The sequence below is a fragment of the Sebastes fasciatus genome, chromosome 1 (assembly GCF_043250625.1).
Source record: "Sebastes fasciatus isolate fSebFas1 chromosome 1, fSebFas1.pri, whole genome shotgun sequence".
NCBI lineage: Eukaryota > Metazoa > Chordata > Actinopteri > Perciformes > Sebastidae > Sebastes > Sebastes fasciatus.
The window spans coordinates 35,850,425-35,971,881 of record NC_133795.1 but is presented as its reverse complement, the minus strand read 5'-3'; the positions used below and the strand labels follow the sequence as shown (position 1 = coordinate 35,971,881).

The 121,457-nt window shown below is 41.3% G+C and overlaps 8 protein-coding genes and 1 long non-coding RNA gene across 10 annotated transcripts; 6 read left to right on the top strand and 3 right to left on the bottom strand.

The window, feature by feature from the left end:
• Positions 1–2,052: 2,052 nt before the first annotated feature.
• LOC141774171 (protein FAM107B) lies at positions 2,053–32,309 on the top strand. 2 transcript variants are annotated; one of them, XM_074646566.1, is made up of 5 exons: positions 2,053–2,311; positions 11,267–11,342; positions 18,918–19,122; positions 26,046–26,208; positions 27,691–32,309. In XM_074646566.1, exons 1-5 carry the CDS (start codon positions 2,288–2,290, stop codon positions 27,805–27,807), a joined length of 585 nt encoding a protein of 194 aa, XP_074502667.1. In that variant the 5' UTR covers positions 2,053–2,287; the 3' UTR covers positions 27,808–32,309. The 2 variants fall into 2 exon arrangements, with proteins under 2 accessions (XP_074502667.1, XP_074502677.1); XM_074646576.1 differs by lacking the exons at positions 2,053–2,311; positions 11,267–11,342 and adding an exon at positions 13,764–13,954.
• Positions 32,310–37,917: 5,608 nt separating this feature from the next.
• pik3c2b (phosphatidylinositol-4-phosphate 3-kinase, catalytic subunit type 2 beta) lies at positions 37,918–77,793 on the top strand. Its single transcript, XM_074646777.1, has 33 exons — positions 37,918–38,257; positions 46,767–47,705; positions 48,689–48,789; positions 49,126–49,286; positions 50,228–50,348; positions 53,536–53,647; positions 53,978–54,057; positions 54,300–54,363; positions 55,154–55,300; positions 55,644–55,677; positions 55,955–56,150; positions 58,133–58,255; positions 58,547–58,714; positions 60,155–60,269; positions 61,601–61,743; positions 61,931–62,119; positions 62,211–62,304; positions 62,921–63,015; positions 63,152–63,332; positions 64,220–64,327; positions 64,716–64,808; positions 64,998–65,127; positions 66,006–66,142; positions 66,360–66,529; positions 67,180–67,336; positions 67,669–67,778; positions 68,242–68,443; positions 69,575–69,699; positions 69,826–69,943; positions 72,417–72,492; positions 75,509–75,615; positions 75,819–75,947; positions 77,482–77,793. The coding sequence occupies exons 2-33, from the start codon at positions 46,860–46,862 to the stop codon at positions 77,671–77,673; spliced, it is 4,824 nt and encodes a 1,607-aa protein (XP_074502878.1). The 5' UTR covers positions 37,918–38,257; positions 46,767–46,859; the 3' UTR covers positions 77,674–77,793.
• Positions 77,794–83,322: 5,529 nt separating this feature from the next.
• ppp1r15b (protein phosphatase 1, regulatory subunit 15B) lies at positions 83,323–94,191 on the top strand. The gene is made up of 2 exons (XM_074646556.1): positions 83,323–86,128; positions 89,245–94,191. Exons 1-2 carry the CDS (start codon positions 84,161–84,163, stop codon positions 89,461–89,463), a joined length of 2,187 nt encoding a protein of 728 aa, XP_074502657.1. The 5' UTR covers positions 83,323–84,160; the 3' UTR covers positions 89,464–94,191.
• On the top strand, positions 89,587–94,191 carry LOC141777112 (uncharacterized). Its single transcript, XM_074651085.1, has 4 exons — positions 89,587–89,621; positions 89,735–89,796; positions 90,105–90,886; positions 90,924–94,191. The coding sequence occupies exons 1-4, from the start codon at positions 89,587–89,589 to the stop codon at positions 90,936–90,938; spliced, it is 894 nt and encodes a 297-aa protein (XP_074507186.1). The 3' UTR covers positions 90,939–94,191.
• Positions 94,192–96,836: 2,645 nt separating this feature from the next.
• LOC141774159 (uncharacterized) lies at positions 96,837–97,261 on the bottom strand. Its single transcript, XR_012595237.1, has 3 exons — positions 97,179–97,261; positions 97,067–97,142; positions 96,837–96,918 (listed from the first exon to the last, which is right to left on the bottom strand). It is a non-coding gene; the product is annotated as an uncharacterized LOC141774159 (long non-coding RNA).
• Positions 97,262–107,735: 10,474 nt separating this feature from the next.
• LOC141777574 (uncharacterized) lies at positions 107,736–109,047 on the top strand. Its single transcript, XM_074651969.1, has 2 exons — positions 107,736–108,106; positions 108,192–109,047. The coding sequence occupies exons 1-2, from the start codon at positions 108,051–108,053 to the stop codon at positions 108,424–108,426; spliced, it is 291 nt and encodes a 96-aa protein (XP_074508070.1). The 5' UTR covers positions 107,736–108,050; the 3' UTR covers positions 108,427–109,047.
• Positions 109,048–109,848: 801 nt separating this feature from the next.
• On the bottom strand, positions 109,849–111,849 carry LOC141777570 (transcription factor HES-5-like). Its single transcript, XM_074651955.1, has 2 exons — positions 111,560–111,849; positions 109,849–111,465 (listed from the first exon to the last, which is right to left on the bottom strand). Exons 1-2 carry the CDS (start codon positions 111,626–111,628, stop codon positions 111,037–111,039), a joined length of 498 nt encoding a protein of 165 aa, XP_074508056.1. The 5' UTR covers positions 111,629–111,849; the 3' UTR covers positions 109,849–111,036.
• A 3,377-nt stretch (positions 111,850–115,226) lies between these two features.
• Positions 115,227–116,955, top strand: LOC141777567 (transcription factor HES-5-like). Its single transcript, XM_074651940.1, has 2 exons — positions 115,227–116,245; positions 116,342–116,955. Exons 1-2 carry the CDS (start codon positions 116,183–116,185, stop codon positions 116,726–116,728), a joined length of 450 nt encoding a protein of 149 aa, XP_074508041.1. The 5' UTR covers positions 115,227–116,182; the 3' UTR covers positions 116,729–116,955.
• A 2,830-nt stretch (positions 116,956–119,785) lies between these two features.
• Positions 119,786–121,236, bottom strand: LOC141777557 (transcription factor HES-5-like). Its single transcript, XM_074651929.1, has 2 exons — positions 120,823–121,236; positions 119,786–120,726 (listed from the first exon to the last, which is right to left on the bottom strand). Exons 1-2 carry the CDS (start codon positions 120,883–120,885, stop codon positions 120,340–120,342), a joined length of 450 nt encoding a protein of 149 aa, XP_074508030.1. The 5' UTR covers positions 120,886–121,236; the 3' UTR covers positions 119,786–120,339.
• Positions 121,237–121,457: the final 221 nt, after the last annotated feature.

Sequence of the window (121,457 nt, the reverse complement as noted above, 5' to 3'; positions counted from 1 at the left end):
TGATTATATTAATTAAAAAGCTCCAAATGGACCATTAAGCTAAACTAGAAGCATCTTTCCCACTTCTGTGTTTTAGCATCTGTGTTGAATGTATGACTCGGTGGTCCTACCTCGTATACACAGTATCTGGGTTGAATTGGTTTCTTGTGTTTTTTGAATTATGATGAATATAATTCTAATTTTCTCACCATAAAGGAAGTTTGACTTTAAAAACAGAACTGCAGATAATTTAGGTTGGCTGCTTTAATACATGTTTAATACAAGGTGTGTAAATTGTAATCAATTCAGACGTTAAAAGCAATACAAAAATACCCTAGATTAACACACACACTAGAGGTAAATGTGAAAAATACATCAAATAAATAAATGGAGAAAAAAAAGAATAAATAATATAAATTAATAAAATAATAATTTTTATCAAATCATTTAATCTGTTTTTCGTCAAATTCTCTTAACAGTGTTATGTCTAGTGTCGAACTGCAGCTAACAATAATTTTTTATTATCAGTTAATCAGTTTACCTTTCAATTTCTGCCGGTACTGTTCCTTTTCTTTGTCTTTTCCCTTCTCCATCAGATTTGACGGATTTAAACAACTTTTCAGCCAAACAAATCAAAATGTATCGGGTAACTATAGCAGGCACAGCTGGGACAGAGGGTGTCGTATGCTACAGAGATTATAAAGGCCCTGAGGCAAAACTGTGATTTGTAATATTGGGTTCTATAAAGAAAATTGACCTGACAGGTAAACAGAGTGCGTTCCTCACAAGACACAGCATGATGCATGATATACATTGTTATCAAGTTATACTTCATATATCCAGAGGATGTATGTATGTGATAATATGTCACCTTTTCAGTAACATATGCATAAATATATATAGTTAACATATATGCTCGCAACATATGATAATACCATATAAATGTTCATCATATAGATATTTTAATACATGTACATATACAAATTTTACTATAGATTTTTCACATGTGTTTTAAACTTATATCTTAATATATCCAGAGGATGTATGTATGTGATAACAATATATCGCCTTATGGGTAGCATATGCATACATTTATACATATATATATATATTTAACATAATGGTTTCAACATATATCAAATAAAAGTTCATCATATAGATATTTTTAATACATGTACATATACAAATTTTATCATGGATATTTCATTATGTTATAAATGTATATCGCGACTGATCCCGGATAAGCGGTTGAAGATGGATGGATGGATAAATGTATATCTTAATATATCCAGAGGATGTATGTATGTGATAACGATTATATCGCCTTATAGGCGTAAAAATACGCCTTATATGCATAAAAATATATTGTTAATATATATGGTTGCAACGTATAATACGATATACAAATTCCTCGTAATGATATTTTTAATATATGTCCATATACAGATTTTACTGTGGATATTTCATTATGTTATTAACATATAGTTCATATATCCAGACGTTGTATGTATGTGATAATATATCGGTTTATAGGTAACGTGTAAATATACATATTTAACATACACTACATGGTTGCAACCATATAAAAGTTCATCATATAGATATTTTGAATATACTGTATGTACTTATGCAAATTGTACTATGGATATATCATATAAGTTATAAACTTATATCTTCATATTTCCAGAGGATGTATATATGTGGGACCAACTTTAAGCCAAATGTCTGCATTTGACCTTATTTAGTGCAAATAACACAAGAGCACCAAAACACTATTTGCTTGGCAGCACAGTTAGGGGGGGATTTCAAAGTTTGCAGGTGCTTTGAGAATTACACAATGTTTCTTTTGTCTTATCTGCTCGGGTTTAGCATTTCTTTTATCCTGAAGATAAGTGAACTTCACTGCTCTCTTGTCTCTGTCTCTCTGTCACCTTTAATTACATTAATCCAATCAGAGCATCTTAACTCCTCACAGCTGAGAGCAGAGAGTCAAGCAGTAACAGGTGGCTCAGACACCTCCTCCTCCTCCTCCTCTTCCTCCTCACAGTCAAACACTCGCACTGTTTCAGCTTCTCTCTCCTCTCTCGGCCCAGTTCTGGTTTTGTTTTGCTGTTATGAAGCTGCCTCACGGTTCAGTGGGCTAAAAGACCCCAACGACCGGGCTGTTAGGCTGCCAGGTGGTGGGAGGAACAGGAGGAGGAAGAGGGGGCTGGGGCTGCTGGGAAAAAAAGAAGTGCTGGAGAGGAAAGAGGGCAGAAAGAAAGGAAGGCTGTGTGGACTGTGAACCTGCTGCAGGAGACTGGGAAGAATGGGAGCTGCGTATGGAAAGAAGGTCAGTCACTGGTTTCATGTGTCCTTGTCTAAAATTAGTTCAGTAGTGTTACAATAGATTGTTTACCATCTGCAGTCTGTCATCAGAGGTGGAATGTAACCAAGTACATTTGCTCAAGTACTGTACTTAAGTGCAAGTTTGAGGTACTTGTACTTTTGAGTATTTCCATTTCTTTTGCTACTTAATACTTCTACTGCACTACATCTCAGATGGAAATATTGTACTTTTTACTCCACTACATTTATCTTACGTTACTTTGCAGATTCAGATTAGTAATACAAAATACAATGAACTAATGAATGTAATATTATTATAGATTAAATTACCCAGCAGTATATAAAGTAATTAAATGAGCTCCAACTGTACCAGCTAGTAATGAACCCATTAGTGCATCAATAATTATAATACATTAAAATAGCGGTAATATACACTCACTGGCCACTTTATTAGGTACAAGGTGTACCTAATAAAGTGGCCGGTGCTAGTACCGGGTGGTCTTCTGCTGCTGTAGCCCATCTACTTCAAGGTTGGACGTGTTGTGCGTTCAGAGATGGTATTCTGCATGCCTTGGTTGTAACGAGTGGTTATTTGAGTTACTGTTGCCTTTCTATCATCTCGAACCACTCTGCCCATTCCCCTCTGACCTCTGACATCAACAAGGCATTTTCGTCCACACAACCACCGCTCACTGGATATGTTCTCTTGTTTGGACCATTCTCTGTAAACCCTAGAGATGGTTGTGCGTGAAAATCCCAGTAGATCAGCAGTTTTTGAAATACTCAGACCAACCTGTCTGGCACCATCAACCATGCCACGTTCAAAGTCACTTAAATCCCCTTTCTTCCCCATTCTGATGCTCGGTTTGAGCTTCAGCAAGTCGTCTTCACCACGTCTAGATGCCTAAATGCATTGAGTTACTGCCATGGGATTGGCTGATTAGCTATTTGTGTTAACAAGCAATTGAACAGGTGTGCCTAATAAAGTGGCCGGTGAGTGTATATTACTGTGAAATTGACCATTCTGCATAATGATTATTTTAACTTTTTATACTTTAAGTATATTGTGATACTGATATTTTTGTACTTTTACTTAAGTAAGATTTTGAATGCAATATGTGGTACTAATAATTTTACTTAAGATAAAGGTCTAAGTACTTCTTCCACCTCTGGTTTCCAGTTTGTTCTGTCTTCAAAAACAGAAACACACCTGACCTGATAAATCTGTACTATACGTTTAGGTAGAGCTGAAATGACCAGCTGATCATTCATTATGTTGATAATCGGTCAGTCATTAAAGTTATTGTTCAACCTAAAGTGACAAGTGAGCACCCGACTGAGCGTCGCTGTGTTGGAGTTCTCAATGGAGAACGAGAGGGTCGCCTCTATGCAACTATAAGTCACTGAGAGGAAGTCTCTGACTGTTTGTGCTGATGCACCAAACAGCAGCTCAGAGTACCCGGCCTTCTTGGAGTCTCTGGGTGACGTCCTGGATAGGGCACTGACTGGGGACGCTATAGTTCTTCTGGGGGTCTTCAACGGGCAATGATGGAGAAACCTGGAGGGGGGTGATTGGGAGGAACGGCCTGCCTGATCTGAACCCAATTGGTGCTTTGTGATTGGATTTCTGTGCAAGTCATGGATTGGCCATAACAAACACCATGTTCAAGCATAGGGTGGTTCATAAGTGTACTTGGCACCAGAACAGGCCAGAGATGATCGACTTTGTGGTCGTGTCATCAGATCTGTGGCCGTATGTCTTGGACACTCGGGTAAAGAAAGGAGCAGAGCTGTCATTTGATCACCACCTGCTGGTGAGTCGGATCAGATGGGGTGGGAGGCTGCTGGACAGACCTTGTTAAACCCAAATGGGTAGTTAGGGTGAACTGGGAACTGGAATGACCTGTCCTGAGGTCTTCAACTCCTACCTCCAGAAGAATTTTTCGTGCAGGCTGGGGACATGGAATAAGAGTGGGAGTGCTAGGAGTTGTTGTGGGAAGGTTGTTGGTGGTTGACTAGAAGGGCTGCAGCTAAGGCGGTCCCAAAAGGAGTTGGGGGAGACTATGGAGAGGGACTTTCGGTCAGCCTAAAGGAAGTTCAGGCAAACCATTAGATGACTCAGAAAGGGAAAGCAAGGTTTGGCTCAGGCTGTGTTCAGGAGAGGAGGAGAACTGCAGACCCGAACTGGGGATATCATTGAACGGTGGAATGAGCACTGGAATGAGGAACTCCTCAACCTGACCAGCACGTCCTCTGTGGAGGAGGCAGACTTTGAAGACTCGGGGGAAGACTTATCCATATCCCTGGCAGAGGTCACTGAGGTAGTCAAAAGGCGTATGGAGGTCGGGGACAGTGCCTGTGGAATGGCACACCTGGGTGGTGGTTCCCATTTTTAAAAAGGGGTACCGGAGGGTGTGCTTCAATTATTGGTGTATCACACTGCTGAACCTCCCCGAGAAAGTGTGTTCTAGGGTGCTGGAAAGGAGACTCTGACTGATTGTCGAACCTCAGATCCAGGAGGAGTAATGCGGACTCCGTCCTGACCAGCTCTTTACCCTTGCAGGGCTGTTTGAGGGGTCATGGGAGTTTGCCCATCCAGTCTACATGTATTTTGTGGACTTGGAGAAGGCTTACAACCACGTCCCCCGGGGAGTCCAGTGGGGGGTACTGCGGGAATATGGGGTACCGGGGTCGCTGTAACGAGTCACCCGGTCCTTGTATAACCAAAGTGAGAGCTGCGTCTGTATACTCGGCACAAAGTCAACACGTTTCCGGTGGGTGTTGGCCTCCGCCAGGGTTGTCCCTTGTCACCGATCCTGTTTGTGATTTCATGGACAGGATCTCAAGGCGCAGCCGGGGGGAAGAGAGCGTCCGGTTCGGGGACCTCAGAATTGCATCTCTGCTCTTTGCAGATGATGTGGTTCTGTTGGCTTCATCAGACCATGACCTGCAGCACACACTGGAGCGGTTTGCAGCCGAGTGTGAAGCGGTCGGGATGAGAGTCAGTACGTCCAAGTCTGAGGGCAAGGTGCTCTGCTGGGTTGGGAGTGAGTCACTGACCCAAGAGATTGAGTTCAAGTGTCTCGGAGTCTTGTTCACGAGTGAGGGTGAAATAGAGCGGGAGATGGACAGGCGGTTCAGTGTGGATTAATCTGCTGATAATTTCCTCCATTCATTGATTGATTGTTTGGTTTGTAAAATAGTGAAACAAGTGAGAAATGACGTCACTGTCACCCAGCGCCAAAAGTGACACCTTCTCAATGTTTTTGTCCAACAAACAGTCCCAACCTCAACATTACTAATACATTACAATTATTAACATTATTCAAAGGGAAAGAGGCAAATCTTCACTTTTGTGAATCTGGAACCGTGAAATATTTTTACATGAACAATGACTTCAACCATCAAAAACAGTTTTTTTTTCCAATCGACTGATTGATTAATGGACTAATTGTTTCAGCTGTAGGCTTACTTGTATAAACGGGGAAATTCATTTATAACAAATCATCAGATTTTATGAACTCTTCATATGTTTTAATTTGTAAAGTAACTAAAGCTGTCAGATAGTGCAGTAAAAGTATAAAGTAGCAGGAAAAGAACATACTGAAGTACAAGTACCTTGAATGTTTACTGAAGTAAGGTACTTGAGTACTTGAACCCGCTCCTCTTTGGGATTCCTCGAACACACAGTTTCTGGTGAACCAGAGAAAGACGACAAATATTTGAGCTATGGGGCGCGACACACCTGTTGAGGAGGGTGTGTTGGGGTGCGTTTGTTGCCATGATGACCAGCAACAGCTGACATCAGGGTGGCGGTGTGTGTGGACGGAGGTATCAGACCGGGTCATGTGGCTGTAATGTCCCGCTCAGATCGACTCATGAGTCTATTTTTAGTAGCGTTCCCGTCAGCAGCAGCAGGCGGACAGACGAGACCCTGCAGACTCACCGATGTTGGTGTTTGTCACAGAGAAGCTCAAAGTTTGTCAGCTAATGTGTTTGTTAGCTAATGTTTGTCATCAAGACTTTTATTTTTCCTCACAGTTTGATGTGTAGTCACCATGGCAACTGAACTCACTGTGACATCATCAGGCCACAGACAACATTTCTCTTATTACACATCCCTTATTTATGTCTCTCTAATGATGTAAAGTACTGTTAAACAATATCATGTGATCCAAATGTTGAGCCATCATAAAATCTGAAATATTAACTAAATAAATCTGAAAAATTAATTGGTGGAATACAATGTTTTAATTAATCGATTAAAATATTTAATCGCGACAAATTGCATGATTGTCCATAGTTAATCATGATTAATCGAATATTAATCACACATTTTTTATCTGTTCAAAATGTACCATAAAGGAAGATTTGTCAAGTATTTAATCCTCTTTTCAACATGGGAGTGGACAAATATGCTGCTTTATGCAAATGTATGTACATATGTATTATTGGAAATCAATTAACAACACAAAACAATGACAGATATTGTCCAGAAACCCTCACAGGTACTGCATTTAGCATAAAACAATATGCACAAATCATAACATGGCAAATTGCAGCCCAACAGGCAACAACAGCTGTCAGTGTGTCAGTGTGCTGACTTGACTATGACTTGCCCCAAACTGCATGTGATTATCATAAAGTGGGCATGTCTGTAAAGGGGAGACTCGTGGGTACCCATAGAACCCATTTTCATTCACATATCTTGAGGTCAGAGGTCAAGGGACCCCTTTGAAAATGGCCATGCCAGTTTTTCCACGCCAAAATTTAGCGTAAGTTTGGAGTATTATTTAACCTCCTTCACGACAAGCTAGCATGACATGGTTGTTGACATTTGGTACCGATGGCTTCCTTAGGTTTTATATTCACATATACCAGTATCTTCACTCTAGCTTTAAAACTGAGCCGCTACAACCTAAAGATTGCAAGTTGTGTTAATGTGTTAACTTTGACAGCCCTAGTATATCTATATCTATATCTATCTATATCTATATCTTTTTATATATCTTTATCTATTTATACATATATTTATCTGTCTAAAAAGACAGCAAGAGGGGATTCAACACATAGGAAATTAAAATATGTATGAGTATTTTATTATTATAATATTAATACACTAACACCAGTCTCTCTTATTGTGCCTCGCAACAAACAGAGCGTCGGCCCGGCCTCGACCAATCAGAGCTCAGATCTTCTCAGCAAGTTCCACTTAGTTCATGAACTCATGTGAGCGAGTGAATGAGCTCTGACAGAATAAATAGCTGCAGACTATTTTCAGCTGCGGTTACGTAACACTGCTCATTAACAAGAAGAAGAAGGAGAAGAAGAAGTGACAGAATCAGGATCAGCCTGATGATCATTCACAGCTTCCTGTCTGATGTCCAGAAACACAGAAAACAGGTTATAATAATACAGTTTGTGTGTTTAGTGTTGATGTCGTCAGTGGGTTAAAGCCAGATTGCATCAGATTAAGATCCGAGAAAATCCCTGCGGCTAAAAATACTGAAAGACGAAGACGAAGAAAGAGCTTTATAAAGACCTGGCTGTGATTAAAAAAGTATTTTTGTGGTTAGGGTTCCTAACTGAGTGAACTGACCCGGAAGTATCTAAGTGGCAGCCATGATAAGAGCTGGTTGAATTCTCTAAATGCTGAGGAAAGGTACTTTCTTATCTCCTTCAGCATAGGGAACACCTGACCTTCCTTTACCAAAGGAAAGAAGATAATGTAATCCCACAATTCCTTGTGGCAGCAACATTTAAAGCAACACACCATTCGGCCGTCAATAGCAGCCGCCGTCGCTGTTTAATTCTACATTAAGGATAAATGGAAAACATCTTTCTTTAGAGGTGTGATTCTGTTTTGGACAGGAATCCTTCCTTGAATTGTACAACATTGATTTTGTCTCTGTAGTCATTTTCTATGTGTTATAAATAAGAAAAAAACATAGGACGTAACTTTTTTGACTATTCGACCGCAGCCCGAGAGTCGGTTGAAAACTCTGAAAGTCCTCTGAAGTGAACAGTACTAATACCGCGGTGTAGAGGTAGACTGTTACTAGTAAAAGCCCTGCATTCAAAAATATTACTTCCATAAAAATAAAAATGTATTATCATCAAATACACTTAAGTATAAATACCAAAGTAAAAGTACTTATTATGCTAATTCATATATATATTGAATTATAATTATTGACGCATTAAGTTGTTCATCACTTTAATGTTGCATCTGGTAAAGGTGGAGCTCATTTGAATGACTTTATCTTTAATAATGCATCTTCATCCTTTATTAGTTACTTTTTAATTATTGATATGAATCTGTTAAGAAACCAGAAAAGAAGAAACACAAATGCTGACACACCTGCGGAGATTGGCTCTGTTTGCTAAACTGTGATTAGACGATCATACATGTGACCTCTGACCTTGGGAATAAAAGCAGAAATATTCTGTGGGATTATTAATGTGTCATTATTTAATATATTTTCAGATATAACCTGCGCTTTAAAGGGACAGCATGTAGGATTTGGTCGCATCTAGTGGTGTGGTTGCAGATTGCAACCAGCTGAGTAGCCCTCCGCTCACTCCTCCCTTTCCAAGACTGCGGTAACGTGAGACGCTGAGTGCAAAACTGTGATAACGCTATTCACCTCGCTCAAAGGTCATTCTCACCATAATAACACTACTTTAGGAGCAACTGAAGTCAGATGGCGGCTGACGGTACCGCGGTTTTGTACTCTGCAGTTCACGTTACCGCAGTTTCACAAGCGTGTCGGAGAACTACGGTGACCTTCAGGTAACAAAACGCAAATGTCTCTCTCTAGAGCCAGAGTTTGGTTTGTCCGTTCTGGGCTACTGTAGAAACATGGAGGAGCAACATGATGGACTCCGTGAAGAGGACCTGCTCCCTATGTAGATATGAACGGCTCATTCTAAGGTAACAAGATGTGATGATGACATGATTTTTTACACAGATAATCTGTCTCATGCACTACTGTCAGGATATAGTGACCGTTTTACAATATATAGGAACAGTTTGAGATTTTCTGTTTCTTGCTTAGAGTTTTTTGAGTGTAGAGTTTTTCCCTCCACAATAGGAGGTGTAATGTTGCTGTATATCCAGCAGAGGGCAGACTGTCCTCAGCTCAGTTCTGCTCCTGACACCACAGACGGGTTTGAGACCTGAAGGTCGCAGGTTCAAATCCCCCGTCAGGTTGACTGACTGTGTCCTCTGAACCCGGACACAGCTGATCTCACTTCAGCTGTGGAGTTACATTTGATTTAGACCAGTGGTTTCAAACCTTTCCTGAGACTCATGTAGTAGTAGTATAATAGTACCATCGTGTGACATTCAGTTCGTTAATGCTGTTTGCACCACAAGTTTAGAATGCAAACTTTCCTGATGGGGGGCGTCATGGTGTCACCTGCATCATCATCATCATCATCATCATCATCATCATCAGGAAGAAGAAGAAGAAGAAGAAGAAGAGGAAGAAAGAAGAAGAAGAAGATGAAAAGTTCACCAAAGGTCAAACTGGTCATTTAACTTCCTGGTGGACAGACTGGGACCAGTTTAGGAGAATGGATCATTCATTAAATCTTCATCCTGCAGTAAACAACATTCATGTCACCTCCAGAGACACCCCCCTCCCTCTCCCCTCCCTCCGCCTCCCCCTCCTCCTTCAGGCCTGGGGGGGAGTTGGGGGTGGGGGGGGGGGGACTCTATTAGACAGTGAGGGCCTTGTCACCATGTTGAAGCCTGATGAAGTCTCCTAGCAACCAACACAAAGTCCATTCAGTCAGAGGGGACGCCGTCCAACTGACCTGGAGTCTGAAAGGAGACGGGCAGCTGAGAAACAAGGGGGTGGGGGGGAGGACGAGGAAGAGGAGGAAGAGGGAGAGGAGGAGGCTGAGCTTGACTCAACTCAAGAAAGCAAGTGCAACATCAACCCGTTCTCACTCCCAAGTTGTCAAATACTGCCGTTTGGTCAGCGCCCCTCAGCATCGGAACCCTTTAGCGACAGTACGTGACAAACCAGGCTTTCAACTAACTCCAATGTAAACCCACCGACGGTTGGAGCAAGTGACGAAGTATTAATAGCGTGAGAGTCCATCCAGGGCGGGAGGGTTGGTCGATGCGTCAAACAAACACAAGACTTTCAAATAGGAGACCGCCGTTCGTGTCCAGCGTGAAACTAAAAGCAACGTTGACTTACTTTGTCACATACGCCGTTAGTCACGTGACTCGTTAGTATTGTCAATCACGTGCAGTTAACGCCAACCACGACTGTTTCCTAACGCTAACTCAGTGGTTGTGTTGCCTAAACCTAAGATCCTGTGAAAACGGCTTTTAGTTTATTTTGAAAGGACACTATGCATGTAACAAGTGTATATTGACGAGCCGTCCCTGGTCCGTCCAACTCAAGACGGATACCCCGTGCGTCGGTCTCCGATGCTGAGGGGCACTGACCAAGCGACGGGATTTGACGAGTTGGGAGTGAGAACGTGTTGGCAACACCAAATACTCAAAAACTGGAAATACTCAAAATACAGCACAGATCCCCGAGAGGACACATAACGCTCAAACTTCCAGTAGTGGCTAGAGGGGAACCAGCAAACTGGGGAAACTCTAGTGAGATTGTTATGGTTAGGCAGTGACCTCGAATAGTTAACCTGAGGTAAGGATAGGTCGTGAGGCAGCAAGTCTCGCAAGAGTTTTTGCAAGTTTTTGTAGATCTGAGTAATTGTTGCATTGTGGGTAATGTAGTTGCCAAAAGAAGAATGTGATATCTCCTGGTTTTCTTCATTTGACACAAACTGATGAAGCAGCGACTTCACAGCAGAGAAACAAGCTTCCCAGCTTCAGTATCGTCTCTCTTCACTGCTCTGTCCATGTGTCCTTCCTCCAACACTCAGCCAGTCCTGACCTTATTCTCTCTCTTTCTTCTTCTGTGTTTTCCAGAAAGCGTACACCATCGAGCACGAGCCTCCGCCGAAGCAGCAGTGTGTGAAAAACGGAAAGCATCCAAACGGTAGAGGTAAGTTTGTCCCTCTCAGGTTACCGTCAGGGAACAATGGTGCACTCTGGGAGTCTGACCTGTGAATGGTTGTCTTGTCTCTCAGTGTTATCGGGCTGTAATGAAGCAGCTGATCTGATGACAACATGAGGATACGTTTTAAAGACATTTAAAAGACATTCAGTGAATAAACGATAACATACACGATGAAGCACGTGGCTACGTTCACACTACAAGCAAATCCAAATTTTTTCGCTCTCATGTGACACAGATCTGATTTTTTCAGATCAGATGTGGACCGATCACATGTGGGCCACTTTCATATGTGGTCCTAAATCCGATACATATCTGATCACTGGCCATGTGATCACTGTGAGAACGGTCATATTGGAATTCATGTGTGTTTCCACGTTATACCTATAACATAATAACAATAAATCAGCAGCAGTTATGAAAAATGTGTAAACTGCGTTGTTATGGCAGACGTGCATTATCTGGGAAACATTACGTTTATTCACTTTACGTGGAGCTCAGATTAATACTGAATTATGTTAAATAATGTTCGCCAAATTAATTAGTGTCTTTATGAGCCGTAAAAAATCATAAATGACTGTTTCGATGTTTACCGGTAAGCTGGGCTCCGTTAAATTTAACAATATGTCGACGGAGGTTTTCCTCCGACAGTAGGAAACGGTTGAAGACTTTATTTAACTCGTCTTCAGTCATTTAAAATGTAAATGAACTTATCAAACAGACTTTTCACAATTCACTCACTTCTTTATCTTTCTGATAAAATCGTCATGTTTCCCAAAGCAGAAATCTGATTTAATGAAATCACATGTTATATGAATTTGCGTGGATGTGCTGACTGGCGGTGTTTGGGGATATCAAACAGTAACGTCACACATCGTACTTTAGTTTAATTAACTTAGGTTCACAGAAGAGCTGTAAAAGTTAAACATCACCCGAAAGGAAAAGTCTTTCTTTAGCAGTCATATAAAGTCATATGTTATCATATCATATCACCTCTATAGCAGCAAACCCAGATCTGTTAAATTGAGCAATATGTTAATGGAGTCTGGCAGTCACAGTGTGTATTTTCGGAACAATGGGCCGTCGGGCATCAGTCCCTCGTGTGTGACGTTACTGGTTGCATGTGAGACGTTTCAGGGCAGAGATCCGTTCACACTTCAAACATGAATGTGAACAATCAATAAAAAGATTGGATCTGGGGGGAAAAAAGTCAGAATCGAGCATTAAGCCCTGTAACGTGTAGCCTTAAACCTGCAGTAGGCAGAATATTTTTGGCATCATTGGGCAAAAATTCCATGATAACATCATCAGCATATTGTAATTCAAGCGTTCTGAGAGAAACCTAGACTTCAGCACCCCCTCATGGCTCTGTTTTCAGACTTTAGAAAATCTAGCTCATGACGGAAGACTTTGTCCAATCACAGATAGTTTCAGAAAGAGAGCGTTCCTATTGGCTGTTCATTCAATGGAGGCAGCCGTCAATCACTCGCAAACTCTGATCAAACGGTTAAAATAGGCAGTAGGTCTGTGAAATCTTGCAGATGCCATTAGGAGCACTGACGACACCAACAAGTCACGTGACTAACTACTGACGTGACAAAATAAGTCAACGTTAATTTTAGTTTCACACGGGACACGAGCAGCGGTCTCCTGGGTGAAAGTCTTGTGTTTTTGTTTGACCCCTCCCACCTGCCCTGAACGGACACCCTCACACTATTAATACTACGTCACTTGCTCCGACAGCTGAATAACACTGCGGCTGGGTTTACATTGTAGTTAGTTGAAAGCCCGGTTCGTCACATGCGGTTAAAGGGTGCCTCAGTGCGTCGTGAGCCGATGCCGAGAGGCGCTGACCAAACGGCGGTTGACGAGTTGGGAGTGAGAACGGGTTGCAGAGAGAGGTCCAGGACGTGTTTATTTTCAGCCTCAGTGATCATAAATACTTTAGTGCATCCATTTTTAAGTCTGTATGAGATATTCTTTATTCTTTATTTGGATCCCCATCAGCTCACACAACGTGGTCGCTAGTCTTCCTTTTGTTTGTTTGTCTGTCTGAAACCAAGCCTCCAGCCACACTGTTGTCACGTCATAAAACTGATTTATTTCTAACAGTCTTGAAGTCACAGACAGAAGACATCAGAGAATGTATTTTGTTTTTTATTTTGGAGGACTTGTATGGACATTCATGCTTCCCAGAGGATGAACCCTGTTGAGTTTTCAGCTCCACCGTCTTCAAGCTTTCACTTGTTGACAGTTTTTTATTTCAAACCCATGAAACCTGAAAACGGCAGCGTGGGAAAAAGGCTGAGAGCAGAAATGTTGCTTCACAAAGAGGAGGAGGAGGATGAGAGGAGGAGGAGGAGGAGGAGGGAAACACTGGGAGGATCATGTGACCGTTGTTTTACACTCTGCACGACTCAGTGGGGAGGAGAGGAGCGCTGCTGCTCCTACATGAAGCACATGAAGGTTCACACAGACTGAAACACATGAGGATCACCAGGACCTGGATCTGGATCTGGATCAGATGGATCAGATGGATCAGAGGACCAGCAGCAGCCTTCACCTGTCCACCACAGTCCGGGAGGGGATGGTGAAGTCTGGTAAGAACCAGAGGAGGACTGACTGATCCTGGATCCTCCTGAAGCTTTTTCTTAACTTACGCTGATTCATTATTTTCCTGCTGGGTGTGTGCCGCACTATTCTGCGTGGAGTTATTGTGTTGTGTTTATGGATTTTGTGAGATATTTAGTTTCATTCTTCTAAAAATGATCCTTCCGCTCTGTTAATCAATGAGTTCTGTTTTCTGTCCAAATACTTTCCTAATAACTGCAGAATATGAAACAAGTCATTTTAACTTGTTGTGTTTCACTGTTTTATAAGCTGTTTATAATTTGTGTTATTTTCTTTTTTTGTTTGTCTGCATGTCAGAGTTTTATGTTGAATTGAATCTGTGTTTGGTGAATATGTAGAAGACAAACTAAAATCTCCACCTTAAATAAGATTATTAATGCAAATCAAGTTGTTTTACTGTTATTTTGGAACTGGAATAATTTATTTAGGAATGAATTAATTGTCAACATAGTTAGTAATAAATGAAGATGGAGATTATCTGCAGTTTTAAGAAGTCATATATGGTTCATATACCTCAGAAACTTTATTATTATTTTATGATAATTGCATTAAAGAACATGATTTATTATTTTAGGACTTGAAAGTAAAAGTGTTAATATAAGAGTGTAAAAATACACTACAAGTTAATTTCCTGCATTCAAAAACTATTACTACCTACAAACTACAGAAGTGATTTTATGTCAAGGTGGAGGTCATTTTAACTTGTCCTTGTGCCGTTGGGTAGTTTAATGAACAACAATGCCACATATTTTATGATCTTTTTATTGGTTTTGTGTGTCAATGTTACAATTAATAACCATAGCTATATCTGTAAAAGTACAATATTTAAATGTTATTTTTTATAGTAGCATGAAATGGAAATATTCACGACTTGAGTAATACTTACTTTCCACCACTGGCAGTGGTATCAGGATATTTTGAGTTTATAATTTACATTTTATGAATAATTCAACTCTTGAGTCATGTGTTGGAGAGCAGCGTGGTGCTAACTGCTCATAAAACAGTGTGAGGTCGGTTATGGACGAGGGGAGCGTAGGATGAAGATGAAGTCACTGTTGGTAGAGAAATTGGATTTGAGTGGGAGTTTAGATCAACTTACTATGCTGAGATTGTTACGTAATAAACAAAATCTCTTCTCATCAGAAGAATTAAAGGAAAGTGGAGTCATGCAGACTTGGTGTTTTAGTTCTAGTTTGGTTCAACATTCTCTGGTGTTTTAGATCGGGTTCACACCTAAAGGTCCGGTTCCTGAACCGAACCAATACGAGGATGATACATCGTTTAAATTTTCCAACTGGTCCGGTTTGCGTTCACAAAGGCAAACCTCAAACGGTCCAGAAATTGTAAACAAAACTCACAAAGTGGAAAAGTCATTCAATAGAGACAAAAAGTCACTCATAATTTTTAGCTGGACATCGTAGATCATGGAGCACCGTCAGGTTCTGTTCATGTCGGTGTTGATCTGGAGCGCATATCAGCAGACTTTAGTGGACCTGCATATGAACGTCTCGTAAGACAGCGGGTATTAAACAATGTATTAATGCAGGAAGAAGCTCTGTCATCAGACGGTCTTTTCTGCAAAGCGTTGTGTATTTTGATGTACTGTTGACATTGTTGTTGAAATTGAAATAATGTATCATCTTCGCAGTGGTTAGATTAAGGAACTGGACCTTTAGGTGTGAACCCGGCCTTAGTCCTGGTTTGGTCCAATATTCTCTGGAGTTTTAGTGCTCGTTTGGTCCAATATTCTCTGGTGTTTTAGTCCTGTTTGGTCCAATATTCTCTGGTGTTTTAGTCCTGTTTGGTCCAATATTCTCTGGTGTTTTAGTCCTGTTTGGTCCAATATTCTCCGGTGTTTTAGTCCTGTTTGGTCCAATATTCTCCGGTGTTTTAGTCCTGGTTTGGTCAAATAGTGTCCGGTGTTTTAGTGCTGGTTTGGTCCAATATTCTCTAGTGTTTTAGTCCTGTTTTTGGTTCAATATTCTCTGGTGTTTTAGTCCTGTTTAGTCCAATATTCTCTGGTGTTTTAGTCCTGTTTTTGGTTCAATATTATCTGTAATTTAGTGCGGTTTCTCAAGCCAAAATTTACTCCATTTTATTCTAACTGGTGCGGTTCATTCTCTGGTGTTTTCGTTCTGGTTTGGTCCAATATTTTCTGGTGTTTTAGTCCTGGTTTGAGCAAACAGAGCTTTTTAGCTGTTTTTTTAAATGGTAAAGCAGGATTGTTTTTCTAGGAGCTGATCAATAGCTGCAAAGTTCAGACTAGTTTGTCTTTTGCAACACTATGTGACCTGAGTGTTTATGTAAGAGAAAGGCAGACTTCAACCTTCTGTTTGAGCAGTTATCACTTCTGTTTGTGTGATTAATTGACAAATCTGTTTACAAAATCTGTAAAATGTCAAAACAATCGCCAGTGACTGAAATGTTTATTCAGTCTGAACACAAAGAGAAATGGAAATATTTTTTAGATTTTGGTTTAATTTAAATTTAAACATGTAAATATTTTACATTTTCTCAGATTTTGTTGCAGTGACTATTATTATTATCTGTGTTATTGTTGACCATAGAGTCCAACCAGAATGTTGAATCAAATTTAGAAATGTAAAGAACTGTTTTTAGTAGATTAGATATATAGCTTATCAAATCAGAAGCTGCAGGATGAGTTTCACCTTTACAGACGACACAACTCATCTCACGCTTTTTGGTTTAAGATGCTTTGAGCACTTTGCAGCAGCAGGTTTGATCTGATTTAGTAACTTCAGTATGATTCTTTTCTCAGGATGAATGAATTAATGAGAAAATACATTATGTTCTGATATTACTGTGAAACATGATCACATTTCCTCCTGGCAGAGGTGGAGTCAGACAGTCTTCCTCTCACAGAGGTATCACAGCTTCTAGTTGTAACCAGATAACAGGCACTCACAGAGACGTCGATAAACTACAGAGAGGGTTTAGTTTGCACGTCCTGTCTCAGATCAATATGAAACCACAGAATATCTCAAAGTCCGTCCACACTTCCTGCATCGGTCCTCTGATTCAACTCTCCTGTTGAATCATCACAACTCTGAAACTCTGAGATTAAATCAAGTTAAAAGTCACAGACTGAGTCCAGATCAGCTGTAGGAGAGAAGACAACTTCAAGTCCCAGAAGGCATTGCTGTATGATCATCCAATCAGAGACTTTCTCAAATCTCTGCTGTGCTACATTCACAGAGTGAAATGTCAGTGTTGTAAATGTGGAAATGTGGAGGAGCAGCAGCAGCTCAGTCGTAAAGCTCAACACAAAGATCAGAAATGTTTTTAGCCTCCAGGTTCATGAATATCTGTCAATTTGTGAGTTCCATGCTCATGCTTTGGTCACAATAATGGTGTTTCTTTTGATACTTAAAGGTGCTAAATGCGAGATTGGGAGCATTTCTATTGCTTCTGCAAGGCTCTCAATGTGGCGACGGCCGAGCCAGAGCATGGATGTATAAAGAGAACTGGATACAGCTTTGGAGGCGGGGCCCCAGTCATTCCTATGAGAGTTGCTCATTGGCGCATGAAGCCTAAATGGCCTGACTTCCTTCTTGGCGGAGTAGCGTCCAAGATGATTGGCGGAGTAGCGTCCGCTCGGTCACATGACTTGGTCACGGGGTCCCAAAGTCACGCCGTTGTCAGGGCTTGCGCTCCAGCCTCGGTCTGGGTCTCACTCACATGAACGGAGGAAGGGAAATAACTCTGGATTTGGCTATTAGTGCATTTTACAACTTTAAAAACTATTTTTTTTAAATAAAGGCTATTAGAGTGTTCGTACTGGGGAGTTGATTCACCTCAAAATAAATTATCTGCTGAGTTACAGACGTCTCTTTCCCAATGTAAGTCTATGGGAAAAAGTATTTTTGGGCCCAATGCGTCACGTGACTGAGACGGAAAGTTGCAGTACTGCCGTTTGGCCACTGCGAAAGTTGGGATCGACGACTGACGCACTTCCTGGGGGCTTGAGCCAGAGGCCCTCGGCTAACAGTGCTAACAGCGCTAACAATGAAAACAGCATTAACAGTGCTGACAGAGTTAACAGTGTTTACCTGAAGGGGGAACCAGAGGATGGGTGCTGCGCTTCTGCGACAACTGCGCAATTTTCTCAAGTTGCAAGTTACCGGTTGCATGCTGCAGATTTGGTGAAACAGGCTGTGAAAGCGCATCGAAGAAGGTTTTCTTTCCACAGTTGGGAGGGAGGGGGAGAGGGGGGTCCACGTCAACACGTTAACACGCCATCAATCTAGGACCTTTAAACCAGCCATCCTGCAACATCAGTGTCAGCCCTCACTGATGCTCTGGAGTCTGAACAAATCTGTGCACCAGCTTCAACATCTGGAGGAAAGTGTGAAACCAGAAGAGCGTAGGCTGTTCCAGCAGCTGTCCACATCCATGCAGGCGTGTGCCGCATCCAGTGCTCATTTCATTTTTGTGAAATATGAAGCAGCAGTGGACGTTGGTCTCTGGTTGCACTTGAGAAAGAGGTCATTGTGTGAAGTGAACTGTATGACATCTGATCTCTGTCTCCCAGAATATCTGAGGACTCGGATCAAATGCCTGTTAATCTGTCCTTTCTTCTGGCAGACAAACAGGGACGATGGACAGACAGAGACGGGAACACTATGATACAGACTAAAGCCTGAAAACATGGACGCCTGTGTTCACAAACACACAGCTTCCTTCTGACAAACATGACAACAAATCCCTGCTAGCGTCCCCTACAGGCCGCAGTATTTATTACATGAACACACATCCTGATGTTTTACTGCAGATGTAAGGTTTGTCCTGAGGGGGCGCTGTAGGGAAAATCATCGACTCAATAAACGGTTCATCCTCTGCAGAGCAAATCAAGTAAAGTTAAATCAACTTTTAATCCATTTAATCTGAGCGTCCTTGTGATTGTGTCCTCAGCCTCAGCGTATGCAGACCTACAGCAGCACCGGTCTGGGGGCGTCCACAGGAAACCGTCCCCGGTATCCAGCTACGTCCCGCAGCCTGACTATTTAGAGGGAGACGAAGACGACGACCTCATCAAACCCAAGAAACTGGTGAATCCTGTCAAAGCTTCAAAGAGTCACCAAGAGCTTCACCGAGAGCTGATGAGCAGCTGCAAACGGTACCAGTGTGTGTGTGTGCGTGTTTGTTTACATATACATGTGAGGACGGTGCTGGGAAGTGGGGACATTTTAGAATGTGAGGACATTTATGGAAAATAAGGCCATTTTTGGGAAGTGGGGACATTAAGACAGTAAGAACATTTTTTAATAAATGAGGGCATTTCCGAGATGTACAACATTTCTGGAAGCGAGGGCATTTTGAAAAATGAGCATAGTTGTTTAGGAATTGAGGAAGTCTTTGGACATTTGTGTAAACTGTGGTAATTTTTTGGAAAGTTTATTCTTGGAAAGTTAGGCTGCTATTCTTAACGTGAGGACCTTTTTTAAAAAGAAATGCTAGGACATTGTGGAATGTGAGGACATTTGTTTGGAAGTGAGGGCATACAGGAAGCGAGGACATTCAGAGAAGTGGGGACATTTTGGAATGGGAGAGCATATATTTAGAAATTGAGGATATATTTTGGATTTTTGGACAGTGAGAGCATTTTAGGAAAATGAGGACCATTTTTGAGAGTATGACATTTTAGAACATGTGGACATTTGTGGAAAGTTGGACAACTGAAACTGAGGACATTTGTTTTTAGTGCCAGGACATTGTGGAATGTGAGGACATACTGTATGTTTAGAAATTGAGAGTATTTTTGGAGGAAGTAAAGGATTTTTTTTAGAAAGTGGGAACATTTATGGACAAACTCTCTGCCTCATACTGTCACTTAAGTTCACAGTTTTCTAAATCACAAGAGCATTAAATATATTCTCTTACTACCTGCTGCTGAGTCACTTTAAAGCTCTCAGCGAAGGAACAGATTATTGGTCCAGATTATTGAGGGTTGATGACTTTAATCTCTTGATGCATCGTCTGAAGAAAATATGTTGCAAGTACTTGAGTATCAGTACTTGCAGGGCATCTCTCTCTAGTCTGCCTGTCTTGCTAACCAAGAGCTGGGTGGTGCATCTCTTGCTCTGTCTGTGTCTTGCTTGCCTGCTAGCCACTTCCAGGGCTGTGTTCTTTGACTTTGCGCCTGACAATAGTGAGAGTGAAATACAACAATTTATTCACTAACAAAGACCACGGCAATAATGGTATGGGTTTGGAATAGTCTATTACATATTGAAGATAGAGGGGAGCAATGATGATGTAGGAGGAATGGGTTAGGGAGGAGGATGAGGCTCGAGGAATGAGGGATGAAGGGTTGCGGCGGGGGGGATGAGGAAAAGGGGGGTCGTGGAAGGATGGATGGAGGAGAGCGACGATGGACCCGTGTCAGCTCGAGATAGAGGAAACCGGGGGAGTCTAAACTTCTTGAGCTCTGATTTTCACAGAGCCTCCAATGGTTTCTGTAATCAAACAAGAGAGAAAGAAGGGTAAGAGAAAAGAAAAAAGGCTGGGGGTAGAAAAGTGAGTCGAAAGGAAGTGAACGGATCAGGTGTGCTTAAATACTATTGCTGCGGAAATGGGATGTGTTTGTGGTGTGGCAGCTCAGAAAAGATAACCGCGCGTGAATATGCGTTCATATGCGTTCATATGCACGTGCACAGTGAAATGAAACTCCAGCAGCAACACATGAGAGTACCAGTCCAGACAATATATGGGCATGATGGCTCTCCTCATAGGCACACATCATTTTAAAACAAGACAATGATTATCTGGTCTCTCAGTCAATGTTTAGTCACAACTCTGGACTAATGCAAGATGGAAAGCAATGGACTGACTATTGATGAAATATGGAATTTAAATGTTGATTAGCTTGGCATACTGGGCAGTACACACAGAAATAGGCATTAACGTAACATAATGTCAATTCATATTTGATCAGCGCTGCCTAGTTTGACCGTTTGGTCGGAGTTCGCGAGTGATTGACAACCGGCTCTCATCGACAGCAGATTGACAGCAGACCTCCGATCAGCTCTTACTGCTTCTTTTCCTCCGGTCTGTGTAATCTTGCAGAGCACCGGAGGACAACGGAGGACCCAGAGGAACAGGATTTTTGTTTCAGATTACGTGTTTCATGTACTACTGTCAGGATATAGCGACCGTTTTATAAAAATAACTTCTTTTAATCATATTTGCTCCAATCTTGCCTACTACAGCTTTAAGACAATTGCTCAGGACAAAATGGACATCTGCAGGGTATTCTCAAACCTATGGCACCTCCCATAAACGCAGTTTGAACTTTATGGTTGGGGGTTTACAAAGAAGAATCTAGAGGGGATATGATGTGTACAACGCAGAGAGGTCTAATGTATTTGTTAGTTCATTTTTACATTTGGACTGCTGTGATATTTGGCACTTTGCGTTATATAAATAAAATGAACCAGCAGCCTGATGACAGTAAATTCAATTGAAACACTTGTTTATTTGTACAACCATTTAGGGAATATCAGGTGTTTTGACCATCTCGCTTTTCTCCAAGTATCCTGTAATGTCCTTTAACTCATGCCATCTACGCCTACATGACAAAATCATGTTTTACCTCAAACATTGTTCCCATAACTAGCTGCACCCAGCGTCTTCGCTCCGAGCCTCCCACTGTTTTTTGTGCTGCCGCTGTTAGCGCCTCTAGTTAAAAATCTCTGAGCTTTTCAGAAAGGCTGGTGTCGTGGATGAAGCGCTCCCCAGCGCCCAGCCAGCGTTTTCTGGCAGAGACAAACGCTATTGACAGAAGCAGCGTTGCACGCCGTGCAGATGGACCGGCTGAGCTTGTAGCCTCTAGGTTACAAGAGGAAGCTCCCCAGCCCTGCTCCCTCAGTCTCACTTCATCCACACTATGAGAATTAGATTTTTTCCTCAGTCAGAAAGATTCGGGCCGAGACAAAAAACTTTCCCGGCTAAAGCCCCAGAAGCCCGATGCTGACGACGCCACTGGCAGGGAGGATTGTAGTGGGAGCACTGGGGTGTCAGGTGTGACTGTGTGGCAAAGACAAACGGTTTACACGGCTCACGGCTCAGGTAGGAGGGCTCCTTAGCAGAGTTTTGCTAAATAAGGCCATTTTTCACAAGTGGGACCATTTGTAGGAAGTGAGGACAATTCTTAGAAAGAGAAGACAATTTTGTCAGTAAGAACATTTTTTTGAAAATGAGGACTATTTCCAAGAGGTACAACATTTCTGAAAGTGGGGACATTTTGGAACATGAGGACATTTGATTAGGAATTGAGGATATTTTATGATATTTATGGAAAGTGGGGACTGTTTTAGGGATTTTTTTATGAGAAACTGAGGACATTTTTGGAAAATTAGGCTACTATTCTTAAAGTGAGAACCTTTTTTAAAAAATGCCACGACATTTTGGAATGTGAGGAAATTTTTTGGAAGTGAGGACATTCAGAGAAGTGGGGATGTTTTGGAAAGTGGGACATTTTTAGTCAGTTGGGATATTTTTCTAGAAACTGAGGACATTTTGTTTGTACTGACATGCTGTATGTTTATAAATTGAGGGTACTACAGAATTTAGCTCATGGCCCCAGGGAGGACAGGGACGTCTCTGCTCAACATCAGCTGACTGACACAAGCCGACCAATCAAAGAGCAGTATTTTCTTTAATTACACGGAGAGAATCAGACTTCCTGCCATCCTCTCGGCGTCTGTCTCCAACCATCCTGCTCAGATGGTGTGAAGTTTCTGAAGACATGAGCAGACGCTGCTAAGCAACAGCCTCCCACCTCACAGGCCTGCAGCCGAGGACGCTGGGAAAGTTTTCACCTCCACACAGTCGCTCATTCACACTCAGAGCTGTAACACTGCGGGCAAGGCAAGGTCGGCTTTTTCTCTTCAGTTTTATCATTCAGGAGGAAAAGAGAAGCTGGAGGAGGCCCAGAGACACACAAACAAAACACACTCATCAACATCATCAGCTGGAACACGAATCAACTGAAACTCACAACTTAGATAAAGATAAAGACAAGATAAAAGATAAACAGAGCTGGTAGGCGGACATCGAAACAGTGATGAGGAAAACGCTGATGAAATGCTGATGATGCAGCAGATAAAACTGACACAAAGAACACAATGATAATAAGTAAAAACAACATGTCTTTGTGTGAATTTATCACATCACATGTTATTTTATCATATCACATGTTTGTGACACGCAAAATTATATGTACACACACACACACACACATACACACAGACACACGCACACACACACACACACACACACACACACACACACACACGCACACACAATGTGTGTGGAGAAACACATAATATGATGTTTTTGTTCAGTTTTATTAGTAGTTATAACAGACTGCCCTCTGCTGGAGGAAACACAGAAACACATATACAGTTATATATTATAAGTGTATAAACTTATAACAAACTATATATATATATATATATATATATATATATATATATATATATATTAGTTAATTTTATTTATACTGTAGTTTAAATAAAGTTTTTACATGTAAATATCACAAATATAAATAATATAAATCTTAGCACGCTGTGTATACAGTGTACAGTATCTACTGTCATATTTATCTCATATATATAAAGCAACCTGTTACAATAATCCTAATTCCTTATTTATTCCAGCATCCTTTGCACTCTGCACCATTGCACTACTGTCTTATTGTTTACAAAAGTTATTGTTGTTTTTATATACAGTGTATATATATTAGAGATGTTAATTCATTAAAATATTTCATCATGATTAATTGCATTATGTCCATAGTTAATTTTGATAAATCGCAAATTAATCGCACATTTTCTTTCTGTTCAAAATGTACCTTAAATTAAGATTTGTCAAGTAATAGTCAAGTAAATATGCTGCTTTATGTGTAAATGTATGTATTTATTTTGGGAAATCAACTAACAACACAAAACATGACAAATATTGTCCGGAAACCCCCACAGGTACTGCATTTAGCATAAAAAATATGCTCTAATCATAACATGGCAAACTGCAGCCCAACAGGCAACAACAGCTGTCAGTGTGCTGACTTGACTATGACTTGCCCCAAACTGCATGTGATTATCATAAAGTGGGCATGTCTGTAAAGGGGAGACTCGTGGGTACCCATAGAACCCATTTTCATTCAAATATCTGGAAGTCAGAGGTCAAGGGACCCCTTTGAATATCGCCATGCCAGTTTTTCCTCACCAAAATTTAGCGCAAGTTTGGAGCCTTATTTAACCTCCTTCACGACAAGCTAGTATGACAGTGTATGTCAGTAGATCAGTTAAAGGTCACCTATTATGCAAAATGCACTTTTCCATGTCTTTTAAACATCAATATCTGTCCCCAGTGTGTCTACAGGCCACCATAGTATCATAAAAGACCATCCTCTCTCTTTTTCTCCTCCTCCGTTTGTCCGGAAATGGGTGCAGAAAAAAAAATCGCTTTTTTTCCTTCTCTTCTGACGTCATTAGAGAAATGCAAGCCATGTAAGGGTTTCCTGGTCGAACCAGAGAGAACCTTCAGTAGCTGACCCCGCCCCACAGCGCGTCACTGTCTCTCCTCCTCAACCTAACTTGAGCAAAGTCTGCAAGAACCAGCAGAACAGGCTTCATGTACTCCCATCATCTAGATATAACATGTTCTTTCACAAAGGCTTTATGTAATTACACTGTTTAAACAGATGATATTTATATATTATATATATTTGATGTCATGCATGTAGCAGAGTACAGGTAGTAAATAGTGACTTGTAAGCAACACAACACATTTCTGTTTCACAGTCAAACTTTATTTGAGTAGACAGATGACAATATTAATTATTCACAGCATTTGTAATCATCTCACCTGTTAGTTAGTTATGTTAACATGGTACAGGAGAAAGTCTTCAGCTCTGGTAAACTATGGTAAGCTAAGCTCCGGTGGTCTGTAGTCATGGTAACACAGAGACAGCTACTACTGTAAATAATATACCATTACTCTGATCTTCCATACATTTATCTTTTAGCAGAAATAATGAACTGACTACTGTTTCACATCTTCTATTTTCCACCCTGATGGTCGCTGTGTTTACACACTGTGTCATAGCGGTAGCATGTAGCTAATCCGTTAGCATTTAGCTACATGCTAACGGGTTAGCTTTGTATCTCCATGTAAACAGAGCCATCTGCCCACAGCTATCTGCTCTCCTCTGGGATGATTCTGTCGGTCATTTCTCACAGATGGATCTGTAAAGACAGACGTAAAACAGAGTGTATGTTTACGGTTTACAGAGTTGATGCATGAGGTAAACACTGAGTTAACTAACAGAGATATAAATAGTATTATTTACCTGAGAGAAACCGTCAGGAAAACCTGGAATCTGGACCGCAGATGTTCATCATGTGTCGCCGATTTCTGATCAGATTCCTCCGGTAACGTGCGCTGGGTGAAGTTTCTGGTTTATAAACTTTAAAGTGGTTTATAAACTTTATTCTAGCTCCCCTCTCTCCACTCCTCTCTCCAGAGCTTCTCCGGGAGGGAGGGGGAGGGTGACGCTGTTGTTGTTGAGGAAGTTTGCTCTGATTGGTCAGCGTTTTCTGTCAATCAGAGTGGGAGGAGACAGGCTGTGAATCAATGGTTTTCAGACAGAGGCTGAATTAGGCTCTGAGGCAGGGAGACTCAGGCTGCAGTATGAGAAGAATAAAGGTTTTTTTGAACATTGCAGCATGTAAACATGTTCTAGTGCAACATTAAAATACATCTATGAACCTGGAAATGAGCATAATATGTGACCTTTAACAGATAGATGTCAGAACAGAGTTTAGAAACAGACTTTGTGCACCACCGAGGTTTATAATGTTACTCTCAGTATGAATCAGTCACTATTCTTCACATGTTCGTGTACGTTTGTGTTGTGTGTTTATGGAACTATTGCCTGATATATAATTATCAGAGTTTTTAAACATTAAATATATTACACTCAGGTTGTATTATAAAATATATAAGTATAATATGTTGTTGTGTGTACGTGTTCAGAGGCAGCGGGGTGAGTGTGGAGATGAAGCCGGAGCTGCAGAGAGTTCTGGAGTCGAGGAAAAGAGATCAGCTGATCAAACAGAGGAAACGGGAAGAAGAAGCTCGCAGGAAGATTTCTCCTCTGGAGGCCGAACTGCTCAAGAGACACCAGAAACTGGACGAGGTAACACACACGCACACACACACACACACACACACACAACATAACAACTGGGCCCCGCTTCAGAAAGCAGGTTTAACAAACTCTGAGTTTAAGCCTGAACTCTGAGTTAACTAATCTTGAGGTTCCAGAGCAGCTGATCAGAGTCAGTTCAATAAACTCTGAGTAGGTTGAACCTGAACATTAACAAGCCATCATCAATAGAGTTCTGATACTACGATTCACCATGGCAACAGGTAAATATGAGGCAGAGCCTCCGCTAATGGATGATAAAGTGGTGGTATCTGACTGTGTATTAGGCTCCAGCCTACATTATATTTGTTCAACTTTAATCTGATGGGGAAAAACACTGAGGCCAGCAACTAAAGATGAACAATATAGTTGAAGATTAAAACAAATATATATATAGATCAAAGACATATACCTCTTTCACACCGATGACCAGGGTTATCTGACCCTTGTTCAACCCTTCCTTTGTCAATTCAGTCCTGAACGTTTTGTCTCTTGGTGTCCTCAACGTTTCGTCTCTTGGTGTCGTCCTGAACGCTTTGTCTCTTGGTGTTGTCCTGAACGTTTTGTGCCTTGGTGTTGTCCTGAACGTTTTGTCTCTTGGTGTTGTCCTGAACGTTTTGTGTCTTGGTGTCGTCCTCAACGTTTTGTCTCTTGGTGTCGTCCTGAACGTTTTGTGTCTTGGTGTCGTCCTCAACGTTTTGTCTCTTGATGTCATCCTGAACGTTTTGTGTCTTGGTGTCGTCCTCAACGTTTTGTCTCCTGGTGTCGTCCTGAACGTTTTGTGTCTTGGTGTCGTCCTCAACGTTTTGTCTCTTGGTGTTGTCCTTAACGTTTTGTGTCTTGATGTCGTCCTGAACGTTTTGTGTCTTGGTGTCGTCCTCAACGTTTTGTCTCCTGGTGTCGTCCTGAACGTTTTGTGTCTTGGTGTCGTCCTGAGCGTTTTGTCTCTTGGTGTTGTCCTGAACGTTTCGTCTCTTGGTGTTGTACTGAATGTTTTGTCTCTTGGTGTTGTCCTGAACGTTTCGTCTCTTGGTGTTGTCCTGAACGTTTTGTCTCTTGGTGTTGTCCTGAACGTTTTGTCTCTTGGTGTCGTCCTGAGCGTTTTGTCTCTTGGTGTTGTCCTGAACGTTTTGTCTCTTGGTGTTGTCCTGAACGTTTCGTCTCTTGGTGTTGTACTGAATGTTTTGTCTCTTGGTGTTGTCCTGAACGTTTTGTCTCTTGGTGTTGTCCTGAACGTTTTGTCTCTTGGTGTTGTCCTGAACGTTTTGTCTCTTGGTGTCGTCCTGAGCGTTTTGTCTCTTGGTGTTGTCCTGAACGTTTCGTCTCTTGGTGTTGTACTGAATGTTTTGTCTCTTGGTGTTGTCCTGAACATTTCGTCTCTTGGTGTTGTACTGAATGTTTTGTCTCTTGGTGTTGTCCTGAACATTTCGTCTCTTGGTGTTGTACTGAACGTTTTGTCTCTTGGTATTGCAGTTGGACAAACAGCAGGAGAAGGAGCAGGAGGAAAACCTGAAAGCTCCGGAGTTCGTCAAAGTGAAGGAAAATCTGAGACGGACGTCATTTACAAGTAAAGAGGAGAAGGAAGTGTAGAGACATCTGCTGTCCTGCAGGAGACGGTGAACTGAGAAAGAGACTGTCCACATGTTTACTGGGCAATCTAAGGAAACTTTGAGGAAACTCTGAGGACGCAAACTTACTGAGGACACTCTGAGGACCCAAACATACTGAGGACACTCTGAGGACACTCTGAGGATGCAAACATACTGAGGACACTCTGAGGACACAAACACACTGATGACACTCTGAGGACACTCTTGGGACAGACTGAAGACAATCTGAGGACACAAACATACTGAGGACACTCTTGGGACACATTGAGCACAATCTGAGGACACAGACATACTGAGGACAGTCTGAGGACACCAACATACTGAGGACAATCTGAGGACACAAACATACTGAGGACACTCTGAGGACGCAAACACACTGAGGACACTCTGAAGACACTCTGAGGACACTCTTGGGACAGACTGAGGACAATCTGGGGACACAAACATACTGAGGACACTCTCGGCACACACTGAGGACAATCTGAGGACACAAACATACTGAGGACACTCTCGGGACACACTGAGGACAATCTGAGGACACAAACATACTGAGGACACTCTCGGGACAGACTGAGGACAATCTGGGGACACAAACATACTGAGGACACTCGGCACACACTGAGGACAATCTGAGGACACAAACATACTGAGGACACGCTGAGGACACAAACACTGCAAGGATACTCTGATGACACTCTGAAGACATACACAATGAGGACACTACGGGGACACACTGAGGACACACTGAGGACACTCTGGGGATACACACACTCTGAGGACACTTTGAGGACACACTGAAAACACGCTGTGGACACTCTGCGGATACTCTGCGGACACACTGAGGACACTCTGGGACACACTGAAGACACTCTGGGGACATTTTGAGGACACACTGAGGGCACTTTGGGACACACTAAGGACACTCTGGGAACACACTGTGCAGATGCTGGACAGAACAGCTGTGATGTCTCTCAGGAGACTCAAGAGGAGCAAGCAGCAGCTGATGAGAGTAAACACACCTGAGACAGTTAAAGCCTCAATGAAAGGAGTGTTTCACACGCGGTTCATTATGGGATGGATTACCTGACTCGTCACATCTGGTGGACGACTGCTGCCGGAACAGTCGGGGAACCGAACGACAACTTTCTACTAAGATTTGATTTATCCGTTACTGTTTCCTGACGGGTTACAGAAATGTGTTGCTTTCAACAAAGAAAAAAAAACGGGAAACATTTTCTCATAGTTACGAGAAAATATCTCAAAATGATGAAATCTTTTTTTGCAATCGCAACATGTTAAGTCATAATTATGATATACAGAAGTCATAATTACAAGATTCCTATCTCGAAATTCTAGGATACAAGATTTTCTTGTTATTATGAGATGATAATTATGTCTAATTTCAAGAAAAGTTTTAATTAATACAAGATTCACGTCTTGTATAATTAGAGATTGAGGCTTTTTTCTTGTAATAACTTCAAAATGCTAATTATGTGCGAAATTACGTAAATGTTGTCTTGTGATTATGAAATGCAGACAGATCTCAGAATTACAGGATCCATATCAGAAGTTTTTTTTTTCAATTACGACATGCCAAGCTATAATTAATACGCAATGCTGAAAAAAAAAAGATTTAATCATGGAAGTAATTAAAAATAAAAAGACTGTTATTATTGGTTAGAGTAACTGACATTATCGAATTTATGGACCAGATTGTTTTCATAAAAGAAAAGAAATAATGATTTCAAACATTTTCTTGTGACTTGGCATTTCATCCTTACAAGATACATGTAGTTATGGAAAATTACGTGTAATTATCAGCTCTTCTTATTATGAATAATTATCACATGCGTAGATACTTGACGAAAAATGATCTCATCAATACGAGATGCTAACTCATGATTATCAGACATGGAGGTTGTAATTATGAAAAAAGGTATTATATATCAGAATTACAAGAAACATTAGTTTAATTAAATACTAAATAATAATACTTATAGGATATAGAAGTCAAAATTACAAGAAAAGATCATTACGTGATTTGTATCTTTTTTTTTTTCTGTCTTGTAATACAAATTGCTTAGTCATAATGATATGATATGGAAGCAGTAATTATGAAATATTTATCATTATTACAACTTCCATATTCTACAATTATGAACAGCTATATATATTTTACAATATAATAATATGACGTACAGAATTAATCTGTAGAATTTATATCATAATTATGAGATTCGTATTCCGTTCTTGATCACCAGATGAAAAGTCAAAGGTCTCACAATTATACGATTGGTATGTCGTATCTAGGTTGGTTATTTTATGTTTCTGGACAGATGTGCATCGCATTCACCAAAGAAAAGAAATAACATTTACATTATGACTGATCTCGTGTTTTCTAATTACAGTAATTCTTCTATCGTGTAATTACGAGAATGTATTATAAAATGCTGCTTCATTTGAATGGTCAGGAATGAGGCACGATTTGAAATGTGCTCGGAGATAATGGAGGCTGGACTTGGACATGATCGCCTCCCGCGTGTCAAACCCTTTAATGACAAAGAAAACATCTGTTACAACAAACTGTACTTGTGCCTAAACCTCATCTGTGTGTCTGTGGATGTGAGAGATTCTTCAGGATGAATACATCGGTCATGAATATGTCAAAATTGAGCTGCACTATGATGTATGAAAGGAAACTTATGTTTTATATCATTTGTCCGTTGTATCCTGTTCTAATCACGTTCATAATTATGATATACAGTACAGCGCTTATAATGGCGAGAAAATATCTTATACTGACGAGATTCACGTCAGGAGTTTGTCTTGTAATTACGAGATGTTAATTACATATAATTATTATGTACAGAAGTCAGAATTGTGAGAAAATCTCATAATTACGAGATATTTTTTCTTGTAATTACAACATGATAAATTTTACTCAAAGGGGCGGGTCCATCTGCGTTCTTTTCCGGTGTTTTCAAATGGACGGCCCACTCAGCCGTCAGCAAAACGCAGTGGATTGATTGAGACCTGGATTGATTTATACGTGTAAGAAGTAACAAACAGTCCCTTTAAGTACGTACATTCCCGCGTTCTGTAAGGTAAAATTACCGTTTTTGTGAATGTAGTCTGGTGGCTTTGAAGAGAGCGATATAACAGCTTCAGTTCCCCGTCAGGAAGGGCTGTGGACGGAGCAGCAGAAAAACGGACTTTAGACACCTAAAAAAATCAATATCAGTTTAAGTGTACGCTGTATTTTGAATATTTTCACCGCTTTACCTCGCCATAAAGCAGTCCTTTCTGACGGGGAAGTGAAGCCGTTATATCGCTGTCTCCAAAGCCACCAGACTCCATTCACAAAAACAGTAATTTTACCTCTCAGAACACGGGAGTTGCTGGTCTAACGCTGCATCGAACGGTTAGTTTGTTTGTGTTATTTTGTGATTTTCTGATCTGAACTAACATGGCATCCACAGCAGTACGTTGCTTAGCTTCCTGTCGGTACTCCTGTCTTCTCCAAACTGGGAGCACGTCGACCGCCATCTAAGTTACTGTGTGTAACATTAATACACTGACTATAAGGATGTATTTATACTGTACATGTTGGCGTCATCATGCAGAACCCTACATCAGGTCACGTGGGGAAAAGTTTTTAGACGGGCTTGAAGGGAAAATAGCATTTTGACACTAAAACATACATAGTTCGACCAGAATTCAAATGTTTGGATTTGAATACATAAGAAACACAACTGGGAAGCTACAGAATGATAGAAAGAAAAATAAGAATGGACCCGCCCTTTCAGATTTACGGAAGTTGTAATTACATGAAAAGATCTCATACTTACGACTTTCGTATCACGTTATTACAAGATACAGAACTTTTTTTCTTGTAATTATGAGATGCTAATTACATTTAATTCTGATATAAATTACAGTTACAAAATCCATACCTCAAGACATTTTACTTGTAATTGTGACATGATTACATTTAATCTAAGGATTACAAGAAAACATCTTATAATTAGATCTCTTGTTGTAATTATGAGATAATTACGGTACACAAATAATGACTTCAGCTGCACGATAACGTGAAAAAGTGTTTTATATATTTTTTTTGTTTTTAATTTTTTATTAAAGACATTGTGTCACCGTGACGTCCTCTCACAGGTCACATTGAAGCGTAACTGAAGCCTTACATTTGGACAGGGTTTTATTGTTGATAGTGAATTGTACAATCATTGAAATCATTTTCCATCTCTTGATTATAGAGCACTTTAGACTTTAACTGTATAAATGAAGATTAAAATTTAAAACAGACTTATTTTTATTTGTATTTTTGACTTATTGTATTTTTCTTTTTGTGGCTTTTAAAGCGATGATTATTCTGATTAACATGTTCAGATTCACAGCTGAATAAAAGTAGAAGCTGCAGCAGAAATGTGTTTGTTGACATGAAAACAATAAAGGACAATAATCCTGCTGGTTTGTTGCTTTATTATCCAGGAGACTCTTCAGGTATGAACACTATTCAGATTTTAGATTTAATATCTGCAATATCAGGAGCAAAGTTGTTATATTTGATCACTATTTATCTATCTATCTATATATATATCTATCTTGTCACAGTGTGTCACAACAACTTTAAAAAACTAGAATACCAATAACATCTGCTGTATGTAAAATATAGCATGTACTAAATACACCTACAGTAACTATAATGTGTATTGAGACAAATATAAAGTGAGGAGACAGGAAGTTGCAATAAACAATAAAATAATACAATAAAATTAATACATTTAAAACCTAAGCTGGTTAGAATACTTGATGTGAGGTTCAGATTCCTGTCAGCTATGTTGAAATGGAAAGTATTGAATCTTGAATTCTCAGTGTGTGTGACCTGGAGGCTTCAGGTTCAATACAGTACAGGACCCTGATCGGCTCTCATACTAGCTGTGATGTCATAGATCCTGCAGGTTCATCAAAACAAACTCTGCACACATATCATTCTGAAGTCGGCCTCGTCACAGTGAATCAACCGGAACACACAGTGGAGTTATACTGGAGGGGAGACACTGTGTCATCCTCTTCATGTTCAACATGTTCCCTCTTTAACTCTGATGTACACAACGACTGAAACATTTGTAATCTGCTGCCACAAATCTTGATTGGGTCCAGTCAGATGTCTGAGAGGACTACCAGTCCAGTCGGAAAGTATAGATAGCGGTGAACGCTGCATAGGGAGGAGGTCGGGGTGGATGGGTGGGTAAAAACACAGGAGTTTCGCCGAGGAGAACAGTGTTTGTGTCCCATGTGAAACCACAAGTTAAAGTTGAATTATTTGTTATGTGACTTCCGTACTTAAGTTACGCCACTTCTGGAGTAATTTTAACCCAAACCACCATCTTTTCCTAAACCTAACTAAGTAGTTTTGTTGCCTAACCCTAACCAAGTCGATCTTTTCCTAAACCTAACTAAGTAGTTTTGTTGCCTATTTCTAACCAAGACGATCTTTTCCTAAACCTAACTACGTAGTTTTGTTGCCTAAGCCTAACCAAGACGATCTTTTCCTAAACCTAACTATGTAGTTTTGTTGCCTAAGCCTAACCAAGTCGATCTTTTCCTAAACCTAACTATGTAGTTTTGATGCCTAAGCCTAACCAAGTTGATATATTCCTAAACCTAAGTAGTTTTGTTGCCGAAGCCTAACCAAGTTGATCTTTCCCCAAACCTAAGTCGTTTTGTTGCCTAAGCTTAGCCAGGTTCAACCAGACTGACAGTTGAAAGGGTAGAAAGAGACTGTTCTTATTCAACTGTTACAACAGTTGAATAAGAAAAGAAGAAATCAGCAGTCATTGGTGAAAGAAACTGGAAGCTGAGCATCAAAATGTGTGTAGATTTAAACAGGAACAGGTTCCTGTTTCAGTGTCAAGGTCACAATAATGCAGCCTAGAACAAGCTGGAATTAACAGCTGCAACGTGTTCTTGCATCTTCACAATAGAAATAGAAGGTTAGTCTAGCGTTAGCACTGTTGGAATACCATCTGAACATACTCTGGACTGATAAATCCCAGTTTAAACCTCTTCAATCTAACCCCTGAGTAGACTGCAGAGGGACTAACTCAATATTTAGAGCCCAGTTGACCCGTTGTGGTTCAATAATGATCAAGGGTCACTGACGCTTTTCTGGACTGGAAAACTAATTCAACATCCAAGTTCAACAGTATTCTCCCATCATGCAACACTGTGGGTACATCCACTAAATGTAAGTTTGAATCATTTAAATGTTTATAGCCAATAGCCTACGGTTTTACCTCTGTTAAAATAGTTGTTATTAAAGAAAAGAAGAAAAATATCAATATAACAGTTGATTACAAGCCTTTGAACTGTAGAGTATACCATAAAAACACCCTCAAATGTTATGTTTATGTATTTTGTCTCAGTTTGATGTTACAATAAATGGCCATTCTTCTTCTACAATAGTAATATGTTCAATGAGCCCAGAGCTCCTCTCTGTGATGAAGCTTTGATCCACCATGTGTCGCTGTTTCTCCTCATCCTCTCTGGACTGAGGCTCCATCAAGTCAGACACAATCAGTCTGAGTGGGACCGGAAGTTGATGACAACGGGACCCTGATCACCTGCCAAAACAAGAACAATCAATTCCTTCTTCTTCTTCTTCTTCTTCTTGTTTTTCTTCTTCTTCTTCTTCTTCTTCTTCTTCTTTTTTTACAGTTTTGCAGGTGTTGATGTGACATATCATGGTTTTCACTGTAGCCTATTGTATTTTGAAATGTGTTGTCCATTTGTTTTTATTCATCTTTAATTTGATTTATATTTAACTGATCAATCTTGAAATTAAAATATTAAATGTATCAACTTTAATTTGTACTTTAGTCTAATTCAGTTTAATGAACCTTCAATGATGATGCACACATACACTTAATTACCTACTGTATACTTCAGATCTGATATGTACATACACTATTTGCAACCCAAGATCCATACTGTTTTTTGGCATTGTATCTATTGTACATATTTTGTATTTGCACCTTATTGTTAATGTTTGTATTTGCACCTTATTGTTATTGTTAATGTTTGTAAATGCACTATTTCCTGCTATGTATTGCAACTGCTGCACAGCACTTTCCCTCAGGATAAATAAAGTCCTATCGTATCTTATCTTGTGATTTTGTTTAATGAAAGTTGTTAATGATGCACACTTACACTTAATTACTTACTGTATACTTCAGATCTGATATGTACATAAACGTCTATTTGCAACCCAGCAAGAGCCATATTGTTTTTTTAGCATTGCATCTGTTGTATATATTTTGTATTTTCACCTTATTGTTATTCTTTGTATTTTCACCTTATTGTTATTGTTAATGTTTGTATTTTCACCTTATTGTTATTGTTATTGTTTGTATTTGCACCTTATCTTATTGTTAATGTTTGTATTTGCACCTTATTGTTATTCTTTGTATTTTCACCTTATTGTTATTGTTAATGTTTGTATTTGCACCTTATCTTATTGTTAATGTTGTATTTACACCTTATCTTATTGTTAATGTTGTATTTGCACCTTATTGTTATTGTTAATGTTTGTATTTGCACCTTATTGTTATTGTTAATGTTTGTATTTGCACCTTATTGTTATTGTTAATGTTTGTATTTACACCTTATTGTTATTGTTAATGTTTGTATTTGCACCTTATCTTATTGTTAATGTTTGTATTTGCACCTTATTGTTATTGTTAATGTTGTATTTACACCTTATTGTTATTGTTAATGTTGTATTTACACCTTATCTTATTGTTAATGTTGTATTTGCACCTTATTGTTATTGTTAATGTTTGTATTTGCACCTTATTGTTATTGTTAATGTTTGTATTTGCACCTTATTGTTATTGTTAATGTTTGTATTTACACCTTATTGTTATTGTTAATGTTTGTATTTGCACCTTATCTTATTGTTAATGTTTGTATTTGCACCTTATTGTTATTGTTAATGTTGTATTTACACCTTATTGTTATTGTTAATGTTGTATTTGCACCTTATTGTTATTGTTAATGTTTGTATTTACACCTTATTGTTATTGTTAATGTTGTATTTGCACCTTATTGTTATTGTTAATGTTTGTATTTGCACCTTATTGTTATTGTTAATGTTTGTATTTACACCTTATTGTTATTGTTAATGTTTGTATTTGCACCTTATCTTATTGTTAATGTTTGTATTTGCACCTTATTGTTATTGTTAATGTTGTATTTACACCTTATCTTATTGTTAATGTTTGTATTTGCACCTTATTGTTATTGTTAATGTTTGTATTTGCACCTTATTGTTATTGTTAATGTTTGTATTTACACCTTATTGTTATTGTTAATGTTTGTATTTGCACCCTATTGTTATTGTTAATGTTTGTATTTACACCTTATTGTTATTGTTAATGTTTGTATTTGCACCTTATCTTATTGTTAATGTTTGTATTTTCACCTTATTGTTATTGTTAATGTTTGTATTTGCACCTTATTGTTATTGTTAATGTTTGTATTTGCACCTTATTGTTATTGTTAATGTTTGTATTTGCACCTTATTGTTATTGTTAATGTTTGTATTTGCACCTTATCTTATTGTTAATGTTTGTATTTGCACCTTATTGTTATTGTTAATGTTTGTATTTACACCTTATTGTTATTGTTAATGTTTGTATTTGCACCTTATCTTATTGTTAATGTTGTATTTGCACCTTATTGTTATTGTTAATGTTGTATTTGCACCTTATTGTTATTGTTAATGTTTGTATTTGCACCTTATCTTATTGTTAATGTTGTATTTGCACCTTATTGTTATTGTTAATGTTGTATTTGCACCTTATTGTTATTGTTAATGTTGTATTTGCACCTTATTGTTATTGTTAATGTTTGTATTTACACCTTATTGTTATTGTTAATGTTTGTATTTGCACCTTATCTTATTGTTAATGTTTGTATTTGCACCTTATTGTTATTGTTAATGTTGTATTTACACCTTATCTTATTGTTAATGTTTGTATTTGCACCTTATCTTATTGTTAATGTTGTATTTGCACCTTATTGTTATTGTTAATGTTGTATTTGCACCTTATTGTTATTGTTAATGTTGTATTTTCACCTTATTGTTATTGTTAATGTTGTATTTGCACCTTATTGTTATTGTTAATGTTTGTATTTACACCTTATTGTTATTGTTAATGTTTGTATTTGCACCTTATCTTATTGTTAATGTTTGTATTTGCACCTTATTGTTATTGTTAATGTTGTATTTACACCTTATCTTATTGTTAATGTTTGTATTTGCACCTTATTGTTATTGTTAATGTTTGTATTTGCACCTTATTGTTATTGTTAATGTTTGTATTTACACCTTATTGTTATTGTTAATGTTTGTATTTGCACCTTATTGTTATTGTTAATGTTTGTATTTACACCTTATTGTTATTGTTAATGTTTGTATTTGCACCTTATCTTATTGTTAATGTTTGTATTTTCACCTTATTGTTATTGTTAATGTTTGTATTTGCACCTTATCTTATTGTTAATGTTTGTATTTTCACCTTATTGTTATTGTTAATGTTTGTATTTGCACCTTATTGTTATTGTTAATGTTGTATTTGCACCTTATTGTTATTGTTAATGTTGTATTTACACCTTATCTTATTGTTAATGTTTGTATTTGCACCTTATTGTTATTGTTAATGTTTGTATTTACACCTTATTGTTATTGTTAATGTTTGTATTTGCACCTTATCTTATTGTTAATGTTTGTATTTACACCTTATTGTTATTGTTAATGTTTGTATTTGCACCTTATCTTATTGTTAATGTTTGTATTTGCACCTTATTGTTATTGTTAATGTTTGTATTTGCACCTTATCTTATTGTTAATGTTTTATTTGCACCTTATTGTTATTGTTAATGTTTGTATTTGCACTCTTTCCTGCTATGTATTGCAACTGCTGCACAGCACTTTCCCTCAGGATAAATCCTGAGTGTTGCTGGTGTGTGACGTGACGCTCCGCCGCTGGTCCGGCAGCTGCGGAGGAGAGAGGCTGACGCACAGCCGATCACCGGGAGAGACTCTGGAGAGAGACCGAGAGAGAGACCGGGGGTCTGTGGAGCAGCCGGAGCCTCGTACCGTCGTACCGCGGGCTGCATTGTTTAACCCGTCAACAGAGGCTGACACCGCGGAGCCGGGGATCCGGTGTTACCGTGTGAATGTGTGTATCACCGTCCGGCTGGAGCCTCTTACTCTGTGTGGATATAACAAACACTTACTAGCGGATCCTCCGCTGAAGAGGATCGATGTGATTTGTGGCAGAAAAGTGAACCACCGCTTTAAAATGGCAACCGCCGCCCGCTGCCGGCGCCCATAGCCCGACACTCAGGTAAGGTTTCCCCACCTGGAGGCGAAGCTAGCTACCGTGAGCCCACCTCGCTGTGATTACGACCTGATCTGACGCATTTCTCTCCGCGGAGGTGAAGTTGCAGTCTGTTCACTGGCTGTGGGACTCCTTTCTTTAGACAAGAAGGTCAAACCAAAGTCCATTCAAATAACGGACAATCAAAACAAACCCACTTTTTGGTGGACTTTGGTGTCTGTTCGAACATATCTGAGAGCATTTTGCATATCTTTATAGCCTAGAGGTAAATTCGGCGTATATATAATCCACTTAAATGTAGGTTGTTGTAATATATTTTAGTTATCCTTTTTCCAAGTGGTGCGGGCTGCTCGCCACCGCCCTCCGTGACAGGCTGCGGGTGGAAAAACCCCGGTAGGAACAGAGGTCGAAGCGATATTCAAGTAAAAGTGTTTATAAATAACTACAAGTTGATGTAATGGATGTGTCCTGATGTAAAATATAGTAACGTTGCTTTAATTATCGATGTGGCCGGTGTGGATGGTGGTCGGTAAATGAGGCCACGTTTAAAGTGGCAGATTTTTGAATGGAGTTTGGTTGGCTGCTCTCTCCATGGGACTGGGCTGTGTGTTGGTTGGAAGCGTTGCAGCAGGCAGCAGTCAGTCTGGAGGCTGCTGGCAGCTGCAGCAGCAGCAGCAGCTGTCACAGAGATGTTTGGACACATCTCCACTCATATATATATTTACTTTGTAGTTAATGACTTTTGTCACCTGTTTCTCTCCGAGTCTGCACAGTTTCTGTCTCCTATTTGACTCCTAAACTTTTACTTTCCCAACAAAAAAGTAAAAATAAGACATCACAGCCACACAAGCTAAACAGCAACAACACAGAGGCTAAACAGCAACAACACACAGGCTAAACAGCAACAACACAGAGGCTAAACAGCAACAACACACAGGCTAAACAGCAACAACACACAGGCTAAACAGCAACAACACACAGGCTAAACAGCAACAACACACAGGCTAAACAGCAACAACACACAGGCTAAACAGCAACAACACAGAGGCTAAACAGCAACAACACACAGGCTAAACAGCAACAACACAGAGGCTAACAATCAGCATTGACCTCTCATTGTCTATGACGTCATATACTCACCACAGAACATGTGGATTTTCTGCTGACTTCAGGTGTCATGGGACACTTTAAGATAACATGCATTTGTTGTAAAGATAAAACCATGGAGGCAAACATTCAACGAGTCATAAAACATCATTGCTGTGACGTCACTACATGGGGCGTGGTAATACAAACGTCACTAAAATCACTGACAGATTTTTAAAGGTCCCATATTGTAAAAAGTGAGATTTTCATATCTTTTATATTATAAAGTAGGTTTAAGTGCTTTACAAATACTGTTAAACTATCAAAACGTTCAATATACAGAGAAATACACACAGCCTGTATTCAGAAATTGTGCGTTTGTGATGTCACAAATATACAATATTTAGACCATTATATGGTTTTAAACATAAACATTATAAATGTGTCCCAATTTGCTTACTGGTTGCAGTGTATGTAAGTAACATCAGCTGACAGGAAGTAAACATGGGCCCAAACTGTTGCCTAGCAACACAATTCCGTTGCAATTCCGTTGAAACGCACTAAAACGGAGCATTTCAGACAGAGGTTAAATGCAGGTATATTCAGGCAGACAGTATGAGGAATATAAAGTTTTTTTTGAACATTACAGCATGTAAACTTGTTCTTGTAGAAACACAGAATACAAGTATGAACCTGAAAATGAGCACAATATGGGACCTTTAAAGTTATAAAAAGGTAAATGTTCATCCATATATAATATACCAAAACTATTGTTAGTGTATCTCTGTTTCTCCTCTGATATTGATCTGTAAATATTTGGCCACAGTGCAGCACAACTCCAATTCTGAGACCAGTGCCTTGCTGAAGGGCAGTGGTAAGACTCCAATGATAACCAAATCAAACTATTGTATGATCAAGTGTTTTTAAAATGTAGTCAGTTGTGAAGATGATCCATATTCCCAGTTGGAAGCAGCTGCAGCACTACATGTATAATGTCACCGTAGAGTCAGTGAGTTAGCTTTGGGCACCAAGTTGAGCAGTGTGAAATCCTCTGCACTCTGTCAGCGACCTAGTTGTAGTTGCTCTTTAATCGATGATGAAATCAGTAATTAGTTGCAGCTGTCTGCAGACTCATTTTTGTTGTGTAGTGAGGAGTGCCTGATAGGGTTGTAACGGTATGGGATTTTCACGGTATGATAGCCATCTCAGAAAATACCACACCATCACGGTACATAGTAGGTCTGCACGATTATGGCCAAAAATTATAATCCCGATTATTTTGATCAATATTGAGATCCCGATTATTTATCATGATTATTAATTGTTTTTAGGGACAAAATATTTTTTATTGTACTTTCACATTTAAATAAACGGAGCACTGCTTTCACTTCTATACTGTGCTGCATTCCTGCTGATGTGCCAATCTTTGCATTAAAATGAACTAGTCCTTACTCACAGTGCATCTCCTCGAAGCAAAATAAAATTGTACCAACACTTTTTACCCAAAAATTAAATCAATTAGAGTACTGCTTTCACTTTCACATTGTCCAAGGCTACTTTCCTGCTAACTAACACCTCTTTGCATCAAAGTAAGGTTCTTCTTCACCTGAATTCAGTCCATTTTCATTTAGCCAAAAACAAGTAATATACAGTATATTACTCTTCTAATCTGGACTGCAGCCGCAATATTCAGGAAGGTTTTTCACTTGCTGCCGTCATAGGGTGTGCGCACATGACCGCTCCCCAAAAGTGAAGCCAAAACATCTGGATCGCCCCTTGGTGGCTGGTTGTTAGTTTATGCAGCGGAGCATTTTAAACGTTATCACAGTCGATCATGGTCATTTAATTTTGGGAAGCCAAAATTGTGATCGAGAAAAAAACAAATGGTCAAAATTTAAACAGGAATTAAAATGTCAGTATATAATGTATATAGTATATAAACATAGAATTGAATAGATCAGATCCAGGGCAGTTTTTTTTCTCTGGGTTCTCCGGTTTCCTCCCACAGTCCAAAGACATGCAGGTTAATAGTTGACTGTAAATTTCCCGTAGGTGTGAATGTGAGCGTGAATGGTTGTCTGTCTCTATGTGTCCACCCTGTGATAGTCTGGTGACCTGTCCAGGGTGTACCCCGCCTTCACCCAATGTCAGCTGGGACCCCCCACGACCCTGGATAGGATAATCCATCACAGGTAATGGATGGATGGAGATCGGATCCATTGTCACTGATACCCGATCCAGCTATTTGAGTCAGTATCGGCACGAGTATCGGCACGAGTATCGGCCCGATACCCGACCTCATCCGATCCACTTAAAAATTGCACCACATATCGAATTGGCACCCAAATATTTTGATAGCATTGAATCGGGAGATAGGTGTATCGTCTCAGCCCACGGTGGATAAGCAAATGTACACGGTATGATAACCGTCAACTTTCATACCTCGGTATGAACCTTGATACCGGTATACCGTTACAACCCAAGTGCCTGATAGACTCAGCTCAGGGATTTACTGCTCTCAGCCTTACAGTGTTATTGATCAGTGTTATAATCAATAATCAAACAAATTCAGCAGTCTTATCATAGAGTCAACGACAGTTACATCACCATAGAAACCATGTTGGTGGCAGCAGTGTACAGGTCTGTACAACCTGTCGTCACAAATCAAAAGTGTTCCTATCGGTTGTGATAGTGAACGTCCACACTGGAGGGTGGAGAGACAAGTCAGAGAGACAGACGGGTGACGAGAGAGACAGACCGTCTCTCTGAGATCACCTCACTGTGTTTTAATGCATCTGAATTCACCATATACAGTAGATTCTCAGACAGACAGAGAGACACACAGGTTTTGTCACTAACAGAACAATAAAATGTGTTTTCATTGTTTCCATCTGTAAACATATTTTGATGTTCTTCACTTTAAAGGGGAACTCCAGGTGTTTCCAGTTGTTTCCAGGTGTTTTGTAAAGTAGTAGAAAGCCTTTAGTGTCTCCAGAAGGAGCTGTGTGAAGTCTCATGAATGTGCGTTGGTCAGCAGACAAGTCAGCGTCGGTTGATGACTACAAGTTTGGAAATGAAAATAAATCTGGAGGTGTGGAGTTAGAAAGAAGTGATCTTATCAGACGTCTGTAATCTGCTGCTCATCTCTGCTGCCGGCTACAGGATGCATTAGCTGCTACTAGCACAACACACAACAGTCAGAGGGAGAGGTGCATTGTGGATCATGCATGCACCAGGTTTTGACCAGGAGGAAGAACGTGTGGAATAAAAAGGACCATCTCTCTGGTTCTGCTTATGTTCATGAGTCTGACAGTTGCAGGACTCACAGGATGAATCTGTGGAGGATTCTTTTAAATATTATGGTCTGTGTTTTGACATGGTGTCTGTCAAGATGTGAGAACAGCTGGACAAAGTGTCTGTATTCAGAGTGGGGATGGGTATCGTTAGGATTTGATTGATACTACTGCTCTTTTTGATACTGTTTATCAGTTTGGTTCTTTATCGATACTCATCGATTCTTTTTCATTTCTTAATAATTGCTTTTTAATGTATTATTTAAAAAAAAAAAAAAGAATAAATTCAGAACAGGATTGGAATGTATTTATATTTCAAATATAACTAAATGTTTCTAGAGCAGCAACAGTAATGTTTACCTCAGCAAATCACTATATAAACGCAATAGTATCTCACTAGAAACTAATCCAGTGTCTTTATTTATAAAGAATGAAGAACACTGACATCAGTCAGTATCAATCCTTCCTTCTGTCCTCTGTCCTCCTCCCTCTGCTGATGTCATTCACTGCCTGCCGCTGGTAGAGGGAGGGAGGGAGGCGGGGAGGGGGGGGCTGCTTAGTTTCAGCCAGCAGATAATTTACAAGAATTTCAAGATACGTGGCAAACTAAGCTAAACAGTTAGACTACAGACAGACGGCTTTAGTTTGAACTTGTTTGTAACAACTCGCTATATGAGCCGAGCCAGCGCGCTGTGCTTGTGTAAACATAGCAGCGGTGGATGAGAGACAGAGACTGCAGACTGAGCAGATTGAAATATCACTCTCCTACATGTTTATACATGCACTCACAGTAACGAGCGTAGTTGTCGTAGTTATCTTCACTTCACCTGAGGCCCTTACTACGAAGCAGGATTTGTGGTTATCGAGGTAACTTCCTGGTTAACCCTTCAGGGTTTTCAGTCCTACGAAGGTGGTTCACTTCTTACCGGGGTAGATCTCCATGGTAACTAATGCTGAAAATGCAGCAGGTTATGTTCCAGATAAGAGATCAACTCGTATAAAAGCACCGCCTACTGAACAATCAGAGCTCGGCGCGCGGATCATATGATAATATTACACAAATAGGAAGAAGTAAAAGTCATAACAACCACACTAAAAACAACACAGTTTAGACTGACAGATGCAGGAAGGACAGCTGGCTGTATGCTGTGGGTGCTTACCGCTTTGAATTGTGTTTTTATATTTATTTTTTTACTTGCTCTCAAGTCCGTTTCACGCCACCGGAGTCAGGGATGCAGCTGAAAGAAGGCTGAAATAGTCACACACGCCACATTGTTGTCAAATGACATAATGTAAGCTATTTTAATCTCTTAATGCATTCTATTTTGAACGTTTTTTATAATATCACTGCCCCATCTCGACGACTATATCTGACTTTTGAGTAGTCCGTTAAATGAATAAGTCTGTTAATTTATGCATTCACACATCAGCAATTTTTTCTTTTGCGAGCTGTTCTTCCTGCATTTGGCAGCTTCGACTGGGTTACTATTAGTCTGATTATGTGTTTAACTTCTTCCTATTTGTCTAATATTATAGTTTGTAAATGTGCCGCTCTGCTGACGGTAGACTTGTCCATGTTTGTGATTGGTCACATGCTGCAGACACCGCCCTGTTCATGTGAACGGCTCATTGCCAGATTGAGAAACTCTGGGTTGATTTACCGAGTTGATAACCAGCGTCGTAGGACCGCTTAGCTGGATCTCGTTTGTTAGGGTTAGTGAAGGTTAGATAACGAGAAGGTACCCCGGGTATGTTGAACTCGCTTCGTAGTACAGACCTCTAGTTCACTTCTCTGTCTACACCGCGGTCTCGGTGATGATAAATTACACAAAAAACGTTAAAAAGTATCGCTAAAAGAACTGATAACGTCTGAGCTTATCGATACTGCGGTCTTTAATAATTTAGCACCGGTGCCCCGTCCCTTATTCAGAGGGAGACGTCTTGTTTAGCAGGATCATTTTGTAAATCCGTCGACTCAGAAAATAAAAGTGATCATTACACTGCAGCTCTGACACTGATCCTCATCATTTAATATATATGGTACCAGCAGGTTCAGTACAAACCAGTCACGCCAGTGCTCTGTCCACACTGGGACATGTGTGTCAGTGTGGAAGTGGGACACAGCTGGTTTGTGGCGTGTATATCTGGGTTTAATTCTCCCTGTGGGATCCCCCATCCGTCTCCTCCCTTCCCCCCTCTGTGTGTTGATGATGACCCCCCACTCCCACCCCCCCGGCGTTTGAAATGGAGACAGATGAACCAGACCATCAGACAGCAATCCGCTGCCATGAAGCATGTTTCAGTCATTTTATCGTGGTATATATATATTATGCCGTTAAGCTGTATTTCCAAAACTGATACAGAGATCTGATCTGATATCAGTTTTGTGGAGCTTATAAAGATAGTTTGTCTATGTTGTTCAGCAGGTTTAGGAAACTGTGACATCACAAAGCATCGACCTCATTAGAACAGACAATGTGCCTCACACATTGTGCTGTAGGATCACATAAACACTGATCACAGAGCAGCTTCCTTACCTGCTTCTACATCTCTTCATCAAACACCATCCTTGTCACAAACCAAACCCACATGCTAAACATCCACTTTCTAACTCCACTGGACTGAAAGGGACTGTCTGCTGTTTCAGTTATTTTATTTTATATTCATAGCCACGTCATGAAATACTTCTTAACGACCCAGATGAGTCCCTGATCGGGTCTCAGCTGATTTCACCTCCTCTTTGTTCCCTTCCTTCCTTCTCATTGTGATGTGTTTCCTTCCTCCCTCCACACTCGGCTGCAGGTTTGTTGGTCTCTGGAAGTCTCTGTTTCACACTCCCACATCTGACCTTTAGTTTTCTAGCTCACTGCCTCTGACATGCAAATATAAAGTGTTAATAATAAGTAAGAGTTAAGGTTTCAAGTTGAGGTTTGGTAATAAATTATCCATAAAGAAAGAAATATTGATTAACTTTCATCAGCAGCTGGTTCACCGTTGTCATCATCACGTGACCGTTAGAACCATCTAAATCATTTTAAAGGTTATTTTAATTAACATCCAGAAAGTTTTTATACAATGAGACATTATGTCTCGTTATTACACGGCTTTGTTGAATACTCAATTCTGATTGGTCAATCACAGCGTTTATCTCTTTATAGCAGACCGTTGCTATGTATAACAGACCGTTGCTATGGGCGCAGTTCTGATGTGGGACTCTGGAGGACCATTTTTGTGTGAAATTATTGATTTCTTCAGTAAGTAGCCGTGTAATAAGCGGGATAATGTACAGCTAGCGGGTCATTGTTGTGAAAGAAACCCCTTCAAGACGATGGTTGTATGTGTACAAGTAAGGGATATAAGTCAATATAACACAATTTATTATATATCCATCCATCCATCCATTTTCTTCCGCTTATCCGGGGCCGGGTCGTGGAGGCAGCAGGCTTAGCAGGGAATTCTAGACGTCCCTCTCCTCAGCAACATTTTCCAGCTCTTCCTGGGGGACCCCGAGGCCATATGATAAACAGAAAAATTATATATATGCATATACACATATATTTATATATACATATACAGTATATGTGTGTATATATATATATATATATATAAATAGTTGAGCCTATATTTGTTAAATTAAGTGATCAACTGCTTATATGGATCTATTTAAATAATTTGCTTATAGTAATCAAGTAGTCCGCTTACAGTGTTCATTTTGGGTCTCATGACAACATATGGAAAAACATTTTAAAACTACGTTAGACTAATGTTAGTTGAATTTTTGTTTTGTTTTTTACTTCACTCACTTTGATACTTTACCTCGTGGCCTGTCTGCTTTGCGGCTGGCTACCTGAGGCCGGTGCTGCATTCACATTGATATCATGACGAAGAAAAGAAAGTCATTTTCTCTGAATGAAAAACGAATGTGCACGGGGAAAGCCCCCTGTGGGTGAAGCTGCTGCATGATGCAATGATGCACAACAACAAAAATTTGGTTATAATATTCATCCGTTTATAGTGATCAATTTGATCCGGACAGACGTGATCACTATAAGCGGTTTCCACTGTATAAAAAAAGGACATCAGAAACTTAGCGATGTATGGATGGATGTCTGAGTGTCTGTCCTCTCTGTCCTCAGCTGATCCTCAGCAGCTCCATGTGTCCTCGCTGGTTCCTCTAGCAGCAGATCGGCCGAGCTCTTCCCTCCTTCCATCTCTGCTGTGGAGACATCATGTCGGCGGCTCAGACCCAGAAGGAGAGCAGCGAGGCGGGCTGGGGCTGTCTGGAGGCTCTGGGTCTCAGTCAGAAGGAGCTGGTCCTGGCCGAGGCCCTGCAGATGGAGTACGATGCCCTCTCCAGACACAAACAGGACAAGAGCGGTACAGAAACCAGCCAGACCGGCTCTAGAGCTCCACCCCGCTCCAAAACCCCGAATCCCACCATCGAACGCCCCCGACCCACCCCCAGCCAGCCCATTCCTGCCCCCGCTGGAGGAAGCCTGCTGAGGGGCCTCTCTGGATCCGACCCCTCCCTGAACCAGCCTGGAGGGTCACAGTCTCCTCACTCCATCCCAGTCAGGGTGCCCCCTCCTCAGGGCAGCTACGTCAAAGAGTCCCTGTACATTCTGGACAGTCCGGAGGTCAGCAAGTTCAGGGACTGCTCAGGCTCCAGCCTCGGGGACTCACTTGGATCCGGGTTTCTTCCCAAAGGCTTCCTCGTTCTTCCAGATGACGTCCCCCCCGCACTCCCCCCAAGGAACCCCATCCCCCCGTCGTTAGGGTCAGAGAACCCCTTCCTGCCCTCTCGAGGGTCCACCGCGGTCCGCGACGTGAACCTGTTCACGCCCGACGTGGATCCGCCCAAAGTGACTTCAGGAGAGCTGAACTACGACAACATCAACGACTCGCTGTCCCGACTCAACGGGAGCCAGCAGGGGCCTCGAGGTCGGAGGGCCAACGGGGACCAATCGGGGAAGCCCGTGGCTCGGAGTAAGACCCTCCCCCCTCAAGTTCCACCCAGGACGTATGTACCTGTTCCCAAGAGCAACAAGAACCAGCGGCGGGTGTCCGCAGACCCGGTAAGAACCAAAGCTACCAAGTGTTGTTCCTGTTACCTGTGTGATATGCTAATCAGATGATGTCATTATGATGTGTCATGTGATTTAGAGTTTAATATATAATACAATTGTTATTATTTTTCTTTAAACTAAAAGCCGTTTCACACCAAGCACAGATTTTCGTAAAAAAAAATTGCATGGAAATTTATACAAACTGATATTGTGGGTTCTTATGAATGCGGGGAAAAAAAATTCAAACGGACATCGATTTCAGCGGATTTCCGCATGCGGAAATATATGTTTGACCAATGAAATACATAGTCCCAACTGATCGCCGTCATTCTGCATAATAATTAAGCCATGTCCTGTTTGTTGCACGAAGAATGTTTTTATTGGGGCCCTCGAACAATGGCCGTTTGTTTTCAGGGTAACGGACTGTCGGACAAATGGGCTTTTTTTGGTCCAATGGGACATTTTTCAGACTATTGGTGTTTTGGTATAACAATAGGCCGTCCCCTTCTCAACACCAAATAATGTACAACAAACACTACGACCTCAACAACCAAATAAAGACAATATTTGGCTTGAGATCGCCCAGCAGCTGGGATACGATGAAGACGGTAATGTAGCTGATATGCACTTAATAATGTTATATGTTGGTCATGGAACGAGGCTAGCCACAACAGCTAGCGTTACGCCCTTAGACCTTCTCTGTGTGGATAGGTTTTTATTGTGTGGAGTGGACATAGTACTAGGAGGAAACTCATCGGGCCTCAATGACGAAAATGGAAAACGGCAACACAGATAATTCATAGTTGTCAATGCGGGAAATTCGAAAGCGTATTTTCCGCTTTGCTGCATTTTCACATCATACTGGTGAGAAGCGGCTTTAACCTGTTATAAAACTGCAGTCTGGACTGCACGAGGCTTTTATTTTTTAAATTATAAATTCATCGCGTTGGGGAACTCTCCTCTGATTGGACGGCTCTGTGTGTGATTGACAGGTGTCTCTGGGCTCCAGGATGAATGGGTTTGGATATGAACTGTTCCAGGTGTCTGAGGAGAGAGACGAGGAGGTGGCAGCTTTCTGTCACATGCTGGATGTGTGAGTAACACACACACACACACGCACACACGCACACACACACACACACCCTCACATATATTTGTCTTTTTATACTTGTGAGGACTCTCATTAGCCGTGTTTGTATTTTTATGCACATTTTGAAGTATCACATTAGAAAAGTTATGTAGAAACGGCAAAATGCGATAAAACTTCCTCAATTGCGCAAATAAGTTTATATGTGTTCTTCAGGTGTTTTTTGTCTTTATCGAAAAAGAGTTGATGCGCTAAATGGGATACGGAACGACATGAAGCTGATCAAACCTCTGACGTACCTGTAGTACTGCAGTACTGACGGTACTCTGTGTATTTCTGCAGGTTGCGTTCGGCGTACCCGTACAGCGACCCCTCGAAGAACGGCGGCTTCGTGTGGTCTCCGTCCGTGGGTGTGGAGGAGCTGCATCAGGGCCTGGGGGTCAGCGTGAAGGTCACCATCATCAGTGGGCACTTCAGAGAGCCGCTCACCTTCACCTGTGATGGTAAGAGAGGATGTGACCTGCCACAATACTACTGCTGACTAGTACTTCAAAATAAAAGTCTGAACCAGTTGACTCTCTGAAAGCTCTAATCTTATGACAGAAAGTTCACTCAGAGAGAAAAAAATACTGATTAAAGTCACAGTATTTATATTATTATGAAAAACTGTAGTAACATCTCTTTAATTAAGTCATAATAGAAAAATAACAAAGTTGTAATTTTACTAGAAAAAGGTCAATGTATCATCGTTATTCATCATTATCTTGAGATGAAATAAATACAATGAAAATTGATAATATTATGAGTCATTCTTACTATATTATTACAAAAATATTACTGTGTCTCTGACTCCCTGTGTCCCTCTTGTATCTCTGACTCTGTGTCTTTGACTCTCTGTGTCTCTGACTGTCTGTCTCTCTGACTCTGTGTCTCTCTCTGTCTGTCTGAAACTTCTCTCTGACTTTCTGTCTCTCTGTGACTCACTGTGTATCTCTCTGTCTGTCTGACTCTCTGTGTCTCTGTCTCTCTGTGTCTCTGACTTTCTGTCTCTCTGTGTCTCTGACTTTCTGTCTCTCTGTGTCTCTGTCTCTCTGTGTCTCTGACTGTCTGTCTCTCTGATTATCTGTCTCTCTCTCTGTCTGTCTGACTCTCTGTCTCTGACTTTCTGTCTCTCTGTGTCTCTGACTTTCTGTCTCTCTCTGTCTCTGTGTCTTTGAGTCTGTATGTCTCTGACTGTCTGTCTCTCTCTGACTCTCTGTATCTCTCTATCTGTCTGACTCTCTGTGTCTCTGACTTTCTGTCTCTGTGTCTCTGACTCTGTGTATCTGACTCTCTGTCTCTCTGTCTCTCTGTGTCTCTGTCTCTCTGTGTCTCTGACTCTCTGTCTCTCTGCCTTTCTCTCTCTCTGTGTCTCTGACTCTCTGTCTCCCTCTGTCTCTCTGAGGTTCGTCCACGGTGGACCTGTTGATCTATCAGACTCTGTGTTACGCTCAGGACGATCTGGATCACATGGACGTGGACGACTACCTGCTGAAGGTCTGTGGACACGACGAGTTCCTCAACAAGTAAGGACGGATATCAGTCTGCCCCTCTTCTCACTGTGTTATTACTATTATTCTTATTATTATTACATTATATATTTATTATTATCTGAGCGAAACTTGTCGATGTCAGCCGGCTGTTGTCGTTGTCTCTCATCATGTGACTCTGGTGGTAAAACCCCTCCGAGCCTGGAAGGAGTCAGTTTCACTCCTTTCAGTCTGTGAGAACTTTAAAAAATATATATATATAATAATAATAAAAGAAAAGACTTAAGTATTAACAGTTCTGTTCTTGTTCCTGTCTGACAGATATCAGCCTGCTGCTTTAAAACTGATCTGTGGTCTGTGGTTCAGACTTTGACTCACATAATAACAGAGTATGGCTGAGCTGTGGCTGCTGGTAGACCAGCTACACTAATGTTCACACAGCAGACAGACCACAGACCACAGCACACACACACACACACACACACACACACACACACACACACACACACACACACACCAGCTGCAGCTGTACTTCCGTCCTTTCAGAGAGCTGCTGTACTGTAGTTTATATGTGTGTGTGTGTGTTTGTCCTGCCAGTGGAAGTGTATTTCAGTGTGATAAGCTGCAGCTGTGAGAGGACGACTGAACTTCCTGCAGTGAAACAATAACTGTCTCTGTCAGCAGAACCATTTATATTATAGTTGTTTTACAGACTTTTTTCATGTTTTACACCATAAATACAGATGTTTTATTAGTGATCAAAGTGCTGTAAAAGAGAGTGAATGTGATGAAACACATAAATATACTAGTAATAAAATATACTAGTAATGACACAGTTAACATACATATCAAACGGACAGATGGACAGACAGACAGACAGACAGACAGAGTAACATGCTGACAACAGATAAATGATGTCAGTTTAAATGCAGACTCATCACTTAGATGGTGTGTGTGCTATGGGAGTGGTAAATAGTGGTGGTGAAGGAATTTCCCCTCCTCCATTGTGATGGACAGCTGGGTAAAAAGTCATAGACATACAGTGGACGAAATAAGTATTTGATCCCTTGCCGATTTTGTAAGTTTGCCCATTGACAAAGAAAAGAACGATCTATAATTTTAATGGTAGGTTTATTTTAACAGTGAGAGACATAATATGAAAAAAAAAATCCAGAAAATCACATCATATAAAAGTTATAAATGGATTTGCATTTTATTGTGGGAAATAAGTATTTGATCCCCTAGCAACCAGAAAGAATTCTGTCCCCCACAGACCGGTTAGATTAGTCCTCTCGCTTTAAGAAAGTACTCAGAATCTCAACTCGTTACCTGTATAAAAGACACCTGTCTCAACTCATTACCTGTATAAAAGACACCTGTCCACAGAATCAGTCAATCAGATTCCAACCTCTCCACAATGGGCAAGACCAAAGAGCTGTCTAAGGACGTCAGGGACAAGATTGTAGACCTGCACAAGACTGGAATCGGCTACAAGACCATCAGCAAGTAGCTTGGTGAGAAGGAGACAACTGTTGGTGCCATTATTCGGAAATGGAAGAAACACAAAATGACCATCAATCGCCCTCGGTCTGGGGCTCCACGCAAAATCTCGTCTTGTGGGGTATCGATGATCATGAGAAAGGTGAGGGATCAGCCCAGAACTACACGGGAGGAACTTCTTAATGATCTCAAGACAGCTGGGACCACAATCACCAAGAAAACCATTGGTAACACACTACGCCGTAATGGATTAAAATCCTGCAGCGCCCACAAGGTCCCCCTGCTCAAGAAGGCACATGTACAGGCCCGTCTGTTTGCCAATGAACACCTGAATGATTCAGAGAAGGCTTGGGAGAAGGTGATGTGGTCAGATGAGACCAAAATCAAACTCTTTGGCATCAACTCGACCCGCCGTGTTAGAAGGAAGAGAAATGCTGACTATAACCCCAAGAACACCATCCCCACCGTCCAGCTTGGAGGTGGAAACATTATGCTTTGGGGGTGTTTCTCTGCTACGGGGACAGGACGACTTCACCGCATCGAAGGGAGGATGGACGGGGCCATGTACCGTGAAATCTTGGGCGTCAGCCAGGACACTGAAAATGGGTCGTGGATGGGTCTTCCAGCACGACAATGACCCAAAACATACGGCCAAGGCAACAAAGGAGTGGCTCAAGAAGAAGCACATTAAGGTCATGGAGTGGCCTAGCCATTTTCCAGACCTTAATCCCATAGAAAATCTGTGGAGGGAGCTGAAGCTTCGAGTTGCAAAGCGACAGCCTCGAAACATTAAGGATTTGGAGAGGATCTGCAAAGAGTGGACCAAAATCCCTCCTGAGATGTTCGCAAACCTGGTGACCAACTACAAGAAACGTCTGACCTCTGTGCTTGCCAACAACGTTTCTCCACCAAGTACTGAGTCATGTTTTGCTAGGGGATCAAATACTTATTTCCCACAATCAAATGCAAATAAATGTATAACTTTTATGTGATGTGATTTTTTGGATTTTTTTTTTATATTCTGTCTCTCACTGTTAAAATAAACCTACCATTAAAATTATAGACTGTTCTTTTCTTTGTCAGTGGGCAAATTTACAAAATCGGCAAGGGATCAAATACTTATTTCCTCCACTGTATATACATAGACGCCGCGTTGACTCCTGGATCGTACGTCAACGTGGGCGCCATATTGGACCTGGCAAGACTGGCCCGTAAACACATACAAGTGAACGGAGGAGCTGTCCTTTTTCTGGATAAAAAGCACTGTAACGTCTACATTTCTCAACCGATTTCAACTAGTCGTTATTATATTAAAGGGTTTATTATCTACGAGGAGTAACGTTAAGTTAACGTTCTGATTGTGTAAACAGACACACACTGGTGTCCCACCTTAAGACGGCACACATTCATAAAAGCCAGATGGCGACATGAAACTATTAAAACATCAAACGGCAGAGAATAGGAAACAAATGACCTCACCGGCTTTCCATGTTCCATATGATTGATCGCCACATGTTTAGGCGGGACGGAATTTGACATAGGCAGTCGCCTCATAATTCTCTATGCAGGAAAATCCCTGGAAGAGTGAATTTGTAGTTCTGTCCCTGTCTCTCTTCCTGTCTGTCTGTCTGTCTGTCTGTCTGTCTGTCTGTCTGTCTGTCTGTCTGTCTCTCTGTCTCTCTAACCATTTATCTCTCTGCCTGTCTGTGTGTCTATCTGTCAGCTCTCAGACTCTGGCTGGTCTGGAATTTGTTCAACAATGTCTGAAGTTTGACTGGGACGTCCGACTGGTGCTCACCAAGAGATCCTCCATCAACACGGAGCTGTCTCGCACGGTCCGAACACACACACATGCATGCACACAACACACAACACACAACAGTCTCTGGTGTTAAAGTGATGAAGTCTGACACCTACAGGTGAAAAGCAGGTAGTGCAGAGGCTCTCTGCTATTGGCTGGTGTTTGGTGCCAGGTGATGTCCATCAGAGAGTGACATCACCTGGCACCAAACACCAGCCAATAGCAGAGTGCGTCATCAACAGACTGGTTTTCATCATTAAATGTGAGATTTGTTGATTTTTAAACAGGAGTCTGGTGCAGGACAGAACGTGGATTATTATTAAGAGAGAATGCAGATTAATTTGTTTTGACCTTTTAATAACAGAAAGAAGACGATGAGACGTTGTCCACCATGAACCACGGCATCCTGCTGCAGGAGCGTCCAATCAAACAGACCGTCACCAGGTGAGGGGCGGGGCCCGGACCTTAATGAACTGGAAGTAGTAATAATCACAATTATAATAAACATGGGTCGATTTTTTTAAACAACGATGATGCCGTAACTGGAATTGTATGACATCACAAATAGATTAATTCAGATTATACAATAAGTGAGAGAAAAACAACAAGTCCGTTTTTATATTATTTTCATATTTTTTCAAGCTTCTTTTTGGTTAATTTCCTTATTTGTCTCTGTTTGTGATCAGGGAGGCCCTGACTCTGCTGCTGGATACTTTTCACAATGAAGCCGAGTCCTTCCTGCTGTCAGAGGTAACATACACATGTTTGCACATCTTATCTACATCTACTAGCCATGTCACGGTACACAGGATTCACGGTTTGGTGCGAGTTTGGTACAGCATGAAAAAAAAAATAATAATTCACCAGGATCCGTTTCCTTTCTTTTCATTTATTTTGAACAGATAGTAGTGCTAGTGTCAAAGACAGACACAATCCTCCTGCTGGGGACTGAGGTTACATAATCTATTATTATTACTAATACTATTATTATAACAATAGGCTATAGACTATAAAACTGAACAGCATCTCTTATGCTATGAAACTGAAAATACTAAATACAGGTTGCTTTTTTTTCTTCTTATGTCCTCTCTTTCCACAAAATATCTTCTCTTTCCAAAAAGTGTCCTGGCTTTCCAAAAAGTGTCCTCTCTTTCCAAAAAATGTCCTGGCTTTCCAAAAATGTCCTCACTTTCCAAAAAGTGTCCTCTCTTTCCAAAAATGTCCTTGATTTACTAAAATGTCTTCACTTTCCAAAATGTGTCCTGGCTTTCAAATATGTCCTGGCTTTCCAAAAATATTCTCTATTTCCAAAAAAAATGTCCGGGCTTTCCTAAAATGTCCTCACTTTCCAAAGATGTCCTAGCTTTCCAAAAATGTCCTCACTTCCCAAAAATGTCCCCCCTTTCCAGTATATCCCTCCTTTCCAGGTCAAAAACTCAAATAAGTCCTCTCAAAGACAGACGTACCAGAACACAAATTAAATTATTTTCTTGGACTAAATTAAACCACATTTCTTCTTCTCTCCTGTTTGTCTCTGAAGGTGGAGCTGCCGCTGCACGTAGAGCGTCTCGTCCAATCAGTGAAGGCGCTCTGCAACTCGTTAGCTGCCGTGGAGACCCCTGATGTGACCTCTGCCCTCAACCAGCTCCCAGCATGCCCCTGTCGTCTGCAGCCCAAAGTCCTCAAGGTGAAAGTCAGACAGACAGACAGACAGGCAGACAGATAGGCGGACAGACAGACAGTGAGACAGACAGTGAGACAGGTGGAAAGACAGACAGACAGTGAGACAGACAGTGAGACAGACAGACAGATGGACAGACAGTGAGACAGACAGACAGATGGACAGACAGGTGGACAGTGAGACAGACAGACAGACAGACAGATAGACAGACAGACAGATGGACAGACAGACAGAGAGACAGACAGTGAGACAGTTTCATTCAGTGCAGGTGTTCATAAAAACATCAAATGTTGTTGACGTCCCGCCTTCTCCTCTTCATGGTGTCCTCTCTTCCTGTCTGTCCTCCCAGGATGCTTCAGTGCTGGCTGTCAGAGAGAACAGAGGTACGTCCCAACATCATCAACAACACAGGCTGAAGTCACACAAACAACATAATAATAATAATAAAGGGTCTGTCTAGATCACAAAACATGTTCAGTCTTAGGCCTTGTTCAGACGGCCAGCTGAACAACAAGCGTCATGTTGAGTGTTAATAAAACAAAAGATATCACTAGAAATAAAGTAAGTAGAATACTGGGTCGAAAGTTTGACTGCGGCTCCAGTGAAGTCCGAGGTGCGTTCAGATGTCGGTTTCATGTTTCTGATCTCCTCGTTCCATAGACAAAGTGGTGGAGAAGTTGACGGCGGCCATCTTGGATCTGGTGGAGCTGTACTGCAGCACGTTCAACGCCAACTTCCACACGACGGCTCAGAGTCGCAGCTGCACGGTGCCGGTGCAGGAGGCCGGCCTTGTCAACAACGTGCTCTCCTTCAACGTGCACGCCGCCCACCGCATCCCCATCACCTGGGCCGCCAGGTACAACGAAACAAACACACACACACACACACACACGCACACACAGACATAAACACGCCAGGGCTGCGGTCGAAGAGTCTTCTTTGCTTAGGAAGATTCCTGACTGAGTGAAAGGATCCAGAAGTATCTCAGTAGCAGCCATGATGAGAGCTGGTCGAATTCTCTAAATGCTAAGGAAAGGTGCTTCAATGCCTCCTTTCTTATCTCCTTTAGCAGAGGATACATTGGAGCATCCTTTAACAAAGGAAAGGAGATAATACGGTCCCACAATTCCTTGAGCAGCAACCTTTAAAGCGACATAGCAGACACACGTCAATAATATCCGCCATCGCATCATAATCACGGAGCCCAGTGTGAGTGTCGTGGTTGTCTTTTCCTAAATCCTTCTGAACTGAATTTTCCTTCTCATCGTTCCTTGACCTCATGACCTTTTCCATCAAGGTCAAGGAAAAGTGGACATGACTGCAGCCCAGGACTGTCAGTGTGTATCACAGCAGCGCCCCACAGGCTGCAGTGAGAACAAACACACTGATGATTCAGCACACTGTGTGTGTGTGTGTGTGTGTGTGTGTGTGTGTGTCCTGAAACACAGGCAGCTCAGCTGAGAGCTGCTACCCCTCCCCCTCTAACACACACACACTCTCTCTCTCTCTCTCTCTCTCTCTGCTGGGACAAAGGGCTGACTGCCTGGGAACCAGAGCTAACCTTTGACCTCTGAGAAGAGGCAGGGCCGGCCGACACCTGTCTGTCAGCATCACACACCATCTGTGTGTGTGTATGCGTGTGTGTGCGCAGTGGTGGAATGTAACTGAGTACATTTACTCAAGTATTGTACTTGAGTACAACTGTTAGGTTGTTGAGTATTTCCATTTTATGGCAATTTCTACTTCTGCTGAGATCCTTAACAGCAGTAAAAGTAGAAATACCTCACTCTAAATGTACTACTATGTATTACAAGTAAAAGTCCTGAATTAAAACTGGCAGTTTGTAGAATATTTTAAATTCCATAATAATCTTTCAGCATATTGTAATTCAAGTGTTCTGAGAGATAACTAGACAACTGCACCTCCTCGTGGTTCAAGTTATCTACAACATCATTCTGACTAGTCATAATTTGATTTTAGATATCTAAAAAGCACAATGTTGATATCTTCAATTGCGGGGAATTAAAGATATCTTGAACTGGAATTCTGACTAGTCAGAATTAAATTGTAGATATCTGAAACTGGAATGACGACTAGTCATAATTCAGTTGTGGATATGTGTAATGACAAACCCCATACACATGAATGGTGAAAGTAGTTTGAATCGTACTAGTCAAAATGTAATTACGGATATCTAAAATTACAGTTTGGCCCAGTCAAAACAGAATTAGGGATATCTTGAATTAGAGTTCTGATTAGGCAAATGACATGCAGATATCTCTAATGAATATCCTGTCTAGCTATTAAATGTTAAAACCGTTTGCCATAAACATTTCCTTTGAATGAATTCGACCTCAGCCACATTGTTTTGGAAATGAAAACAGCGTTTTTCCATTTCCATCCACAAATGGTGAAGTGCAGTTTTATATGAGTGCTGTGGCTAGCTAGTCTCCCAAAGTCTCATTTGAACTGTTCTGTACTGCATCGTTTCATATATTATATCATGTTTTTTTTGTATGTAAAAAGTAACTAAGTGTCAGATAAATGTAGTGCAGTTAAAAGTACAATATTTCCTTCTGAGATGTAGTGGAGTAGAAGTATAAAGTAGCAGAAAATGGAAATATTCAAGTAAAGTACAAGTACCTCAAAATTGTACATAAATACAGTACTTGAGTAAATGTACTTACTTACATTGCACCACTGCAGTTATTTAACAGCTTTAGTTACTTTTCAGATTTAAGGTTTCACGTTAAAAAAAACAGAAGTGTAAGATGTTGTGCCACCTGGAAACAGATTCATCATGACATCACGTCCCTGTTCTGCTCTCTGATTGGTCAGTTACGAGGGTTTCTTCCTGTCCTGCTCTCTGACTCACGGAGGGGCGGAGCTCTGCGCGCCGCAGCACACCAGCAAACAGTCGGTCAGCAAATACCTGTTCCACCTGGTGGTGTGGGACCAGAGGTACGTACCCTCACCTGAGCGATGACATCACAGCCTCACCTGCACACACCTCTCAGAGTGAGGACATCACAGCCTCACCTGCACACACCTCTCAGAGTGATGACATCACAGCCTCACCTGCACACACCTCTCAGAGTGATGACATCACAGCCTCACCTGCACATGTTGTTGATATATTATTATTTTATGGATCTCCAGTAGAATTAAAAATAGCTTTTTTTAGGTTTGGATAAACAGCATACTGTTATACTCTTCCTAATCTGTCTCCCTGTCCCCCCTCTGTCTCTGCAGGGTGTGTTTCCCGGTGCAGATCAACCAGCTGCCCAGAGAGTCTCAGCTAACGGTGACCCTGTACGCCAGCTCTCTGCCGCCCCCCGGAGGAGCCGAGGAGAAGGGGAAGCAGCGGCGCAGCATCGAGGCTCTGGGCTGGGTCACCATGCCGCTCTTCAACTTCAGACAGTGAGTCACATGACGCTCTGACACAGGAAGTCATAACCTGACATGTTTCTACTACGTATTAACGCAAATTAAATTTTTAATGCCACTAATTTCTTGAACTGAATCTAATTCATTTTGTCCAGGGATTCTATTAATAATAATTGGGGCAACAGTAATGTTGTCATAAATCAGAAATAAACATGATTGAATTAGTTCATTAAAATAAATTGTGAAAGTTTATAAGATCTTAGAACATTATGAAAGAAGTATATGGTGGTCATCCTCATGCTCTATTATGTCTCATAAGTTTCGTGTTGATACCATTTGTTACACAGATTTGGTGCTAAATTTAACCATTTTTTACCACTGGAGAATTGATAAAAAATGATCAATAATCCCTCCAAAACGCCACATTAAGACACCAAGCCCTTGAGGAACACCATAGAAAAAGCCAGGCTGTGATTTGAGAGCAAAAACTTTTGACATTTGGAGATTTCTGCAAGAATTGCATTTTTTGGCGATTGGATGACGAGCACTTCTGTTGAGTAAACTGCTCAGAAACCCCCTTATTGTCAATCTAGCTAAGAAAGCCATCCATCCTCTGAATGCTTAAGGTCTCTAGTTTGTGGCTGTAAAGTTTCATGAGGCTGTGATTATCCTAGAGGTCACCACAGGTCATTTTATACAGTGAGGTCAAGTTTCACTACAATGAAATGTCTCCTATGGGGACTAACATCATCACACATGAATACAGTTGGGCTCATTGGATCCACAAGAGTCTCAGCTTTACAGTGAGACCCAATTTATGTAATTAAAGACTGTTTAGGGACCCCAGTATGCAGAAATATTCAAATACAGCATTTTTAGAATAGGCAAAAATAATACATTTATACTGCATTGAAATAACTGCATGTGATTATCATAAAGTGGGCATGTCTGTGAAGGGGATACTCGTGGGTACCCATACAACCAATTCACATATCTTTAGTTCAGAAGTCAAGGGACCTCTTTGACATGGTACCAATGGATTCCTTGGGTTTTGTAGTTACCTCCGCCAAGGCCAGAGGCCTAGGAAGGAAGTTATGTTTTCACCGGCGTGGTTTGTTGGTTTGTCCGTTTGAAGGATTACTCCAAAAGTCTGCGATGGATTTGAATAAAATTTTTTGGAGGTGTGGGGTATGGCACAATGAACAATCTATTCGATTTTGGAGGCGATCCGGATCATGGTCCGGATTCAGGAATGTTTTTAAGCATTACGATCAACCAGAACATTAAGACCTCTGGGTATAACACATGCACAGTGTAAGTGCATGTGTTATTTTTTAATTTTTTACCCTCTACAGTTAATCCAGCATCAGTTCCTCCAACTGTTCCAGCTGAGCCTTTATGATGTCATTTCCTCCATGGAAGGAAGTGTGTGTGTGTGCTGACAGGAGTGTGTGTGTGTGTGTGTCTCTGCAGCATCCTGACCTGTGGCAGGAAGTTACTCGGTCTGTGGCCTTCGGCTCCGGGGAGGACTGGAAACGCCCGGTCGAGCTTGCCGAACTTCAGCCAGCCGGACAGCGTGATCCTGCAGGTGAGACAGGAGGTCTCACTCCGCCTGAGTTCTCAGGGTCTTCATATGAAACATCTTCAGCTCCACTACAGTCCACATTCAGAGTTCAGTCCAGAAGACCTGAATGACCTTTGGATATTTTCTCAGACGAGAAATTAATTAAATGACCTTCAGGGCTGTTATATTACGTATATTATTAAATACATATAGTAAGTGTCAACGTAAATAACCGCTCTGTGCTTTCCAAAAAGATACATACTACTGTTTATTCACACACAAGTATGTTGAACAATAGTAAACATATTGAGTATGTAGTGCATAGTATGTAATTTCGGACGCAGCATCTGAGTTACAGTCCACACATCCACAGAAAACTGAAAACAGTTTTGTCATTTATTTTGAAATATTCAAACATTTAACAGAAGCTCATGGGTCAGTTCAGTGCTGCACACACACACACACACACACACACACACACACACACACACACACACACACACACACACACACACACACACACACACTTTTATGTAGGTCAGTATAACACACACACACACATCTCTGGCTCTTTGTTTCAGTGCAGTTAACTGATTCAGGATCTGAATGTTTTTGCCTGATTAACAAAACATCATAGAACACAAACACAAACACACACACACACACACACACACACACACACACACACACACACACACACACCGAGAGAGCTTGTTCAGAGCTTCAGTGATTCACAGTTTTAAAGGGACAGTCCACTAATATTCCACACGAAGTTCAGTTTTACCTCTCAGCCTTTTATAATTTCAATTTAATATATACTGTATAATTTATTCTGTGGCTCTGGAGGGTCACAAAACTTTATTCTTTCATATTATTTAGTTTTGCTTTTTTTATAGTGAAATATTTGAAACTTTGTGCACCTCATTAATCATAATCAGCTTTATTGGCCATGTATGTGAAGACATACAAGAGATTTGATTCAATGTACACTACACTGTAGTGTCTATGTTGAGTCACTTTTTGCAGCAACATCTGGACAGATTAATCACATTGACAATACAAGATGGCGGCGGCGCCTCCATGACGTTCAACATTTGAACAGCTACTCCACACTGAGAAAAAAACATGACGTCATCTTAAAGGATCACTAGCTCTCATCCTGTCTCTGTTTTCCTCTCATCCTGTCTCTCTGACTGCTCTCTGTCTGTCTGTCTGTGTCTGTCTGTGTGTCTGTCTGTCTGTCTGTCTGTCTGTCTGTCTGTCTGTCTGTGTCTGTCTGTGTGTCTGTCTGTCTGTCTGTCTGTCTGTCTGTCTGTCTGTCTCTCTCTCTCTCTCTCTCTGTCTCTGTTTCTCAGGTGGACTTCCCCACCTCGTCGTTCGAGGTCCGGTTCAGTACTCCTCCTCCGGCAGACTTCTGTCCTCAGTACGACTTCTCCAGACTGGACACCATCAGTCAGATCCAGCTGCAGGACGTTCTCCACAAGAAGGCCGTCTTCTGGTCAGAGACACACAAACACACACTCAGACGTGATGTAATGTTTGATGTAAAAACAGTTTATGGGGAGAACAACGTTTTGAAATGTAATTTCAGGAATGATGATGGAAGTCCTCAGTAGGACATCTCTTTCCTCAGCAGTATTAGACGTCTGCTGCTGTTGGTCTTCACAGTGTTTCTGTGTGAGCAGGTTGACGGTGGAGGACAGGCGTCTTCTGTGGGAGAAGAAGGCCTTCTGTCAGTCAGAGAGTGCAGCTCTGCCCCTGGTCCTGGCCAGCGCCCCCTGCTGGGAGTGGGCCTGCCTGCCGGACATCTACGCCCTGCTGAGACAGTGGGCCTGCCTGGGTCACCTGGACGCCCTGGGACTCCTCCACGCCTCGTACGTCCCACCCCGCTCACTGACACGCACCTGAGTGACATCATCGTGATAACCTGAGTGACATCATCATGTGTGTGTGTGTGTGTTCCAGGTTCCCGGATCAGGAGCTGAGGAGGACGGCTGTTCAATGGATGGACTCCATCACAGATCCAGAGCTGCTGGACTTCCTGCCTCAGCTCGTCCAGGTCACATGACGACTAAGGCTTTTATTTTGTCAGCTAACGGGAGAGGCTTTTATTTTGTCAGCTAACTGGAGAGGCTTTTATTTTGTCAGCTAATGGGAGATGCTTTTATTTTGTCAGCTAACTGGAGAGGCTTTTATTTTGTCAGCTAATGGGAGATGCTTTTATTTTGTCAGCTAACTGGAGAGGCTTTTATTTTGTCAGCTAATGGGAGATGCTTTTATTTTGTCAGCTAACTGGAGAGGCTTTTATTTTGTCAGCTAACTGGAGAGGCTTTTATTTTGTCAGCTAATGGGAGATGCTTTTATTTTGTCAGCTAACTGGAGAGGCTTTTATTTTGTCAGCTAATGGGAGATGCTTTTATTTTGTCAGCTAATGGGAGAGGCTTTTATTTTGTCAGCTAACTGGAGATGCTTTTATTTTGTCAGCTAACTGGAGAGGATTTTATTTTGTCAGCTAACTGGAGAGGCTTTTATTTTGTCAGCTAATGGGAGATGCTTTTATTTTGTCAGCTAATGGGAGATGCTTTTATTTTGTCAGCTAATGGGAGAGGCTTTTATGTGTGTATATGTATATGTATGTATAACTGATCTTGTCGGTCTGTCTGTTTGTGTCTTAGGCTCTGAAGTACGAGTGTTACCTCGACAGCTCTCTGATTCGTTTCCTCCTACGGAGAGCCATCGGGGACATTCGCATCGCTCACTACCTCTTCTGGTCAGCTGATCAATCAGAAACAATAACTTTGTTTTCTTTATTTAACATTAATTTTATGAACATGAACTATATGTCAGTTCTGATAGAGTTAGGATTAGTTAAACCAGGTTTAATCCAGACTGTGACTGTCTCTCAGGCTGCTGAAGGACAACCTGCAGGACAGTCAGTTCAGCGCTCGGTATCAGCACCTTCTGGCCGCTCTGCTCTGCTGCGTCGGTCGAGGTCTCCGTGAAGAGTTTGACCGTCAGTGCTGGCTCGTCTCCGTCCTCGCCAAGGTGGCTCACAAAGTCCGAGACGCCTCGCCGTCCAGCAGACAGGTGGGGAGGACAGAAATATATTGTAATGTATGTCTAAAACATTAACTGTCCTGGCAAGTTAACTGAGATATTTCAACGTATTTTTTTTCTATTTTTTGCAAAGGGCAAATTGTCACAAATCCAGGATTCCATTCTTCCTGGAAAATATGGAAAATTATGTGGAATTAAGAGTTGCCTTGGAACATAATTTTAATACATGTCTTTAACAAATGTCTTGTTTTGTTCGTCCGACAGTCCAAATCTCAAAGAGCTTCAGTTTACTGAGATGTAAAGCAGATTGGAGAAGCTGAAACTACTGAAAAAACGTTTGCTCTAAAAAAAGTGACTTAAACAATTAATTGATTATTAAATTATTTGCAGATTAATTTTCTGTTGATCAAATAATCAATTAATTGTTCACATCTATTTCATTATTTTTCTTTTACAAAGAGCAAACTGTTAAAGTTAAATAACTGTGAAATGATTTATTTATTTTAAATCTCCCCTCTGGGGATCAATAAAGATTTATCCGACATTATATGTTTTTTATTAAACACCGAACATATTTGTCGTTACATTTGAACAAAAACATTGCTTTGTATGATGTAATATAAAGTTTAATATATGCTGTATATACATAATGTCTCTGATTGGTTAATAGAAAATGAATCAGTCAATAAATTAAGTATCACACCGACGCAAATCAGGAAGTGTTCTGTGATTTTGGGGCTTTTTGATGATTTCATGTTGAATTTTAATGAAGCAACGATTCGGTATCAGTCCAGCAGAGGGCAGCACCAACCAGAGACATCATGATATCTGTCAGTTACCCATCTCATCATATTAGCTATTATTAATAATAATAATAATAATAATAATAATGATAATAATAATATTGTGTGTTACAGTGCGTGCTCAGGGAGGGTCTGGAGGAGATGAAGCAGTTCTTCTCAGTGAACAGCAGCTGCAGACTTCCTCTGAACCCGGCAATGCTCGTCACAGGAATCAACATCCAGGTACAGCAGCACACACACACACACACACACACACACACACACACACACACACACACACACACACACACACACACACACACAGTGTGCTGAATCATCAGTGTATTTGTTCAGCTGGTTTAAAGTCTAATGTGACGAATATCTGTGTGTCCTCAAACGTCTCCATGAACAAACTACTGTACCTGAAGGACTGAAGTGTTTTAAAAAAGCTGAGTCCCATGTTGCTAAAACATTTTTTATCCTTGTTAGCGTCAGATGTTGAGGTTTCTGTCTCTCTGAAACAAAAAGTCAGACGGACAAATGACTGAATGAAATGATGTGAACCATAAATGTTGTGTCTGGTTTTATATCAGTGATCGTGTTCAGTTCTCTTCTTCTCTGTCTTTTATAGACGTGTTCCTTCTTCAACTCCAACGCTGTTCCTCTCAAACTGTCCTTCAATAACCTCGACCCTCTGGGAGACAACATCAATGTCATCTTCAAGGTGAAACATCTCACCTGTTTTCACCTGTTGTTTACGTCTCCGGAGCTGAATTCAGTTTGTTCAGTCGGGTTTAAACAGGTTCAACTCAAACCTTAATATGTGTCAAAGTCTATAAAGATTAAAACAGGAGGACATGTGTCTGACCTCTGTGACCTTTGACCCCTAACTGATGTCTCTGTCTGTGTCCAGTCAGGAGACGACCTGCGGCAGGATATGCTGACTCTGCAGGTGATCCGGATCATGAACAAGATCTGGATCCAGGAGGGTCTGGACATGAGGATGGTCATCTTCAAATGTTTCTCCACCGGCAGAGGACGAGGTGAGGAGTGAGGACACACCAGGTGTTTGCCAAGAGGGCAGGTGTATACCATAGGAAGACGGGTGTATATCACAGGAGGACAGGTGTATATCACAGGAGGACAGGTGTATATCACAGGAGGACAGGTGTATATCACAGGAGGACAGGTGTATATCACAGGAGGACAGGTGTATATCACAGGAGGACAGGTGTATATCATAGGAGGACAGGTGTATATCACAGGAGGACAGGTGTATACTACAGGAGGACAGGTGTATATCACAGGAGGACAGGTGTATATCACAGGAGGACAGGTGTATATCACAGGAGGACAGGTGTATATCATAGGAGGACAGGTGTATATCATAGGAGGACAGGTGTATATCACAGGAGGACAGGTGTATATCATAGGAGGACAGGTGTATACTACAGGAGGACAGGTGTATATCACAGGAGGACAGGTGTATATCATAGGAGGACAGGTGTATATCATAGGAGGACAGGTGTATATCACAGGAGGACAGGTGTATATCATAGGAGGACAGGTGTATATCACAGGAGGACAGGTGTATATCATAGGAGGACAGGTGTATACTACAGGAGGACAGGTGTATATCACAGGAGGGACAGGTGTATACAACAGGAGGACATGAATATATACCAGGAGGAGAGGTGTCTATCTGTAGGATAGATGTTCAGTATATATCAGGAGGAGAGGTGTTTAACAGGAAGACAGGTGTATATCACAGGAAGACAGGTGTTAACACAGGAGGACAGGTGTACAGTATATCACGGGGAACACGGGAGGTGCGTCGTTACTTGTTCTCAGGTATGATTGACAGGTGTGTTGTTACCTTTTCTCAGGTATGATTGACAGGTGTGTTGTTACCTTTTCTCAGGTATGGTGGAGATGATTCCTCAGGCTGACACTCTGAGGAAGATCCAGGTGGAACACGGAGTCACTGGGTCCTTTAAAGACCGACCGCTGGCCGACTGGCTGCAGAAACACAACCCTACTGATGAGCAGTACGACAAGGTACACACACCTGGACACACACGCACCTGTTGACCACCTGTACACACACTCATACATATTACAGATCAGGAAGGCCTTACGCCCTGATGCTTCAGTTTCAGTGTCTTTGCAGTTGTCGTACAGCTGTGAGTTAAAAACTTCCCGGTACTGGGTTCTTGTGATATATTTAATGATCATTGATTAAATAATAATAAATAAAGTCTGACTCTGTGTTCAGGCGGTGGAGAACTTCATCTACTCGTGTGCCGGCTGCTGCGTGGCGACCTACATCCTGGGAATCTGCGACCGTCACAACGACAACATCATGCTGAAGACCAGCGGTCACATGTTTCACATCGACTTCGGGAAGTTCCTGGGACACGCACAGATGTTCGGGAACATCAAACGGTGAGTCGTGATGTCATATTCATGACACACCTGTTCAGCAGGTCACAGTTAGCTGGATTACAGGTAAGATTTGCTGAGGAGTTTGTTGTTGAAATGCATCTTGGGAGTCGTAGTTGACTTATCTCCTGCAGTTTTTGTTCTGTTTATCATTGTTGAGGTAAAGATAAAGGTTCGCAGTCGCATCATCCAGCTCGCATTTATCTGTGAAAATACTTTCGTCTCTGACATGATGATGGTCTGTATGTTGAGATAAATATTAATATTGATCTGAAGAAAGAAAACTTAAAGAAGTATTTGAATGAAACGGATAAAAAATAAAATATTAAATTAAGGACATTAGAAAGAAGACATTTAAAAAAGCTATATACAACATAAACTCTACAATAACTCAAACTACATGAATTATACAAATATTTGTACAAAGTCCTGTAGTGTAACTATATACAGTATTTAGTACAAGTATATAGATATGAATATTAATTACAATATACACACATATAGCGCTACATACAATATTAATAATAATATACACACACTGTACAGTAATAATACAATATTATGAAGTATATATAGTGTAATAGAGATTGGATTGTTTACCTGTATGTGATTGTTTACCTGTATGTGTGATGTGTGTCATGTGACGCATGCAGGGACCGGGCCCCCTTCGTGTTCACCTCCGACATGGCGTATGTCATCAACGGAGGAGACAAACCGTCGAGTCGCTTCCACGACTTCGTGGATCTCTGCTGCGAGGCGTACAACCTCATCAGGAAACACACACACCTGTTCCTCAACCTGCTGGGCCTGGTGGGTACAACACACACACACACACACACACACACAGAGGGGGAGTGGACAGAATAACAGAAACACGGCACAGTACAGTTCAACAGCCCTGAAGTAGATTCTGACCTGAAGTTTGCCAGCTGTAGTGATGGTGATGGTTTGTCTCTGATGTCCATCCAGATTAATCCATATCCATAAATCCATCTAGAAATCATAGAAACAAGAACTTGACTGAGAGCAATCATGTTTTTAAGTTTTCTTCAGTATCAAAGTAATCCAGTAATAGTTGGTCCGTTTCCATGGTTACAGAGCAAATGTGTAATGCTGTAGTGTGTGTATGTGTGTGTGTGCAGATGTTGTCCTGTGGGATCCCTGAACTGTCTGATCTGGACGATCTGAAGTACGTCTACGACGCGCTGAGACCTCATGAGTCTGAGGCTGACGCCACCATGTACTTCACCAGGTACACACACATCAATACACACACACGCACACGCACACACACACACACACACACACACACACACACATACACGTGATGGTTTATTACCTGTAAAAAGATGCAGGGCAGGTGAACATTGATTTCAGTCTTTTATATGCTGATTTGATGGAAGCAGTTTTAATTCAAGTGTCAGATTTGATGAAGACGGAAGTCAGAACTTAAAGGAGCACTGTACCAGCTTCACCTCATGCAGATCAGTTTACTGCTCATGGTTCGTCTTCCTCAGCCTGTGGAGACAGTTTAGCCCTACAAAGCCTCAATGCAGTAATTACATATTTATTCAAAACTGAATCTGACTTTTTGACACTTTACGGCTCAGGAATAGGGACAGCATGTAAGAGATTTGCGGACAATTCACACTTATGTTGTGTTAAGTTAAAGCTAGCCACCGCTACCTTTAAACGTCCCCTCTCTACCTGGGCAGGTTGATAGAGTCCAGTCTGGGCAGCGTCGCCACCAAACTCAACTTCTTCATCCACAATCTGGCTCAGATGAAGTTTGCCTCCACCGAGGATCGACCCACGCTGACCTTTGCTCCCAGAGTCCACACGGCGAAGAGCGACGGCCTCATCAGGAACCTCTACATCTGCAGACACATCAGGACAGCCAGTGCCGGCAAGGGATATGTGAGTCCACCTGATACAGGACTATATATATATATATATATGGTACTGGCTAATATATATACATACACATACAGTATACACATATATACAGTATATATACACATGTGTACAGTATATATACACATGTGTATATATACTGTACACATGTGTATATATACTGTACACATGTGTATATATACTGTATATATATGTATACTGTATGTGTATGTATATATATTAGCCAGTACTATTGGTACCAACCATGATAGCTTGTCAAGAAGGAGGCTAAATTTAGCTCCAAACTTACGCTAAATTTTGGCGAAGAAAAACGAGCATGGCCAGTTTTGGGGCAAGTCGTAGTCAAGTCAGCACACTGACACACTGACAGCTGTTGTTGCCTGTTGGGCTGCTGTTTGCCATGTTAAGGTATATTTTGAACAGATAAAAAATGTGCGATTAATCACGATTAATATATAAACACACATATGTATATATATATACACATATACACTGATCAGCCATAACATTAAGACCACTGACAGGTGAAGTGAATAACATTGATTATTACATTGATTACCATGGCACCTGGCAGTGGGGGGTATATATTAGACAGCAAGTGAACATTTTGAACTTTGTGTTGGAAGCAGAAGAAATGGGCCAGCGTAAGGATGTGAGCGACTTTGACAAGGGCCAAATTGTGATGATTAGACGACTGGGTCAGAGCATCTCCTTGTGGGATGTTCCCGGTCTGCAGTGGTCAGGACCTACAAAAAGTGGTCCAAGGTTGGAAAACCGGTGAACCGGCGACAGGGTCAGACCCGAGGCTCATTGATGCACGTGGGGAGCGAAGGCTGGCCCGTGTAGAAAGGTGTCAGAACACACAGTGCATCACAGTTTGTTGTGTACCGGGCTGCGTAGCCGCAGACCGGTCAGGGTGCCCATGCTTACATAATGTTATGGCTGATCGGTGTATATATATATATACTGTATATATATACAGTATATATTGGCTTGATTTACTGATCATCCCGTGACCTCATTTGTTTGCGTTTTTATTTCAAATAAAGTGAAAAATTGTCATAAGTAAAAAGGGTTACTGATCGTCCTCAGGTATAGAATAAATACAGATGTGTGTGTCTGTGTGTGTTTCAGGCGTTTGTAGTGAAGGTGCAGCGTGAAGGTCAGCAGGAGGTGCAGCTGGTTCAGAGGACGTTTGAGGAGTTTCATGAACTTCACAGCAAACTGAGACTCATCTTCCCCTCATCCAAACTACCCAGGTATACACACACACACACACACACACACACACACACACACACAGACACACACACACACACAATGACTACAGTCAACAGGATGTTTATTTCAGTTTTCACTGTCTCTCCTCTTTGTTCTGTCCACAGTTTCCCGAGCCGTCTTGTGATTGGTCGGTCCCGTGGAGAGGCGATGGCTGACAGGAGGAAAGACGAGCTGAATGGTTACGTGTGGCACCTGATCCACGCCGCCCCGGAGGTCGCTCAGGTCAGTCAAACTCTGGGACGGTCTTTCTGCGTGAATAATGTTACAACGATACGATACGATTTCCAGGACGATATTTGGCTCATCTAGAGCGATACGATACGATTCAATGATTTGAAATCGATACAGTACCTTTTATTTGCCAAATATTCAATCAGTGTGACTGTGAAATAAATATCTGATACTGGACAGTGCAGGTCAGGATTCCTCAAAGTTTTTCTCGTAATGGAATCAGGGATAAATTAATTATGGATGTAAACAAGTAAACACAACGATTAATGGCAAATACATACACCTTTTATTTGAAAATAATAAGAAGTGCAACTGCAGGATGCTGCGTGCACAATGATGTCATAACGGGAAAAGGGTCATTTTCTCTGAATGAAAAACCGACAGCACACGGGGAAAGCACCTGTGGGTGAAGCCGCCCTCGTCAAGTGGATTAATAGCACCTGAAACTCTACCGACCGGCTCCTCTTACTCACCTTGTGCTCTCTTCTATAGTGAATTAAATATTGAAAATAAGCTATTTTTTATTTTTCTGGGGAACCCCTGAACTCCCTCAAGGACCACTGAAGTTCCCCGGACCCCTGGTTGAGAATGACATCACTAGTTTGAGACTTACCATGGTTACCAAACAATCAAGATAGGATCTGCGAACGGACACAACGAGACGAGGTTATTAAAAGAGCTCCAGTCAAAGCTCAAACGATGGAAAGCCATGTGGAGAACATGATGGAAATACGACATTTCTGTTTGTTTCATGTATTAATGTGAGGAAGGTTACAGTCTCCTCATCGCTCCACACACATCTGATGTTTTAAGCTCTTCACGCTTCATGTACGTCATTATTTATTCATTAAGTCTGTTTCTGCTTTTAACCACACCACTACTATTACACCTCAGACAGGAAACTCTTTTTCTACATTTACAGTTCATTGTTTCTTCATCTTGTGTTCATGTGTTCATGTTGTGTCCCTGCAGCTGCTCTATCAGTCAGTATCAGTGTGTCTTCTGTTCAGCTTCATCAGCCCTTCAGTTTCATTTTGACTCAGTGCTTTCTGAGAAATGTTCTCAATGTGAGGAAACATATCAGCCTGTGTGTGTGTGTGTGTGTGTGTGTGTGTACGTGCGTGCGTGTGCTGTATCAGGTCTTTCCAGTTTTAGACACTTGGCAGTCGAAGGTGTTTCCCTCTCCGTCTCTTCTCTCACACACTCAGGCTGAATATTATGTTATTATAACTTTATTATATTTGCGTTAAATCTGTTGTTATTAAAATGTTATTATATTTGCATTAAAGCTGTTGTGGTGTTGATCATCAGTCTTTAAATAGCAGATTTATTTAACTTCCTGCTTCATTGTGTAGAAAGGAACCATCAGTAACGTCAGACGGGTGTATGTGTGTTTAACAATTCACTTTATTTGTCACAACTTCCTCCTTCATCATGAAGTCACGGAAGTTCCTTCAGGATCACAGTATAAAACAAATAAAACAAAAAATGACAGATCAGATGTTACTGGACCTGTAACTGGTTAATAATTATCATTTATTACTTCCAAGTAAGGGCTTGGATGATAACCGCATGACTGTAATACTGCAGCCATGTGACCCTACTGCAGGATTGAGCTCATTACCGTCATCACTGTAATTCCTTTTTTGTATGTGTGTGTGTGTGATAAAGTATCCGGATCATCCGGCGATCTTCCGCATCCATTGGGCCAATAGAGCAGACTCAGTAGCGTTTCCTTTAACCCCGCCTCCCAGCCCTCGGTCCAGCCTCGGTCTGGGTCTCATTCACACGAGGAATTAAAATAACTCTGGATTCAGCTATTAGTGCATTTTACAACTTTAAGAACCTAATGAAACCTAACGAAAATTTGCTTCAAAGGCCGGCACTCTTCCTGGGGGCTTAGCAACTCCGGGGTCTGAGAAGTGAAGTCAATGCTGAAGTTCCTTAAACTTGCATTCTTTCTAACAGCCAGCAGGGGGCGACTCCTCTGGTTGCAGAAATAAGTCTGATTGTATAGAAGTCTATGAGAAAATGAGCGGTCTGGGAGTTGTCTGTGTTTTTGTCCTACAACTTTAACCCTTTCACAGTGTGTTTTCAGTTCATCAAACTTAATTATAACATTTTTGGTCGCCTAAAAATGTCTTATTCAGCATTCGGTTGTATTTAGCTCCACCCTCTCGTGTCACTTCTGGTTGCAAAAAAACAAGATGGCAACGGCCAAAATGCCGAATTCAAGTCTTCAAAACTGTAGTCCACAAACCAATGGGTGATGTAACGGTGACTACGTCCACTTCTTATATACAGTCTTCAAGTCTAGTGTTGTTGAGTTTAGTAAAGCCTAATCTGCACGGACAGCTGTTTGAATCCCGGGCCTCGTTGATGAGGCGTGTAGATATACTGTATGTGAAATGAATATGTAAAACATATTAAACATCTAATTGTAAATATACATTGTGTGTTGCAGTGTGACATCGTCTACACCTTCTTCCACCCACTGCCCCGAGACGAGAGACCAGGAACTACAACCAGCAAGCCAGCAGGTACACACACACGCACACACGCACACACGCACACACGCACACACGCACACACGCACACACACGCACGCACACACACACACACACACACACACACACACACACACACACACACACACACACACACACACACACACACACACACACTGTATATATTTATACACACACAGATGGACAGTTTATTTATAGGGGACAGTGCACATTAATCAGCATCAACAGCATCAAGATCAGGTAACAAGAATAAAAATAAAGGTGGGGGTTGGGTTGTCTTGCATGTATGATGGATTCAGTGTAGATTAGATTACTATACCGTGGAACAGACGTCTGAGTGTACTTCATTACAGTAAAACCAGTTAAAGTTCAACTGGTCCACCCACATACCTCACTATTACTCACACCTGACACACACACACACACACACACACACACAGTCAGGGTGTAAAGTCCAGTGTGTTTTCCAGCCTCAGATCATATCAGTGTGTTAAGGTCACACACACAGTTTCACTGTCTCTGGTTCCACTGGTCATATAAGTGGATGAACTTTACTTGTACAGCACAGAGACATGAATGTGGTGAGACTGTGTCTTCACTCCCAGCTCATAATGTCTTCTGCTTCAGTAAATACGAGAGGTGGAAGAAGTAAGAAGACTGCAGTAAAATGAGAAATGAAAATATTCCACTAGAATTTAGGTAAAAGTATGGAAGTAGTATCAGCAAAATGTACTTAAAGTACTTCTAGTGAAAGATTGATTGAGCAGTAAAATGTTCCCTGTCAGTGTTTTCCTATTATATCTGATGTTTCTGGATTAATATTACTGCTGCATTCATTGTATGTTGCATTTTTACTTTTTTATATCCTGTTGGCTAGTTTAATCTACAGCAATTCATCGTGGTCTATAAGATCATCACATCCTGTGGTCCTGTGAGAACCACGTATCTCTAAAAATTTTGAAAAACAGCCTGTTGTCAGCTTTGTGACGATGCATTTTCCAGCTGATCCATGAGGCTTTTTAAAGAGTTTATTTAGATTAAGAAGGACGAGGATTTTCTCAACACATTAAGGAACACTTCATCCTTCAGTTTATCACAAACATTCAACATCAACTAGGGCTGTCAATCGATGACAATATCTAAACACGATTAATTGGGGAAAAAAAGTATCTGTTCAAAATGTACCTTAAAGGGAGATTTGTCAAGTATTTAATACTCTTAACAACATGGGAGTGGACTAATATGCTGCTTTATGAATGTAATATAAATGTATGTATATATTTATTATTAGAAATCAATTAACAACATAAAACAATGACAAATATTGTCCAGAAACCCTCACAGGTACTGCATTTAGCTTAAAACAATATGCTCAAATCATAACATGGCAAACTGCAGCCCAACAGGCAACAACAGCTGTCAGTGTGTCAGTGTGCTGACTTGACTATGACTTGCCCCAAGAGACTCGTGGGTACCCATAGAACCCATTTTCATTCACATATCTTGAGATCCGAGGTCAAGGGACCCCTTTGAAAATCACTATGCCAATTTTTCCTTGCCAAAATGTTGCATACGTTTGGAGCGTTATTTAGCCTCTTTTGCAACAAGCTAACATAGCATGGTACCAATGGATTCTTTAGGTTTCCAAATGATTGATTGCATTAATGGGTTAAAGAAATTATTAGCGTTAAAACTAATTTGCGTTAACGCATTATTTTCGCGTTAACTCTGACAGCCCTTACATCAACACATCTGGAGATACGTGGTTTTCACTGTACAGGAAGGGGATGGAAAACTGTCCTCTGTAAAGTAACTAAAGCTGTCAGATAAATATAGTGGAGTAAAAAGTAAAATATACAGTCCAATAAACAAGTAACATTTCTGTGTTTTTACTGAACAAGCTGATCAGACCAGGGCCTGTACTACAAGGCAGGATTTGTGGTTAGCGAGGTAACTTCAGGGTTAACCCTTCAGGGTTTTCAGTCCTACGACATTGGATCCCTTCTTACCATGGTAGATCGCCATGGTAACTTATGCTGAACACCTGACCTGCTCCGGAGCAGGTTATGTTCCAGATAAGAGATCAACTCCTATAAAAGCACCTCCTACTGACCAATCAGAGCTCAGTGCGGTGATTGTATGATAATATTAAACACATATGAAGAAGTTTAAGTCATAATCCAGACTAAAAACAACACAGTGTAAACTGACAAATACAAGAAGGACAGCTGACTTTATGCTGGGGGTGTTTACCGCTTTGAATTATGTTTTTATATTTATTTTTTTACTTGCTCTCAAGTCTGTTTCACACCGCCGGAGTTTGGGACGCAGCTGAAAGAAGGCTGAAATAGTCACACACGCCACATTGTTGTCAAAGACCATAGTGAATCATAACCATAAAAAGAACAATAAAAAATATATTTATCCATTTTATTCTAAAAGCTTTTGATAATAACACTGCCCCATCTAGACGAATATATCTGATTTTTGAGTATTCTGTAGATTAATAAATTGTAATGTTAATTTATGCATTCACACATCAGCAATTTTTTCTTTTGCCAGCTGTCCTTCCTGCATTTAGCAGCTTCAACCGTGTTGATTTTAGTCTGGATTATGCGTTTAACTTCTTCATATTTGTCCAATATAGTTTGCACTTCCTTTGTAAAATGTGGCATTCTGCCTGTCTGTCTGAAAGTCTGTGGACTCGTCCATGTCTGTGATTGGTCACATGCTGCAAACCCCGCTCCTTTTAATGTAAACACGCTCAGAGCCAGATTGAGAAACCCTGGGTTGACTTACCGAGTTGATAACCAGCGTCGTAGGACCGTCTAGCTGGATCTCGTTTGTTAGGGTTAGTGAAGCCAGATAACGAGAAGATACCCCGGGTATGTTGAACTCGCTTCGTAGTACAGGCCTCTGGACTCAGCAGCAGGTCAGGGTTACTGATGATGTCTGAGCTGCTGTTTCTATGTGTGTATATTTAAATATATATATATATCAAAGCTCAGTGTGTGGTTTTGTGTTGCAGAGCTGGCGTGGTCTCCAGCGGCAGGAAAAGAGCTTGGCGAGGTCAAACTGTCGATCTCCTACAAGAACGACAAACTCTTCATCATGGTGATGCACATACGAGGCCTGGTCAGTCTGACTCTGTGTGTGTGTGTGTGTGTTTATTCAGACTTGTTGCTAGGTAACTGTTCTGTGACATGTTGTACAGTAAAGACTTCACAGAGGATTTCATCAATGAACTTTTATCGATTTTATTATTTATTAATAACAACCAGCTGCTCAAAGTTCTGTTTTCTTACTCCCGTGTTTTGATTGGCTGTTGGCATGAACAGCAGCCCCTGCAGGACGGCACAGACCCGGACCCCTACGTGAAGCTCTACCTCCTCCCAGACCCCCAGAAGACCAGCAAGAGGAAGACCAAGGCAGCACGACGCACCTGTAACCCCACCTACAACGAGATGGTAATCAGACAGGACGCCACCGACAGAGATAGAAAACAACAGCACACTCACAACTAAAGCTAACTCACCTCAACGCTGGAGCTTAGCTACACACAGCGGGGGAGGAAGTACTCAAATCCTTCACTGAAGTGAAAGTACTAATACCACACTGTGAAAATACTCCACTACAAGTAAAAGCCCTGCATTCAAAAACTTACTTAAAGGGATAGTTTGGATCTTTTGAGGTGGTGTTGTATGAGGTACTTCTCCATATTCAGTCTATTACCTGCAGTAGATGGCGGTCGGCACGCCCCCAGTTTGGAGAAAACAGACAGGATTACCGGCACGGGAGCAAAGCAATGTACTGCTGTGGACGGGGGCAATAGCAGTTTAAGTGTACACTATATTTAGAATATATTTTCACCGCTTTACCTCGCTGTCAGACAGCCCTTTCTGACTGGGAACTGAGCTGTTATCTATGTTCTCTTCAAAGCCACCAACAACACAAACTAATACCGGGTACACACTACACAAGAATCAAGCTGATTTTGGGTCTGATTCCTCCCGGCAGGCAATTGTCAGCAAAGCCCCAATTTTTTGATGGTTCTAAATGATCTTTCCAGATGTTCCTGTGGTGTGAGGTATGTTAAGAGTGTTTCTTTCATCCCCCAATCTGCTCTGAAGTCCATCCTGGCCGCACCGATTTTAAATCAGATATCCTGCTCTGTGTGGGGAACCACGAGGACAGCTGATGACGCAGTCACGTGGGAAAGAACGATAGCTTATTGAGAACCAAGCTGACTGAAGAAGGAAGGACAACCACCGCCGTCATGGCGGCCGAGGCTAATGCATGAGCTAATGCTAAACTTGTAGCATAAAGTAGTAGTAAGATGGAGCTCAGAGATGGAGGACCAACTTGTTGATTTGTGGCAGCAACACGAGTGTTTATTCAACGTGTCTCCGTGACTTCATCCATCCATCCTTAGAGAATTTTCAGTACAAAGTAGTGCAAAAACTAACATCACTAATTCTTCCCGTCCATCCGCCATGTTTGTTTACACTAAAGTCACGTTTGATCGCGAGAGATTTTGCGAGATTTCTGTTTTTTTAACTCTTGTTGTTGATTTATGAATCTGTTAGTGTGTGGTGTGCTGTTTTGGCCAAATCGTTGCTCTCCACACTCTATAGGAACGAAACTGTTAAATTGAACAGAACATGTCGTTATGTGAAGGGGTCTCTCACATTTTACAAATCTGTTTTGCTGCTGCCCCCGTCGACAGCAGTACATTACTTTGCTCCTGTACTGGTACTCCTGTCTGTTTCTCTAAACTGACAATGGATAAGTACCTCATACAACCCCACTTCAAAACACACAAACTCTCCCTTTAAAGTATGAAAAGTGATATCCATCCAGCTAAATAAAGAAAACTGTGATTATTTTTGTCCCCAAACAGATTTCAGGTAGATTTCATTAATTAACTGTGTGTTCTTCCCTCTTCCTCTGTTCTTTTCTGTTTTATTTCATTGTCATTATTATCCCCCCCGACCCCTTCAGCTGGTGTATGAGCGGATCCCTCGGGGGGACCTGGACCAGAGGGTGATCCACCTGCGGGTTCTTGGTGACGGGGCTTTCTGGGAGAACACCCTGCTGGGAGAGACCTTCATCCCTCTGAAGAGGCTGGTACCGGGTCAGCACTGGGTGGACTGGCACCAGCTGGGTGCCGCCGGCTCAGACTCCGCCCACTGACGGACAGGAAACAGGAAGCGGTGGATTTAAAGGGAGAGAAGAAGAGAAGCAGTTCTCCTCTGGAGGACAGAAGAAACAAAAGGAAAGTCCTTTCAAAGTAAAAGCCGTGTGGCTGATCCTCCCTCTGTGTGTGAGGGAGTCTAAGGTTAAAGCTGCAGTTTAGCTTCACTGATGTCATCAGTTCATTATAGTTGTGTTCTTTTTAAAAACAGACAAAATCTGGACTTTTAAAAAAAAAAATTCATCAAAGTTTTGATTTATTTTCATGATCAGGTCCTTTAAACTTTTGAAATGTCTCCTGATGTGATTTCAAACAAACTGCACAATGAAGTCACTTCCACGATAATAAGTTAAACTAACGATTTAACAGAAATATGTGAACACGAAGGAGAAACTTTTCACTGTTTTAACTGTCAGAATATTTGTATTCATTTAAATGACGACAGGTTCAGACTCTGATGCTGTGTTCACATCAAATTCAAAGCGAATTTTCGCCTCGCGTCAGTTGCACGAGATCATTTGTGTTTATTTGCGTTACTCATGCGAGACGAGCCATAGAGGAGGGAGGGGCTTACCTCCGTGTAGATACCAACGGACGGTTCAGAGCATCTTTGATACCAACAACGTTTCTTAAGTCATCAACCGTGGCCGAAATAATATTGCTGCTTTGTGCCTGTTGTGGAAGTCCCAGAGGCGTCGGAAAACCAAACGCCGTCGTGTCTGGGTTCATAACATCATCCGGATGCGCACACAGCTAATAAGTAACTGTATCTAGTATCATCTAGCAAGTCACACTTCAGCTGAATTAATCTGATTTACTACTGTGGTATGAACCCAAAATAAACAGATGTTACTGTGATTTAAATACAATAAACGGATCAAATGGGTGCAGAAATAACGACATTATGATGCAGATTTGTAAAATGTCTGAATTCATTCTTTGTCAGGTCTTCTGTCTCCAAACAACTTTTAAAATGTTTCTTTTCTGAATGGAGTTCGGATCAATCAGGGCTAGGCTATGCTAATATTGTAACTGCTCCATCAACGTCATTTAATTAGGGGCCGTACACATGCCGCGTCTTTTGCGCCCTCAAATCCATTGATCAGATTATCAATGATTATCAACTCCGTCGCCCATTTTCAACTTTAAAATTCTATATCTGTACAAATATGAGGTACTATCGTAGAGCTCTGGGTGCCCACAGACGGCCACAATCATCATAATTTCTGATTCAACAACGTCAGGAGATCAGGAGGAGAATCTTAACGCTGATAGGCTTTCGCGACACAGTGTCACGCAAATTTCATTTGTGTCACCCGGCGCAAATTTGTGACTATTCGCGTCTTTGCCTCGACTTTGTTTGTAAACGTGCCATGAGAAGAATTTGCTTTGCGTTTGGTGTGAACACACCATGAGAGGACTCACTGCAGTCTGGGTTTCATTTAATATTATTCACTGGTTTTGGTTCTGATGTGGTTCAGTTCTGATGTGGATCAGTTCTGATGTGGATCAGTTCTGATGTGGATCAGTTTGGTTTCTGACTGAGTTTAAAAACACATGTTGCTCAGATGTGAAAGATGGAATAATTTTAGTCAGTGAAATAGGAAAAACAGATGACAAGTTAAAAAATAATATAATGATAATTACGATGAAAAGATGTAGTATCTCATGTTTCAGTCAGCACACACAGGTGCATGCTGGGAAATTGAGACATTTATCAGCGGAAACAAAAGAGGAAAAAAGGGATGAACATGTACTGTTCAGACGTTGGTTCACATTTTACACATCAGTTTTATTTCCTAACTTACTTTAATACCATTTTATTTCCACCTTGCTGCAGAAATGATGAAGTACTGAATCCTATCAGAGAAAACGTTCCGTGCCAGTCGAGTCATTTTTATTTTTCCAGGACTTTAAAGCTGCGTTTAAGAATTCCAGGGACAATTTGTTTTGCAGCTTTTCGTGTCCTGAAAATAAAACCACACAAACTAGCGCCGCAGTAGTAGAGAAGAAGAAGTTTCTGCTGAGTGTTTCTGTACATGCAGAGCTTTAGCCTCAATGTTGCTAACAGGATATTTTTATAGTGAGGATGATTTGATTTTCTATCTGTGGTGCATGAGAGACATCCTGTTTGCCTTTCAGCTCTTAATAATCTGCTCTTTGTTTCTACATTTCATTCCTTGTTTTTTAATCCTGTGATTTTGTACTTTTTGGGAACGATTTTAAACTGGATTTCTGATAATCCAGCTGCAGTGAACATTGAAGGGGAGCTTGAGTTTGTTTCCTGCAGGTTGTTTCTGCGCTGTAGATGAACTGAGGAGGTGAACCTGCAGGAAACAAACTACACTGATCTGCTCAGCACTCTTTTCCAGATGTGAAACTTTGAGTCTCAGAATTCTGAGAGAAAAAGTTTAAATGTGTATCTGAGATATCTGAGGTGAATTAAGCCCTATTAGTGCTGGACTAGTATTACCCGGGGACCTCTGGTCATTTGTAATAATTGTGGAGGTCGTCTGTGATCTTAATTCCGTGTGAGTCTGCCATGTCCGTAATTTGTCCACTAAAAAGTTCTCCGCCTTTTACCTACTGTATTTCGCTCCATCAGATGATAATATTATACAGTAATATTAGTACTGTGCGAATCAGCATCTTGTGATTTGGGGACGTATTTTTTTTTTGTAAAGTTTTTTTGTTTTCTCTGCGCCTTTTTCTACCTCTTTCCCGGTCATGAATTATGGAGGCTACGTTGGCAATATAAATGAAAGTTTTGCATTTTCAGTGCAAATTCAGGAGGCTCATCTTGCTACACAGCATGGAGACCCATTCACATCGGAGCAGGAGGTCTTTTGTTAACGGTGTGGTTGTGCACCATCAAATTGCTTTTGGTAGCGGGTGTCTCTTCACACACCCAATACCTGTATTTCTTCTTCTAGCCTTGACATCATATCTGCGGCCAACACAGTCTCACGGCAGTTTGTGAAATAGTCACGAAATTTAACCTATTTGAATCGTGTACATAGACACAGATTTCCCCTTTTTTGTTACGCTCAGCAAGACTTTCAACAACGTATTTTTTGTGCGTTTTCCTCATGAGTGTAAAAAGAGAACTGGATACAGCGTTGGCGGAAGCTCCTGTTCATTCCTATGAGAGTTGCTCAGTGGCGCATGAAGCCAAAATGGCCAAGTGATAAAGTACCCGGATCATCCGGCGATCTTCCGCATCAATTGGGCCCATAGAGCAGGCGCACTAGCGTTTCCTTTAACTCCGCCACCCAGCCCTCGCTCCAGCCTCGGTCTGGTTATCATTCACATGAACGGAGGAAGAAAAATAACTCGGGATTCAGCTATTAGTGTATTTTTACAACTTTTAGGACCTAATGATTTAAATAAGGGTTATTCAAGTGTTCATACTGGGAAGTTGATTCACCTCAAAAAAAAATTGTCTGCTAAGTTACAGACGTCTCTTTTCCCGATGTAAGTCTATAGGAAAAAGTATTTTTGGGTCCAATGGCATCAGGTGATGGACACAGAAGTTGTAGAACCGCCATTTGGCCACAGCGAAAATTTGCTTCAAAGCCCGGCGCTCTTCCTGGGGGCTTGGTTTTCCTACAAATGTCCAGCAACGCGTGACGCACGTGTCAATTTCCACTCCAATATTTTAAAAAATGAAACTTCTTGGTTAGGTTTAGGAAAAGATCGCAGTTTGTGTTAAAATAACTGGAAGTGCTGTAACTTAAGTACGGAAGTTACGGAACAAATAAATCAACAATAAAACAACAAATCACATGAGATCCCCTGGTAATCCTAGTCCTGTGCAAATAGGGCTGTAGTTGTTATTTTTGACCCTGCTGCCCTCCCGTAGTTCTTTAAACAGATCCAATCAGCATGTCTTGTGAGAGCAGCAGCCATGATGTTTGATCCTGTGATGAGTGGGCGTTCCCCACGGTCAGCTGCTATGGTGCAGCACTGGTTATATTCTGTCACTGTGTGTTCAAAATAGAGCTGCGATGATGAGTCGGCTAAACGATCAGTCAATAGACAGAAAAATATTCGCCAACTATTTTGGCAATTAATGAATCGTTAAAGTAATTTTTCATGTAAAAATAGCAGAAAATTAAGTTTCAGCTTCTCAAATATGGAGATTTCCTGCTTCTGTTTTCTATCATATTAAACTGAATATGTTTGGGTTTTGGACTAACAAAACAAGACATTTAAAGACATCACATAGGACTTTGAGAAACCGTGATGGACATTTTTCACTATTTTCTGACATTTTATAGACCGAACGATTAATCTAGAAAATAATCGGCACATTAATCGATAATGAAAATAATCGTAAGTTGTAAAGTAAATTACAGGCGGTGTGAACATGACAGATATTTTGATTTCATATTGATTTTCTTAATGCAAATTAATTTTAATTTCAGTTTAAGATGAAATATTCAAGGACCACCTGCCTCTCACTAAGAAAGGTGGATTTAGTGTGAAGTGACTGATTTAAATCATCTACTCTTTTTTAAAAAGGCAGTTTTTTTTAAATGGAGTTCAGTAAAGCTGTGATGGAGACATGGTGAGAAGAGTGATGTGCAGTGAAGGTGGTGATGACACACTGAGACTACAGGAGCAGAATGTAAGTTCACAGTGAACTGGATCTTTATGTACTGTACAGACTCAACTTAATGAAAATGTGATTAGATTTTCCACTGCAGCGTAGTCGGATTTAGTAGCTCTTATTATTAATGTGTATTAATTTCATTTTGGAACATGTTTTGTATTATTTGCACTACAAAATAAACTTGAATTGCAAAAAAAGTTGTTGAGTTTCTGTTGAAACGTTTCGTCTTTCAGCCCAACATCTTTTTCTATTGCTTCTTCACTTTTCTGTTGTGTCCTCCTTTTGCTTCTTCTTGTATCTCCATCTCCTCCTCCTCCTCCTCCTCCTCCTGTCTTCCTCCTCCCTGTTTTTCCTTCTTTCATTTTTATTTTAGATTCAAATAAACATGAGTAATTTACTTTCAGTACATTTCGCTAAGAATACTTGTACTGGATTATTTTTTACATTGTCATACTTTACTTTAAGATCTGAGTACTTCTTCCACCACTATGTGTATATATATATATATGTATATATATATATGTATGTATATATATATATGTATGTATGTATATATATATATATGTATGTATGTATATGTATATATGTATATATGTATTATGTATGTATATGTATATATATATACATATATGTATATATATACATATATATATATGTATATATATATGTATGTATATATATATATGTATGTATATATATATATGTATGTTTATATATATGTATGTTTATATATATATATATGTTTGTATATATATATATATATGTATGTATATATATATATACATATATATATGTATATGTATATATGTATGAATATATATATGTATATATATACATACATATATCTATAGATATATATATATATCTATATATATATATCTATAGATAGATAGATAGATAGATATATCTATCTATATATATATATATAGTTCACTAATGTGAAATGAGACTGAGACTATTTCAGTATTTCAGTTCACAGTGACATGCTGCTGCTCACAGAGCTGCAGGTCCAGATAAGGGACTGTCTCAGTGTGGGAGGCTCTCAGCTGATAAACACATGGCAGCAGCAGCACTGAAGACCTCTGACTGGTTTACATTACGTAACACTCGGTGAGTAACACCTTGACGGTCCCTGGCTCTGCGGCTGCACTGAGACAGAGCGACGACTCATTGACGGACGGTCCCTAATGTTTCTGATGAAATCTCTAACTGGAGCTTGAAGACGACCAACCGACACGGACACACGGAAGCGACCGCACCGTTAAAATAACACGTTTATTCGGTAAAACCGGGACCTTATTATCACTCAAAGGAGATAAAAACAGTGTACTCTGAAGAATGAAGCCGACAAATTGTAGTTTTTGATCAAGTATTTCGAACTACGCCGGTTAACGTACCGCTAAGCTAACCGCTAAGCTAACCTGTTAGCATCCCCGGCTACCGACCGTTGGAAGCCAGAGACCGCTCTCACCGCCCGCCTTCTTCTTCACTCTTCACGGGGATTAAAAGCAGACAAAATGGCTCTTTTCTCATCAATGCACCGGGAGTTATCCACCGTGTTTTCCGTCACCGTGTTCACGAAGTTCTCCACCAGGAAGAAGTCCAACCACCACTCTCAGGGGAGCGTTAGCGCCGCGCAGCTCGACGGGGTCACGGACGTTGTCCCCCCGGTTCCCTGTCTCTGTGGAGGTCGCTGTGCGCACCAGGCTGTGTAAAACACCATGTCTCACTGAAATAGCGCTTAACTTGGGTAATAGATGGATGATAACTGCTGCTGTTGAGCCGCCTACAGTCTGACAGCTGAATAGCCGAGACATCTGTGTTCCTCAGGTTATGTCACATAATTTATATTTTGCACTTTTGCATTGAAGATGTTCAGAAGTATGAGCGCTGACGGACATTTATCCGCCGAGCAGAGCTCCTCCTCCGCGGTCCGACGTGGAGTCACCTCCCCCGGGCTCCACAGCCAGGAAAGCTCGTGGATTGGCCTGCTGTCTAGGCCTGCGATGGCTTTTCTGCAGAGATATCTCCCGGGACGACCCCGGACACCAACCCAGGCTGAAACCGGAGCCGGGTGGACCAGTGGGGGGTTAAAAACCAGCTTTGTTGACGAGGAAAGTGAGTTTTTAAGACAGCTAGACGACATGATGCCTCTGACGCAGCACCCGGCTCCTCACCTCACCTACCTGCGGTGTCAGCACGAAGGAGCCGCCGGCCTGCTGGAGCCGAGAGACGGCAGCGCTCTACCGTGGCTGACCGCTGATTCTCTGCGGGAGATCGGGATTCAAAACGCAGAAGACTTGAATCTCTGCCAGCAAACTCAAATAGGATATTTGTCTTCTGTCAGGACTTTTTTCACTCATGTTCTGTTGAGCTCAGTGTCATCTCAGGAAATGAAACCCACAGGGGGGAAAGACTGGGAGCCTGCTGGTCCCTCTGTGAAGAGCAACGGGGGTAAGAGCAGGACGTGGTGGGGCAGCTTCTGGGGAGGCGAGGAGAGCTCACAGAAAGGGCTGTTGTCAGATGAGTCCTGGGCTGAGGAGGTCCCAGTCACAGGCTGGCTTTGTCCACAACAACCAGTGGCAGAAACAAAAGTACCCAAAACAACCGATGTGTTTGTCCAGAGCGGTGACAGAGAATGGACGCTGGGAGAAAACACTGGACAAACTGACCACAAAGAGGAGCCGGCTAACAATAGAGGCCTTCAAACAGTCCAGAACACAGATGGGTCCATGACTGACCACCGGCTCAGCATCAGTAACCACCTTAGCAGTTCAGGAGCTGCCACCGCCTGCAGTGAGGTGGCACTGCTGACCCCTGATCAGGACAATGGTTACTCCAGTCTGGAGGAGGAGCAGTTCCAGGTGTACCAGCTGCACATGGTGAAAGCCCTGACTGAAGAGCAGCTGCAGCAGCAGGAGGCTGAATCAGCTGAGAGTAGTGCCACCATCGAGACAGAAATGGAGGAAGAGACTTCTGAAGAGGGAGAGTCTACATCAGGAAAAGAAGAGGAGGAAGAACAGGAAGCATCCCCTCAGGAGGGTCAGTCTGCGGAGGCCACAGAGCTCACCAACCCACAGTGCCAGAATAAAGCCATCGCCTTCATCATGGGCTGCCCATGCAGTGACGACGACAGCAGCCAATCAGACGGGGAGTCCGGTGATGATGTTGATGATGATGGCTTTGACAGCGAGGGCTCGTCTGATCTGTCTGACTCGAGCGACGAAGATGATGAAGATGATGATGAAGCCTCGGACTCGGACAGCGAGGCAGACTCTGAGGCGGAGCGCCTGTGGAACTCACTGTGCCAAAGTGTGGACCCGTACAACCCCCGAAACTTCACTGCACGGCTGCACACCATCAGCAGCCCGCCCAGGACCATCCCCAAATCCACGCCTCTGTCCTCCAACCAGTCCACCCCCGCCTCCTCCCCTGACCTCACCCTGCTCCCTCTCTCCTCTCTCGGAGCCTCCTCTCCCCTCACCTCCTCCTCCCCTCCATCCGGCAGTGACGTCTGGGACGACTCCACCTCAGCCAGCGAGGTGGACGAAGCGGAAAGCCTCCGCCTGTTGAGCTCCTTCAGCTGCTCCTCGGACCCCTACAGCCCCTTTAACTTCCAGGCCCCACTCAGGACTCGAGTGCTCGTCGAGGCAGGGTCCAGGGCCAGGACCAGGGTTAAAAAGGCCTCCCAGACTCCCCCTCGCTCCCTCTACCATAACCCAGCATCTCCACCTGAGTACAGGAAGGAGGAGGCTGAGGAGAGGCTAGACAGTGGCTTCTCTGAACACTCCACCTCCTCTGGCTGCTCCACCACACAGAGCTGCAGCTCCACCAAAAAGGTCAGTTTGTTTTCTTTCTCATGTCATTCAGAAAGTTCTTTGCTCCCACAATAATGTTTTATTCACAATATTAATTTAATTTTGTTGTAATATTCAGGATCCTTTTACCTCTTCAGGCCTGTAAAAACCTTTGAGTTAAGGGTGCTAAATTATATATTCAGATCATATCTCCACACGGCTCTCAACATGACGACGGCTGAGCCGGCAGCTAACAGTGCAAACAACAGAAACAGTGCTGAAAGAGCTAACAGTGTTAGCTTGAGGGGGAACCGGAGGGTGGGTGCTACGCTTCTGCAATGACGCCGTTGGTCAGGACAGCATTATCAGCTGTAGCAGCTATCATGAGCTAGCCAGTGGGGAACGCTAACATGCACTAAAAGCATGCACGGCCGGCCCGGCTATGTAAACAAAGCTCAGAGAAGCTCTGGTTACAACACACACGGAAGGAGAGAGACTTCATTCTCTACTCAGGTAGACATTGCTCCTCTATATCTTTACACAGCTAACAGTTGTTTGCTGCTATATTAATGCTCTGAATGATGTACAGAGAGCCTTTTAAACAACCAGTCCAAAACAATAAGATTCTGTCTAAAAAGATATAAAACAAAGACAATGGAGAAACTAACACCAGATAATATTTGATAAATTATTATAAATAATAAATTGATTATCAAAATAGTTGCAGAGATTTAGTAGACAAACATAGCTCATAGATCGTCTTCATCACATTACCATCTTACAAACAATGACAATAGGCTTCTTTGAAGTTTCTGATTTTACATTACAGTTTGATTGTTCATTTATTTTGGTCACTAATTGTCTTAAAAGGGTAAAACAAACCTACAACAAAAAGGAATTTCTCCCAACAAAACATTACAGAACATAAAGATTTTCTACAAACTGAATACATTAAAATATTAATAATAGTAATAATTACAAGACAAGAAGGTATTATTTTATTATCCGTAATGAAACTTTCTAACCAGCACCGATGTTGAGATATTTCAAACCAAGAGGACAGATTGTGATATTTTAAAGTCAGAAAAAGTCAATTTGAACAGTGAGATAGTTTTATTTCCTTCCAGCCCTTGCTGAAGTCTTTGCTTGAATAACCTGAAACTAAAACACAACCTGTCTCTCTCTCTGAGTCTCTGTGGTGGTTTCTGCTCCCCTCAGAGTCCCTGTTGATTAATGACAATCTGATCTATAATCCAGAATCTGATTGGGATGTTTGATATAACTGATGTGCGTCACATGTTTATTGATTTTCATTAAGACATAAAACCAACAAAGTAATTTAACAAAGCAACAGAGGTCACCAGTTCATACATAATAAACTATCGGTGGGCTGTTACAAATATGAAATCAGATATACCTAATCAATAAATTAACACTAGCCATGTTTCCAACAATGTATTTTCATGCACAGGTTTCATCACATTAGAAAAGCTGTGTGGAAACGGCAGAATTCACTCAAACTTCCTCAATTGCGCAAAACAAGTTTTTAATGTTCCCTTGAGGTGGTGTGTGTGTGTGTTTTTTTTTTTTAAACGCCCTCAACAGCCAATCAGAGCTGAGCCCTGCGCCAACACCCTGTACCACACCTTTAACTGCAGAGTCAGGTTACCTGTTGTAATAAGCACTGGTGGAAGAAGTACTCAAGGAAAAGTACTAATACCACTGTGTAGAAATACTCTGTTACAAGTAAAAGTCCTGCATTAAAAATTTTACTTGAGTAAAAGTACAAAGGTATTAGCATCAAAATAAACTTGAAGTAGTGATGTAACGGTACACAAAATACACGGTTCGGTATGTACCTCGGTTTTGGGGTCACGGTTCGGTACGTTTTTGGTACAATGGGGAAACATTTTTTTTTCATTTATTTTGAAAATTATAAACATTCAACAGTTGTTCATTGGCCATAATTCTTACTTTTGCAGTTAAGGCACTCAAATACTGGCATATTGTAAAAAAAGTGTCCTAACTGGCCGCAAGCAACGCAGCGCGACGTGGCGTTTTGAGCGGAACTTTTGTTGAACTCCCTGTTCCTACTTTTTCTGTCGCTCGCGTTGAGAGCGCTGCAACATGGACGAGGAACGGATGATTAGTTAAGATAAAATGAGCTGACAGGGCCGCCGGCATGCAGAAGAAAACCGGGTTAATTATCCAGGATGTAGATGAGGACATTAACTTGATTATTGTCACTTTCAGCTCAAGCATTGACGCCCACAGTTGGATGCGTAGTGTCAACCAGAGAAAAATTATTACAAGCTACCTGGTGTCAAGAAATGTAACAGCCACTTCACTAATGGTTAAAACAAAACACAAACACACCGCACAAAAGCGACAACTATGGAAACTATGAGAAATATGAGCCGTCACTACAACATTTCAGTGCGAAGCCTCGTTGTGATCCGCTCCTGTTTCAGCTGCAGTGTGAAACCTCAGAGGGTTTTGGTTTCTGTTTTTTATAAAGCATAGCTTATTTACTTGAAGAGCAGAACGAACTGAACAGAAATTAATCTGTTACATAACGAAACTGATGTGAGATCAGACTGAGTCAAGTTTGGTTTTAAAACTTGCTCGCTCATGACTTTGAAACACAGACCTGAAACATCGAGCACATATCACATATTTAGAGCCACAGAACAGCACTTAATAAAGGTATAATATGATAATATTAAAAGCAGCTCATTTCAAAATATGATAAATTACACGTGAAGTGTAAACAGACTCATGTTCACAGTAAAGAGAAGCTGACTGATGGACCTGAAGCTGTCGCCCCCCCTGTGGCTCAAGTGAAAATTACAGTTATAGGTTTAAATCGCTTAAATTAAAATATTCACTGTCTTATTGATTTGTCAACAATTACCATGGCCTGGTGTATTATTTCAATATTTATTTTTATTTGGATATGCTTTTATTTAATTTTTGTAAAAGTCAGTAATCTGCTCATTCAACATTTCTTTTAATCTTTTTGCTGTTTTATTCTCAAAGTCGGTTCAGTTCTAGGTCAGATAAAAACTCTCTAAACCCTGAACAGGAGGTCTGAAGCGTCACCCCGACTCCCAGAATTCAGTAAACACGACTCTTCTTCTTCTTCTTCTTCCTGTCAGGTTCGTTTCTGTGACGATGTAGAGGAGTTCTTTGCCAGCTGTGGTGAGGAGGAGGAGGAGGACCGGCGGGGCCCCTGGGAGGAGCTGGCCCGGGACCGCTGCCGATTCCTGCGGCGCTGCCAGGAGGTGGAGCAGAGCATCGCCTACTGCCTGCAGCCACAGCACCGCAGCCTGGTGTACTGCCGCCTCGCCACAGTCCTCTACGTCCAGGACGCCTGAGGACGGTCCGTCCGACACATCCTGGACACCTGAGGAAGATCTGTCCTCTACGTCCAGGACGCCTGAGGAAGATCGATCCGTCCTCTGCATCCAAGACACCTGAGGAAGATCGATCCGACCTCTATGTCCACAACACCTGAGGAAGATCTGTCCTCTGCGTCCAGGATGCCTGAGGAATATCGATCCGTCCTCTACATCCAGGACGCCTGACGAAGATCGATCCGTCCTCTACGTCCAGGACACCTGACGAAGATCTGTCCTCTGCGTCCAGGACGCCTGAGGAAGATCGATCCGACCTCTGTCCACAACACCTGAGGAAGATCTGTCCTCTGCGTCCAGGACGCCTGAGGAATATCGATCCGTCCTCTGCGTCCAGGACGCCTGAGGAAGATCTGTCCTCTGTGTCCAGGACGCCTGAGGAAGATCGATCCGTCCTCTACGTCCAGGACGCCTGAGGAAGATCGATCCGTCCTCTGCGTCCAGGACGCCTGAGGAAGATCAATCCGTCCTCTATGTCCAGGACGCCTGAGGAAGATCGATCCGTCCTCTGCGTCCAGGACGCCTGAGGAAGATCGATCCGTCCTCTGCGTCCAGGACGCCTGAGGAAGATCGATCCGTCCTCTGCGTCCAGGACGCCTGAGGAAGATCGATCCGTCCTCTGCGTCCAAGACTCCTGAAGAAGATCGATCCGTCCTCTGCGTCCAGGACGCCCGAGGAAGATCGATCCGTCCTCTGCGTCCAGGACGCCCGAGGAAGATCGATCCGTCCTCTGCGTCCAGGACGCCCGAGGAAGATCGATCCGTCCTCTGCGTCCAGGACGCCCGAGGAAGATCGATCCGTCCTCTGCGTCCAGGACGCCCGAGGAAGATCGATCCGTCCTCTGCGTCCAGGACGCCCGAGGAAGATCGATCCGTCCTCTGCGTCCAGGACGCCCGAGGAAGATCGATCCGTCCTCTGCGTCCAGGACGCCCGAGGAAGATCGATCCGTCCTCTGCGTCCAGGACGCCCGAGGAAGATCGATCCGTCCTCTGCGTCCAGGACGCCCGAGGAAGATCGATCCGTCCTCTGCGTCCAGGACGCCCGAGGAAGATCGATCCGTCCTCTGCGTCCAGGACGCCCGAGGAAGATCGATCCGTCCTCTGCGTCCAGGACGCCCGAGGAAGATCGATCCGTCCTCTGCGTCCAGGACGCCCGAGGAAGATCGATCCGTCCTCTGCGTCCAGGACGCCTGAAGAAGATCGATCCGTCCTCTGCGTCCAGGACGCCTGAAGAAAATCTATCCTCTATGTCCTGGAGACCTGAAGACGATCTGTCCTCTATGTCCAGGACGCCTGAAGAAAATCTATCCTCTATGTCCTGGAGACCTGAAGACGATCTGTCCTCTATGTCCAGGACGCCTGAGGACGGACGGTCTGTCCTCTACGTCCTATATGCCTGAGGATGGACGGTCTGTCCTCTAGGTCTTGGACACCTGAAGAAGATCAGTTCTCTATGTCCTGGACACCTGAGGAAGATCTGTCCTCTACGTCCTGGACGCCTGAGGTAGGACAATCCGTTCTCTAAGTCTTGGATGCCTGAGGACGATCTATTTCTATGTCCTGGAAGCCTGAAGGTTTCAACACCTGTCATACTGAGGAAATGAAAAGCTGCACTCGTTAAGCAGTGAGACACTATAGAGACACAGAGGACAGGTGGACAGACTGAGAGCAGCTGGACTCTTTACTGACTGTGTCTGCAGCTTTGTGTCTCTGGACTGAAACATGATTCAGGGCTGCTTCATAACCGACTTTAGTAAAATACTGACTGGTGATCTGAAGGGCTTCTTCACTCGTGGCTTCACTGTTAGTTGAGAAGCCCTCACTGTGTTCTGGTTGGACAGCGTCCCCTTTTTTTATTTCTGGAGACAGAAAGAAGTCTAAAACTGTCTGCAGCTGTCCTCAGTTTGTTAATGGCATCATCCAGTTTACATTTTCACTTTTAGTGCTGATGATTACATCACAGACACTGAAACAAGCTGCAGCTTTCATCCGAAATACTCCAAGAAAAGTTTCAGCAGATGATCAAAAATAGAAAGAAAGAAAATTCTGTTTATTTCATCACATTTTCTCATGTATCTTAAAAATGATTTCACATCGTCAGGCCTCCAAAAATCCTTCAAATGAAACCATCAACATTACAGAAGATTATTTTCATTATTGATTACTCAATCGAATAATGTGGCATTTAATCGGTTCATCATTTCTCATCAAAAAATAGTTTAAAATGTTCAGAAGTTCCTAGAGTCTTGAAAATATTCACATTTGAGCAGCTGGAACTGAATTTTGGGAATAAATCAATATAATAATTTAACGCAAATTTGTTTTAATGCCACTAAATTCTTTAACGCATTAACGAAATTTGCAATTTTTAGGTTGTAGTGGGCTCAGTTTTAAAGCTAGAGGTACCAACCATATCATATTAGCTTGTCGAGAAGGATGTTGAATAAAGACCCAAACTTGCACTAAGTTTTAGCGAGGAAAAACTGTCATGGCCATTTTCAAAGGGGTCCCTTGACATCTGACCTCAAGATATGTGAATGAAAATGGGTTCTATGGGTACCCACGAGTCTCCACCTGGTTGGCACCAATTGATTCTTTAGGTTTTTATAGTTTCGTATCTTCACTCTAGCTTTAAAACTGAGCTCACTACAACCTAAAAATTGCAAGTTGCATTTACGCGTTTAAGAAATTAGAAGCATTAAATTAATTTGCTTTAACACGTTACTACCGCGTTAACTTTGACAGCCATAAATATAATTTATTATAAATATATTATTGAAACAGACTCAAACCACTAATCAATGAATGGATTCTAATTATTTCAGCTTCACTTTAAACACACACTGAGGTTTGTTAAGTTCATTTAGTTATACTGGTTAAAGCAGCAGCTTGTTTCTGTGACTGGGATGTAAAGCTGATGATCAAACTGCAGCTGGACTCGTCGGTCTTCAGAGTCAGATGAAACCTGTTTCATGATGATTCAGGTGTTCAGTATTTCTATATAAGCTTTTAGTTGTATCCTTAAAGCCAAAGATTTAACGCTTGTGTGAGTGACGGGAGGAGGAACGGAAGTGTTGGAATCGGATTGATTTGCATGAATTGATCTCATTAACGTAGAAGACGTTTCTCAACCTGCTCTCACATTAATCACTGATAATCAATACATAGTATTCTGCCTCTAATCGGTATATGAATCACTGGTATTAAAGTCCCTTTAATGAGTCAGCTGACAAACAGGAGGTTTATTCTGCTTCACTCAGCGTCAGTTACACCTGAGGAAGAGTTGAACTATAAAAAGTCTGATCTGTTTGTTCATTCAGACTTAAGGTTTTAATACAAAACAGCTGCATGAGAACTTTAAACAAAATGTTCTAAAACCAGCAAAATTATCATTTAAGTTCAGACCTAAGACTACAAATATTATCAGAAGTATTGATGATTAATATCCAGCTATCATTTATACACTCAAAACTGTTTTTAAAGGAATTCTCAGTCGATTAATAACCGAAGGATGTCTTCAATTTATGGCATTATTTGAAAGTTCCGCCACATTGTTCCTCCACGGATAAATGCATCATGTCTACCGTGGAGAGTCTATTTTACAGAAGATTTAAAGAAGTAAATAAAATGTCAAGGCCAGTCAAAGGTGTCTTTGAGAGCTGCAACTCAATTGTTAATTTCTTGATTAATTAATTGTTTGTCTATAAAATGGAGAAAAATTCATGTTATGATTTCCCGGTTTGACTTGCTCAGCTCAGTTCTTTAGAAAACAAAGAAAAGAGTAATTTTGCTGGATAATTAACATAAAAGATTAATTGATAATTGTTTCATGACAAAAAAATTAATTGGGAAATTGAATTAATGACATCTGTGTTTGTAAAACCCCGACTAAGGTGCTGTGTAGTATTGATAAACAAATCTTTATTAAACTGTTCGTATGAATGTTTTAGTCGAGTAAAACTCCGAACTAAGAATCGGCAGCCATAAGAAATAAATCTGCAAAAAACAATGCTGCAAAACAAAAGACAAAACAAAGGCCTTTTGAAAGTCCGAAACATTTAATTTGACGGGACAAAGTGTTAATACTTTTCAGGATCATTTTTTATTCCATAAAATATAAAAAAATAGTGAAAATGTTGGACAGTCTCAAACCCAGTTACTAGATCCAGTTTACTGTGATATCAAACACAACATCAGAGAAAAAACTTGACAACAATTCAGTGATTTCGTCTCTTATGCAAGCAGAATAACTCGTCTGGTGCGGTCAGTTTGCAGACTACAGGTATGATCAGGTGAAGTCAGGAATATGTTTCAGTTTATTAAGTTAAAAACAGACTCGAGTCTTTAAAGTGTCTGCATGTTGCACTAAGATAAAGTCTCCATGTTATTTATCACACCTGTAGACAGACACGAGGAACTGGAAGGTCCGACAGATTTCTGCTGTTTATCGCTGCGCAGTGTCATGTTTCTGTCAGCTGATGTCATTGTGACTAATACTAATCGGAAGGGAATGCCACATTTTAATCAAAGCAAGAGTCCCAACAGGATGAATCTTTGGTGTTATTTTAGTCCGAAAAACAAATTGTTTTATTTTTCTAATGCTTTGTTTGGTGGGTAACTCGTTCTGCTTAATCATTTCCTCACAGCTGAATATGACTATTAAATATTAAATCAATATTTAATGATCACACACTGGATGTTTTGCTTTTTTCTCTCTCTACATGTTCACTGATGATCAAGAGTGATCATGCTGCACTTTGTCCAGCAGGGGGAGCTGGTCTCGCACCGTCAGAGCTGCTGACTACAGGAGAGTTTCTGCACACACGTTTCAAATGTGGTTCATCATTCATGTTCCCCTGAGGATGAACTGTAATAACTTTCCTCTGACTTTTCCTCCAGCGCCATCATCAGGTCAACATTTGAATGTGTCCAATACTTTGGTTTATGACCAAATACCTGCTGAACTAATTACATTCCCATCAGCCTCAGCTGGACTGAAAGCACCACTGTGTGTAGTACAGACAAAGACTAGAAGGAAAGAGATGAAACTCTGGTGCTTTTTTTGACAACAGCCGCTAGATGGCGCTGCAGTAGTGCTGCCGCCATTTTGGACTGAAAGCGCTAATGAGTCCGTAGCCATGGATGTATAAAGAGACATCTGTAAACCAGAGGATCGTTTTTTTTTAGGTAAATCAACTTCCCAGTAGGAACTTAAATATCCCTCATTTAAATCATGATGTCCTAAAAGTAGTAAAATGAACTAACAGCTGAATCCAGAGTTATTTTCCTCGCCATAATGAACGGTCATCAGACCCACGGGACCGCACCGCCCTGCACGCTCATATGACATATCTGGTTCTGCCAGCTTCCTGCTAGCTGTATGCGGCTGTAATAATGGATCTATTGGCTGTAATTCATCACGTTTATTATCTTCTAATAAACCCAGGGCTGTATGCTGTCAGCCTGTACCGTGGTGGATGTGTTAACGTCTCTGTTCCCAAACAACTGGCTATCGGCCAGTAGCTAGTAGCATGATGTCAACAGAATTTAATGGAGTTGTAGGTTATTTACTAACACGCAGGGCAAAAGCACAGGACACAACCTCTTCTACATCCATGGTCTGTGGTCTACTGGACCCTCTACTACATCCATGGTCTGTGGTCTGTTGGACCCTCTACTACATCCATGGTCTGTGGTCTGTTGGACAGTCTTCTACATCCATGGTCTATGGTCTGTTGGACCCTCTACTACATCCATGGTCTGTGGTCTGTTGGACAGTCTTCTACATCCATGGTCTGTGGTCTGTTGGACCCTCTACTACATCCATGGTCTGTGGTCTGTTGGACCCTCTACTACATCCATGGTCTGTGGTCTGTTGGACAGTCTTCTACATCCATGGTCTATGGTCTATTGGACCCTCTTCTACATCCATGGGCTGTGGTCTATTGGACCCTCTTCTACATCCATGGTCTGTGGTCTATTGGACCCTCTTCTACATCCATGGTCTATTGGACCCTCTTCTACATCCATGGGCTGTGGTCTATTGGACCCTCTTCTACATCCATGGTCTATGGTCTATTGGACCCTCTTCTACATCCGTGGTCTGTGGTCTACTGGACCATAATATAATATTTTTATTGTTCAACACAGGACATTTCAGACATTAAATATGACAATAGAATAGAAATAATTTAGTTTTACTTTTGTACGGCGCTTTGTAGGCGGACGTTTTACCGGCGTCGTCGCTTTCCAAAATGCTGGGCGCTGACGTTGCAATGGAACTGTTTTGGACGGGGGAAGACTGAAGGGACATGGTGGCGATCAACTTTAATTTATTAAGGTATTGTGAACGGCCGCTCAGGTTCAGGCAAGATCGCAAAATAATTATTAGACGTGTATAAAACATTTGTTTAACAAGAGATGAATGCATATGAGTTAGTGAAAATAACAATACAAACATACTGTTGGTCAAACTGCATTGAAGACTGGGATCTTCGGTTTTCTATCCCTGCGGTCGGGTCGCGGCCTTGACTTTTTGTCCCGTACCCGTAAGTGCCGGTCTGATGTATACAGTGCGTTAACGAACACTGAAAGAGAGACTTACAGAGACTTTACAGGTGAAAGCTCTGGAAGAAGTAAATAGAAAAGTAGTAAGTGGACCTTTTTCTCCTATTTTCATGATTTCTGAACTTTCAGTCCAGTTCTGTTGATTCTGTCTTCTCCTGTTTAATAGAAACACAACTGTTCTCTAATGCACCCATGACTATTATTGTAATAGCTAATTGTCCTTCTATTGAGACACTACTGAGACCGGAGTGTTCACTGTTGTCACGTGGTTCTTCATCGGTTTAAGTCAAACAGGAAGTTGAAGGTGGTGTTCTCAGTTCTCCGTCAGACTCTCGTCCACAGTCCGGTCCAGGGGACGAGGTGTTGGGTCTGCCGTCCTCCAGCTCTACCAGGCCCTGCAGGTATTTGATGTACCTGATGGCGGCTCTCAGAGTCTCCACCTTGCTGAGTCGCTTGTCGGCGCTCTGACCCGGCAGGTGGTCTCTCAGTTTGGCATAGCCCTGGTTCACGCACCTCACCCTCTGCCGCTCTCGCTCGTTACGCTTCTGGATGAACGCCGGCTCAAAGGGACACTCGTAGACGCTGAAGTGTCCGTGGTGGTGGAAGGGGGCCAGGTAGGGCAGGAGCGAGGGGCCGGGGCCCCGTAGAGGGTCCATGCTGGAGGGGTAGAGGAGGAAGGGGACGGAGCCGGACAGAGGGTGCTGGGAGACACTGCGGTCCTCATGGTGAGCAGCAGAGGGGGACACACTGAAGCTCAGGTAAGATGATGGAGAGAAGGTGGAGCTCATCATGTCACCTGCACTGACCGATACCTGCTGAGGAGCAACAGACCTGTAAACACACCACAGACCTGTTAAAACCACAGACCTGTAAACACATCACAGACCTGTAAACACATCACAGACCTGTAAACACATCACAGACCTGTAAACACATCACAGACCTGTAAACACATCACAGACCTGTTAAAACCACAGACCTGTAAACACATCACAGACCTGTAAACCCACCACAGACCTGTAAACACATCACAGACCTGTAAACACATCACAGACCTGTAAACACACCACAGACCTGTTAAAACCACAGACCTATAAACACACCACAGACCACCAAACACAACACGGACCTGTAAACACAACACGGACCTGTAAACACGCCACGGACCTGTGAACACACCACAGACCTGTAAACACGCCACAGACCTTAAAACACGCCACGGACCTTTAAACACACCACGGACCTGTAAACACGCCACAGACCTTAAAACACGCCACAGACCTTTAAACACACCACGGACCTGTAAACACACCACGGACCTGTAAACACACCACAGACCTTTAAACACACCACAGACCTGTAAACACGCCACAGACCTTAAAACACACCACAGACCTGTAAACACACCACAGACCTTTAAACACACCACGGACCTGTAAACACACCACAGACCTGTAAACACGCCACAGACCTTAAAACACGCCACAGACCTTTAAACACGCCACGGACCTGTAAACACACCACAGACCTTAAAACACGCCACAGACCTTTAAACACACCACGGACCTGTAAACACACCACAGACCTGTAAACACGCCACAGACCTTAAAACACGCCACAGACCTTTAAACACACCACAGACCTTAAAACACGCCACGGACCTTTAAACACACCACAGACCTGTAAACACGCCACAGACCTTAAAACACGCCACAGACCTTTAATCACACCACGGACCTGTAAACACACCACAGACCTGTAAACACACCACGGACCTGTAAACACACCACAGACCTTAAAACACGCCACGGACCTTTAAACACACCACGGACCTGTAAACACACCACAGACCTGTAAACACGCCACAGACCTTTAAACACGCCACGGACCTTTAAACACACCACGGACCTGTAAACACACCACAGACGACCAAACACACCACAGACCTCTAAACACACCACAGACCTGTAAACACACCACAGACGACCAAACACGCCACGGACCTGTGAACACGCCACAGACCGTAAAACACGCCACAGACCTGTGAACACGTCACGGACCTGTGAACACACCACAGACGACCAAACACGTCACGGACCTGTGAACACGCCACAGACCTGTGAACACGTCACGGACCTGTGAACACACCACAGATGACCAAACACACCACAGACGACCAAACACGTCACGGACCTGTGAACACGCCACGGACCTGTGAACACACCACAGACCTTAAAACACACCACAGACCTTTAAACACACCACAGACCTTTAAACACACCACAGACCTCAGTGAAGCTTCATCCCGCTGACCTGCAGAGACACAAACATACATGACAAAATCAACCTGGAACACACAGTCACTTTAATATACAGAGAAACATAAGCACAACAAACTCCCTTCGCTGATGAAGACAGAGATGTGGTTTAAAGCTACAGTAAACGCTAGTAAGTGGACCTTGAGTTCGCAAGGTCAAGACTGAACTTTGAGTCACAAATGTATTAATATTAACTTAATTAAACTTACAGGTATTTAGTTATTTATTTACAAATGAGAACAGCGTTTTACTTTACAGTAAAAGTAAAGTGTAGAAAGACTACATTTTACAGGTAAAAGTCCTGCATACAAAATTTTACTTGAGTTAAAGTACAAAAGTTGTATCATCAAAATGACTTTTTGCCCTTTTCAGAATAGCATATATCATATTATTGTATTATAACTATTAATGCATTAATGTGTTCATCACTTTAATGTTGCAGCTGGTAAAGCTGCAGCTCATTTTAATGACTTCATATATTGCTGGTAGTTTACTCTATAATAATGCATCATCATTTATTGACCGATTATGTTTTGTATTATTAATACAAATGGCCAAAGTAACTAAAGCTGTCAGCTAAATGTAGTGGAGTAAAAAGTACAATATTTCACTCTGAGATGAAGCAAGAGAAAACGCAAATACTCAAGTACAAGTACCTCAAAATTATACTTAAGTGCAGTATGTGAGTAAATGTACTTTCCTCCACTGATGGATGTTTGAGTTAATTAAAATACAGTATTAATAAAAACTGAGAACAGACATTAAACAGAGATAAAAAGAGACAATTGAAAGATGTAAAGTAAAGCTTATAACAAATCTACATTATATATACAGTATATACATATACAGTATATACTGTATATGTATATACAGTATATACTGTATATGTATATACTGTGTGTATATATATACTGTATACAGTATTTATACTGTGTATATATATATATACAGTATATATGAAAGATGATAAAGTGTAATGAGATGCTGTGTAGTCTTTGTCTCACCTTCAGATGCTGCTGCAGTGTTTCTCGCTGTCTGAAGCTTGAGGATGAAACGCTGAAGCTTTACCTGGCTTTACTCTCTGAAGCTCCGCCCCTCCAGGTGTGTGACGGGACGTCAGATAACGAGACAGGAACAAACACGCCGCATCGTGTCTCATTACTGTAAAACTTTGTTAAATGATGGAACATTGAACAGTGTGATGGGGCTTTCAGGAAACTGATCAATGATTTATTTATTATGAAACAACACGAGCTTCCTGTTTACATTGTGTTGGGTATTTTCAGCATCAGATCAGATGCGAGTGTGAATCTGCTCTCTGGAGTCATATTTGTTGCAACAGTCGGTCGTGAAACATCAAAGAGCATCGACGGATAGAAATGAGTGTTTGCAGTTTCCTCTTCCTAAATCCTGTGTTTCCAGATGAAAGGCATCAGCGACTCACACCCTTCCTGTCAGCCTCTCATCACACAACACACACTGATGACTGTTTACACACACACGCACACACACACACACACACACACCTGTAACCTGAGAGTTGCCTGCTGTGAACTGAACAGTTCATACACGACAGTTTCTCTTCATGTGATTAAAGAAAAACGACTTCAGAAATCACAACTTCAGACATACGAACTAAACTTTTCACACTCTTCTCTTAATAATAATAATAATAATGATATGATTCATTATTTTTTATTTTCAATCACTTAAAGGGACTGTTTGTAACTTTCAAAAATGCTTGTTAACAGCGACACCTGTGGCCGTTAAGTCAACGAAAGTCAGCGTCGCGCTTGCTCGCTCTAAATAGACATGAACGAGCATCGCTCAACACAGTGAGGTGACACACGTCAGCTAAACCCACAACATCACTCTATATTTCAGCTGCTTGGCAGTAATGTTAGCTGACCAGACGAAGGTCTCCCCATGAATCACTGCTGATCCTAGTGTTGGCTTTTCCTGCTTCAGCCAAAAGAAACCGTATTGTCTCCGACCGCGATGGGAGGGAGACACTGGCACCCGGTCGGAGACGATAAAGTTTCTCGCTGCGGAGCCCCGTCACTTCACAGGACACGGGAAACCTCTGTTGGTCTGGAGGAGCTGCAGCATTTATTTCTGCACAAACGTCCACATTCACTAGATATTCTAAGAGCTAAACTAACTCTTCTGCATTGTGTAGTGTGCGCACATGCACGTCCAGAGGTGGTGCGAGAACGAGCGCGGTGTGTGAGTGAAGACAAGCAGGCAGGCAGAGGAGCAGAGTACAGCAGAGACTCTGGTCCTGGAGACCAAAGCTACGGTCTCCCCCGCGCCCTACGACCGCGGCCAACACTGTTTTGCAAGACGGGCTTCACTAGATAGAACTTTGAGGTTTTGGTGCTTCTGTGTAGTTTGTGTTGGAGTCTGATGGTACGTGTCCACAGGGAGTCTGAACAGCGTAGCCACACGCAAGAGCGCATATGCCATATGCAAGCGCGCATGGGAAACCGACCCCGGTAGATTTATACATGTAAAAAGTTACAAAACAGTCCCTTTAAGTGTTTTTTGATATTTCCTGCCTTCTTCTCAAAATAAAGACATTGAATGATTTGAACGTTGCTCGGTCGATATGAACAATCTGTTGTGTTTGTGTTCACATTCTCTGTAACTCTTTCTCTCTTCCATCTGTACCACATGCTGCACACATGTGGTACAGATGTTACACACAAACACACACAGAGCTTCACAGCAAAACGTTTACTTCATTCAGTATGTATTTACTTATATCATGTCCACAATATCATGTCAACAATATGTCAACAATATCCTTTCCACAATATAATGTCCACATTTTAATGTCAACAATATAATGTCCACAATATGTCAACAATATCATGTCCACAGTATAATGTCAAAAATAGGTATTTACCTATATAATGTCCACAATATTGTGTCAACAAAATGTCAACAATATTATGTCAACAATACAATGTCCACAACATTATGTCCACAATATCATGTAAACTTTATCATGTCCACAATATAATGTCCACAGTATCGTGACCACAATATAACATCCACTATATAATATCCAGATTATCATGTCTACAATATTATGTCCAAATTATCATGGCCACAATATAAATGTCCAATCTTCCAAGTATTTGGACAATATGAACTTAATGAGTAATGCAATCATCAAACAACAACAACACAAAAAATAACTAATTATTGTGAACAAGAGTCATAAAACCTCAAATAATAAAGTTTTGACCTGTGACTTGTTTAAACCATAGACTGTATATAAGAAGTGGACGTAGTCACCCCTCTCACCGGTAGCGACCTGTCAATCACCAGGTAGCCCCGCCCTAAAGCATCCTGCTTATGGTCTATTTGACTCTAAATGGGACCATAATTTACTAAATGAACATCATGCTGTATTGAAGAAGACCTGAAACTAGTTGTTGAAACCATAAACTCATGTTTGCAATGTTTACTGAGGTAATAAATCAAGTGAGAAGTAGGCTCATTTTCTCATTGACTTTTATACAATCAGACTTCTTTTTGCAACCAGAGGAGTCGCCCCCTGCTGGCTATTAGAACGAATGCAAGTTTAAGGCACTTCAGCATCAGCTTCACTTTTCAAAATCTGGAGTTGCCCACTGGTTTGAACATGACTAGAGACTTACCGGTACTTCTTCTTCACATTACTACTACTACTTCTGCACGCACACACGCACACACGCACACACACACACACACACACACACACACACACACACAGCTACAGCTTCATGAGAGGCCAGAGACTGAAAATGACTATATGTGAACATCTATCAACCAAACTGTCAAAAGAGTCTCATCCAAGTCTGTAATAATATCCACAGGCTAACAAACTAACAGGCTAGCATGCACTGAGTCAACTGTCTGACTCTGGTCAGAATGAACCGAGCTAACAGGCCTCCATCAATCAGATGTTTCCTCCTCCGTCCTAATCTCACTGTCTGTGTGGGTTCCTGCAGGAGGAAGCTGCTGACAGTGTGTGTGTGTGTGTGTGTGTGTGGTTTAATAAGGGCATGTAGGAGTGTGTTCACCGTGTTTTAGTCTAACATCAAAGATGAAGCTGGAGCTCAACATGCAGAGGCTTGAAGAATCCAACATGTCTGCTCTTATTGTTGCTGAAGTTAAATACCTGCTTTATTTTAGACGTCTCAACTGTATAACACAAGTAGTGATAATATTAATATTGTTGCTCCAGAGCTCTGTGTTGACTGGTTCTGTGGCTTTTTTTGTATTTTTATAAGATAAAAATACAAATAAACATTAAAGGTGCTCTATACGATATCCAAAGCATTAATATACTGTAGCAGCAAACAACTATTGTCTATATAAAGATATAGAGGAGTAATGTCTACCTGAGCAGAGAATGAAGTCACTCTCCCTCTGTGTGTGTTGTAGCACCTCCTCAAGTGCATCCATGTACTCGTAGGTTGTCTGGGTGGACCAAACAGCGCTGTGGGGGCATGCAAGAAAGAAACCTCCGTCATTGTGTGTTCAGAAGTTGCTGGCACGTTGTGCAGTCCAAGTGACAGTACCATAACCTCCTCCCTGTGGTGAAGTGTTTTTTGGTTTTACCCGGCCAGTAACCAGACTTCAGATCCAGTGAGGAGAAACATTTGGAGCCAATGAGGAAGCCAGGGACTTATTGATAACCCATGAATCATCCTTAGGTACAAAAGTATTATCAGCAAAATGTACTTAAAGTATTAAAAGTACTCATGATGAAGAGCAGAGTGTTTTCATATATCACATATTAATAATATTAGATTATTATCACCGCTGCATTAACACTGAAGTAGCACTTGAATGTCAGCTGGTCAAGATGGATCTCATTTCAAGAGTCCCAAAAGTTATTTCTTTTGTCTTAAATTAAATTTAAAAAAAAAGAAAAATCAGCAGGTTACTGAGATTATTTCAACGTGTTTTCTAAAAAAGATTTTCTTGTTCATGAACTTTGTAGTTTGAAAATGTTGAAAGAAAACATAATAAGAAAATCATGTGTTCATCACTTTACCGGGGATCAATAAAGTCTTATTGATGTAATAATATCACAATTTATTTGTTGATTATATTGTTGATGTATTGTTAAAGGGACAATTGTAACTTTCAGAATTGCTTGTTAACAGCGACACCTGTGGCCGTTAAGTCAACGAAAGTCAGCGTCGGGCTCGCGCCTGCTCGCTCTAAATATACCTGAACGAGCATCACTCCAAACAGTGAGGCGACACACATCAACTAAAACCACAATATCACTCTATATTTCAGCTGCTTGGCAGTAATGTTAGCTGACCAGACGAAGGTCTCTCCATGAATCACTGCTGATCCTAGTGTCGGCTTTTCCTGCTTCAGCGCAGGCTGAGGCAGCGGGGCTCCGCAGCGAGTAACGTTATCGCCTCCCAACCGCAGCCGGAGAGAACAGGGAGACACCGGCACCCGGTTGGAGACGATAACGTTTCTATCTGCAGAGCTCCGTCAATTCACAAGACACGGGAAACGTCTGTTGGTCTGGAGGAGCTGCAGCAGTTATTTCTGCACAAACGTCCACTCTACATCCACTAAATATTCTCAGAGCTAAACTAACTCTTCTGCAGTGTGGAGTGAGCGCGCATGCACGTCTAGAGGTGGAGCGAGTACGTGACAACGCGCGCTGTGTGAGTGAAGGCAGGCAGGCAGAGGAGGAGAGACAGCGGCCACACGCGGGCTCGCATATGCAAGCGCGCATGTGTCCTGACCCGGTACATTTATACGCTTAGAAAGTTACAAACAGTCCCTTTAACATGATTCTGGAAAGTTCACTAAATATAAAGGAGTGCAGAAAAAGTATAAAGTAGCAGTAAAGGGAAATACCCAAGTAAAGTACTAAATGAATGAACTTTCCTCCACTGATTTTTACAATATTTGATCAGTAATTTTAATTAATTAATATTTTTATATTCAGTATAATCTATCTAAATATATATATATATATATATATATATATATATATATATATATATACATAGATTGAACTGAACATAAAAATATGAATTAAAATTATTGATAAAATATTTTAAACACACACACACATATACAGACGTAGGCAAAGTTGTTGGTACCCTTCCGTTAAAGAGAGAAAACCCCACAATGGTCACTGAAATAACTTGAAACTGACAAAAGTAATAATAAATAAAAATTTACTGAAAATGAACTAATGAAAATCAGATATTGTTTTTGAATTGTGGTTCAACAGAATCATTTTAAAAAACAAACTAATGAAACTGACCAGGACAAAAATGATGGTACCCCTAGAAAAGATGTAAAATAATGTGACCATAGGGACATGTTAAACTAAGGTGTGTCCTGTAAATAGCATCACAGGTATCTTCAAACTTGTAATCAGTCAGTCTGCCTATTTAAAGGGTGAAAAGTAGTCACTGTGCTGTTTGGCATCATGGTGTGTACCACACTGAACATGGACCACAGAAAGCTAAGGAGAGAGTTGTCTCAGGAGATCAGAAAGAACATTATAGACCTTCATGTTAAAGGTAAAGGCTATAAGACCATCTCCAAGCAGCTTGATGTTCCTGTGACTACAGCTGCACATATTATTCAGAAGTTTAAGGTCCATGGGACTGTAGCCAACCTCCCCGGACGTGGCCGCAAGAGGAAAATTGATGACATATTGAAGAGACGGATAATACGAATGGTAACCAAAGAGCCCAGAACAACTTCCAAAGAGATTAGAGGTGAACTCCAAGGTCAAGGTACATCAGTGTCAGATCGCACCATCCGTCACTGTTTGAGCCAAAGTGGACTTAATGGAAGACAACCGAGGAGGACACCAAATCATAAAAAAGCGAGACTGGAATTTTCCAAAATGCATATTGACAAGCCACAAAGCTTCTGGGAGAATGTCCTTTGGACAGATGAGACAAAACTGGAGCTTTTTGGCAAGTCACATCAGCTCTATGTTCACAGACGAAGAGATGAAGCATCCAAAGAAAAGAACACTGTACCTAATGTGAAACATGGAGGAGGCTCGGTTATGTTATGGGGCTGCTTTGTTGCATCTGGCACAGGGTGTCTTGAATCTGTGCAGGGTGCAATGAAATCTCAAGACTATCAAGGCATTCTGGAGCGAAATGTGCTGCCCTGTGTCAGAAAGCTTGGTCTCAGTTGCAGGTCATGGGTCCTCCAACAGGATAATGACCCAAAACACACAGCTAAAAACACCCAAGAGTGGCTAAGAACAAAACATTGGACTATTCTGAAGTGGCCTTCTATGAGCCCTGATCTAAATCCTATTGAACATCTGTGGAAGGAGCTGAAACATGCAGTCTGGAGAAGGCACCCTTCAAACCTGAGACAGCTGGAGCAGTTTGCTCACGAGGAGTGGGCCAACATACCTGTCAACAGGTGCAGAAGTCTCATTGAGAGTTACAGAAATCACTTGATTGCAGTGATTGCCTCAAAAGGTTGTGCAACAAAATATTAAGTTAATGTTACCATCATTTTTGTCTAGGCCAGTTTCATTAGTTTGTTTTTTTAAATGATTCTGCTGAACCATAATTCAAAAACAATATCTGATTTTCATTAGTTCATTTTCAGTGAATTTTTATTTATTATTACTTTTGTCAGTTTCAAGTTATTTCAGTGACCATTGTAGGTTTTTCTCTCTTTAACGGAACGTTACCAACAACTTTGCCTACGTCTGTATATATATGAAAGAAGATATATATATGTGTGTGTGCGTGTGTGTGTGTGTGTGTGTGTGTGTGTGTGTGTGTGTAATTTGTTTACACTTGTCCCTGCTTATCTCTCTCCATCTGTCTGTGGGTGTGTTGGCAGTCTGTTTCCAGTATCCCTCCTCTGAGCTCCCACAGCTCCCAGCACGAGGCTGAGCGTGCCCCAGTCAGCCCAGTCACACGCCCTCCTCTCTGTCTGTGGAGCCACAGCGACACACGTGTTCCCACACTTCTTCATCACGCACACACAAAGGAAGTGTGTCTGTTCCCACAATGCCTCTGGGCGGCTCTGAGGACAGGACAGACGGTCCACTTCACAGTTTACTGCTCCATCTGGGTCCAGAACTACACTCAGACCACAGCACAGCAAGCTCTAGTTCTATACCACACGTTTAATATGTTGGTTTATTTTCATGAATAGTGACGTAAAGCTTTATTTTATGGGTCCTGCAACTTTAAAATGATTTTAGTTCCAGAAAATAAAACTGTAATAATTAAAAGTAAAAGTATTTTCTATTATCGAATAATCTACAAATAACCTTTTCAATTAGAAAAAACAGGGAGGAGACATTGAAGTGATACAGAAGAATTCACATTAATACTCACGAGTCAAATAAAAGACTGAATACATTGAAAGACAAACAGTCAAATACTAAAGCAGATCAAGAGAAAGGTGGATTAAAAATAGATTAAATAAGAAGAAGGAGGAGAGGAAAAATTTATAATTATAGATTATTATTTAACCATATCATAATCATAACAGTTTGTTTTATATAATGTCTGAAAAAGTGAAAATGTCTGCTGACATATTTAAATTACTAATCTTGTCTACAAGATAAAATATAGATATCCAGCTCCTGATGTATGTATGTATATATCTATCTATATATATATATAGATAGATATATACATACGTGTGTATGTTTGTATGTATATATCTATGTCTATATATAAATATAGATATCTACACATACGTATGTATGTGTATATATGTATGTACAGTATGTATATACAGTATGTATATGCATATATATATACATATATATGTATATATATATGCATACTATTGATTCATATGTTATTGAACATTTTATTCAATGATATATAATAGAAATAAATAACGACAATAATAATAAATGTTCTATTTTCCCTGTAATTCGAACCAAATGAAATCTTCCTTTTCGCTGTTAGGAAGCTTAATCTACGTAAAGTTTAATATTTTTATTCCTCACAGTGTTTTTCTCCCCCCAATTTATTCATTTGGTTTTAACATTTTCAGTAAAATGATCATTAACATGTGCCTATTTGCAAATAAATAAATGAATAAATAAAATTCACAATAAAAAAAATACGTAAGACAATAATAACCAAGGGATGATAAGATAGACAACACTAACAGAGGTTGTGGTTACAAAGTCACATTTTGAAGTGATTTGCCAGGAAATAAAAACATTCACATCTGACATACTTTAAAGAAATTCAGAAGTGACCACATGTGAAACATATTATATATATATATATATATATATATATATATATTATACATATTTATTTTATATTTTATCTCTGAATCTTCTGATGTGAGTTTTAATGAATTCGATGAGAACTCAGACAGCGAGCGGTCCTCACGCCTCAGAAACCTTCCCAGTGAATATCTTCTGCATCTCTTTGACATCTGGCCTCATGAACAACCTCCCACCTGTTCTGTGTGACGGACGCTCTATTCAGCCTATTGTCCCGAGCTGGGAGCCTCCTGATTGGCCCATCAGCAGCAGAGAGAGGGCAGGACTGGCCCCATAAATACAGAGGGGAGCTGCAGACCTGAACAGAGACCTCTTGTGAACCGAGAAGAAGACCAACACACCAGACTTCCCTTTGAAATCACTCAAACACATCTGGAGATGGCTCAGTATTTGGACCTGGATCTGCAGGACACCCTCAAGGAACAGCTGTTCAGGTGAGTCCAGGATCAAGCACTTTTTTTAATTTCACACACTTTCCTACAGACGTGTTGATGTTAACAGAGCCTTTGTGTGTCTCAGGTGTAAACTCCACCTATTGGAGAGGAAGTGCAGCAGTGGGGTGGAGAAGCTGAAGGCCTTGATTGGAGAGCACCTGCAGAACGGGACCCCCGTGTTGGACCTCGTGGACAGAACCGTGTCCTTCCTCACACTGAGGAAAGCTCTGCTGTCACACAGCGGATACTCCAAATACTCAAGAGACATTTTACGTCTGTTTCCTGACGCAGAAGAAGACGTGGCTCCACTCTGCTTTTAATGGCCACATGAAGAAGAAGAAGAAACTGTGGAAAGGCACTGAAACTCGTATAGTTTCTTCTAAAAGCTGGTTTATATATTTATATATAACATGGTGACAATGTGCACGGCCTTTTTCTGTTTACTGGAAATCTGCATGTTGTCTAAATGCATTATATGCATCACAATAAGCAGTTGTACTGCTGTAGAGTCTGTTGAACAGCATGGCTGACAGGTTCTTTTATATACTGCTCTGACATTAACAGATCAGACCTGGTGCCAATTATATCAGAAAATACTGTTTGATCTCACACTCTTTATGGTATTATATATGCAACAAAAGTGTATTTTCTACTGTAATGAACACTGTAGTTAGTGGGTCAGATTAAAAAACAGCATTTTTTGAACCAGGTCTGGAATAGAAGCAGAAAAGGCCTCGACTCCTCGGCTGCATGACACACGAGTGCTGGACACTTTTGACGTCATTGAATTATTAAAACTGAACATTGATTCAGCTGATATTTGTCAGCATGAATCAATGATAACTCGTATTTTGTTAACCCTTTATTTAAATGGGAGATGATGATTTTATTTATCTAAGCATATTGTTTAATTTGATTTGAGCTTTAATGCTTTATGATGGTGCCGCCTTTGTACCAGTTTGCTGTTTTTTTGTTCAAATAAATACTTTTTTAATATTACTTTTTTGTGTTGAGGTTGGTTTATTTTGCACTGGAGCTGCTGGAAAATAACACAAAGCAAAAGAAGAAATCATAATTTATTGCATTATATATGTTGAATGTGTTTTTGTTATTAGGATTATACAGAGAGATACAAAAGCAACATCTGTTTTAACATCTGTTTGTGTTTTAACCGCATGGTTCTCAATATAGATAACCAGTATAGTGACCATTTCTCAGAGACAGTTTGCAGGTGAAGCATTTGACTAAATACTGTCAGGAATTATTATTACAGATTATTAATAATGATTACAGAACACCTTTTTATGTTTTCTGCTGTTAGACATTTGTATTTCTTCTCTAGTTTGATTGAGTTGCACTGTAATCGTGTGATTCTGTATTATGTAGGAGGGTTAATAATAAAAATAAATCAAACTCAGTTTAGTCAGAAAATCAGATATTAAAGGATCCACAGTAAAACTTCTGACTGAACTGTTCAGAAAGTCGAAGATAAACTATAATTATTATATGTAACCATTAACATAATGTATCTATTGTATGTAGTGCTAATGTGTGTTTTTAAACTTTACTTATATCTTAATTTTTCTTTTTGTTCTGAAATGTCTTTATTAGCCCTTTTACTTTTTTTTTTTTATAAAATCACACCAGGACAATGTTTTATACTCCTTTAATCAGTAGTGGAGGAACTACTCAGATCCTTCACTGCAGTAAAAGTACTCATACCCCATTGTAATAATAATCTATTACAGTAAAAGACCTGCATTGAAAATGTGACTTTGGTAAACATATGTAAGTATAATCAGGAAAATGTAGTTAAAACATTAAAACTGTGACTATTCCACTATTATTATTACAGATTTTATTACTCCTGCATTAAGTATTATTATTATTAAATCTGGAACTATGAAATGTTTTAACATGGAAAGTGATTTCAGGCATCAAAATAGTTTCCAATTAATTTTCTGTCAATCGACTAAATGATTAACAGACTAATAGTTTCAGCTATTCTTGTATAAATACGTTTAAATCAAATAAATCAACCAAAACTAAACTAAATATAGGTCCTATAATTATATACACTAAATGAGCTGAAAGATTTGATCACATCATCATTTCAAACATCACAGCTGAGTGACCAATGAGAGAAGAATAGGAGCGGAAATTAACCAATGAGCTTCTTTCCCTCCATGTTCATTTTTAAAGGGGTCCCTTGACCTCTGACCTCCAGATATGTGAATGAAAATGGGTTCTATGGGTACCCACGAGTCTCCCCTTTACAGACATGCACACTTTATGATAATCACAGCTGCAGTTTGACATGTTATGATTTGAGCATATTGTTTTATGCTAAATGCAGTACCTGTGAGGGTTTCTGGACAATATTTGTCATTGTTTTGTGTTGTTTGCAACAGGAAATAAACTGGGACACATTTAGAATGTTTATATTCTAATAATAATATATATTGTATATTTGTGACATCACAAATGGACAGATATCGTAACGGCTTGTTTCAAACACACAATTTCTGAATACGGGCTGTGTGTATTTCTCGGCTCATTTGATCGTTTTGATAGTTTAACATTATTATCTCACTTTTTATAATATGGGACCTTTAAATACTTGACAAATCTCCCTTTAAGGTACATTTTGAACAGATACAAAAAATGTGAAAATGAAACTAATAAATGAGATGAAGAATAAACATGAGTAATATTTAATATAGAATCACATGAACAGTTGGAATGACGTATATAAGTATATATAAGAAGTATATAATGACGTTAACACGCCTTTATAAAAGGCAGCAGACTTCTCTCTCTTCTGTTTGTCTTCTACACTGTAGAAAATGTGCAAATGTTGCACAGCTGAGCACCAACACACTGTGGGAACAGCCTGTCAGCTTTGTCCGTGAACACCACAACACCAGGGGTCACCAGGGCCTCCACAGAGAGCCGTGGCACCGCGACGAGGAGCGGGAGTTTGACCGCTTCCTCGCCGCGCTCGGCCGGCCCTGCTCCCCGGACATGTGCCTGTGCAGGGCGGCTCTCTGGAGCACGTAGAAGCGCTTGATGTGCTCCCTGTCGGCGGGCTGCAGCGGGCTGTGCAGCGACAGGTGCCGGAGCGTCTCCTGCAGACACTGGGAGAAGCCCCGGGAGTAGCTGGGGGCGACCCGGGCCAGCAGAGCTCTCTGCCGGAGGAAGCCCACCGACAGCTGCAGGATGTCGGCTTTCTCCAGCCTGGAGGAGGAGGGCTGCTGTGGTCCGCCGCTCGGCTCCTCCCGGTTCAGGAGCACTCTGAGCTGCTCGATGCTCCGGTTGATCCGGTCCCTCCTCAGCTTCTCCACCGAGAGCTTCCGCAGCTGAAGAAGAGGACGAAGAGACACGTTAGATCTGATGAAGGAGACGGTAGTTGGTAGTTTAATGAGCTTTGTGTTTCATAAGATGATGCTTCACCTTGTTGGAGCTGCTGATGTCCACAGATGCGGGTTTGTTTTCAGGTCTGGTCTCAGTCACAGGAGCCATGTCTTCCGTCCTTCAGCGCGCAGACGAGTGTCCTCTGGTCCACATGTGTCTCCGGTATTTATAAGACCGGGAGGGGCTCCGTGTGCGTGGACTCCTCACACCTCACACTTTCCCACAGTCCACAACCTGTCATAAAGACCCACTACTAACTACAAACAGACTCCTGTCTGCGACACCTCCATCTCCTCCTCCTCCACCTCCTCCTCCCTCCTCCTCCATCTCCTCCTCCTCCTCCACCTCCTCCATATCCTCCTCCTCCTCCTCCTCCTCCACCTCCTCCATATCCTCCTCCTCCTACTCCTCCTCCTCCTACTCCTCCATCTCCTCCTACTCCTCCATCTCCTCCTACTCCTCCATCTCCTCCTCCATCTCCTCCTCCTCCGCCTCCTCCTCCTCCACCTCCTCCCTCCTCCTCCATCTCCTCCTCCTCCTCCTCCTCCTCCTCCACCTCCTCCATATCCTCCTCCTCCTACTCCTCCTCCTCCTACTCCTCCATCTCCTCCTCCTCCACCTCCTCTTCCTCCACCTCCTCCATATCCTCCTCCTCCTCCTCCTCCTACTCCTCCATCTCCTCCTCCTCCTACTCCTCCATCTCCTCCTCCTACTCCTCCATCTCCTCCTCCCTATTATATACATATCGATGTATCGATTAAATATTTAATCAGGATTAATTGCATGATTATCCATAGTTAATCTCATTTTTTCCTCCTCCTCCTCCTCCATCTCCTCCTCCTCCACCTCCTCCCTCCTCCTCCATCTCCTCCTCCTCCTCCATCTCCTCCTCGTCGTGTTCACACAGCAGAAGTGTGCCGCAGCTGATGTTCACACTGAGCAGTAAAAACTGCAAATCTTAACAACCTGAAGTCCCTGCAGGGTTCACTAACACTGGAGAGTCACATGAATGTGATGATAACACATAATAATGTTTCTTTTTTTTTAAATGTTGCCATGTTGGCACAGTTTTTTTTGTTTTTGTTTTTTTAAAGTTATTTTTTTGGGGGCATTTTCCATTTTTATTGAGGACAGTGGATAGAGTCTTGAAAGGGGGGAGAGAGAGAGAGAGTGGATGCGGAAAGGGCCACAGGCCGGATTCGAACCCGGGCCGCCGCGGTCAGGACCAAGCCTTGTTATATGGGCGCCCGCTCTACCAACTGAGCTAAATGTTTCTATGTGCGCGTCATGTTTACAGGCTGCAGGAGAGTCATGATGAACTGAGGTGTCTCTCCTCTCCTGTGTTGTCCTCCTCAGTGTGTCCTACTGCTGTTGTGTGTTTCCTGTGTGTTGGGCGGGCTTGCTTCAGGTGTCACGAGAGGAAGTGTCTCCCGCACACGTCTCCAACATCTTCAAAGACTCGCAGCTTCACACCGAGCTGCGTGTGACACATCCACGCGCCAGCCGGCGGGGCGTCCTGAGCGCGCTTTCAGATAACACGCGCATGATGACAACACGCATCAAAACAAAGAGAGAGAGGACAGTTTATACAGATGAGTAAAATATCATTAATATATTATTATATAAGCGATATATAAAGTACAATCACTTAGTTTCATTATCATTATCATTTTATATTATGCATCATATTTTTTTATCTGCGAGTGGGGGAAATATGCTGCTTTATGCAAATATATGTATATATCTATCATTGGAAATCACACAAAACAAATACAAATATTGTCCAGAAACCCTCACAGGTACTGCATGTAGCATTAAAAAATATGCTCAAATCATAACATGGCAAACTGCAGCCCAACAGGCAACAACATCTGTCAGTGTGTCAGTGTGCTGACTTGACTATGACTTGCCCCAAACTGCATGTGATTATCATAATGTGGGCATGTCTGTATATATAGATAGATAGATAGATAGATAGATAGTAACTTTATTGATCCCGAGGGAGACTTGTAAAGGGGAGACTCGTGGGTACCCATAGAACCCATTTACATTCACATATCTGGAGGTCAGAGGTCAAGGGACCCCTTTGAAAATGGTCATGCCAGTTTTTCCTCGCCAAAATTTAGCGTAAGTTTGGAGCGTTATTTAACCTCCTTCATGATAAGCTAGTATTACATGGTTGGTACCAATGGATTCATTAGGTTTTTCTAGTTTCATATGATACCAGTATCTTCACTCTTGTAAAATCGCAAGTTGTATTAATGCTTTAAAGAAATTAGTGGCATTAAAACAAATTTGCTTTAATGTGTATTTGCAAATTTAATGCAAATTTGTTTTAATATATATATATAACATGCATTAACGTGTGTGTGTGTGTGTATATATATGATGATTTTAGGAAACATGACTCCGACTGAGGAACTCATATGTTGATATTTTATTTTATAATATCTTTATTGTATCAATATGGCATTCATATTCATTTTGGTTTCACTTGGAGCTTTAATTTCATTGTAGTTTAGTTTAATTAAAATATAGATATTTATCCGAAGAAACAAATCATTCACACACATATAAACAATGTAAAGATACAGATATGACATAAAGATTTGATGCTGTAACAAAGTAGAGCTCTGAGTATCTCAGTACAATATGTTGCATCTGCAGTGTTTTATTCCAGAATTTCTGTTTTTTTCCGTGCCAACATTTAATGAGTGATATGTTGTGTTAATAATGAGGGGGCAGCTTGAACTACATGGTGGGGGGTGGGTGTGTGTGTGTGGGGCGGGGGGTGTTTGGGGTTTATGGTGGAGGTGGAAGTGTGCCGTCTCCCCTGAGAGAGACAGACGGAGTCGTGAGCTTGACACGTCTGATGCTAAAACGTCATCATGTAATCCTTATTCTGTGAATTCAAAACAAATATCAACACAGGAACTAAACAGCTTATTTAATATTATTTAATTTTAATTTAAATTTAATTTTATTTTATTTTATTTTATTTTATTTTATTTTAATTTTAATTTTAATTTTAATTTTAATTTAATTTAATTTAATTTAATTTAATTTAATTTAATTTAATTTTTATCTTCCATCCATCCATCTGCAACCGCTTATCCCGTCAGGGGTCGCGGGGGGGCTGGAGCCGATCCCAGCCGACATTGGGCGAAGGCAGGGTACACCCTGGACAGGTCGCCAGTCCATCGCAGGGCTGACACATAGAGACAGACAACCATTCACGCTCACATTCACACCTACGGGCAATTTAGAGTCCACAATTAACCTAACCTGCATGTCTTTAATTTAATTTTTATCTTATTTTATTTTATTTTAAAACTTGAGGGAAAAACATTGATGTGGAACATGGCGTCTGGCTTTAACCTGGAGTGCTCCTCATATATCTAATGTGTTGAATAAACTGTAGTAGTTCACCGAGTGTATTCTACCGAGAAGCAGTTTGTTTCTGGTGGAGGTGTGTTGAGACAACAGCAGCGACACTGAGAGCAAAACATAAGAAACACACATTACATTATCATTATTTTATCATTATTTTGCAGGTGAAAAACAAATATCAAACATAATAGATAATAAAAAGTATTTCAAAGTTAAGCTATATTTATTTGAAGTCTATTTTATATTTATGATTGCTTAAATTTGTGGTATTTATATTTTCTCTTACTTTGTATATTTTGACTGTTATGCAGCACACACAAAAATAATACTACAATTTCTAATCAAATTATCATTGTTGCAAAGTTTTACATTCATAAATGAAAATTTGCGAGAGTTAAACCTTGTTTTAATGTTTTCAAGGAAGAATTGGAACTATATATATTTAGACAGTATCTTCTGCAAAAAACAAAAAGGCTAGTGAAACGGTTAATGCTCCCATTTTAATGTTTTTACTTAAGTTACTATTATTTATTTATTTATATTAACCCCTGGCATGTTTTGTGTTTTATGTTACTTTTTATATTTATTTGTTTGTTTGTTTGTTTTTATTTATCCCTTAATTTCCTTTATATATATTGTTTACCTATGTATCAGTTTAATTGATCTTTGTATTGTTCACAAATTTAAAATAAATACTACCACAAATACTGTAAATACTAGGCAGGATCACCTCTTCTCTTACAGCTGCTGCAATATTTCACTTTTATTTCCTTGCTGTCATTATTTCACCTCATGTTTAGTTCAGTTTATTCTTAAAACAAATAATGAGCAGCAGTCTTCAGTGTGGTCTTATCTCTGAGACTCTTAACTGTTTATATAAAAGGAGAAGTTTCCTTCTCAGGTCAGTCCACCTGTACAGTAAACTGTAGTAAGTGTAAACTGGCCTGGTGTCAGTGCTGTGTGTCTTATCTTTATGTGTTTAGTGTGTGCACATCTGCAGCAGCCTGATCCCATCAGACAGCAGGAAGGTTCCCAGGTAATAAAAGCTTCACATCTCTGCAGCAGCACTCCCTCCACTGAGGCCATGAGGCCAGTTAACCAGCAGATAATTGATGCCTCTCTCCTATTGTTGTGAGGGCCTCGCCCACTGGCCTCGGAGTGTGGGAAAGCTAATCCTGCCTGGGACTCATGGCTTTGTAATGCTAATGTGGGCCTATAAATAGAGGAGAGGGCTCCTCGCTCCCATCACAGCTCACTCTGCTCTCCACCAGAATGGCTCCGAGCAACGCCAGAGACTCTCCCATCTCACTGCTGTCCACCAGAGACAGACACAAAGTAAGTCCCTGCTTCTCTTCGCTCTGATGACACTTTTCTCTGCCGCTTAGCTTCACTGAATGTGTTTCTGACCCGGCTTCCTGTTCTGTCCCACAGATGAGGAAACCGGCGGTGGAGAAGATGCGCAGAGATCGCATCAACAGCTGCATCGAGCAGCTCAAGGTCCTGCTGGAGAAGGAGTTCACCAAACAGGATCCCAACGCCAAGCTGGAGAAGGCCGACGTCCTGGAGATGACAGTGGCGTTCCTGAAGCAGCAAATGCAGCCCCAGAGCCCGGCCAATCACACGACGGCTCACGGCGACGGCTACTCACGCTGCTGGAAGGAGACGCTGCACTTCCTGTCCGCCAGCTCCCTGAAGGAAGTGACAATGCCAGCCCTCCGGTACCTCCACGCTGCACCGGCCCTCTCCTCCCACAGCCACATCCAGGCTGCAGGCAAGCAGCCGCCCGGCCCAGACAGGGCGGTGTGGAGGCCCTGGTAGGAGCTGGACCACACCGGATGGATGTTCTCCATCATCAAGCCTGTATGGAATATTTCTGCACTTCCTGTTTTTAGTTCCTCCTCTGAGGAGCTGCTGCGTGTTTACAATGTGAAACATTTGGCTGTTTGACTCCTGTGGAGTCGACGTTATAATCCTGAATCAATGTGCTGCATAGTGTAGAGACGTGTTTTATCTTCCATGTGAAGTGACTGTCACCTTTTATAAAGGAATCAAATATATTCTGTTGTTGAGATTCAACTACATGTGAATAAATTCATTTTTATATCTTTACATCTTTGGCTTGTTGTCCTTTTTTATTAATTCCACATGTTCATAAGATGAATAATTCATACATCACATAACAGCAGCTAAGACAACACAGAATACGTTTTGAGCTTCTTCTAGTTCTCTTTATGTATAAAGTATATAAGATGTGGGTCCACATATGTTTGGAAAATTTGAATAAAATCAGACAAAACAAAACAGATAATTTAGATTCTTGTCAGATCGTTGATGATTATTGTCCCACAGGAGATGAACATGTGGGATTTAATCATGCATACTTTATTTAATTTATTTCTGAATTAATTTATATTTAACTAAGTTCTGGCTCCTTCAGTAATATTTATTTATATAAGTGAAAGAGCTAAAGAATTGTGTATTATATCTCATTTCTTAAACTTCCTTCAAAAGGCATTTCTGTTCTTTTATTTTCATGTTTTTCTTTTGAACACGTTGTGAGAAGCACGTTGTGAAGTGTGCTGTACAGATAAACAACATGTAATAATAATCACCTGTGTATTTAGAGCAGCAGGGCATAAATGGACCGCGTGCTGTCACACGTGCAGCGGCCTCCATCAGAGAGGTTTATCTGAGCTGTGTGAGCTCCATGTTAACCCCCCCGGCGGCCGTCGGGTGGTGGTGGTCTCTGTCAGCTCTGGTTTCATCTCCCAGCTGCTGGGCTGAGCTGCTGCCTGGCTGCAGGGCTGCAGGGCTGCAGGGCGCCTCCCCTGTGTGGAGTCTGCCTCTCCACAGCTTTCCCACACTCCTCAGCCTTTCTCCCCCTTCATCCCGGGACAAAGGAAGTGTGCCGTGTTAAATTACCCTCCCTAACACCACCACCACCCCCCCACCATCATGTTGGTGAGAAACCTCCTAACCCGGCTGCCCCCGCCTTTCTCTGCTCACTAAGCTGCCTCCAGATCTGGAGGGAAAAGGTTGCCTCCATTGTATCTGCATGATGCTTATCAGGGTTCAAGGATCAGTGGACAGTACATCTACTCAAGTACTGCTCCTCTATACTTCTACTGCACGACATAAATACTTTTTATACCACGACATCTATCTGACGGCAGGAGTTACTGTTTTCCTCTCAGATTAAGATTCATTTATGAAATGAAATATGTTTTTAAAGATTAAACCAGGTGTTCAAACTGTTTGTCTTCATGTAAAATCAGTGTCCTTGTATATATAGCATACATTTCAAAGGAAGATGTTGTACTTTTACTACACTACTATTGCTTGTTTCTCAGATTAAGATTTTACATTAAAAACATGTGATGGTTAGCACTCAGAAGTACTTTATTTAAGTAAAAGTACCTGTACAACAATGTAAAGATACAAGTAAAGGTCCTGCAGTTAAAATCTTGAATTATAGAATATATATACTGTATATAAAGCTAGAATTACTCAAAAAATACTTATACTATTTCTTGAAAACTGATGTATTGAAACATAAAAATTTAATTATATTTGTTTTATATTTAAAATCCAGCTGTCAGCTTTCTGAAGATTAATTTAAAGAATACATGACTGACTGTGTCTGTGTGTGTATATATATACATATATACATATATATGTATATATATACAGTATATACCTGGATGTGTGGGAAATTTCTTCCCTGCGTTAGATGTCAGCAGGTGTCAGTCGGGCTGCAGGTGTGTCCTCCCAGGTGAGTGCTGATGGGTTTATACACTCTGAGCAAACACGCACGCACGCACACACGCACACACATAAATTCTGCATTAGTTCCTCGTCTTTTATAAATCTGAACTGGGGTCAGTTCTATTTCTATTTAAGGTCTGTATGAATATTATTAGTAGATTTTTTTAGTTTTGTTGAAGGGAGGGTAGTCAGGGGAGGGTTTTTATTATTATAATTATATTAATTATTATTATTATTATTTGCTTTGCGTTTTGTGTAGAGGTCTATAAATAATAATTATTATGATATACAGTATATAAAGTGATGGGTTCATCATGTATATATTGTTGGTAAGTTTATTCTGTTTATAAGATTTATAATAATCATAAAAATGTTTTGCATGTAAAATATTAGACTGCACATAGTTACTTTCAACCACTACTTTTAACAAATGTCAATTTAAAAATGTGTTTTTTTTAACGCAAATTAACCTGAAGACAAACTCAATGAAGTTAAAAGTTCTTTAATGAGTTAAAACCCTGAATAATGTTTAGCTGTTTTCCTTCAGACTGACAAAGACACAGAACCTATTCACATTCAATATAGAGTGTGTTCAATTTGAACCACTAGTGAAGATTATAGTTTTTTCACAATTCAGATTTTCATCTATTAAATCTAAATGTGCTGACCTCCAGTTTCTGCTCATCCTGTCTCAACAATTAATCATATCATCTATCATCAATCATATTTTCATTAAATTTCATATAACCTTTATGGAACCAGGTGAGTCCCACTGAGGGGCGGACACGTCTTCTGTGGAGGGACACTGGTGACATGAGACATACAGATAAAACTACAACCAGGTCATAAAGTGATGAACGACGACTGACACACACACACACACACACACACACACACACACACAATAAGTGGTGTTATCTGGTCACAAAAGGCCTCGTCTCGGTTGAAGTGTGTGGGAAAATAGGAAGAGCTGTAAACCCACGGGGTCAGTAGCTGCTGCAGTCAGTTTACACACAACACCCCCTGTTGTCATCGATTAATGAGATCAATATCTTTCTGATCAGCTGCTCATTGACACTTTCTGCCCTCATGTTTAATGGACATCAATAATGTTCATAGCAGGTCAAGAATGAGTCCCTCTATATTCCCTCAGAACAAGAAAACACAGAAAAGATAAAGATCATTTTCTAAAAAAATAGTTTATTTTGAAATTTCTCTCTTGAGACTACAAGTACTCATTTTAAAAGACTTTTACTTTTCCACAGGAAACAGGTTTGTTTTCACATTCAATCACTTTAACAAGTCATCAGAGCAACACACAGTGTCAACGCTTCACCTCACAGACCGTAATGTCCCACACAGCCTTTATTAAAGGCACTCAGACATCACTTCAACACACTGCTAGAAACCGGCTTTTATGGCTTCAGTCGGCTCAGCGAGCGTCCACATGGAGACAGCGTCTCTACAAACAGTCCTCACAGGAAACAGGAGGATTAACAACGTGCATCAACAGAGCACAAACTGAACAGCTGTCAGATCTTCAATATGAAGAAACCTAAAAGTCTCCAGAATCGAAGAAGGAAAGATCCGCTGAGTAAGCGATGTGGAGATCATTCTCCTACAGGCTTGATGATGGAGAACATCCATCCGGTGTGGTCCAGCTCCTACCAGGGCCTCCACACCGCCCTGTCTGGGCCGGGCGGCTGCTTGCCTGCAGCCTGGATGTGGCTGTGGGAGGAGAGGGCTGGTGTAGCGTGGAGGTACCGGAGGGCTGGCATTGTCACTTCCTTCAGGGAGCTGGCGGACAGGAAGTGCAGCGTCTCCTTCCAGCAGCGTGAGTAGCCGTCGCCGTGAGCCGTCGTGTGATTGGCCGGGCTCTGGGGCTGCATTTGCTGCTTCAGGAACGCCACTGTCATCTCCAGGACGTCGGCCTTCTCCAGCTTGGCGTTGGGATCCTGTTTGGTGAACTCCTTCTCCAGCAGGACCTTGAGCTGCTCGATGCAGCTGTTGATGCGATCTCTGCGCATCTTCTCCACCGCCGGTTTCCTCATCTGTGGGACAGAACAGGAAGCCGGGTCAGAAACACATTCAGTGAAGCTAAGCGGCAGAGAAAAGTGTCATCAGAGCGAAGAGAAGCAGGGACTTACTTTGTGTCTGTCTCTGGTGGACAGCAGTGAGATGGGAGAGTCTCTGGCGTTGCTCGGAGCCATTCTGGTGGAGAGCAGAGTGAGCTGTGATGGGAGCGAGGAGCCCTCTCCTCTATTTATAGGCCCACATTAGCATTACAAAGCCATGAGTCCCAGGCAGGATTAGCTTTCCCACACTCCGAGGCCAGTGGGCGAGGCCCTCACAACAATAGGAGAGAGGCATCAATTATCTGCTGGTTAACTGGCCTCATGGCCTCAGTGGAGGGAGTGCTGCTGCAGAGATGTGAAGCTTTTATTACCTGGGAACCTTCCTGCTGTCTGATGGGATCAGGCTGCTGCAGATGTGCACACACTAAACACATAAAGATAAGACACACAGCACTGACACCAGGCCAGTTTACACTTACTACAGTTTACTGTACAGGTGGACTGACCTGAGAGCTGCTGGATTAACAGAGAAGAAAAACTAAATTACAAATTAAATGAACATTTAATTGCTGCTTAAATGTTAATGAATATTTAATAACTCAAGACTGTATTTTTTTATAACTTTTGATATTTTAAAATTTTAAATAAATTAAAATAAACACTATAACCTTTTTTAAAATAAAGTGTTTAATATGTTCTGCTTCACT

Bases quoted from the DNA above. Each gene is read 5' to 3' on its own strand.
- LOC141774171 (XM_074646566.1), top strand. From the start codon at position 2,288: ATGGGAGCTGCGTATGGAAAGAAG. The intron at 11,343-18,917 runs GTAAGTTTGTCC...TTGTGTCCTCAG, and splicing joins AAAGCATCCAAACGGTAGAG to CCTCAGCGTATGCAGACCTA. The intron at 26,209-27,690 runs GTAACACACACG...TTGGTATTGCAG, and splicing joins GACACCAGAAACTGGACGAG to TTGGACAAACAGCAGGAGAA.
- pik3c2b (XM_074646777.1), top strand. From the start codon at position 46,860: ATGTCGGCGGCTCAGACCCAGAAGGAGAGCAGCGAGGCGGGCTGGGGC. The intron at 55,678-55,954 runs GTACGTCCCAAC...CTCGTTCCATAG, and splicing joins GGCTGTCAGAGAGAACAGAG to ACAAAGTGGTGGAGAAGTTG. The intron at 65,128-66,005 runs GTGAGGAGTGAG...ACCTTTTCTCAG, and splicing joins CTCCACCGGCAGAGGACGAG to GTATGGTGGAGATGATTCCT.
- ppp1r15b (XM_074646556.1), top strand. From the start codon at position 84,161: ATGTTCAGAAGTATGAGCGCTGACGGACATTTATCCGCCGAGCAGAGC. The intron at 86,129-89,244 runs GTCAGTTTGTTT...TCTTCCTGTCAG, and splicing joins GCTGCAGCTCCACCAAAAAG to GTTCGTTTCTGTGACGATGT.
- LOC141777112 (XM_074651085.1), top strand. From the start codon at position 89,587: ATGTCCACAACACCTGAGGAAGATCTGTCCTCTGC. The intron at 89,622-89,734 runs GTCCAGGATGCC...CTCTGCGTCCAG, and splicing joins GAGGAAGATCTGTCCTCTGC to GACGCCTGAGGAAGATCGAT. The intron at 89,797-90,104 runs GTCCAGGACGCC...AGGACGCCTGAG, and splicing joins GAGGAAGATCTGTCCTCTGC to GAAGATCGATCCGTCCTCTG.
- LOC141777574 (XM_074651969.1), top strand. From the start codon at position 108,051: ATGGCTCAGTATTTGGACCTGGATCTGCAGGACACCCTCAAGGAACAG. The intron at 108,107-108,191 runs GTGAGTCCAGGA...TGTGTGTCTCAG, and splicing joins CTCAAGGAACAGCTGTTCAG to GTGTAAACTCCACCTATTGG.
- LOC141777570 (XM_074651955.1), bottom strand. From the start codon at position 111,628: ATGGCTCCTGTGACTGAGACCAGACCTGAAAACAAACCCGCATCTGTG. The intron at 111,466-111,559 runs GTGAAGCATCAT...CCTCTTCTTCAG, and splicing joins ACATCAGCAGCTCCAACAAG to CTGCGGAAGCTCTCGGTGGA.
- LOC141777567 (XM_074651940.1), top strand. From the start codon at position 116,183: ATGGCTCCGAGCAACGCCAGAGACTCTCCCATCTCACTGCTGTCCACC. The intron at 116,246-116,341 runs GTAAGTCCCTGC...TCTGTCCCACAG, and splicing joins CCACCAGAGACAGACACAAA to ATGAGGAAACCGGCGGTGGA.
- LOC141777557 (XM_074651929.1), bottom strand. From the start codon at position 120,885: ATGGCTCCGAGCAACGCCAGAGACTCTCCCATCTCACTGCTGTCCACC. The intron at 120,727-120,822 runs GTAAGTCCCTGC...TCTGTCCCACAG, and splicing joins CCACCAGAGACAGACACAAA to ATGAGGAAACCGGCGGTGGA.